General features: G+C 42.5%; 8 protein-coding genes across 18 annotated transcripts in view; 3 read left to right on the plus strand and 5 right to left on the minus strand.

The window, feature by feature from the left end:
- The first annotated feature begins 2164 nt into the window (after positions 1-2164).
- litafd (LITAF domain containing) lies at positions 2165-3679 on the plus strand. Its single transcript, XM_076081476.1, has 4 exons — positions 2165-2210; positions 2328-2411; positions 2608-2794; positions 3350-3679. The coding sequence occupies exons 1-4, from the start codon at positions 2165-2167 to the stop codon at positions 3468-3470; spliced, it is 438 nt and encodes a 145-aa protein (XP_075937591.1). The 3' UTR covers positions 3471-3679.
- An 8165-nt stretch (positions 3680-11844) lies between these two features.
- usp7 (ubiquitin specific peptidase 7 (herpes virus-associated)) lies at positions 11845-35314 on the minus strand. 3 transcript variants are annotated; one of them, XM_076086472.1, is made up of 31 exons: positions 34320-35314; positions 30106-30210; positions 29387-29585; positions 28410-28548; positions 28089-28177; positions 27885-27993; positions 27196-27326; positions 26873-26927; positions 26694-26774; positions 26261-26351; positions 25944-26026; positions 25679-25788; positions 24925-25102; positions 23668-23812; positions 23047-23177; positions 21846-21980; positions 21324-21425; positions 20915-21020; positions 20425-20517; positions 20241-20308; positions 19873-19973; positions 19088-19241; positions 18749-18816; positions 17896-17998; positions 16772-16849; positions 16580-16680; positions 16237-16336; positions 15212-15331; positions 15009-15080; positions 14697-14787; positions 11845-13855 (listed from the first exon to the last, which is right to left on the minus strand). In XM_076086472.1, exons 1-31 carry the CDS (start codon positions 34402-34404, stop codon positions 13749-13751), a joined length of 3330 nt encoding a protein of 1109 aa, XP_075942587.1. In that variant the 5' UTR covers positions 34405-35314; the 3' UTR covers positions 11845-13748. The 3 variants fall into 3 exon arrangements, with proteins under 3 accessions (XP_075942587.1, XP_075942586.1, XP_075942588.1); XM_076086471.1 differs by having other exon boundaries at positions 17896-18004; XM_076086473.1 differs by lacking the exon at positions 34320-35314 and adding an exon at positions 31210-31559 and having other exon boundaries at positions 17896-18004.
- Positions 35315-37680: 2366 nt separating this feature from the next.
- On the plus strand, positions 37681-45924 carry hapstr1a (HUWE1 associated protein modifying stress responses a). Its single transcript, XM_076086483.1, has 5 exons — positions 37681-38085; positions 39117-39197; positions 39863-39930; positions 40162-40372; positions 42636-45924. Exons 1-5 carry the CDS (start codon positions 37890-37892, stop codon positions 42950-42952), a joined length of 873 nt encoding a protein of 290 aa, XP_075942598.1. The 5' UTR covers positions 37681-37889; the 3' UTR covers positions 42953-45924.
- An 878-nt stretch (positions 45925-46802) lies between these two features.
- On the minus strand, positions 46803-49329 carry dctn5 (dynactin 5). The gene is made up of 6 exons (XM_076086485.1): positions 48829-49329; positions 48583-48651; positions 48369-48487; positions 48075-48186; positions 47744-47846; positions 46803-47644 (listed from the first exon to the last, which is right to left on the minus strand). The coding sequence occupies exons 1-6, from the start codon at positions 48874-48876 to the stop codon at positions 47547-47549; spliced, it is 549 nt and encodes a 182-aa protein (XP_075942600.1). The 5' UTR covers positions 48877-49329; the 3' UTR covers positions 46803-47546.
- Positions 49330-49412: 83 nt separating this feature from the next.
- On the plus strand, positions 49413-53011 carry ndufab1b (NADH:ubiquinone oxidoreductase subunit AB1b). Its single transcript, XM_076086484.1, has 5 exons — positions 49413-49607; positions 51305-51424; positions 51531-51618; positions 52508-52623; positions 52743-53011. The coding sequence occupies exons 1-4, from the start codon at positions 49437-49439 to the stop codon at positions 52597-52599; spliced, it is 471 nt and encodes a 156-aa protein (XP_075942599.1). The 5' UTR covers positions 49413-49436; the 3' UTR covers positions 52600-52623; positions 52743-53011.
- Positions 53012-54319: 1308 nt separating this feature from the next.
- Positions 54320-86647, minus strand: LOC142945116 (trinucleotide repeat-containing gene 6A protein-like). 8 transcript variants are annotated; one of them, XM_076086475.1, is made up of 28 exons: positions 86488-86628; positions 84965-85016; positions 79848-79946; positions 75820-75882; positions 74204-74515; positions 73394-73441; positions 70174-72255; positions 69857-70040; positions 69266-69750; positions 68911-69051; positions 68663-68824; positions 66346-66534; positions 65973-66142; positions 65697-65774; positions 65288-65455; positions 64349-64504; positions 63961-64077; positions 63645-63782; positions 63345-63422; positions 63064-63229; positions 62747-62878; positions 62462-62632; positions 62238-62378; positions 61700-61807; positions 61315-61545; positions 60978-61051; positions 60547-60686; positions 54320-60008 (listed from the first exon to the last, which is right to left on the minus strand). In XM_076086475.1, exons 6-28 carry the CDS (start codon positions 73437-73439, stop codon positions 59660-59662), a joined length of 5706 nt encoding a protein of 1901 aa, XP_075942590.1. In that variant the 5' UTR covers positions 73440-73441; positions 74204-74515; positions 75820-75882; positions 79848-79946; positions 84965-85016; positions 86488-86628; the 3' UTR covers positions 54320-59659. The 8 variants fall into 8 exon arrangements, with proteins under 8 accessions (XP_075942590.1, XP_075942591.1, XP_075942593.1 ...); XM_076086476.1 differs by lacking the exons at positions 75820-75882; positions 86488-86628 and adding an exon at positions 86629-86647; XM_076086478.1 differs by lacking the exon at positions 75820-75882 and having other exon boundaries at positions 65973-66139.
- A 19561-nt stretch (positions 86648-106208) lies between these two features.
- On the minus strand, positions 106209-121868 carry LOC142945120 (uncharacterized). Of its 2 annotated transcripts, none has more exons than XM_076086487.1 (19): positions 121334-121868; positions 119864-119966; positions 118566-118614; positions 115812-115856; positions 115592-115671; positions 115340-115436; positions 115047-115186; positions 114407-114579; positions 114123-114226; positions 113776-113946; positions 113264-113415; positions 112678-112792; positions 112480-112543; positions 112294-112333; positions 111898-112203; positions 111447-111587; positions 109001-111163; positions 108282-108387; positions 106209-107954 (listed from the first exon to the last, which is right to left on the minus strand). In XM_076086487.1, the coding sequence occupies exons 1-19, from the start codon at positions 121497-121499 to the stop codon at positions 106788-106790; spliced, it is 5382 nt and encodes a 1793-aa protein (XP_075942602.1). In that variant the 5' UTR covers positions 121500-121868; the 3' UTR covers positions 106209-106787. The 2 variants fall into 2 exon arrangements, with proteins under 2 accessions (XP_075942602.1, XP_075942601.1); XM_076086486.1 differs by having other exon boundaries at positions 108282-108390; positions 121334-121867.
- Positions 121869-140962: 19094 nt separating this feature from the next.
- The window catches only part of cacng3b (calcium channel, voltage-dependent, gamma subunit 3b), a 20281-nt gene continuing 17064 nt past the window's right edge, over positions 140963-144179 (minus strand). The window contains exons 3-4 of the mRNA XM_076081484.1: positions 143847-143987; positions 140963-141501 (exon numbers count right to left, since the gene is read on the minus strand). Coding sequence (XP_075937599.1) covers positions 140990-141501; positions 143847-143987 — 653 coding nt within the window. The 3' untranslated portion in view covers positions 140963-140989. The remainder of the gene's footprint in view (positions 141502-143846; positions 143988-144179) is intronic.

The following is a 144179-nucleotide window of genomic DNA, read 5'->3' on the forward strand; positions in this document are numbered from 1 at the left end:
AAGGTATAAGTTGTGGAGATTCATTCAAATTGACTTCTTTGAGGGATGTCCCTAATTTCCGTGTGTATTGAGTCATCACTTTTTAAAAGAAAGCTGTCAACACAGTGTCAGGTTGTTGTTGTTTTTCCCCCAGATGAGCTCAATCAACAGATTTCAGATAGATTTGTGCACAGCAGCAGTGACACACCCTCGGTCTGTGACATACAGAGAAGCATGCAGCCCGGTCGCATTCCTGCACCAACATATGGATGTATACCGACCGGTGTGTGTGTGTGCGTGCGTGTGCGTGTGCGTGTGTGTGTGCGCGTGTGTGTGTGTGTGTGTGTGTGGGTCAGTCGGCAACATCCAGGTCTGAAAAGTGAAGCTACGGTAGAAGTGCCTTAAAACTGCATTCTCTCTAATGTCCATCAGGGGGCGACTCCTCTGGTTGTATAGAAGTCTATGAGAAAATGACTCGACTTCTCTCTTGATTTATTCCCTCAGTAAACATTGTAAACATGAGTTTATGGTCTCAGTCTCTAGTTTCAAGTCTTCTTCAATACAGCATGATGTTCATTTTGTAAAGTATGGTCCATTTAGAGTCAAACAGACCATAAAGCAGGGTGTGCTTTAGGGCGGGGCTACTTTGTGATTGACAGGTTGCTGCCATGACGTTGTCCATGATGGTGTGTGCTGTGTGTTTCCGTGTTAAAATAAATGCTAAGTCACGCTAGCGTGTGTTTTTATGTTTGTTTTTATGGAGTGTAGAGAGACTACGAGAAAAGGAGGACAAAAGACGAAGAGAGAAATGTAGAGAGGAAGAGTCGTGTCTATCTTTTAGCAGGTTTTTCTTGTGTGTCATCATTATATTAATCTGGTCACATGACTTTTTGTTTTTCTGCGGCCCTAAAAACCAGCAGAGCAGCAGTTTGATTGTGACCAACACAGGAACAGCCCGTTTAAGTGTGAAGCTATTGATCTGTTGAATACGTATACATCGTTAAATAATGAATTAACCAAATTACTTTCTCTTCAAAATCACAAAATTAAGTAACTTTCAAGCTCTAGTTAGAATGATAACAATATTTAAAGCATCAAGTCTTAAAGTTGTAATACTTCAGATTTGAATCAAACGAAACCCTGTTTTTAAAGTATCTGTGTTTTGCAGTTTTTCAGCAATAGCCACTGACCTTATGTGGCTCTATATTGTGCTTTTTTATTGTAAGTGGCGGAGTCCGCCACTTACAATAATGAGTAATGATACACAAGGATTCACAGGAAACAATGCAGCATGAATATAAACCATATTAAATGGTGTCAGTCGGTTTTCCCTCCACTGTTTCTTTTGACACACAATGCTTATACGAATATACTATATATTACAGACAGTATTACAATATTACAATCAGATGATACATCATCATCTAAATATTACAAATAAACTGACCAAGAGGCAACAAAAAGCGACCACGCTTGTCAGCCATGACTCTCGGGCTGGGCGGTAATTCAATATGATGATTTATCGTCTTTCATTGGAATCATATCGGGATGAAATCATATTTTCATGTTAACGTGATACACAATTAAGTCCTCTTAATTGATAATAAGGATTACACTAACTCACATTTCTCAGAAAATTGAATTGAAGTCAGTTTATGGGAATATCAGAGTGTAGTTAAAGACAAACAATTGTCTTAATCTGATGATACCTGTATAGCTGGGACTCTTTTATACTTTTTCTCTACGATTTCACTTGAAACTTGTTATGTTCAGTAGTACTACAGTTCTTATTAGAATTAAAAAATACTTTTCATTTGTCAAGTATTCAGCTCACACAGGAGTAAACAACAATATGCTTTACCATGTGGTTATTTCATATAGAGAATTTCTTTATTGAATTACCAGAAAACATGTCATATCGTGACGTATATTGTTATCGAGATGAGCATGAACTCTGAGTCGACATAAATATGTCAGAGATATTATTGACAGATATTTTCTGACTTTGGGTCCATCCGGTGGCAGAAGGCAGCATCACATTTGTCCCATGACGAGATAATATTAATATAAGTAATATTACAGTACTGATAAAGATCTTAGTGAAGTACTTCTTCACTGCTGATGAAGAGGAGCACCGTTTGTAACAGTATTTTTATATCTATGCTCTTTCTCTCTTTGCAGCACAATGAGTGCAGATGGAAAGAAAGAACCTCCTCCCTACCTCACACCAGGTACTCTCTCTCTCTCTCTCTCTCTCTCTCTCTCGCTCTCGCTCTCTCTCTCTCTCTCCCAATCATCATCAGACTGGCCCATTAACTCTTGTGTCCGTCTCTGATTGTTCCTCTCAGGCCAGGGTCCGGCTGGTGTGGTGGTTTATCACACCCACACTCCCTTCAACCCCAACTCAGGCCAAAATGAGACCCCCACTAACAGTCCGCAAGGTAACCTCACACCTGACGATACACTTCCTGGAAACGCACGTCAAAAGTTTTTACCTGCAATGTACTCAAGCACACAGTGAATTAATGTTCCTGTTTCCTTTCCTCCTCGTTTTCTCCTCCTCTCTCTTACTCCCTCCTCTGTCTGACCCTCCTTCCTCTTGTCTCTCCTCTCCTCTTCCTCCCTCAGTGTTCACCAGCGGAGCAGGACTCGAGAATGGAGATAGCAAAAGGAAGTTTGTGAGCTACGACGGCGGGCTGGGGAATAACCCCGGCATGACGACCTGCACCTCCTGCCAGCAGCAGGTCATGACCAACGTCACCTACAAAGCAGGGACCTACGCCTGGCTGATGTGCTTACTCTTCATCTGCTGCGGGTGAGCGTGCGCTTCAGGCCGCTTATCGGCCACGTTAACACATGAACACACTGCAGACCGCCTTACACGACATCAGAGCTGTGAACAATATTTTAATTATAAGGGTCAGAATAGGGTGAAAAATATTTATCTTTAATTTTAAGGGGAGGGTATACATTTAAGGACAGCATTATTATAAATCTCTTGCAAGTAAACATTTCAATCATTCCTTGGGAGGTTTAATGCAAATATTCATATTCAAAGGACAACCACCCCGTCTCTGCACCAGGACTTTATTTTCCACAACAAAATGAAACAGATGTGGATCTTTACAGTCAATAATGAATGAACGTAATCTCTACCGAGAGCCCTTTTTTATTTTTTCAAAGCGAGCGTCCAAATAATGTGTACAGTCCTTAAAAAAACGGAACAACAAATGATCAACACTATACATGCATAAAACAAAGCAAATGTTTGCATACACTAACTGTGTGTGTGTGTGTGTGTGTGTGTGTGTGTGTGTGTGTGTGTGTGTGTGTGTGTGTGTGCATGTGTGTGTGTGTGTGTGTGTTGCAGATTATTCCTGTGCTGCTGCTGCCTGATTCCTTTCTTCATGAACAAATTCAAGGATGCGTACCACACATGCCCCCTCTGCAACAGAGTGCTGCACGTTGAAAAGAAACAATGCTGTAAATGATGAATGTGATGAAGGACATGGAACCATAGAAATAAGAAATAACACCTTTGTTACCTTTGTAATGCAGCTTATTTCTATGGAAGCAAAAATGAAACATCATATTCAGCAAAACAGACTGGGAGTCTTTGTGTTGTCAGAGCTTGAATATCATGTACTCACTTTTTGTTTTAAAGCTCTGGCAAGTTAAATTAACCCATTTGTGCCCAAACACTCGGCTATATTTAGTATGATATTGAAAATGCGTCATGATTGGTATAAAGTCTTAAAATCTGGTACGTAAATACTTTGGGAATGTATCAAACATACAACTTTGACTTTTTTTAGAAAAATCAATTGTCAAAGTCAGGATGTTTTTTAAGAATGAAGGAAACGTTAACATTGTTTGTTAAATGTTTTCCATATGATTTTTTTTTTATACAATGCATATTTGTGCACATCTTTGAAATTAAACGTGTCATGACTTCATAGATACCAAACAGTTGATTATGCTCCTTGTAGTTTCTGAGATAAACGCCGTTTTCTGTTCCCTTTGGGCACACGGGACGAATGTTTTCTCCTAAAATCTAGTGCAATATGTAGAAAGAAACATGTCGTCACATGTGTCCAAAGACTAGATTTAGTTCACTTTTTAGCAAAACGGTTTGACCGCTTTTGAAAGATTTTGTGCTTAAAAGAAGCCCAGAAAACACAAAATTACAGTTGTGGGCACAAATGGGTTAAGCACACCCCATGCACTTTTTAACTTAAGAGCCGTTTTCAACAAGACAAAAAAAAAAAAAAAACTTTCTCTATTATCCTTATCTGAAACTTCTGCATACATGATGTCGTTGAAATGAAGGCTTGTATATAAACTTTATCAAATACTTTATGTTTCAAGGGATTGTACATTTGAAATTTAGATTTTACAGTTAGAGTCCCATATGAGTTGAACACTGATCGAATGGTTCTCTCATCCTCATGTCCTGGAGCGAACTGACACAATAATTCAGGCCGGGACTTTGACTCCGTCCCCGTCCCACACAAACCACTGATTTCATAGGCTAATCATATCTGTTGCTGTAACAGGTGTAACAGATTTTTATCACGCTTTCTTTGTTAGATTACAACAAACGTTCATTCATCTGTGTCCGTACTTTCAGTTCGTTTACATTCAGTGAAATTAAACATCAAAGCTACAACTTCAAAAAGTGCCCAAATGATTGTGTGTGTGTACACCTTTACGCGGAGTATTGTGTGTATATATATAACCGAAAGCTAAACTTGTATTACTTGTGTCATCGATTGTATGTACAGTCCTATAATCTCATAAATAAAGCACATATTCATCTAAAAGCAAAGCTTTGTGCTCTCCTACCTGAAGTGCTGCTGCGACTTCCTTCAACCAGTGGCTATTTCTTTGTTCTTTTTTAAATTCATTTTCTTCATGTGCTGTAAAGTGATTACAAAACAAGTGCCGACAAGTACATGAACTCACAAACAGCAGACGACAAAAACAAAACAGGACAAAAGCAATCGGAGGATTAACACAGTTTCAGACGGATGAGTATGAGAGTAAAAATGGAGGTCCAGCGAAATGGATGCAGATGTTTACATGTGGGGTGTGTGTGTGTGTGTGTGTGTGTGGTATGTGTGTTCTCTAATGTGTTAAGGATGTTGGGTGAGTGAGGGGCATTGAATATATATACACATACATATATCTACACATAAATGTATTGTACATATTCACAAATATCCCCATATTTATACATACACATACACACCTATACATTAAAAAGGGAGCAAGAGAGGAGGAAAGAAAGAATACATAAATTATGGCAATTGTGAAGTACACAAACATAAGATGAATTAATAACCCAAATAAATAACTGAATAAAATATTTCTTTAAAAGGCTATTATGTATACGTGTGTGTGTAATAGTAATAATGACCTTTTAAATTAAAGTATTTCTTTATACTCTAGAGACAAAAGACAATACTATTGATATTGTAGCTGAGGCTACACTAAGACCCAACATCAACAGCACTGCACATAAACCTGAATTTCTGGTCAAATTTGGCACCAGAAAAATATTCTATATATGAGAAACAACAATATCTTACATGTAAATGATCATGTTGGTTTTGCCATATTCTTACTATGCAACTTGCTTTCTTAAAATTCATTCATTAGCATATCAGTTGTTCACATTAATATATTATTGTACTATAGTAGCAGGTTATAGTGTATAATGCTAATGGAGTTTGTCATGTGTTACGTTACTGGAAAAGACAAAAGTCTATTTTTTCACTAGTTGAAGCTTCATCACCGATAATCCTGAACGAGTTTGTTGGCCAACAAATAAAGTGACACAGGAACACTTGTACATTCTCACCGAGGGTGGAAAATGATTTCAATTTTGGAGAGAGAGACAGAACCATCATCAGAGAGTTTGTGAGTGAGGGCGGGGCTGGGGGGGAGGGGCTTGTAGAGGCACAGGTGAGACAGGTGAGACAGGTGGACGTCCCCCCTACAATCGGCATCATCTCTGCAAGACTGCAACACCTCGCCGAGGTAAGAAAGGATAATATGGGATGTACGGAAAAGAGGACTTTGTGTTACAAAATACATCCAACGTGCATGCAGGAAAGGATCGGTAGTTATTAGAAAGTCGAGATAGACGAAGAACAAACAGAATGTATTTGTTTGGTATGTGAGGTAGTGAGCAGTACATACATGGGTGTAGCTCAGAGGACATGCAGCTTGTGGCTTAGACAGGAAGTAAATGAGCCATTCAGATGAACTACGATCTGTTCATCTCCTGGTACATGTATGTATGTGTCTAGGCCTTCCTGCTGCAGACAGTAACACTGAGGGTCGGCTGTAGAACCTTAGATGTTACTGTAATGGACTAAGTAGTAGTAACTGTGGTAGTAAGTAGTAGTTGTACTAGAAGTTTTTACAGTAGTTCAGTAGTAGTTTTACAGTAGCAGCTCAGAAGCATCAGATTCAGTAGTACAATGAGAAGGATAAAATATGTTTTTCATAAACTACTTGATGTTTTCATGCCTTCAGATTCAGTAAACAACATTACAAGAGGGATCTAAATCAAATCCTTTGCATTTGATTGGACCGTAAATAAGTGGGCGGGCCTACAATGTGGCTCCACACACACCTCCCTCGTGGCTAAAAGTTGCTTGACGGATGGTTGTCATGAAAATATTTGTTGAAACTGGTTGCATAAACACGTCATATTTAGTTTTACAGGAAGAAAAGATGATCGGATTTTTGATATGAAAATACAGTTCTATAATCTATATTGTTAAATAGGTGCACAATATGACCAGAGATGTGATCTGAAAGGGTTAAAAATGCTTTTTTATTTGTCTATTTCATCTCTCGCACCAGCTGCTTGTATAAAAGTGGAACTCCCTCTCTCCCTCTCTCTCTCTCTCTGCAGCACAATGAGTGAAGATGGAAAACAAGAACCTTACTACATCATACCAGGTAAACCACCCACCCACACACACACACACACACACACACACACACACACACACACACACACACACACACACACACACACACACACACACACACACACACACACACACACACACACACACACACACACACACACACACACACACACACACAATCATCTTTCTCAGACTGGCTCATTAAATCTCCTTTCTTTCTTCTTGTCCAGATATCGGTCGGGGTGATTTGCCGGCTTACCATGTCTATTCCGTGCCAGGTAAACTCTCACCGGATGTTACACTTCTTGAATTAAAATCCATGGGCAGTGCCGGGTGCACTCCTACCGCTACCTCACCGTCCTCCAGCTCACAGCTCAGGGTCATTTTGTGCAAGGGAATAGGCAAAATGGTTACCCCCATCCCACGATTGAGGATTGTCCACAGAGTCCACTATGTAGGAGTCATAAGTCCCTGTATCCTGTACTCTGTACTCCTGTAGAAGCTTAACATTTAGATGTCTACCCCCTCTGAGTCTCATCTTTAACAGCACAATCAGCCTCCCACTGACCTCTCTAGTGACAGTAGACGCAACTTTTACTGCTGTCAAAGTTGCCTCAGGGTTTAGGGTCAGAGCTTAATGAACGTCTCAGGTGGAATGTGGCAGCGCTAGCCTGATTCCCTCTCCAACCAGAGTGATCAAACACAGCATATATACGTAGCTATTCTGCCCGGGAGTGAATTTTTACAGGTGCTCTAAAACTACCAAATCACACAGGTCATCAAAAACAATTACATCAAGGTAAGTTAACCAGCGTTTACGCCGAGTTGTCATATCTCAAGCAAATTTAACACACGTTTGTCCATTTTTCTGCTCCCAGGACCTGAAAAACATTGGCGATGAGCCTACGGCACACGCTCAAAAGCCTTTAGCGCGGTTGACGTTATCTTTGCATAGCTACAGTGTCGAGCTAGTGAGTTTAATTAAACAGCAGCAACAACTACAAATGATTGATATGAAAAGGGATGCACACCAGACCTCGGCACCCTGATCCCCACTGGACCAACATCCTTACCCAAAGACAAACGATGGCCCTCCAGATCTAATTTGTCCTTTACTTTCCAATTCGCATAATGTAGTGTGAAGTGTTGTAGAGTAAAAAGTGTAACAAAGGGATGAGCAAAGCAAAAGGGGTTTGCAGGCGCTGGCAGGGAAGAGAGAGAGAGAGAGAGAGAGAGAGAGAGAGAGAGAGAGAGAGAGAGAGAGAGAGAGAGAGAGAGAGAGAGAGAGACAGACACTGGAAGCTGGGGCCTTAATATTTCTTATTAAGGAATAATAATAATAATAATTTTCTTATTCCTTTCTCCTTCTTCTTGTCCAGTTCAAGCTCAGGCTAATGTGCCGGTTTACCCCATCTATGAAACGCCAGGTAAACTCTCACCGGATAGTAACACTTCTTGGAAACGCACAAAAAAAAACCTCACCTGCAATATATTCTAGTATAAATAAACATCGGTTTCCCTCTCGTCTTCTCACCTCTCTTTCGCTCTCCCTCCTCTATACGACCCTCCTTCTTCTTGTATTGTCCCTCCATCAGAGCACAACAGCAGAGGAGACGGAAAGAGTGTTGTGAACTGCGAGGAGAAGTTGGGGCGCACTCGCGGCCTGACGACCTGCACCTCCTGCCAGCAGCAGGTCATGACCGACATCACCTACAAAGCAGGGAGGTTTGCCAAGCAGATGTGCGTATTCTTCGCCATCCTCGGGTGAGCGTGTGCTTCAGGGCGCTTGTTGACCTTTTGGCATGGTGACTGTTTGAGGGCTGTTGGGCCCCTACAGAACGCCTTAACAGGGCCGGGTTCAGAGTCGAGGGAGATACGGGCATGTGGGCCAAAATATTGAGGGGGATGTGTTCCCTGCGGACTGGAAGACATTTGGCAAATCTTGAATCCACAAGGGAAAATATACCTTTTACTCTGAAGCACTTAAGATGGGCCTATATGTTCACAACTAGATATGTTTTTTCATTTGACATTTGAGATGAAGAAAACTACAAAACAAGAGGGAGGAAATGTGAAAATTGGCGCAATACGTTTGGGAGATCATGCGCCAGTAACACTAACAATAGATTTGGTTAAAGAACACCATTGAGCTACAAAATAGATTGCACAGTCTTTACAAACTGCGCACATGTTTTGCAGTTTGATCCTGGTTTGATTTAACCGGCCACAGTACAATACATGTGATGAATAGTACAGGCTTCGTAAGGTAAAATTAAAATCACTCAAAAAAATATAGCATACATAAAAAACTACGGAAGCTGAGAACGACCTTGCTGGCGTTTTTTTTTAATGCTCTTATCGCGAGAAAACGTCTCCTCGAGATTACGTGATAATCAACTCGTTAGCTCGAGAAAACAAAAGGTCATTTTCTCTTATTACAGTCAATGCTTAAGACCATAGACTGTATATAAGATGCCCCATGTTTATCATGTTTATAAAAAGTATATTAAAGAAAAGAATGTATGTAAAAAGTATCAATACACAGTCTATGGAGCTTACAGACAGAGTTAGCGAAGTTAACGGAATAGATAGTATGACTACCTCCAGTTTTTCAAAATAAGGTGTTCACCTTAATAAGTAAATGCTTAATAAGTGACGTTTCTTTGCACAAATTAAGATTTACATGTCATTTATCCCAGCAAGATTCATTGCAACAACAAAGGGGGTAATTAAGATGCATTTTGCTATATGCAAAGAACAAAAATGCTGCGACTGCGATTAAACACGCAATGAAAGGAAAGTGATGACAAGAAACAGGTGGAAACAATCAGGGGCATCACACAGGTGGGAAAAACACAAGTGCAGGAAGTGAAGTGTATTTGAAACATGAGCTGTGTTCCAAATCACAAACTATTTTTATTTTGTACTGTTAGTACAGCCGCCCTTACAAAGTATGTGCTGTTGCATGTGGCATGCATTCAATTGGGGGCATTCCACTTCCTCATAACATGGCGCCTTCTGTGATGGTGGGTAGGTATAGCCAGAAAAGCCTGCTGGCTTGCATACTGCAAAATGCGACCGCATGTAGTACCCTGGTATTTTTGGCATACTGCATTTGAAGTACTATGTAATGGGACATAAATCTTTTTTCTGGCATACTTAATAGTGTGGTAGTTTTGGTATTGGAATGCAGAGAAGAGACACAGGTGAGTATAATATAATAACCATAAACTACAAATGCAAAATGGTCAAAACAAAAAAACAAAGCAAGTACTTTCAAACACATGACACTGTGTGTGTGTGTGTGTGTGTGTGTGTGTGTGTGTGTGTTTTGCAGGCTGCTAGCGTGCGTGGTTCCCATGCTCCTGCTTCTAATTCCTTTATACGTGAAAGACTTCAAAGATGTGCAGCACACGTGCCCCCTCTGCTACGGAGAGCTGCACATTGACAAGAAACGATGCTGTCAGTGCTGAACACGAGGGCAGAAAGGGACCCGTGCAAATATGAAATAACATCCCGTTACCTCTGTCTTGACATTTACACCATTTTTAAAATGGCAAATTAAATGGCGAGTTAAATCAAGCACACCCTGTGCACTTTTCTTTTTCCAGGTATCCTCCTTTTTATCCATTTGACCAGCACCTAAAACTAGCCAGTACATTTAAACCTGAGCAAAAACTTGAATATTTGCTCCTCTGCAGTTATTGCACAGTCTGAATATTTTTTGGACATTTACTGCGCTGAACTAATATGTACATGTATTTTACTGAGAAATATCTTTTATATGTTTTTGTTTTATCTCGTTTGAAAAAGATCTGTCTACTTCCCTAAATAACAGTTTGTATGTTTTTATGTACGTATGTGTGACTTGGATGAAACTGGGGAAGCTTTGACTTCTGCTATTTACTATTATGAACCGTTTAACATTATTTCTCTGATAAAAGTAGATTATATTCTGTATCTGTTGTGATTGTGTATTTTCAATCACCTGACCCGCTGGTTCTTTCAGTCACATCACACAACCTCCCTCATTTTAATCTTTACTTTTCAAGACAACGTGGTCGAGAAGTTCTTAAAGATACAAAGAAAAAAAAAAGCGGTGATATTTTTAGCAAAGCAAGAAGCTAAATGGATGCTAATGTTGGTCCGTTTGTAGATGAGGTACTACAAACTGAAAAATCTCAATTACTGGATGAATTGTCGTGATTATGATACAACCTTTAGTGATCTGTTGATCTTTCATCATCAGGTCAAAGTTTGAATTTGTCCAGGACTTTGGTTTATGACCAAAAAACTGCTAACATGTTAGCATTTAGTTAAATCTTGGAGATTTTCTATTAATATAAACATCTGTTAGGTTACTATATTGCTGCTGGAAGTATGTTTGAGCTTATGTTATGGCAATATTTATGTATTTACAGTGTTAAGAACTGGGAATCTGTGGTGACATTCCCGAGGAAAACTGCATTTTTCTCCGTTGAATACACCCGAAAAAAAACAACTTGAAGCTTGTGTATGAAGGAGGCTCCAGACTGCTGAACTCTGAACTCTGAACTCAATAATCGTTTAAAATAAATTCTACATGAAGCGGGACTGAAATCTTAAGCTTCATGTCTTCCTTCATGTAGCATGCTGTCTGGCTCTGAAGTTTGTGAAAACATGTTCTGCATTTAATTTTAGAAGAAGACTCTCAGCCATCCAAAGAGGAGGAGGAGTTTTAGGTCAAAGGCAACTTTAAATCTTTTGAGATTTTGGGAAATACTGTTAAAACGCTTTCCAGCCACGAGTTGAGACTAGATGAGAAGATTCTCATCCAAGTCTCCACCCAAAAAGCAAACAAGTGTATTTCCCAAAGTGTCGAACTGCTCCTTTAAAGTGTTTCAGGTCAAACCTGGTGTGGACAAGCAGCAGAGCGGTGTTTTTTTGTTTTTATAGAAAATTTTATTCAACATACATTTTCCAGCAAAAAGGCAATATACAGGAATAGTTGTCGTACACTGCTGCTACACTGAGGATTTTAAACTGGAAAAGATCAAATTAAGGTGTGATTCTGCAGGTTATCTTTGAACTGCACTTAACAAGACAAAACCAATGCAGTTAGTTTTGAAAAGAAAAAATAAATCCAAATGTAACAGAAAAAAATCGTCAATGGTACATCAGGAACGCAAAAAGAAAAAGGAGAAAACCCTACACACAAGAAATATGAACACCTGGCTCCTTCTGTACCCAACAACAAAGGCGTGTTTCTCTTTAATTTTACACGTTCATATTTTTAAATATACAATTCTTAAATGTTGTCTTTACAGAGCCAGCTATGCACTATTAGGGGAGCATTCCATCGGTGCTTTAAAAGAAACAAAAGAAAAATGAATTCATCGAGATTAAAGTGTTTCTTACAATGCTGGTTTCGTCTCTACAGTCTTCAAACCAGCGGGCTCAAAGCGTCTGCAGCTCTCTAGCAAGCACAGCGCAGTTACTGCTCCCAACCACCTGGAGGCGACAGTTTCAATCAAGAGAGAAGATGACGCAGCTCGTGTGTGTGTGTGTGTGTGTGTGTGTGTGTGCGTGTGCGTTTAGAGGAGGAATGACGGAGTAAGACATTAAACCCCCCTGAAAAACAAAAGGAAGAGAAAGTCAAAGGGGGGCAATGTCTTTGCATGGGAGTGTGTGTGTGTTCCTTTAAAGTCACGGAGCAACTCAAAACCACAACCAGAATGTACATTTGTCCGTCCTGAGAAACCTCTGACATTGAGTGCCTACGTGCAAGATGAAATACAGACAAATATCCTCCTTATTTTTTTCCCCCCCATTTATTTTTTAAACAGATGCTGTGGATTGTTATTTTTATAATACAAGATCTGCAGAAAGAGACAAAAAAAAAAAAAATGAATTCAGTTTCCCTCCAACCAAACTAAGTGAGAAAGAGTTGCGCGGAAATACTTGCTTTGTTGCACTAAAAGGATCGGAGGAAAGAAAATCTAAAGAACCACATCAGGGTAACTAGTGAGCCTCGGGATAGACGCGGGAAATGACCATCGGGCCCTCTCCCCCAGTCCTGTCAGTTAGTCCTCAAACATCCTTCCATCTAACTCTCCACACAGCAGTACGACGCCTCTTCACACAACTCTATTTAAAAACAACCCCAAAACAAATGTGACGGGGAAAAAACAAGCTGGTGTGTGGTGGGAGAAGGAAACAAAAACTAAGTCTAGAAGTTCATATATATATATATATATAGATATATAGATATATAGATATATATATATATATATATATATATATATATATATATATATATATATATATATAGATAGTTATATTTATTCTGCATCCCACTTCCTCTCCACGATCCCCTCTCCTCTTATTTTATATTAAAATCCAATTTCACTGCCAGACAGGCAACCAAAAAAAAAAGAAAAAAAGAAAACAGGCAGTCAAAAGAGAAGTTAGAAAAAACAACAGAAAACAACCGAACAGCCTCAAAGATGGAGGGAGACGATTAAAAAAGAAAATAAACAGCAAAATCAACAGTGAGGAAGTGGTTGGTGCAGTTTATTTTGTGTTGAAGGATAATCCGTCAGCTGCAGCAAGATCCGAATCGCTGAAGACTTAGTGCCGGTGTAGAGCTGTAGAGGTGTCCAGGCAGGGTGTTAAAAGTGATGAACACACACATACGCACGCACACACAGTCTCACACACACACAAACACACACACACACGGTTGGTTACAGTCTGTGGTTATGGTGTGTTAAAGTAGGGAGGGAGGAAGGCGGAGGAGGAGGAGGAGGATGGAGGAGGACAAAGAGGAAGGGCGGGCTGCGTTTAGTTGTGGATCTTGATTGCTTTCTCCAGGTAGGTGTAGCGGCCTCTCTTTGGAGCTTTGTTGAAATGATCCAACCCGAGCCAGGGCCGCGGGTGGGACATGTTACCTGGAAGGAGACGCGTCAGAGAGGTCATTTCACGCCAAGTCTCTTATTGAACGTTATCTTTATGATACGGAGGAATACTTAAATTACCTTTAACCTAAAAACATGGATGCCAACATAGCGGGCTCCAGGGAAGCTAAACGCAGGGTTATAAAGAGCTAGGTGCAACTTCTGCAGTGGACAATCAAATACAAGCAAAGTGATAAACCCGAGCTTGTTAAATACACATTGAGACAAGATTAAAACACAGAAAGGTTTAAATGGCAGCATTAAATCTCTCCTGACTCAGCAATCACAAGGTAAGAAGTACAACCACGATGTTCAGATTAGAAGCATCGAGCAGGAATGTGCTCTGGCATGAATTTCATTGGTCAACACAGTCCGTTGCCGCATGATGACACACTAACAGTTAACATCTGATCTCCCAGGACCGTCCTCGTTGATACATTAGCACGCTTTTGTTTGGTTGTAGCCAGTCATGTCACGATATGAGATTTTGATATCACCATTGTAGTGACAGCTTAGTACATCAGCTCGTTACGTTTTTTTTTTTTACCTCGACAAAAAGGAGTTGGTTATGATTATCTCAAAGTGTTGGACCCCTTCGTAGTAACATTTTTGACCGCACGCTTTGCATCTTGTACGAGACCTCCTGGGTCATTTCGTAGATATCCAAAATGTTCCCACACTGGAGATTCAAGGCTCATTTTTTGGCAGATATAAGGAACGTCAGTTCCCTCTGACAGCTCTTCTTCTCAACGCTGCAGTCTCTCTAACACTTCACATATCCCCTGTACCCCTGGTTAAAGCCCGTCACTACGGTAACATCAGAAGCAGTAAATACCTGGCTGTGGTTCAAAGTCCTTCAGGTTGACCTCGTACTCGTCCTCGGTGATGTACTGATGCCGCCCCATCATCACAATCGCAAACTTGAACTGAGAACGAACACAGACAGACGCACGTTACTGGACAGCTAACCCCAGTACAACATATTCAGACCGACTGGTTACATGTAGTTCTGTGTATAACACATTAAAACGTCTTCTATGCATAAAACTAGAACAGTTTCTGAGACATTTAATGAAACATGCGCATCAATTATTCACCATAAAACATTTAAAATGAACTCAGACAGTTATCCCTGGTCGTGTTTTACCTTCTCAAATTCTTTCTCCTGAATGTCCAGCATGGCCTGAATCCTCCTCATCACCTCCCGAAATGACTCGCCCTGTGGGGGAGGGGAGGGGGGGACAGCAGTGGTCAAGGAAGGAAACAACCAGCCAATCACAGAGCATGCAGCTGGCTTTCTGAGTATTACATCATAATCTCACACACACACACACACACACACACACACACCTGTCTGATCTTGAGCAAGAAGGGGATCCCGAAGGTGCCGAAGACTTCCTTGTGGAAGTGAGCGACGGGGATCAGCATTTCACTGTCCTTGTCCAAGTCCACCTGGTCCAAAGGAAGCTCCTGAGGGAAGGACATAAGGAGAGAGAGAGAGAGAGAGAGAGAGAGAGAGAGAGAGAGAGAGAGAGAGATTTAGTTTGTGTCGGTTACTAACTTTAGAGCAGGCTACTCCCATTACCGGATATAAAATAGGAGTGGAAAGGTCTCCAGTGTGTAGTCAGCTACTTTAAAGAGCAGTTTCACAAATTCTGTTGTTGACTTCCAGTGTTTGAATTCTTCTCAGACAGGTGCACTCAGGGTGTGGTCAGTACAGACTAGTTGAAGTTACAGCGGTACGGAGCAGTTTAACACTTCTTTCACAACGCTGACACTCAAATTCTAAACTCAACATCCACATTCTTCTGTTCATTCCGTTAAAGCCAGTACTTCTGCACGGTTGCAGATAGAGATTATGTTTCACTGTTATCTGTATTATAACATTTGGAGAATTAGATTGCAGGGGTGGCTGGTGTGATCCAAACATTGACAGTAACTACATAGCATTGTAAAGTCCCAAAATGTACTAAAAAGATGTAAAGTGTAATCATTTCTCAGCATGCTTTTATCGAACAAATATTCAGCTTCAATCTAGATTTGTTGACATTTTTCACTGCAGTCCAAAAAACGTGTTGCTCTCCCTCTTGTTTACACAGGCGTGTTACTGGGGCTGTTTATACAACAATTACAAACAAATCTATTTGTCCTTCTTTTAGGTCGACATTCAGTACAGTCATCGTTTAAGTGCTCAGACTCTCAGATTATTTTGAAGAAGTAAAACCCTAAAAATGATGTCTGACAAAGCGTCAGCGTCGCGCTGAGGGGCCTTTGAAGAGGAGGAGTGACTAAAGGAGGAAAAATGAGTAAAAATAAACTTGAAAGAGAGGAGACGCTCCGAACAGACACGCAGGGAACGCCTCACACGCACATACCTCTATTCTGAAGGTGCGGCTGGCGGCCGGAGATAAACATTCTAGCAGCTCGTCCTCCTGGTGAACCCCGATGATTTTATAGCTTACTATCTCCAACAGCCTGCAGGGGGAGAAAGAGAGGGATTAATGCTCCACAGCAGCTTTTAGGGGAGGAACTGGTTCTCAGAGCATGAAGTCCCATTAAAACAGGGAAAACGTTAACTGGTCAACAAAAATATTCATTTGAAGCAGATATTAAAATCTCAGAGTTGTTAAAGACGACTTTATAAAAATGAGAGGAATCTGCAGGCTGAGGCCTTAGATTCATAGAGTGATGTATTCATCCCACACACACACAGGCTACCTGAGCTTGTCGGAGCCTTTTTCAGAGAGCTCCACGGCCTTTTTACATTCTTCCAACAGGTCCCGCACACAGCCGTGCTTGTCAGGGTAGAGGGTGATCTCCTGCAAACACACGGGCACAGTTCACGTCTGCAGAAGCCACAGATTGGAATGTGTGTAGTGACATAATGCTCAGAGTGCGTCTCTGCGTTACCTCCTCTCTGAACTGGCTGTTGAGCCATATGGATTTAAAACTCCTCCTGTTCTCAAAGTCTGTTATCTTCATCTTCAACTGTGGACGCATCGAGAGAGAGAGAGAGAGACAATCAGGGAGCCGTTATCAACACCCTGTGATCCAATGTGTTGCCGTAACACCGATCCCACAGGTTTCATCTACAATTCAATTTATTTTGTGCACACAATACTGCATCTTCCATTTGCAGAAGAATCTCCCTTCACACTTGTCTGTATCTGCTTCAGATAACATTATAAACTGCCACAGAGACGGTTATATTTAGAAGATAATACACTGAAGGAAGATGATGCACGGCTGACTCCTCTTTTCTGGAGGTTTTTGTTTTTCTACCGTCGCTGACAGCTGGCTACGGTAGTCTGAGCTTCGTTAGCTTAGCCTGGACCCTCTAATATGAACTAAGCCATCATAACCATCACATGGCCCGACAGGAGAAGACACCTCGCCGTTATAACATCTATAAGTGTCTACTGGTTCAGTGTTTGACATAAATCTGCTTTACTTTATAGTCGGAATGAAACTAAACTTTCAGGAAAGCAGAAAGAATGTTTGATTAGAAAGAAAACTGATTCAGTATCAATCAGACCTCATTCTGACAGAAGACACAAAATCATTTTTCAGAGAGAAATGCACAATTGGAAATATTTATGAACATTGAAAGTAGGGCTGCAATTATTTTCATTATTGATTAATCTGCCAGTTATTTCCAAGCTTAATTAATTAGTCGTTTGGTCTAAAAAATACATTACAAAACAGTGAAACAAAGGCCATCAAAATATCTTAGGGCACAAGTTAAAAGACAATAAATGTCTTACTTTCAGTCCAAAAGCCAAAAATATTACATTTACTATAATGTAAGACCAAGAAATGCAGCGAATTCTCACACTTGAGAAACTTCAACCATGTCTGAATGAAATAAAAGATGATCAGCAACATGAGAAACACTGAAAAACAACAAATGAAAGAAAGACTGAGCTTGAAACATAAAAGCTACTCTTTTGGCACAAAAGCATCCGTCGTGGGCCAAAACACACTTCCAAAAACTTGTGGGAAAGAAAACAGAAACCCCCCTGAAGCCTCCCTACCTGCTGATAGTAGAGCTTCTTGGGCTGCCGAGGCTTGAAGAATTGCAGCAGGTCCCGCAGCGTTCCCTCATAGTTGTGTCTGAGAGGATTCCCTGGACCGTCCCTGTACCTGGCCACCACACCACCAGGCAGGGGGGGAGGACGACCAAGGGGAGTGAAGAAGAAGAATGACAGGAGAAGAGAAACAAGAGGGCGGAAGAAAGAAGAAGAAGAAGAAGAGAGAAAAGAGGCAAGTGGACAAGGAGAGAAAAAGAGGCAAGTGGACAAGGAGAGAAAAAGAGGGAGAAGACGGAAACAGAAGGGGAAGACGAAAAAATTCAGCGAGATGCAGAATAGAGGAAGAATGGAGGGGGGGGGGGGGGGGAGAGGAGGGAGGCAGAGTGGGAGGAGTTAGAGGAAAACAACAAAGAAAGGTGGGGGGGGGGGGGGGGGGACAGGTTACGCAACATTTCTACTGACAACTGCAAGTAATCAGATCAAAGGCAAACATGACACAAGCTGTGAGAATAAAAACACGATATATAAATGTACACCACATGTTTCTATACGTCAAGCGGGACCGGGAACGTGTACGTAAAAGGGGAAATATGGAGAAGTATTGACATAAAGACGCTTTATGTACATGTGGACGATAAGTATACTGAAACCAGTCTTTACTTTTTTAGTTTACTTATTATTGATCGTTATGTTCCATGTCTATAAAAAGGGAAATATCACAGGAGAGGAATATTAAATATGAATTAATTAAATCAAACCACATTGTATCATTTCTTGGGTCTGTGTCAACATCACTGATCAACTGAAATGATCAAGACTTGTGTGTGTGTGTGTGTGGATGAGACAAGCCTCCTACCCCTGTGACTTGAAGAACTGCAGCAGCATTGGATCTGTGTTCAACCTCTGAGCTACTGTCTTGGCCACCTGACAAACAAACAAACAAACAAACATTACAAGTGGGGATCAGCACAGCCTGACAGAGTTCATCAGTGTCTGTGTTTTAGGGCACAATACTTTTGGACACTTCTTTATTATGGTTTAATATCAGTATGTACATTAAGAATAGAACAATTCATCTTGAAAGACCCAGTTCATTTAATGTAATTTACTTTCACACAAGCTGCTGTAAACATACAGAAATTACATCTTTAATTCCCCCCAAACTTCAAACATTCATCCAATGGATGACCCATACCTGAAAATAGTTCATGCGGTTAGAGAGCGTGACGACGAAGCCTGGGTCGTTGTGGATGGTCTTGTCACAGAAGATGACGTCCACCCGGTGGTAGAGATCCCGGAAATACTCCTTGGCTGTCGGCAGCTCGCTGCTGTCGTTCTCTGGGTCGTCCCTTTGTGATTGGAGGAAGGCAAGAGAATAGATGAATTAAAAAATAAATAAAGGTACAGAATGTGCAGTGTTGACGCAGAGGAGACAACGGGAGGGAAGAGTTGGTAGACACAGATGTGACAGGTTGGGAGAGAGAATTTGTCTGAAACAATAGAGGGATCGAGACTAACGGATCATTAAGCCTTCAAAGATTATTTCTAAGCAAGAACTTCCTCTAAATGCACACGTACTCTCCTCTCTGTTGTTTCTCTGTATTTCATCAGACACACCAAAGAGCCACGAGACATGCAAGTCCTCCGCCCATCTGATGTATTAATAGGACAGAATATAAGAAGCGGTACTGTGCTAAATCTAATTATACAAGTGCAGGTTAGAGTGACGTGTGGAATCTTCTTGTGACAAACTTAAGTTCGGTTTACTGTCGGTGTTAATCACCAAGTGCATTTCCTCATGCAACATTCATTTGTTGGCGCTTGACTGTCAATGAGCATTACTGCACCATGTTTGTCCTGATATAAAGCTCACAGCTAGAACTACAACTCAGCCATGCTGCTATTAAAACGCTAAATATATTGGGATGTAACTTAGCCCTCACGGCGCGTCCTAAATGTAATAAAAAGAATGGGCCTTACTTCTGGAAGACAATGATGTCACCGTCCATGAGCTCATCCAGGGCCTTGTCCAGAGAGACGTCGTAGTCCTGTATCCGCTCCGTTAGATTGGGCTTTACTTCCTATAACACAAGGCATCGTGGGAAATGTAGTCAGAATGAAGCCGTCTGGTAAGAGTATTTCGTCAAGAATGAATGTGTAACTACAGAGGAGCAAATGTTAGGAGAAAGAGACGTGCTGCATGTAACGGTGTGAAAGTGTGCGCAGGACAGGTTGTGAGACACGACTTGAGTGCCAGATAGAAGAGCACACGGCTGTGAAGAGTGAGAACAAGTGAGGAAAAGAGCAGAGGAATGTGCCAGCAAGTGAGCGCTACATAAATAGATCACCTCATAGAGGATAAGGCTAGTTTCCTGCTGAAACCCTGCTCTCTCACACATGACTGGTAGAAGGTCTCCTGGTAACAGGGCGAAAAAGAGCAACAGAAACACGACTTTAAATCTTGAGGCATTTTTATGTGAAGTTCGACTGCGTGGTAAGCTTCAAATAGACTGGGATGTGGCCACCACTTACTTATTTTGCAGGATATAGGTGTGTAGATATGTCCACAATAATTTAAGCTTCTGGTTTTGGGGTCATACATCTTCAAGAACAACATGACATCATCTAAAAACAAAAGAGACAAAGACATTGTTGCTACAGAAGGTGGACAGCATATCACAGACATCGCTTAAATGATAACAACTAGAAGTCAACTCAAGTTACACACAATAACCCAACACCACTCCTATTATTATTACATTCATCATGCATTTACCACAAGGTGAACAGTAACAGCCGGTGATCATAACCTGTGAAGCAGCATTTCTAGTAGGAGTACGTCTGTGCCAACAAACTCAATGCAAAGTCAGTCTGAAGCAATAAAACTTTGATGTAGAGGTCATGCTGAGCTGAGACGTTTGAACCTAAAGAACAAGTCCCTGAGCTCTACAAGTCAAAACAAAACGAGGTGCGAAAACGCTGCCAACACTGGGCTGGATGAGGGTCGACGTGGTGGACTTACGGTCTTTGTCGAACTTGGGTAATGTGGCCCCGCTGGCCGCCATCTCTGGATCCACCGTCTCCAGAAATATTGTCCAGGGGTTCTCATTGTCGCTCAGGTCGATCATCTGGAACACAAACATGCACCAACTTTTAAAAACAAAATACATATTACAGACGAGTGGACCACACTCGTTATATACACTGTGTGGGGGGGGGGCTCCAAGAATAACTCTGAGCACTGACAGGTCTTTAGGTTACTTTTGTAACTTAAATGAAAAGTGTCCCAGAACGATAAATGTACTGGATAGGCAGTGATGATGCAGTGGCAGCTTCTCACCTGACTGTATGTAAAACAGCAGACAAAAGCATTTCAAAAATGACCATCGAGTACCAAAATACAAACACGGGTTACGCCCACAAACACTCACCGACTTGCTGCAGTCGGCCTCGTAGTCGAGCATGGCGGGTCGCTTGGTTCCATTGCTCCGGGCCTGCATGGGCCACAGCCTCATCTGGTCCTGTGGGAAACCCTGCAGCGAAACAACAGCAGAGATTCATTTAATTCACACTTATTAAAAAAGATGAACGGAAAAGCCCAAAAGGCGTAAAGAAGCAATATGGTGGGAGAAAAATAAATCAAGCAGATGATGAGAGAACAGAAGATCTAAACAGTCATGTGAGGGCTCGAGATTACAACCATTTAGAGACCATTGAAGACAAAAACTTCTGTTTAAGTCAGCATGGTGTACTGATCAACTGTTGATCAGTGGGAGGGAGATTTCGGACAAGTGTGTGTACACGTTTTGTGTCTGTCTAGCTAGTTAACACAAACAGGAAAAACCACAAGCCTCTCTCTCCGACACGCGTTTAAAAAACAGTGACTGGATATACGGTGCATGCGGGATGAATACATTTAAAAAAAATACATTAGTCGGATCCATTTTTCTCACCATGGTCTGAGAGAGGGTCTGGACAAACTCCTGAAGCGTGGAGCTCTTCAGGACCTTGAAGACGGTGTACTTCACCTTCTCCTCGTCATACATGTCGTTGCCCTGATGACCACAGAACTGGTCCTCTGTTACGATCTGATGAGGAAGACAACAAGAAGAAAACAACCTTAGTGACTAAGTTCAGACTGGACCGGGGACATGAGAAGTGAGAACTCTTGGGAAACAAACTGCAGTGAGGTGTCAGATCACTGTAACTGCATGTAGTAGTATTTTTTGTTTTGTCGCTGAGATCTCAGTTTTAACAAATGAATAGGAGTTTCCTCGCATTGCCTCTGCAGAGAGAAGGAATAACGAGAAAACAACCTTTTGTCCCGACCTCATACGTGGCTCAATTATATAAAGGCAGCGCTGCTGACATCTGTGAACAGGATAAACTTTTCTTATCTTTTAACAAGCCGTTTCCTTAGTATCACTCGCTGACTGCCACAGCGCCCACGTTCTCTCAGTCAGAGAAAACAACCGTCGACTCGGCTTTACAGAAAGGTGGAGTTGGCCATTTTGTTGCTCCCTTTGATAACCTTATAGGTATGTTCCAATACAAAACTATGTCACAATAATGTTTTTTAAATTTAATTTCAAGGTAGAATTGTATTGATGGAGTGCTAATGCATAATAGGCCTGGTAATTCATACAGAAGATAGGTATGTTATAATCTGCTGATCAGGTAAATAGTTGTTTCCATCCAACTATGAAATCATATCTCAGCACTTTCACAAGTATTTTCATGTTAAAAGTCAATTAAACCAGCGCAGTTTCAACTGCTAATGTGAAATCTTTTCAGAAAGATATCTGGTTAGATGGATCCTACATAAAGATCTTGGTATGCAGCTATGCACTCTAGCAGACTTAACGTAATGGAGCAGCACATCACAGTATGTAAGAAGCCAATCTGCTGGTTTGGCACCACTAGTGCTACACTGCTGTACCTACTTGTCCAGCACTGCCACAAAAATGTGAGCAACGCTTTCAGGTTCCCACTGTACCTTCCAGTCTGTGAAACTTAAAGCCCACATGGCAGACATGTGCTCTCAACACTTATTATTATTATTATTATTATCTGCACTCAGCAGCTTGCACCAGCAAAGTGTGCAAAGCCTCGCAGCACCTCAGAGCACTAAAGACAGCAGTCCTGGTTTCCTACCTGGACCTGCATGTAGAGGTGAGCCTCCTGGCGCTCCTTCCTCTTCTGTGCCTCCACCCTTTTCTCCTCCTGCAGACGCTCCACCAGCTGCTGGGGGATGTCCACGTCAGTCATCGGCAGGAGCACCTCGCCTGGGACACAAGGAGAGATGTGAGGATCATCGAGTGCAGCACAGTAACATTGGTGCGTACTATAGAAGTGGAAACCGGAATTACATTTTGCCACACATGTATGTAGTAAGGTTGGGCGATACTCGACAACGACATCGCTTTAAGAAAAACAATATTCTAAAGTTTTATCCAAAAAGAGCTTAAGAGACAAATATATTTAGAATGGAGAAGCATATGTTGCATTATCCATAAGTGGCCACGGTGTACAGGCACTAAGTGCTATTTTATAGGAGGGCGTGCTGAGATCAATAGAGAAGAAGACAAAGACTGAATATATGTGAGGACCAGTATCGTGTTGAACGATCCTCTCATATCACCCAGGCCTAGTATGTAGTGCAGTACTTCAAGACAGATCAGCTGGTGCAGTGGAGGACATTAAGTCATGTTTTTATGGGAAAATCTCTGTTTAATATTAGCCAGAAAGGCAGAAGGAGAGGACCATGTCACTCACTGAGCTTGGACTCGCGGATGTAGACCAACATGTACGCGTTGGTGCAGTGGCGCACTGAGAGGTCGTCATCGTGTCCTCCGTAGTTGTGCTCTATGGCCTCCTCCTTGGTGCACCGCGACACAACGTCATCATCAAACTTACACCACTGGAGGGAAAGAAAGAGAAAACCAGAGCGCACTTAAGACAACTGTTTGTCAGGCTTTCAATCAACACCGAAAACAACATGAAAATTCATAAAACTAACAAACGCATATCTATTAACTTCCCATTGTTCTCTTAAAAAGGATGACTCGTACAGGAGTGCTCAACCAAGTGACCATCAATCACAAAATAAGCGACAGTACACGACATTAGTGCCGACTAACGTGTGTGTGAGACAGGAGCCCAGTAGGGGATGGGAGTGGTTAAAGGTGGAGTGTGTAAGAAGGTTTTAGATGTACTACTACTACTACTACTACAGACAATACAATGACTGAGCCGTAATGTTAAATGATGTCATTATGCATCGTCAGCGGCACAAAGCTGGATTGTTGTTAGTTATACTCCTGACTGGCAGAATGTATTTATTATGTCTCTAATTCAACACAGGTCTTGACATTAAGTGGTGCGATGGCTTTCTCTCAAGTAGCTTATCGGACCATTAAATGTCAATTAGTAGGTAGTTCAGCAAATGCTTCACCTGGTTTTCAAAGGGACGGTTTGGGTGTTTTGATGTGGGGCTGTATGAGGATACTTAGACATTGTATTATCTACAGATGGTGGTCGACGGCCCCCAGTAGGGTACAGAACATCATCTCCTGTAGTTAACACACCGACTATGTATGGAGTGATTTGTCACTAAAGAAGTGGCAGCTAATATTCTTCATCTTGGCTCTGGAGTCACAGTTTAAAAAGGCCAGAGAGAAATGAATGTTCTATGCATTTCATTTCATGTAAATAAGTAGAACATAAATAGCTGTAGTTCCACATTATTCTTTAAGGTCTACATCGTAACAAGAGAGAGAACATTCTTATGCTCATTTTGAATGTGGTAAAAGATAGTAACACTATAAAACATGTTTACTTTTAGTCTAATGTCATCATCATATCAAATTACTCATCGTGATGCTGAAGTAGATCTCATATCTAAAGAAGTTGAGTACCCATAGTTTAGTTAATACCACACAATGAGAACAGCTGGTAGTATTATTAGTGCAGAAAGCACAACACTGCCCACAGAATGTTTGGTGTAAGGTGTATAAAAACAAGTGTCCTCACGATTGGTTCCTTGACACTAACTTTGCCGTCTCCCTTTGGGTTAAGATAGACGACGTAGTGACCGCCGTGGTTGTCCCCGCTGTGCACAAGCACGGCATGCAGGATGTAGTTGGCCGGGTCCTTGGAGTCAGTCTTCTGAAGGAACTCATCTAGAGGTAACTGATCCGGGAACTCAAACCTGCAGAGGAAAGAGGAGGACGGAAGACTAAGCCATTAACATTCGGAACAACAAATTTATGCAAGAAAAGAAAGCGAGAGTTGAAGCCGCCATCATTTAACTCCCGACTGCATAGTCACACACTCTGGATGTGTGTGTATACTTATACAAAGCCCTCAGGGGGCCAGGTGCCCGTGGCAGTGTCACACGGATGACTCAGAGCTTCAGGGGGACATTAACTATTCTGGACGGCTGCGTGCGTGTTCACAAAGTGTCACATTATCCTGGTGGATTATTAAAACACCATTAGCTCCCGAAAAGCTTTACACAGAACGATACGGCCTGCAGGAAACACTCAGTGACTCACTTTCTCACTTGTTTTAGTGCAGCAGGTCAGGGCGTGCTGTTCAGAGAGCACCGGCTCGAGGGCCGTTTCTGGAAATAGACTGCTCCTTTAACCTATGTGATTATGGACCAGACCATCTCTAAACCTGTGTCTAACCACCGGCCACCGACGCAGTGTGTGACAAGCAGAGATCTGATTCAAGCAGGGCAGTGTACAAGTAAACATTATGAAGTCTGGTGTTTTTGTTCTACCTGTCGTTAATCTTGATGTTTTGGTCGGTCTGCGGGTCATACATGAACCTCATCAGCTGCAGATGGAGGATTGGAGGGAAGGTCAGGAACTTCACCCCCTTCTCTGCTTCCTGTAATACAACAAATGTGTCATCCGGTCAGTACATCCCATTCATTCTCCTCAGCGGTTGCAGCATAAATACCATATAAGATATAGCAAAATAAATGAAACTAAATGTAAGCAAATAAACTCGAACAAAAAGACACAAATAATTTAGATTCTTACCTGCAGGCCGTGCTCTCCTGCGTCATATTTATTGTCGCCATCCAACTGTTCAGTTGCAACATAATCTTTGAACGACTCGAAGACTGGAAATAAGCAGAAAGCAAAGATGAGATCAAGAAAAATGCCATATTGGTAAACTCAGAAACAGGTCTTGTATACTGCAGATGGGAGTTAACTGGAAATACATCATCTATTCATGACAAAATGTCAGAGAAAAGGAATGTTTAAACCAATTCATTATATAAAAAACTGAATCTGCTGCAGCACCACTGATTCATTGTTGGAGAAAATGAAGTGGTGCTGATGTTGGTACTCACTGTTCTTCTTTCCTTTTATGCTTAGCTGGATGTCATAGTAGTCCTCTATCCGCTCTGACCGGTAGTCCACATGCTTACACTGGATATATGACTAGAGAGAAACACACACACTTCAGATTGTACGATAGAATTAGCAAGTCAAAAATGTCATTTCTAAACAGGGTCACGTCTTGATTTAACCTCGGTCTATTCTTAAACTGACCTTGTTCCAGGCTGCATCCTGTACTAAGTTAGACTACTTCACATCAACTAGATGTACAGCAATGTTTACATAATGCATGCTGCGCTGGCTTTACCATGTACTCTGATAAATAAACAGCATCAGTCTCACTAAAAAGTTAACTCACGGTGGACTTTCACAACAACTACATAAAATGTGGCTGAAACCAGGAGGACAAGTCAGACAAGAAGAGCTGGAGACAAAGAAACATACCACCATCTTTCCTCTGAAGAGTTTGGGGATAGTTCCCTCAACACAGGTGCCTTTCATTTTGTTCTCCACATTGTCCAGGAGCTGAAACACAAACACACACACAAAAACACACACACAGTCAGTATCTATTCAGCATGCATACACACCCACATTCTGTAAGGGAATATGAGAGAACTCACCACTCTGCACAGCTCCTGTACATCATGTTGCATGAAGCTATCTAGTGTTTCCCATCTTCACATAAGGAAAAAGAAAACACAACAAGGTAGTTATATACAATACTCACAGATCAGGAAAGATGTGAGGCTTGTAACCATTTAAAATTCTACTAAAAATAATATCCAACGCAGTCTTTAAGTGTGAAAAAGCATCTGGATTTCAACATTTTCAATGTTTAGAGCGTTTCAATGCCAACAAGAAAACACAGATATATTACAGCATCGATCTGTGCCTCTGTAAAACAAAGGACAGGTGAGCCGCCTACAAAGAAAGTCTACACTACCCAAAGGACTTGGTGAGTTTCTTGGTGCCGACGGGTTTGTCGCTGTGCTGCAGCTCGTAGAAAACCCTCTGCAGAGCCAGGGGAACGCTCTTGGAGGAGTCGTCTCCCTCTGTGGGCATCATGTACACCGCCTGGGGAGGAAGTCGAGAGGATTCACACTTAGCTTCGGACAATAATACTCTGATGTGGAAGTTACTCATTTTCTATATTAAAATGTGTTATTTTCATGACAAGTACAATTCATTTCTAGAGCTCCTTCTGGAAAAAGCAATGCCACAGCAGTGACACTACGGTTTATTAAAGGGCTCCACAATGCAACCATTTGTTGCACAGTGCTCATAAATTCTAGAACTAGGAGACCAGTGCGCCCTGCAAATATGGCCCCTTTTTTTCAATTTTAATTATTATCGTATATATACACACATCATGTGAACCACCTGGAGGGAACAAGTGTGTGTCCCATCCAAACAACACTGGGGGTGCGGTTTGCGGTGGCATTAATTGCATCAACTGCATACTCAAAAAGTAACAATTCTGATTCATCAACAGTGAGCAGATTGATTTGTGTGTGAAACTGAAAGTGGACACACACACTGAACTAAAGCTGTAGTGCACATATTTACACATGTTCACTAAACTAACGTGTAAAATACACAGAAACCGACACAGATGCAGAGATCAAACCATACCCGTCGTAGCTGGTTGGTGAAGAACAGTGTCTGTAGCAGGCTGTTCATGTAGCAGGTAGCTCCCTGGTTCTTTAGTCCAACATAGCCTGTGTGTTTCTTTGAATCCCATCTGGTTACAGAGAAAAAGATGATGTTATATGTTAGAAAATGAAACCTGGGACCATTGTAAAAACCCCAACCCAGAGAGAATTAGGAGCTACGTACGCCACTCCATGTGGGGCATCTGCCTGGACATAGACTTCAAATGTGACTTTGTCATCATCGACAAAGCCCCTCTCTGGATCGGTCACATCCTGAAACACAACACCACCAAAACGGTTCATATCAATAGGAGATAGAAGAAAATGCATTTTCTTACTCTTATTTATGAATAAGAGGTCCAAATGGACAATGTGCAAATGCATTATGCTACAGCAAAGCCTCTTCTGTCAATCCATCAACAAATAAATGTATATTGTGTTCCTGCCAGTGTCTCTATCAGCATCTTCAACAAACAAGCCAATATTTTTCAGTTTCTGGACTTACACTCCAGGACATGAAGTTGGAGAAGCCCCAATCATTCTCTTTGTGGAAGAACAGGTGACTGATCCTGCGGCTGAAGGACTTCTCGTCGTCTTTGTAGTTGATGATCTTCAGCATGGCCTGAGCGTGGCACGACCATGACCTGAAATAACAGAATCCAGAAATCTAATTAGAAAACGACTATCATTTTTATTTCATGAATAAACAACTGTATACCATGAATGTCGATGCAGATCTGGAGCTAGTTACAGATTTAACACATTCTGTTATTGAGGAATTCTGCAGCCATGTTGTGGGAATGAGCCATCTGAGTGTTAACTAGTTAAGATTCTGTTGAGGTTCATGAAAAACTATAAAAAATTAATAAAGATTTAATATTCCAAAAACAAAAGATGGAAGTGAACTGTGAGCTTGATTTATTGCATCTATGATGTAACACAAAACAAACAACCTGTGGTAAACAAAGTCAACAATTGAACACCGTCACCAATTCTATGATCAGAAAAGGTTTATAAATGAAGAAATGTGGTGATCGGGCCTCAACAGCTAACTTCTCTTCCTTTAATGTTTCTTGGTGGCAGCTCTGAAGAACACCTTTTGACTAAAAGGCCTTTGAGGCAAAGTACTTGTACTTGACTAGAAGATCAGGTCATCAGGACCGCTGTTGGAAATGAATAAATCGGCTCAATTTAGAAATGTCTGCACTGACTGAACACCAGTTTTGTAAAAGGTGTCCTTGTAAAAAACGATTTATAACTATGGAAATAGTTCATTTAATGTTATCTAAAATAACACTATTCGTGAACAAGTACCAGAGCAAGCGAGTTGAGTGGAGCGTAAAGTGGCAATTTAGTTTTATGGGCTTTTTTTAGGGTGACATAGGGTGGCCCCAATGTGTATCAAGAACCATCAAATGTTTCAAGTGTGCCCGTGCGTCTCTGCAATGTCCCCCAAATCCCTTGTCCCACCGAGACACCTACGTGGAGTCGGACTCTGCGTTACACTGCAGGAAGAAGCCCACGCTCTTCTGGTGTGGCCGGTCGGGATAGAAGCGCGGCATCACCATTATCTTCCACGGAAGGTTCCGGATGAAGCAGGACGGGCTGAGCACGGACTCACTCAGGCGGCTAAAGCGCTCGACTACGAAGCGGAAAGTCGCCTCTGACCGCCAACTGGTGTCTGTGGAAAGATGGAGTTTGACAGGTGGAACGGTGAGATGCCGAACAGATTTCCTCCAGCTTTCAAGACCAGGTGCAACCAGCCAGTGGATACAACTTAATGCGAGACCAACAACCCCACAGCCAATTAGCTGACCAGTAATTCATTGGATCATGCTCAACCTGGATCATTAAGAGACATTTACTTTCACAGCACAAGCATTGAAACAAGCTAAAGTGTGGACACCTCATTCTAGCCACGCCCAGAGGAAGACCCAGAGTGAGTCATTTTACTGTTGTTTGTTTTTACTTTGATATGCACTAAACTCATTAAGGCATTTTAACTACAGCCTTAGTGTGAGCGTAACGGAAGTAAGCCCAGAGGCTTCCCTTTGTTCTAAAGTTGAGTAATATGACTCCAAGAGCACCTTGTAGTCATCTGGAGTTTACCTAGTTCACAACCAAGAGCACCTGGTATTTCTCATTTCATGCAGAAGTGCTTGGAGTTTGTAATGGTGTTTGTTAGTGCACATCATCCTCACCATCCTCCATGTCCTCCTCTGTGTTGTTGTGTCCATCTGCCATGGCCACGTTACCATTGATCACTGGGTTGGCCGGGATTCTTGGAGGGTCGTCTGTGTCTCCAGCTGTACAAAGAGAGGAACACTCGAATAAGACTGGATGGTTCTAGCATAGATAGCAGGCTAGAGACCTTTCTTCAGTTGGAGGAAAGCTTGCTGATGCTTTTGCCGAATGTGTGACTTCAGCAGGTCAGAAACAAAAACGGATTGACACACACACACACACACACACACACACACACACACACACACACACACACACACACACACACACACACACACACACACACACACACACACACACACACACACACACACACACACACACACACACACACACACACACACACACACACACACACTTTTATTTCCAGAAAACATGAATATACAAATCAGAACTCATACATCCTACAATACCTTTGCTAATGCAGTTTTGTCCCCGATTGGAAATTATGGGAACATTTGGGATGAGATTAGACAAGAAAGCTTATTTTACCAAGTTGCTGTGAATGTGTGCAGCTTTTAAAGAGCAGGACTTAAAATCTGATAATTACCATAATTTATCCATAAATACAGCATCGACCAAGATCAGACTTTTTTTATATTAACTACTGTCTCCATATTTATCTACTGCATCTCCACATTTCATAGAGATCCTTCATGGCCCCTTTCATACATTTCACTGCTGAGACAGCATGGTCTTTCCCAGTCTGTGTGTCAGAGCGAGAATGTGTGTGTGTGACAAAGACCATGGGACATTACAGTAGGCTGGGTAATTATGGACACAATGCAGGATTAGGCTGCCAGTCATCGCTCAAACAAAAACACACGCGCACAGAGGACAACAATGATCCTTCCGTATCATGAGTCGGCTCTATATAGTCTCATCTATGGAAACGGATTGATAACAGATGAGCTTGGAGTAGACTCCAAGGAGTGATTGAAATCTGCCTGCATCCTGTGATGACAATAATGCAACAGCAGCCAGACTTAACCAGAACAACAACATTGATATAACTCAGGCACATGTCTCCAAACATGTTGATGTGTCAATCTGCCACTTACACTGTATTTCACGTGTATCTGGGATCCTTGTCTTCCTCCGAGCTGACGGCTGCAATGGTGTCAGTTGTGTGTGTGTGTGTGTGTGTCTCCAGGTAACGTTACTGGCCGAGTCCTCCAGGAGACTGACCTCGTTTCCTCAAGTGGATTACACGGTGCTAATGGGGTCTGTCAGTCAAATCCATGACAACTTCTTGTCCCGCCCATTGTGCCGGTCTATCCAGAAACCTCTGAGAAGTACTTCCTAATTTATCAGACCCCGCAATCTCCACAAGCTGAAGCTGGATATGGTTCCAATAATTTAATATATGACAAAAAACACCATACTCAAAACTACACAGGTGGAAGGTGGAAATCCGAAGCATCTCAACACATTGATTCATTTATAAATATTTCCAAGAAGCATCTCAGTATTTTAATACTTGCTATGATTACACTACAACTTTCAATTTCAAGAGAGAAGTGCCAACAAAGTATTCTAATCTTCCCTAATTTTTCATTAACGGTAATCATCATCAAGACAGATTTTCTCCTGAGACAACTGTATTCTGGGCAAACAGAAAAACTCCAGGTGTGCATTCAACCTACAGCAACAAGGTTATAAGAGCACAGCCGATCCTGCTACACTTGCTTGGCACAAAGATGCTGAAATGCTGTTTGATGCATTAGACTAAGTAACTTGTGTTTCTCCTGTGGACCAATGCAGTAAAGGTATGAAAACATCCCCTCAACAATCTCATGAAGAATCAATAACACTGAATGACTGTGAAGCAATTATCTACTTGCATCTTAGTACTTAATTATGTCCTATTAGACAAACTGGATTTTATAGGAAAGATATAAGTTTAGAAATTGTATTATGTTTGTTTTCAAATAATTTCCTACATGTTACGAGAGCCGTGGCAAACATTAACACTGATTGTGTGGCACCATCAGCCTGGCCTCCTGGTAGGATTGCTGTGGTAAATGACGGAGATATGAAGAGCAGAAGATGGATTACACCGCAACTGTATGAAGCCTCATGCAGTAAAGGAAAGGTGTTATGTGTTTATTATGTCAACTTGTTTTCACTGCCCTTGTACGGCTGCAGTGCACTGGGAGAGAATCCAACATGGGTGAACCAGCAACTAAGGGTGAGGAAGTCTGGTGAATGCACCTGCTGCTAGGAAGACAAATATTAAAATCAACGATTGAAACATATAAATGACGCCTGGTGCTGGTGCCACTTGCTCATTTCTGAAATTATAGAACATAAGCTATAATTTGCATGCAGGAAAATAACAAGTAACAAAGTGTGTGCGAACAGATCATAAAATCACTGGGACCAAATGACGCAGTGATGCTGAAGGCTCCCTCAAGCCAATATCCTGTACAGAGTTGACATTTAATAAAAAACAAACTTTATAAAATGGTGTTTAGGTCGGGTGTTCTGCGTGTAAAACGCTTACTAAAACGGTAACATAGGTGGCCCTGGCTACAAGCTTTTGTAACAATAACAGAGATCATTAAAAATGGCGAGCTCCATGCCGTCTGGTCGTCGTCCATACAATGAAGCAGCAAATCCCCGCGCTGCCTCTGTGCGGGCCTGGCTTACCGCAGCGGCGACTACCGTCACTAGCCACACGTTTCACCTAAAACACTGTCAAACGTCAAAGTATAAACTAACTAAACATCAACATGATTTACATTTACGTCCGCCGGATTGTCATCTGCTCTGCTGACATAGCTAAACGTGTTATCCCCACAGTCAATTTAGCAAATCACGATCGACGCATCTGCGTTAGCGCTAGCTACCTAGCAAACACTAGCCATTTATTCATCTGCAGGCCGTTATAAGCCAACATTAGCTGGAATCATAAGAGCTAACTAGCTACCAGAAATGCTAAATAAAAAAATAAACACCCAACGTATGTACTTTAAAATGATACACAGCCATTAGAGACAAGTGGAAAAACTCGATCGCGTGAGGCAAATATTCAAGGCCTAACATTTGAGCAACATCTGAATCGAACGTTGCAAAAATACAAGCCACCATTTTGGAACGCCACACACCCCCTCCGTGAGTGTTAGCGGATCAGCTAACTAGCATGCTAGCCAGCGAATGAATGCAACGAGGTGGGCCTCGAAGCTAACGGACTAGCTTAAAAGTAGCTCGTCTCGCTAGCAATGTACATTTGCGTTTTACCACCGTATTGAACACATAAGTGCAAGTAATACAGATACCCGGCAAACGTATTTACAACACAGATTATGCAATTAACGCATGTTTGCGGGCAAACGGACATCATTTACCTTGTAATGTTATTCACCCGGTGTCGTTAACGTACTCTGCAGGCCCACATTTGATGTACGAGCCATCAGACACGATGCTAACACACTATCTTTTGGCTTAACGTTACATGCCCAACGTTAATTAACGGTCTATGTTTTCACGTCAATGACTCAATCAAAAGATAAAAATAAATAAAATAAAAAATAATAAACTTACGTTAGAATTAGTTCGATCACATTAACGGCTACACTTTGACGAGGACCGCAGGTGCCGATAACTGTCAAGAATCAACCCAGAGTGAAGTCAAAGCAGCAGGATTAATGTCCTTAGCGATGGTTCCACGTTAATTACAGACTAACAGTCGCACTGTTTACAAACGTGTAACGTCAGGTTATCATCAACCAGTGAGAGTTTCATGGACGCAATGTGGACTCACGATTGCGATGATTTGGTAAAACTGCATCTGAGAACCTTGAACAAAAACAGTATATTTATTAAAAACAGTGCTCGATACTAATGAATGATTAGTGTGGCTAATATCTGACAATGTGGATGAACAGCTCATTTGGGGTTATGTTACGGGGAATTTATTATTTGGAAGTATACGGAGAGAAATCCCAGCTCCAGTTCGCTTATAACGCAAAATGAGGTCAGATCCACACAAGTGTGCTGCAACGGACGCACAATCAGCAAAAAAAAAATCGGCTATCCTGGCTAGCGTCGGGCCTTCGTGTTTACTGTAGAGTTGAGCATACAACTTAATGCATTTCTCGCGCCGCTGTTAAATTATGAAAAATAGGCTGTTACGTGTAAGTTCACCCTTCTTTGGACCATTTCTTACCTTCCATCTCCATGTCCTCTGGCTCGCTGAGCTGCTGCTCTCCGGCTTTCTGCTGCTGCTGCGTGTGGTGATGGTGGTGGTTCATGTCGGCAGCTGTTGTTGTTGTTGTTGTTGTGGTGGTGATGCAGTGCTCCTTTCTCTTACTACCCTCGACCTTGTCCAGGGTGGGCTCGGCGGTGGACCTGGTTCTGGACTGCTGGTGAGGAGGTGTGGTGGTAGGATGCGGAGGAGGTGGGGTGCACAGGTCGAGCCTCGGCGGCCGGGCCTGCTCTGTCGCGACCTCGGCCTTGTCCGCTGTCAGCGCCGGGGAGCGAGGAGGGGAGGTCGGCGGGGGAGCGGGTAGAGAAACGCGGACGTATTTGCTCGCTATTCGCCCAATCTCGGCGCCTTTTGTGGGTGCGAGGAGTCGCTGGTTTTGACGGTGGGATGGATGGACCTGGGCCCACTGAAATTAGCTTTAATCAATCCGGCTTTTACCACCGGGAAATGTGGGGCAACAAGACAACGCACAACACGACTTTGCCCCTTTAAGGAACAAATACCCTGTTTATATAGCTAGCGTTTCGCTACCTGACACTAGGTAGCTAACTGGTGATATAGTTACAACAATGAAAACAACGGTTCCTTTGCTATATAGACACACATTCAACAACTTTGTCTGCGATATCCCCAGTCAGTGTGCTCCTCCGATTGTCCCTCGTCTGGGGAAGAGCGGAGGAAGAAGCTATCCATTCAAACCAGCTTCCACTACGGAATAGCACTAGTGTTGATTTGGAAGTTCGCGGAGACGAGAGTTGCAACGACCCGACCATAAAACCCAAATCACGCACAACGGCTCCAAACGCAATACACGACAAAACGCGGCACCTCTTTGCATTTGTAGCTCGCCCTCTTGTTTCTCGTGAGGAATGTGCCCGGTCATACAACGTTAGCTGGCTCTCAAACCCCGCTCCTCCCGTGGTTTGTGATGTGTGGAGTCTGAGGTAAATCTCAAAATGGCGGTCGCGCTCTTCTCTGAAATGTCACATCCGCATGGAGATCTAAACACTGGCCCATCCCCGGTTCACATCCATGTAAAAGGATCGGGATCGGGCGTGTGCATCGGGCACGGGGGGAATAAAACATAAATACCAACAACAATTAGCAGATTAATGGAAATTATAGGAATGACGGGGCCTGGCATGAGTGTGAGTGCACGTTGGAACACCTCTTATTTTTCGCCACTAAACTGCAAACATTCTTAACTTTTTTACTGAGCAATGTTGAACAGCTGCAGTTATGCCTGCTAATTACAATTTTGTATGCAAAACATGAGCAATTACGAGTTTTATCGGTTAAACAAACAATGGACCTGCAGCATATAAAACCAAATTAAAGTAAATGTAAAAATAAACACAAATTTGACTGTAGGGTCATTCTTCAAGTAAAACACAAATGCAGGATTTTTACTCCAAAGCAATATTTTTACATTGTGCTGCAGAATGTCTATTAGCTACTTTACTCTATAAGGGACCTGCACCTGATTGTGGTAGCACATTGCTGCTTTTTGGCATCTCTTAATTTGTTCTATTTACTTATTACTTTTACTTGTATTTACTTGCTTATTTATTTATTTACAAGTTGAGTTCATTTATATGATTTTATTAAGTGTTATACAGCCTGATCTTGTGATGTACTTTTAATTTCCAGGGGCCTGCTAACCCTAATTTGTGATATCACTGCAGAGCCTCTTTTGCTTCAAATACTGTATTAGGCAATTTGAGCAATATTGAGCATTTTATGTTGGAAACAAGTTTGTACTCTCCCACAACAAAAATATTTTTGGTAAATAAGGTCAAAGAAGTGTCACCTGAAATCATCCGGTTAGGACCTTTTACTTTAATTTAAGCTGTGCCTTGTGTGATTCCCAAACTTAAACTATATTGTCCATCTGTTCTGGAAATGTATACATACCGTAAACTGTGGTAAGATATTTGTAGAATTATCTACAAACTCTAGAAAGTGTATTGTCTAATTAATCTTATGAAAGTTGTTGCAAAGGTTTACATTCATAATTTTAACTTTGCTAAAGTAAAACCTCACTTTAATCTTTTTAAGAAAGAAAGACGACAATCAAGACAGTAATACAAAATATAAAAATAGGCAATTAAAACTGTGAGACTGCTCCCAATTTAATGTTTTTAAGTCTGCTATCTATTTATTAATGTTGACCTCTGGCATGTGTTATGTTATTTTATTTTCTGTTTATTTTTTTCTTCTTCACTTTTTTACATTGATTTTCTTTTATAGCCTATATATATTTACCTAATTATTTTCTTAATTTGAAAAAATGCTGTTAATTTGTATTGTTGTATTGTTAACCGATTAAAAACAAAATTAAATGATGCCAAATTTGGACTTAGAAAACTGTAATAATTTAGGCCAGGCACATCCACAATTCCTAAATTGTTTATCCTCCAAAATGCCCTCCAACCTTTCTCTAGTTGACCATTGTCACTATAATTCACAGAGGGACCCATGTGCCAATAAACAAACTAAATTGCAAAAATACAAGTTATCATGCAAATGAATATGGCCATACATAAATCAAAGATGAACAAAAAAATCTAATTAAAACGAAGGTTTGCAATAAACACTTTACTCACTGGTGAAACGTACCAACTCTAATATAATTGGGTAGTGCCACTGTGTAGGACAACCTACGTCCAATCAGGATTTTTCCCTTCACCAGAGCAGTGTTTACGCTCTAACACTGGTCTATATCTGCAGTGCTGAAACCAGACCCTGGCTGTAACAGACAAGCCTTCAGATTTGACTAAATGGCATCATTCAGTGGATAAAAACAGAACTACAGCAGGACTCGGCCTTGAGTACCGTAGCAGTTGGGAATTTTAAAAATGACTCACTCACTTATGTGTATTTCATCTCATTTTATATTTCGGTTAGTGTTCTATATTAAATAATTGTTTGCTTGTTTTTTTAATTTAGGATTTCAAAAACTCCGATCTAATGGATGGCTGGCTGTTGTCGAAAAATAGAAGTTTATATGATTAATAAAGTCTATTAGTCAGCTCACAGAAGATTATTATAATGACGATAAAACAAAACAAAATTATATTATATTATATTATATTATAGTTTTCAACGACAAAACTTGCAATCTCTCGCAAGCTTGAGTAATGAGGAATTTTCACTGTGGTTCTTTTGTGTCAATGCTGTGACGTACGTATATGACAGCCAATTAAATCCAGAGTAAAGCTCTGAAGTCCAGCCTTCAGTGATCATGTGGCCAATCATAGTTGACATCTGGTCTAGTAGGCGGGATGTAGCGCAGACCAAGCTAGGCTGCGTTATATATATTTCGACGTCGGCGTCTAGGAAAAATAGTTAGCTAAGCTTATCTTCACAGATGGTGGTAGAAATAGGGTCCAACGTTACACTGTAGTGCGAAATATTAAAAAAGAAAACATTATTCATGGATTTAATAACATCATTTTTTAATATAGTGTTCACATAGTCACATATCAACACCATTATAAGCGCATTTTACTTGAGTTTCGGGTGCATTAAATGGAGGAGAAGAAGGAAGACGGAGACTCGGAGATACAGGAACACGGACCCGAGCACTGGTTCTCAAAATGGGAGCGGCAGTGTTTGTCCGAAGCGGAGCAAAGGGAGCCGAGCGAGGAGGAGGCCGACAACGACCAGGATAAACTGTGGCACCTCTTCCAGAACTCCGCCACCGCCGTGGCACAATTATACAAAGGTTCAAGGCAGCTTGTTCGTCTAACTATAACGTTACTTACGTAGCCTGTAACGTAAAGTGTTTGGCTTACTGTAAACTAACGTTCGCGTCACTGTCGGTTCGCTCATGAGCTAGTTAGAATGCTAACTAGCTCGTGAGCGAACTCGCTGGCCAGTACCGGGTGTAACGTTTACAGCTGATTTAGCTAATGCTACATTTAGCTAGCTGTGTTAGCCAGTTTAAAAAAAAAAAAATAGTTAAGAACTCGAATCCTGTGTTATAATACACCTGGTTCGATTGTTAAACAGCCACACATCTAGTTTCACCGACATAATTAAAGTAGCTTAAAGTTAACACGAATATATTTGTCAATGAGATGGGTGTTGACACACAAGTTAGAGAAGCTAACGTAACGTTAGCCCGGCTAGTTACAAAATGGCGACGGTAACAACAATCGTAGCTACGCGACATTCCCAGATGACAGTCTCTTGTATACTCAGTGTTACCATATGTTACGCACTGTTGAGATATGCTATAAAGTTAACAACACTGAACTTGTAATTTTAAACACCCCGTTTGCTGCTGAGTGAGCAGTTTGTCTAGCAACGCGTAGCTAGCGTTATAATCACAAAATGGCGAGGATAGTATTTGTTCGCTATGGAAATAATGGTTTGTGTACAATAAGATACAACTGTCGTGCCTCAAGACTTGATACATTTGTGTCCACGCTGACGGAGCGCGACGTGTTAAGCTTATTCTTGGTCGACATGGCTTTACAACTTTACTGCTGAGAGGGCAGATAAGTTGGTGTCGGTGCTGGCCATCTAGCGCTGGCTGACAGTTATTTTTATGCCAAACCCTGTCCCTGCAATTGTAGATGCAGAAGACAAAATGGCGAATGGAAATGATCTTCACTTCAACCATATAAATCGCCATGCTGTTTGTTCCTCCCAAATTGATGATTGTTGTCCCTTTTGGTCACTTTAACTTTTTAATTCCAGCCACACTTATGGAATAGAAACCAAACATTGTTTCCCCTTCTCCTCCCACAGACAGAGTATGCCATCAGCAGGGTCTGTCATTGTGGGTGCCATTTCAGAACTCTGCAACAGCAGTGACCAACCTCTACAAAGGTATCTAACCACATCCTCCTTCTCTCTAATTGTGTGCCTTTGAGCGGGGTGTATTGATCTGCAAACTAATACACCTACTGTTGTTATGCTTCATTTCATCAGTACAGACTGTTGCTGTCTATCATTGTACTTGTGCTCATCCAACTAATCCATCAAATGTTAAACAGACCTAGTCCTCATTGTTATCAGCTCCATATTTAGCAGCCTGTCACAGGGCTTGTAGGGTTTTTTATGACAGTGAAAGACATGTTCACTGCAGGGTTAAAGAGAAACTATACTACACCAGGCCAAACAGAAACATTCTCAATAACAATGTCAGGAATTAACCAGTAAAACAGAGGTGGTTTGTTGTAGTAAGAATGAGATTGTACTAGACTTGACTCCTAATTTGTCAGTTTAACTCCCCAAAAACTGAAGTGCTAGTGAGTGGTGAGTAGTTGGCCCCCTTTGGAAGTAATGTGCTGCTGTTTCAAAGCAGCCGGTCTTTTTTATTAAACATACAGAACCAAAGATGTATACATTAGAACCCATTATACTAAGATTTCCTGAGGATTTCTGTTCTTCGACTAAAACATTTACCCTATTAAAAGTACCATGCATATTTACTTCCCTTTGGACTTCATGATAATAATGAATATTTTTTATGACGTCTTTCGCCTTCACAGAGAGTGCGGAGGCCCATCAGAGAAGCTTTGATCGGGGCATCCAGATAGGCCACCAGCGCCGTAATAAGGTGGGTCTTGTTCCTCTGTTACCCTTTTGTTAGGCACCTCCTCTCTCGTATCTGGACAAACTGTGATGTTACACCTCCCTGTCTTATTTGTCTGACATTTAGGAAACAAGTGCTTACAGCCTACATTAGGTTTACATAACAGGGATGTTGAAGGGGGGAAAAAACGCATTAGGGTTGGTTGGGGAAACGCCGTGTTTAACGGACGGATTATAACACTTTATTGGCTTGCAGGACATGTTGGCCTGGGTGAAAAAGCGCAGGAGAACCATCCGTCGGGAGGATCTTATCAGCTTTCTGTGCGGCAAAGCACCACCACACAGGAGTAGCAGGGCCAACCCCCGGCTGGCCATGATGGCTCCCAGCCGGGCGAATTCACCAGCTGAGACTGGCTCATCTGTGGAAACAGACCTCCAGCCCTTCAGGGAGGCCATAGCACTTCATGGTGAGTAAAGTGCATGCCCGGCTCTCACCGTACACACCACAATCAGATATGTCACAACCCAGGAGGAAGCTACGTTGTTGGATAGAAAATCAGTGAGAGAGTTTGTGTTTGAGGGAGCATGCTTGTCCTTCAGTCATGGTCCTCTGCTGCATGTGGCTCAGAGATAAGGGTGTGTTGTGCTTTTGGCCAGTGGTGAGAGAGGGCCTCACCTTCTTGGCCCCCCCCCCGTGTGTGTGTGTGTGTGTGTGTGTGTTAAGAGGGAACATTTCACTTAATCAAAAGCAGAGTAGTCTGTCAATGACCCTGCTTTTCAGCAGCTGTTCCTGTTTGTTATTCAGTTTCATGACAGTTCGTTGGTGCTTCTGGTGAGCTGTCGGTGCAATTGGATATTTTAAACTTTATCTGAATGTCCCCACATTTTAAAGGGTATCTGAGGTTAGGCTGGAGGATGTTCAGCATTTGGTGGTTTAGGTTACAGAAACACAAGTTCGGACTGTGTCAGGAGGTTTCAGCACGTCTCCTTCCTCAGTTATCAGATCCCATTTGCATTTCACCACTTCTGTTTGAGTGTGTTGGGACAGACAGTCATTTTGATTTACATGGACGGATTCACACTTCTGTCAACTGCATTCTTTTGTAGATTGGTTCACCACGTTGGGTTTTGAACTTCTACCGGTCACCTCTCGGCAACAGAAACCTCACTACAGCCTCGCATGTTTTTTTTGATTGCTGTGGGAGTCGATTTGTTCAGCCTAAGTTTTGGCACCGAGTCGATGTCATTCTGAAGAGACTTGAACTTGACTCCCGTTATCTTCTGAAATCCAAAATGGAGACAGAAACACTGAAATAACAAATAATGAAGTCATGTCAAAGAGCTGTTTACTTGCTGTCACTTTCTGTCTCTGAGAGAAAGAGGAAGTGGTATGATCTTTACATCTTTAAATTAGATCTAAGATTAAAGGTGCTATTAATAACATTCAGAAACTACATGTTTCACTCTCCATCCCCCTTTTTCACTGCATTCACTTCACACCAAGTGGTTGCCAGTTTGTTTCACAACCTGCATATTGTGTGGTCGAGTTTAGTGAAACTCATCAAGTGATGAATCTTTCGTGTTTAAGTAATGAAGTCATTTTGCGACATGTAGCTGTAGCCCGACATTAGCTACAGATTTAGGTTACTTTGTGCTGTTTCAAGATTCATGTAACGTAGTCTTAGGCTATGGCTGTCTAGTTTTAGGTAACATTTAGCTCGTCATGTAAGCAGTGCTATACGCAGGTATGATGCGTATAACCACTTCTAAATCCTCTCTGATGGGCATCTTCAGTATTCATTGTTTAATGGAAGTATGACATTAAGGATCTTAACCGTAGCTCTTCAGGGATTGAAGCTTTTATTTCTCTCATTTTAATAATCTAACTGGCAACAACACATTAGTTAAGGTTGTAATGACTGTGGTTGTGAATAGTTGATTTTGTTTAAATATGCTGAATTATAAATGTATGGGTTATAATGGTCTGGTACTGATTTTTCGGCTAGTGGTAATCATGTCATATCCGACCCCTTTTCACTTTATATCTCCCCATAAAAGTTCTCTCTCGAACATGTAACGCTATCAAGACAGAGAGACGGAGAGGAAAATAAATCATTCAACCGTTACTTTAACGTCTCCTCCAAATAATCCATCCTCGTAACGATCCATTCATGAAATGAAACTGCACACTTTAGGATCGTCCTTACCATTGGAATAGGCACATTACTGGTTTGTAAGAATGTAATTTAACAAAGCAATCCTGGCCAGACATGAGCCACATGACATATGACATAGAACATATTCCAACAACGTAATCCACCAAATCACACCTCGGTATATTCTCTTATTAATGAATAAATTCAGAGGATGATTCATCAGATTAAAAGTCTTTTTTCTGATCCAAACTATCGTTCTTATATCGGCCTTTAAAGCCCAGTGTTGACCTTTAATACAGATGTTGACTGTTGGATTGATGCACCAATGATGTGCTTGCTTGGTTCGTCACTGTTGGTCCACTCAAAAGACCCCGTTGATGTACGTGTAGCCTTCATTCTTGCCACATTGCAAAGTCGGTAAATAACGGAGACGGATGGTTGCAGCTGCTACCAGACTTGCTGTTGTTCATGTGATCAAGATTTTCATGCCTGCTTATATCTTAGTTCTCCATCTGATGCCCCTCTGTGTGTTTCTGCTCTCTCCTCCCGGTCCTGTCTCCTCCTCCCCCCACAGGTTTGAGTGGAGCCATGGCGAGTATCAGTGTGCGCTCTGGTGCTCCGGGGTCTCCCACACACGTGAGTGGGAGCAGCAGCAACGGAGGCGCTGCTGGCGTCGGCGGTTCCTCCGGCTCGGGGCCGGTGTGCCGCAGCCGGCGCAACGGCCTCCAAGACGTCGACCTGAACACTTTCATCTCGGAAGAGATGGCGCTGCATCTGGACTCTACAGGCTCCGCCTCCGCCGGAGGGGGAGGAACCAGGAAACGAAACTCCACCCAGTGTAGTGACGTCATCACAGACTCCCCTACGCACAAACGCAACAGGATGATCTGATCTGCTGCCTGCCTGTGTGTGTGTGTGTGTGTGGGTGGGGGGGGGGGGGGGGGGGGGGAAACGCCTTCAAAGCCAAGGCGAGGAGAGAGGGGGATGGATGGGCTTATGTGGGACAGACGCACAGACATTCGGATGCCTGGCTGTGCAAAAGAAGCCGGGTTGAAAATGAAAACAAGGACTGAAGATCTCCGTTCGCTGTATTCAAATGTTGAATGAATTCTATTCCTTGTCTCCTTTCCCCTCACTATTACTACAAATCACTGATCTGCAATCAGAACACCTAACGAGAGAGAGTGTGTGTGTGTGTGTGTGTGTGTGAGACTGGGAGGTCTGGACGACATCACACGCTCCTCAGACATCGGCGCCCTGGACAGGAGACAACGAAGGAAGTCACCACTGATTCTGGGGCTGCAGACGGTCCTCAGAAGGAATGAAAAACGCACTGTGCCGCTCGACAAGCCACTTAACCCTTGACACGCGTGTGCCCCTCCCTTAACCTCACCCATCCTCACCCACCACCTTAATAAGGAAGTGAGGGCCATGATCAAACCGAGTTGCAATGCCAAATGGCGGACCCAACTCTTCGTCAGAGACTCAAAACAACCCACCCGCTCTTTCTGTTTCTTCATCATCGCAGCTCTCAGTGGACGTTGCCTGTTGGTGGAGTCGCCCGGTAGGAGCACATCTGTGGCTTCATCATCTGCCGCTCGTAGCCACTTACATTCTCTGGCTATTGGTGGCATGTAACTTTACTCTGCTTCATCAGTGGCTTACTTTAGTTCAGCCAGTCGCCCCTTTTTTAGTTTTGTAGTTCTTCAACCGCCAGTGTTACAACTCTAGGTTTGTTGCCACTGTTTGCAGCAGTGATAGCCAACTTGATTTTGCTTCTTTCTTCACCTTTGTTTTGTTTTTTTGAGGATAATGGAAAAGGAAATGAATTTTCTTTGTGTATACAGCTTGTCAGACAGCCCGTCTGCCGCCTCCCTCTTCACCCCTCGTCTTATTACGAAAGCAGCTGCTGTTTCATGTGATCTTGTGATTATTCTGATGAGTTGCAATAAGGCTTTTTGCACTTAGCGTTCACCTCCTAAACTCATGCAAACAAATCAGCTCTTCCATCGTGTCCCAGTTGTAGCCTCGTCCAGCCCACACATTACTCACAGGTCGCTGCTTAGAGAAGGTAAACACTTGGTGTGACTAGAAGTGGAGAGCTCAACGCTCGCCAACAACTCTTCAGAAGTATTTGATCAGCGTTTCTGCGTGTGAGCTCGGCTCGTATTCAAAGAGTCGTTCCTCGTCTGGTGAATTATTTAATTTATCTGAAGATATTCGGTGCTGTAAACGAAGCATAAATCAGAGAAATGTTTACAAAAGTAGCGTTTCTCAACACCCCCACTACGCATGGCAGCCAGTGCACACGAGGCTCTGGGTTATCTGAGGGTGTGATTGGGTGTAAAGGGGTGTGTGCATTAAAGAAAACGTGGATGGGTTTGATTTTACTCGGTGCAGGATGATGCAACTCGGGGCTTGTTTCATTCTTGAAATGGTTGTTTGCTTTCCATCCTTCTGTAACAGAGAGGAGGAGGAGACACTGACATCACACGAGTCAGACATTTGGGTACATTTAGCCGTTTGTAAAGTCGTATAAACCGGTGCTGCTCAGATTTATCAAGTCTTTAACGACGGATCTATGCGTGTTTGTGGGCGTAATAAACTCAAATTGTTGGATTATGCTTTCATTTAGCATAGGAAGCTAACAAAGTGTAAATCATTAAATATTATTTAATCTTGAGTTGTCTAGTCATCAAACATGGATACCCTGCCATAATAGTGCTGCAGTAAGTTATCAGGCTGTAAACCTGTGACAGCGGCTGTAGCTGACTCGTGAGATGTCCATGGATTCCTTGTTTCTATTTTCTCTTTGTTGACTTCTTCACGTCCTCTCACCTTCATGACCTGGAAAGTGGGTTTTCTTTAGTTGTATGAAGCATGCCAGTTTTTAACTTCTGTTACATTTTGGTCACAGATTTCATTTTTGCGTTTCGAGGTTGGCTTTTTATATTCACACACGATTGCTGGCTTGTCGGTGAAAGAGGAGACCCGGGCTGAGATTCTGTTGCTTCTGTCAAAACGAAGAGTTTAAAAGTTTGTTCTTATATACAAGTGAAACCACTGAATTAGACCTTTTTATATTGGAAACGGGAGACTGGATTTGCTTACAGTGAGCCTCTGATGACTGTGAAGGAGTTCACCGGGAGGATTCATGTCTCCTTTAAGTTCTGGGTAGCTTCATCTAGCGAATAATGTAACATAGGAAGGATCCATGTTTCTTTGAATAGGAACTCCTCTCTCCCCCCCCCCCCCAAAAAAAAAAAGTGACATTTAGAGTCCACATGTAGACTCTGGGACTCTGCAGAGTGCTCATGGAGGAATATAATGGAGTGAATCCTGACAGCTTGGCACTTTAATCACTGTCGTGTGTCCAACACTCAACGTCCGGAGCACTCTTGACTGAAACCAAATGGCGCTTGTTGTTACAAATTAGTAGTTCTAAAACCTCCCAGTGTTTCTGTTGCATGACAACTCGTCAGTTAAAGGGAAGATGTGAAAAATAGAGTAAAATTCAGACTATCAAAGGATCCACTGAAGAGTTGTGAGCAGGATCGAGCCGTCTCTCTGATCCCACTGTGACCTGCTGCGTTGACCCCTGATGGTTGGTTATAATTTGGGGGGGGGGGGGCACTTAGTGTTCTCTCTTTTCTTCCCCGGAGCCAATCACCGGCCTTCATCCACATTGTTTCAACAGGCTGACTCATGCCACGTGTCTCTGGAGCCAACACTATTATCAACAGTTTCTTGATACTTATTTGTTTAAAAAAATAATAAATGGCTAATCTATATACTTAACATTTAATTGTTGGTATGATATATGTGGTTCACATTGTAAAATAAATAAAACCATTCAGTTGAAATTGGACAGACTGTTTCATTTAGAAAGGAAATTGGGAGATTTGATTTGCTTAATATTTAAATATTTAGGGTCCTCTATTAATAAACCGGGATTTATATGTTTCCTTGCAGCTCTTTAACTTTGGATAAGTCGCATTTCCTTAAATTATCAGTTGAGAATTAAACAACAAAGCAAACATTTTCAGGCAAAGGAAGGAAGCTTAGTTTGAGGTTGTGGTGACTTTAGAAGTGATCATCTTCGCCCTGCTTTGGCTGCTTTAGGCCACTGGGTGGCGCCAGAGGACCGCGTTAGAAAAACTTCTACTCGTCCTGAGTCTACGATGACATGAGGCTGCACACTTTGTTACCCTGTTTTTATGTAAACATTACTTATTTACAAGAAAACGGCACAGGGCAGCTTTAAAGTGATTGCTAACAGTTAGCTTAAAGTTGTAAACGAGTTATGTTTTTCCATACTAAAACACACTGTATCGTTGAGGTCTAACAGTTAATTTCTTACTTTGTGAAGTGAAATATTTGTGAAGCTAATTCTGTAAATAATGAAAAAACCCTGCTTCTTTTTCCATCCATGTTTACGTGCCTAGTCTTCTTCCTCTCTGCCTTGGTTGGCGTATTGTTACATGTCTTTGCACATTACCACCAGTTAACGATAAGCACAATAGCATAGACAGATATTAGGCGCTTGTGTGCACGTGCACGTTACAAACATTGCCCCTCGAGCTACTTTACATGAATAAATCTATCATAGTATGATGCAAGATAAATGCTCTGGAGCGGATATTATGGAGTAATAACTAGCACAGTAAGTGGAGGTAAAAAGTATAAGATGAAGCGTTTTACAGTTTTGTATTGTAGAACACAAGACAGAGCCGAGTCCACATAAGTTTGTTTAAGCATTCGTATTTATTTAATTGCTGCACCGTTTTAGATGTTTGCTTTGGATATTGTATGCACACAGAAAAATGACACAGGGGTCAGTTGATCATTGGAAACATAACAAAATAAAAATCCACTGTATTAAATACGTTTTATGACAAATCTCATAAGCCAGTGAAGGAGAAAGCAAAAAAGTTCATCAACATTAGGAATAAAATGACTGACAAACAATACATTTCACAAATCGCTGATTTAAGTGTGATGCTCTGTTTCCTAAATGAAATGTGGACATGAATGACGCACACGTACAGCCAACATCCTCAATCACAGCTGCTGTTGCTTTTGTTTTGGTCCACGGGTGTCATACAGTATATTACAAGCTGTGTTCATACACCTGCACACACTCCTTCCTTTCATAGCTCCTCCCCTTTCTCATCTTCACCTACAGCTGCTGTCAGAGAGCAAAGATTGTGATTACCTTTGATCCTCTGGATGGTAAACATGAGCGTGCTGTGTACAGTTTAGTAAAGACTTTTCAAAACTCATTGCAATTGCCTCCTGCAGCTATAAACTACTGTGAAATCATAGAAATGTTCTTAAAAGGACATGTTTGTCCTCCTTGGGGCAGAGAAAGTCAGGGCCTTTGTGAGGTGAAGGACAGAAGGTGAGCTTTCAGAGTCCATTTCTGGTGAGAGACCCCGACTGGCTGGAAAGGGTGTGGATCCTACCGACGGTTTGGAGGCAGGACTCAGATCTGGCTGAGAGGAAGGAACTTCTGGTAATAACTCTTGGTTACATCAATCATGAGGTCCTGCGTGCACTCTGGGAGCTCTCCCGAAAATAGACCTGAGAGAGAGAGAGAGAGAGAGACGAACTCGGGTAAAGGACATGATGGATGAACAGAAAGCGGAGGAGTCAGGTGCGTGTTTGGGTGCTGTAGCTGACCTGGGCATCCAGAGAAGACGGTAAAAGGCGGCACCACGGTCTCAGGAGGGAGCACGGTGTTGTCTAAGATCTTGCAGCAGTCCTTCAGCACACAGCGACGACCCTGAACACAACACCAGTAAACATCTGCTACTGAGTCCAATGCTTTAAGTGTTGTCTTCATTCTGCTTATTGCACCATGTGACTGTTTCCCCATAGGCCAGAGGAGACACTGCTTCTGTTTATGTCCTCTCGCTCTCACTGGGGCTTTGTCTCTGTCATGTTTCATATTTCTGCTCGGTTGTGTGTGTGTGTGTGTGTGTGTGTGTGTGTGTGCTTTCGTTCCACTCACTATGACACAGTTCTTGCCAATGTGGACGTAGGAACCTATCTGTGCCGCGTTGACCACACAGTCCTCCTCGATGAAGACATGGTCTCCGATGTGCAGCGGGAAGAACGCCACCCTGGAGGAGAGATGGAGGTGTTGAGCAGAAAGAGGTGAAGTGCAGGTGTTTGTTTAATCGGCATGAAGCAACCAGAAATTGAGAACACAAAATAAATCTATTACACAAAGACAGTGCCCTGTTGTACACCACTGAAAGAAAATCAGTCTGCTACATTTTGCCAGTAAAGAAGGATTCTTTACCCTTTGCTGAACTTTTTGAATGGTGGTCGAATGACGCTCCGGCTCTTCACCACACAGTGTCTGCCCACCCTGACGTTAGCCAGGTCTCCTCTGATGATGCAGTCATTCATGACAATAGTCTGGAGGAGAGAACACACACATACAATGTAAGCTATCCCACAGCCTAACAGAGTACATTGATAACAACATAATTCACTGTCAGGTGTTTCCTTACCTTGCCATTGAGTACGATGTTTTGACTCCCACACAGCACTGACTGTCTGCTCACTTTGTTGCCAGAAGCCTAAAAAAACAACGACAGCGAGGGTTAATAATTGTATAAAAGTGTGCATCAGTCGTTTAACTTTAAGCACAAACACAATGACTTCAGTCATCCAAAGCCCAACGCCCTGTTTAGCTACAGTTAGCAAAATAGCAAGCGACTAGCTAGCTAACAAGGGATTAAAATCAAACACATTACCGTTTCAATGTACTCTGCTTTGTTGTAAAGTATTTCAGACAACTCCATGGCTGGCAATAAATACAATATATACTAAAATATTGAAGACAGTTGTGATAATCCAGTACTTATAACCCTCTATCTGTTTTGCTCTCTGCTCTGCTGTCAGCTCTCTCAGCTTCTTCTTCGGTCGATTCTATGAATGTCATTTCAGACAGTATGAGCTGAGTCCCGAATCGTCGATGGAATTTAAGCCCAACAAATGGAAAAAGTCCACTGGTATATTTCTTATATTTTAGTTGTATCGTATAAGAGTTATACGCGTATATGAAGTGTTGAATTATTCTGCTAAACGAATTACCAACAACTAATCCGTAATGTGATTCGGTTATCGATTGGTCTCCTCTGGGCCGAATCCTCTTATTTCCTCTTCAATTTTCTATTTTACCTTTTATAAAAGTCAATCTTAATATTTTTTTGATAGTCTGTTTACTAAATAACATTGACGACAGAGCAAATAAAATAAAAAGACTCCGGCTTGAGTTGCGCGCATGCGTACTGCGGAGCCCTTGACCCGTTTCTTCTTCGCTTTGCACGCTGGGAGCTCTTCCAGTCACTTCTTCTCCGTCATGGCGGCTCGTGTCCTGCAGCAGTGCGTCCGCACGCTCGCCCGGCCCTCGCTGAGGCTTTCCACCGGCAGCCTGGCGGTCAGAGCCGCTGTCGCTCCGTCAGCATTCGTCCACCGACCTCTCTCTTTCTCCGCCGACAGCCGGAGGACGCGGTGGCTCGTTCCTACCCGGGTAAGAGTCTGAGGTAACATTGAACAGTCGTGGCCTAGCGTTCGCTGCTGTGACCTACCGACGCCTTTCAAACCTGTCAGGCTAACCTAGCCCGGTTAAAGTTCACGGTAACATGCGAGTAGTTTATTTAACCGTGAGCTAAAGTCTGTTGGGGTGATATCCTGCCCGACGTGCACACAACCCTGTAACGTTGTATTTTTTTGATTACACAATAGCCATGTTTTGCTTGTTGGCTAGCTAGCTAGCTAGCTAGCAGACTTAGTGAGTTCACTGAACAACGCTTGTGTTGTTGTCCCTGTCTCACCTTCAGTCTAGAGCCATGTGGAGGAAACTTAAACCTAATCAATTTATAACACTAAAAGATCATTCTGATGGAGCAATAGTTGCTGCTTTGCGACATGAAACGTGGTGCTTATAATTTAATTGTTTTGTTGTGTATGATTTTTAGCTAGTTCAATTACTGCTTTGTTAATTATTATTATTGTTTATTCCAGGATACTTTAATTAATAACATGTGCTACTACACTGGTCAGTAGTTGTCTTGTGTAGGCTGTGTGAGAGCATCATTAGCAGTAAACTAGCTAGCCAGCTTAGTTAAGATCGAGTTGGTTACTTATGTTAATCTCTCAGTATGTCATTAGTAATTTAACCCACGTTTCATCAGAGTCAAACAATGGTAAATTTATCTAGGAATTTCACTAAAAGTGAGTGAAATAGTACTTAAAACCGAATGCATAGCTGCTGATTTGACTGAGGTCAATAAAGTTACTACACAAAACAAGTATTTTCAAATGTAAACCAATGATCCATGTGAGTGTTCCTGTCACACATTACATTACAACTGCAGTCAGACCCTGAGAGCCATTGAGAGGCAATATAAATGCTCCTTTAGCCCCTTTTTAAATGGAGGCATAACAATAAAGAGAAGAATTAAAAATACAAATGCCCACCCACCTAAAGGGAGTGATACACTCCAGATTCACCCCAAAGACAGACACACACACACAGTAACTAATATTAAGCTTTAGAAAATAGAAGTTTTTAGTTTGTTTGAATGTGGTCAGAGTTGAGACTGATCTCAGGAAGTTTGCGTCATAGAGGGGCAACCAAAGTAACAAAAAGCACCCACAATACAACACGGATAATCTGAGGGATTAATACTAGACTACCGTTGAGAAGGTGAGAAATGTATTGGAGAGTAAAACCAGATAAATGCTTTAAAGACTAAGTAGACGTTTGAAGTTGGTTTTGTTTTGCATACGGGGCTAATAAAGTCATGTAAGCACTGGAGTAATGTATTCAGCTTTGCTTGTACACAAACGTAACCCAGGAAGCAGTGTTACTGCGGTGTAACCTGGTCCCATTCATGCAGGTGCATTGATCAATGAAGAGTGCTGAAGGAGTAAATCCTAAAACCCAGAGTTGAGTCAGCATTTCTCACTTCCACTTCCTTCGTCTCCAAGTCGATACGTTTTCTGAATGGGTTTCTGTTGGACGTCTGAGGTTAATACATGCTTAAGATGTTTTAATGTTTTGTTCAATATTTAATACGTCGGTAAATATCCCACTCGTTAAAAAAGAGATGGAAAGTCGGCATAAATGGCTTCAAGCTAATTCAAGCGTTGTTATATTTCTCTGTGTGTGTTTCCATGACCTTCGTCATGCCTGCTCCTGACTCCTCTCCTCTTCCTCCTCAGATCCCCTCAGTGGGCGTGTTGTGCCGACAGTATGGTGACCTGCCCCCCCTCACCCTAGAAACCATCAAAGAGCGCGTCATGTATGTCCTGAAGCTCTACGACAAGATCAACCCTGAGAAGGTGCGAGAGAGAGAGAGAGAGAGCGCCAACTGGCTGACAAACTGACTGTGAAATGTCAGTGGTTGTGAACGATGTTGTAATGTTGATGTTACTTCCTGCTCCACAGCTGGACACATGCTCCCACTTCATGAAAGACCTGGGTCTGGACAGTTTGGACCAGGTGGAGATCATCATGGCCATGGAGGATGAGTTTGGTGAGTCGGCATGTCGTGTAGCTGCAGGTCTGTCTGAGGTGAAGCTGTCTGTCTGCACACTTCCCCCTGCAGTGTGTGCAGTTTTCTAGTTACACTTAAAACTGAGAGACTGGCTGTGTGGCCTGTTGAATTATCATTTTTACACATTTAGTACAATTTTCCTTTATTTTTGGTCTCTTTTTTTATTCCTCCACAAGCAAAAATACGACATGTCTGTTCTGTGAAAACCACGTTTCTCCCAAAAAACACCACAGGACTGTGTTCAGCTTTGTGACGATGCATTTTTCAGATAAGTGGTTTATTTTGCTTAAGAAGAATTAGAACAGCTCTGCAATGACAAGTTAATTAATCAGTAAATCGACAAAAATAATCTGCAAAAATTCTGACGAAGAAGACGATGTTCAAGCCTTTTTTTTTTTTTTTTAAGAGAGTGCAAAAGATTCTGTAGTTGCATCTTCTCAAATGTGAGAACAAATTTAATATTTTAATTGCAAACTGAATATATTTTTAGATTTTGGACTGTTAGTTAGACTCATCTAATGATGTCAACAAAGGGTTGAAAATGTGATTTTTATCTTTCAACATTTTATTGACATTTGAGGAAAATCAATTCATAGAAAAAAGTCTGAACAGATTATTTAATTATGAAAACAATTAAGAGATGTCTGGTTTTCATTGAACAGAAAAAAGTACACTTTATCATATTTCCGGTGGCATTGAACTGGTCGGTTTGTCTGTTTCTACTGTTTAGAACATCACACAGACCACTTAGTGCAGTCACAGAACGTGTGCGCGTGTCGGCAGCCAGCTGGCTGATCTCTGTGTTGTGTTCAAGTGCATCTCTTAACAGAAAACGTGAGCCCTTTCCTGTTCCGTGTTCCTCCTGCAGGCTTTGAGATCCCTGACGCAGAGGCAGAGAAGTTGATGAGTCCTGAGGAGATTGTACAGTACATTGCAGACAAGAAGGATGTTTATGAATAATGTGTTGGTTCACTGCAGAGGCAAGTCTCTCTTATCAGCCCTGTTTTCTGCCTCTTCACCATCTCACACACACGCGTGCATGCTGCTGTTTGCTCATTTGTTCCTGTTGAGTTGCTCATCAGTATTGTGTTTCTTACAGAGAGGTTGACCCCAGCGTGACATCACAGGAAGTACATTTCCCACTTCCTCCCCGTCGGCTCTTCTGTCCACTGTGGCATCGTTGACGTCAAGCTGCCGTGTCTCGTGTTTGACTGTATTTAAATGAACATGTTATTTCGGAGCTCAGAGATAAACAAAATATCAAAAATGGCTATAACACAGGTTTCACTTTTCTTTTTTTCTTTCTAGCTCCACAATGTGTTTCCGATGTATAATTTCTCACAAATAGATCAATAAATACACATGCTGTATAGTTCTGAGTATCTGCTGTGATGTTTATTCACGTATTACAGGAGAAGCACAAACATGTCGTTGAGTTACGATTAATATCAAAATGCCAAGTTTAGAAATAGCTGCACTATAATTATTTAAACATGGAAGCTTATCCCTTCAGGTTTCATATTTACTTATTCCGACAAGCTATACTGAGTTATGATTTTTCAGCATGCTATGACTTTTTACGACATGCTATACTATGACTTTCAACAAACTACATATACTAGGACTTTTTTTGACATTTTACTTAAAGATGAGTTTACCTCATTAATACAATGCTTGGCTTTCCATATACCTTGTGATAATTCTGATTTTTATTCCACATACTATACTATGATTTTATTTTTTTTACAAGTCTGACTTTTTATGAAATACTATAAAATTAATTTTTTTACAACATACTAACTACACCGACTGTTTATATTATACTTTCACACTTTTAATAAAAAAATTATACTGCAACTATGACATGTTTTATGATACATGACCTTTTTGTGATGTTTAAAATATATTTTACAATGACTTATGACATTTGAAAGACAAAATAACTAGTAATGAAGATCGTCGTCTAATATTTCTTCGCAGTTTGTACACAGTATTGCTATAAGAAATAAACACTCAAAGGGTTCAATTATTTATTGACATGTTATTGGGGTGGCTGTGGAGAAAGCAGGTCATCTTTGAATTGGAAGTTTGTAGGTTCAATCCCCGGCTCCTCCAGTCCATGTATACGTGTCCTTGGGCAAGACACTTAACTCCCATTTGAACCCGAGTGCTGTCCCTTCGTTGTATGAATGTGTGTGAACGATTTGTCCAGATTGGCAGGTGAGACGTTGCCATCAGTTAAAAAAAATTCATAATATAGTATGTTCAAAAAGTCATTGTATGTAGAAATATGTATGTAGTATAGTGTCAGAAAAAGTGATAAAAGTCATAGCCTAGTATGCCGACCATACTGATAAGTTATTGTAAAACGTGTCGAAAAATGTCTAAAAAAGTCATGGTATAGTACTTCAAAAAAAAAGTTACAAATAAGTCATATTAAAAAAAAGTCAGATAAGAATAAATATTTCTTCCTTTTACTTAAAATATCTAACTTGAAGTATTTTTTTTGCTTTAAACATAAATCATTAGGTCACCCAAAACAAATGCAAGGAAATTGCACAGAAGCATTTAAATGTTTTTAAATAGTTATGAAAGGATTTCATTGGTTGGAGATTTCACGTCGTCTCAAATACCAGGAAGCAGACTCGGAGAAATAACGAGTCCAGGTGAAGCAGCCGAGTCATCGTTAGTCTTTTATTGAGGGTTGTACCCAAGTTTTACAGCTTTGTATGACGGCTGCAGGAGCCAGAGGGTTACAAACAGTAATCAGTATACGAGTACAGCCAACAGAAGACCTACTACTTACTACTCTACACCTTAGTACAGATTCTCTTAAGAGCACTAAAATCCAGAAACGTAGGAGAGAAAAATAATACAGAACAAACCAAGCAACAAAGGAAGGAGAATAAAACAGATTAAATGAAACCAAACAAAGACAGCATCAGAGGAGACATTCATTATTAGAGCACACTGGAGTTGGTTTTCTATACCTTGTAATATCAGGCGACTTCGTTTTTGTCAATTTTTATACCCATACAAATAAAGATTGTCCTTCAAAAAGTGCAGTTTCCCCCGAAAGTTTACGATAAAATCCTTTGATGACCCGAGGAAGACGTTTGAAAATAAAAAGGTACTTCCTGTTTTTGTTTGTAAGAGAGGAAGACGTCCCTCTCGTTGATTATAGACACTGTACGTTTATATTCTCATATATATCTATATATTATATATAGCTTCAACAGTCTCCCAAAGCAATGTGCATAATAGGTTTACAGGTGATCCAACTACACACTGGATTGATAGAATCTCTATAAAAAACATTGTAGTTGTGTAAAATTTGCAGTTTTCACCGGCCTCACTCCCCTCGGCCTGTCGAGGAGACAAGCTGTGAAAATAAAGAAATGGACTTTTGCAAATCTTAACCTGTCCTCTCCTGCTACAACTGGCCCGACGGTTGGTAGGTAATAAAGGTTTTTTTTTTTTTTTCAGTTATTATTAGTAGTAGTACGATTCAACGATGGCACGACATGTTTGAGGAATATTATTGGGAATCCCATCGAAACGCTGTTTTAAAAACATTTTTGGGACACTATTTTTTTTCTCGTTTTTTATTTTTAAAGAAAGCAAAAAAAAAACCCAAGGTGGACATGGAAGCCTGGGTTCAAACACTCCACTGCATAGTCTCTCTGAGCGACACCCCCCCCCCCCCCCACATATCTTTGTGCTGGTTAGACTAAAGCTTTTCAGGGTTTTGTTTGTTGTGTATTCATTTAAAATGTAAAATGACAAAAAGACAGCAGATTCTCACAGTTTGTGTTTTTTTTTTTCTTCTTTTGTGGTTTTTGTGTCAGATAAAGTAGATAAAGTAGCCTTATAGCGCTTTTGATCGACAGTAAGGAGCCGTTGGGTGTGTTATGATATAATATTATAGCATCTGCTCACAGGATAGTTAAGTCAAGAGAAAAAACAGCATCACATTATTTTACATTTAAAAGTAGTAGAGTATCACCAGCCAGCTTCCCTCCTCTCCTCCTTTCCTTCCTCCCCTCTTCTGGCCCTGTCGGCTAGCTGCTTGGCAGCTCTGGGGATTGTACGTTGCTCGTGGTGGTTTTCACTTACTGAAAAGGTTTTCCTCACATCATCTTTTTGCAAATGACATTTTTTCTTCAAGCATTTAACATTGTCCAGCTTTTTAAATACACACACTAACAACACCCCGCCCCCCATCCCATCCCTCTCGCCCTCCCTCCTCAATTTGGCATGATAATGTGTTCAAGCATTCACACACTGTTTCTGTACGAGACTGGGTTCTCTCACACACACACACACACACACACACACACACACACACACACACACACACACACACACACACACACACACACACACACACACACACACACACACACACACACACACACACACACACACACACACACACACACACACACACACACACACACACACACACACACACACACACACACACACACACACGAGCGAGCGAGCGAGCGAGATTAAGCTGGGAACCAAACAGTAACATCAACACAAATGAGAGCGTTTTACAGACGTGTCCCTTCTCTTACAGTGGAGCAACGCTGCCTCCCGAGCTGCCGATCGGGGGTCAGTTTTTTGTCCCACTAATTTGTGAATGTAAGGATACTGAGGGGCAAAAACTGCTCCCAGATCAGCGCTGGGAGAGAAGCATTGGCAAAAATCAGAATGAACGAAGTGTACAATAATTAAAGAGCGGAAGGGGAATACAGACTATCCAGAGCTCACTTGCAGCCGGACTTCATGTCAGTTTTTGCGTTCTCCTCTCCTGTAGTTAAGCTTAGGAGTTGGAGAGGGAGAGCTGATCCTGGATGAGTCAGCAGAGAGGCAAGCGTAACCCCGAGTCCCTGAAAAGCCAGAAGAAGAACCAGCCAATCACAAGTCACATCCCTGTGCCTGAGTCACGACAAGGCCAACGAGAAGCCCCGCCTCTTTTCAGTCTAGCTCGCTCGTGGTCAGACCAGTAGTCCAATACTGATTGGAATACATACAACAATGAGCGGCGGTCGCTGCATTTTATATATTTCCGAGTTTGAGGCTGATCAGCTGCCAGAGAAGGCAGATCGAGGCTCCGGCCGCCATTTTTATACTTTTCTTTTTTTAACCGTTTTTTTTAAGCTACATTCTGGCTCGGTTCAGGCGGCGTGGCGAGAAGGTCGCTGCTCTGAACCGGCCGGCCCAGTGAACAGAGAGGTAAACCTTCTCTCACTGGGGACAACAAAGCACCATCTTCTCTAGTCGCAGCGCGCGCACGCGCACACGCACACACACACACACACACACGACCCTGTCACTATACTCTCAGACGGACCTGAACATCCAAACTACACGAGCTAAGCAGTCAGTCAGTCTTTCCGACCGTCTATCCTCTAAATCCACCCAAGTGCAAAATCCAAGGCTCCTCAGTTCAACTCGTCAGATTAACTTAACTCAAAAATAAATGACAAGCATGGTTCAGATGTTCCACTCGATAACATTTGTTAAACAAGACAAATAAAGAGATATAGTTTCAGCAAAGAGATCTGGAATTAAGTAAACTAATATTTTGTTTATGATTGAATTATTTGGTACAGAGCAGTTCAATACTGGCACACACACCACTGTCAAGTCTGGCTAATACTCAAGGATTTCACTAGTATCGCTTTGAAGTTGTTAAATATTCACAACTAAACTTAAAAATACAACTTAAGCCAACGTACTTCTGAAATTAAAACTTATATTAGAGGGGAAACACACACACACACACACACACACACTTAACACAGAATAATTACGCGATGAAGAAAAGAAATTAAGGTCCATGGCTTCGCTAATGCTGACCTCTCGTTCGGGCACTCTGAAGCTTTTGTTTCTCCCCGATAATTGTGCATCATAGTAACTAAACAATCACTGGTATGGATTTACATTCACGCTGTACACACACACACACACACCATTCATCAGGTCAGGAACTTATAATGACTACGACCCCCCCCCCCCCCACTCAAAGGAAAACAACAGTACAACAATACAATCATATTCTATTTGTAAACAGGTAGAAGCCACTTGACTTGTTGCATCTTCGGACACAATTAGGATCAAGGCAATGAAATGTGGACGACTTTTGCACTGTTAAAATATTATCTTCAACCAAAACGAACAGCTTTTATGTTTAAGTTTTTCTTCTTTCCTTTTTTCAAAACACCTTTTGTGGCAATGAGAGCAATAAAAAAAAAAAAAAAAAGCAAGTAATATTTCGCATTTGTGTTGTACTTAATGAAACATTTAAAACATTGTGTGAGACACGGGGAGAAAGAAAAGAAAAGCGCCTCTCAGTCGGCCGTGTGAGAGGCTACAGTATGCATAGATACAGAGTCGCCTTTCTCTTGGTTTAAGTCTGACCGTCTCACACTCGCACAATAAACACTCCCCACGTGTGATCCGTACATCAGTGGAGTGGCGGAAGAGGAGGAGAGAGGGCGCGTTGGGTTTTCCGTCCTCCACCCCCCCCCCCCCCCTCAAAGACAGCATATTGAAAGCAGTGTGTTGAGCTTCTCCAGCTTAAAGCAGTTATTTGGCAGAGAAAATAAAACTTACAGACCTATACATAGTTTTCAGTGCTAGAAGTTGGATTTTCCTTTCCTACAAGGAGTAGTAGTTTTTTGTTTTTTTTAATTCACCTACACGGGGGGGAAAACTGGCTTGATTTCCTGAGAACCATTGCTGGTTATTTAGCAGACAAAGAGGAATAGTTCAAATAACCAACGCCATGGCCAAAAACACTGATCCGAATTCCCAGAGTTACAAAGCATCGTCTTCATCCTCAATAAGAGTTTACATTTTTTGTAGTTTTTCTATTTCTTTTATACTTTTTTATTAAAAAGGTTTTTCTGTTTTTTTTTGTTTTTTTTATTGAGTATTTTCTATTTTTATTCTATCTTCTCTTTAAAATGAAGAATGAACACACGTTCCGCCTCCTAAGTCTTGTAAACAAGAGGTTGCAGTGTGGCACCTCCAAACATTGAAAGCCTATTCTGAAAGTGCTGTTTCCCCCCTGCCCACTAGGGGGCTAGTGGGAGGGCTTGCTAGATAGACCCCGCCCCCTACCCTGGGGTGGGCGGGGCTTGCTAGTCCCAGCTGCGGCTACAGTCCTTTGCACTGCAGAGCTCAACGTTCTTTAGTTTTGAAACAAAATTGGTGCAATACTTTTTAATGTCACTTTTTCTATCACCAGATAATCCTCCAAAGTCAGCTTTTATTCTTCGTTAACTATCTGTTGATCTTGAACTCCACGACAACGCAGTAAGGTAGGCGTGCCAAGGCAGAGAGGAGCGCACACACACTCATCCACGCACGCAGTCTCACACACACACACAAAGCACTTCCACGCACATACGTGCATGTGCACGCGCATACACACATACGGTAAGGACCTCAATGAGTAAACAGCTACACTGGAAAAACTGGCTGCTCCCTCTATATTGCAGATTATATATACTGAGAAAAAAACCACATTCAGTGCAAAGTTAAAAAAGCTCATACTCCAACATTGTCAGCAAACAAATGCAAAAAAAACCCAAAAAGAAAACGTTAAAAATGAAAAGAATTGGAATTCAAATAAACATGACGAATGAAACAAAAAATATATATATAATAATGAGCTCGATTGAAGCTTTTTTCGGTCTGAAAGAGCACTACCTGGAAGCAAATATCCATCCGTTCACATTATAGAATTGGCCTGCATGATTCAAGTATTCCGACTGATATGTTTTTGGGCTAAAACAAAGTGGACATATGTGCAGAGAGAGAAACGTAACTTGTTTTCCACAGGGCGACCCCGTTTGTTGTACATCTTGTAAGTGAGAAAGAGTCCGACTAGTGCCATTGCGTTTTTTTTTTAAAACTTTGTTTTCTTTTTTCATTTTCTTCTGCTGATTATTGATAATTCTCTACTGACCCTTCCTCGAGCCTGTTTGATTGGCAGCCGGGTTCACATGGAGTCCCCGCCGCCCGTCAGGTGCTCCACCGGGAGGAAGGAGCTGATTGGAGAAGGGCTGCTGATCCTCCCCGCCTCGGTGCCACTGGGGTTCCCCCACAGGCTACTGGAATAGTTGGGCCCGCCCCAGAGGGAGGAGCTGTGGAGATCGCTGCTGTTCCACTGGTTGGGTTCAGGAGCGCGGCTGGGAAAGCTGTGGGACTGATCCATTCTGCTCTGAGAGGAGCCGACGGTCTGCCAGCTGGAGGAGGGAGTGGCCAATGACTGCCCTTGTGCAAAGAAACGGTTGATTTCCTCCTCGCTGGCAAACTCGGCCAGAATAGTAGTGTTCCCCAAAACACACCTGCAGAGAGACAACAGGTGAGATACACAGCGTGCGTTAGAACATCTAGTGGCTGAGACGTGTTCACATGCACTGTAGTAACCTGGTTAAAGTTAGTCTGTTTATATGCAGTAGGTCAATAATTCAATTCCTCCCAGAACCCCGACCTTATTCTGGGAGCATTACTTATCAAAATAAACTTTTAAAGTGTTGCAATATGCTGCTACCTGTTTATATTAATGTATTTGTGCATGTCAGAGGATCAGTGAGAGGTTTTATTGAATAGAAAACTGACATATTTAGACTTATAGAGGTAACTTTTGAGAAAGCATCAGTCAGATTTGGATGGAATTATTTAAAATAACGTGTAATGATTCCTCTGCTGTGCAGTCGCAGCGATATTTTCCCTTTATTAAGCGTTAACTTGCAAGAAATTTAAGAAATGAACTTGCCTGTAATAGCCAACTGTAGCACGGTTACCTTAGTGCATCTAAATGCATGATGATGTGTGTGTGTGTGTGTGTGTGTGTGTGTGTGTGTGTGTGTGTGTCATCCTTACATGTGCAGGCTCTTCTGGGCCTTTGCGGCCTCATCCTTGGAGCTGTAGCATACCACGGCGTTACCGTGCGGCAGGTTGAGGTGGAATGTGATCAGAGGGCCGTGCTGCATGCACAAGGTCCTCAGGGTAGAGCCGTCAATCTGTGAGGCAAACAGAACACACACACACACACACACACACACACACACACAGAGATGAAAACGATAAACATGAAACTCTCCCGTTTCAATCACGAGTCCAAAACATTAACAGAACCCCGTCAGAAAATACAGGTTCTTTTTTCAAAGGTTTAAAGAATACATTTAAATGATAAAATAAGAGTGGAACAACACCTCCAGATCAAATGACTCATCCCACTTTGCAACTCTATACAGAATGACAGAAACAAAATAAACACAAATTAACAGTTACATCTATGTACGTGCGAGTACCTGAGGTGTGAGATTTTTCAGAACAAGCCATTGGCTTCTCCCTGAGCTGCTGCTGCTGTCGCCCCAACTGGAACCTGCCAATACAAGAGGAAGGGTAGCGGTTAGATGTGTCCGTTACAAATACAACATGTCCAATACTTACAGTACTTCATAGAGAATGTATTGTATGTTTGGTAAGAGAGTTATTGACCAAAATGAGTTTCTCACACTGAATAGTTGACAGTGAGTTATTATTTGTGATGCATATTTCTCTTTTCTGCCACACAACCACTTATGTTAAAATAATAATGATAAAAACGTATCCTGGCTACAGGTAGTTTAGTACATGAGCTCTCACCAGGTGTGTATCTGGACTCAGTGGCGCCCCACCCTCCCAGCCTCAGGGCAGAGCCGTCCCAGCCGGAGGAGGCAGAGCTGGGCTTCTGACTGGTGAGGCCGGGTGGTGGTCTGGAGGGGGCCGCCACAGAGAGAGCCTTGGGAGGCAGGGGGACCTTCCACAGCTCGTGGGCCAGGGAGGAGTTGGACACAGAACCGCCGCCGGGAGACCACTTTGACTCACTGGTTCTGGCTGCAAGGAGAGACAACAACGTGAACCTTTCTGTCCATTTTCACGCAGCTGCTAGCCGTCTTTGTCATATTATCCAACAGCAAAACTACGAGTCTAAAACCAAACAACGCAGCTTCCTAAAGGCTGAATTACCAACACGTATACAGACGCATACCTGAAGTGCTTTGTGCTGTACTGGTGAGGGAACCGCTGTGGCTGGAGGCACGAATGGATGACCAGGCACTGTTAGAAGGCATCGTGGTGTTCAGTGATGAGGATGGCCCTGAGAAGACAGAGGAGGGTTAGTGCCTGTGGAAGCATTTGACCAAATCTGAATCTAGCATCATTTCACAGATGAAAAGCTGACAACCATAGGTGTGGCTTATTTGAGTTATACAATCTTAGTAAGCGCTAGTGATAAATCATGTCTCTATTAAGCGTTTAATGAGGCTCACAAAAAGACCACTTTATGGCTTCTTTCTATGAGAAACCATCTTTGAATGTGGCCTACGATTGATCAAATCTGCCGCTGACAGCTGTCTTTAAAACCAGTAAAACAGACAGTTGTTGGCTTAAAACTAAGCAGATACTTCCTAAAACTTTAACACGTAGTTCATCGCTAATGAAAGAAAAAAAAAAAAGACAGAAAAAAATGTAAAATGGACCTCTATCAAAAATTAACCCTAGTTTGCGTTTGTGTGTGTGAGACCGACCGTTGTTCCTGTCCCTGAGGTGGTCTGTGTCACGGACGGTGTTGATGGAGAGGGAGTTGATGACACTGCCGGGGGTCATATAAGGGTCGGTCTCAGGGTCAATGTTGGGGTAACCTTTCCAGGGCTCCCCGGGCCGGAACTCTGCAGACACACACACAGACGGGGATTAGCAGTTTTCAACGCAAACATTTTGTGTTGTTTTGTGCTCGTGAAAGCTTGCGTACCTGGAGGCCAGGTGACAGTGTTTCCATGGGGCAGGGGGGAGTTGGCACGGGGCGGCCATCCATCGCCAACCGAGCCCATTGATTGGCCGGGAGGACTCAGGGGAGACGGGCCAGGAGACAGGAAGTCATAGAAGGGAGAGTCCTCCAGACGCAGCCCAGACGACATAGCACCTGCGGGACCAACGCAGAGAAACATTAGGACGCAATCGACTAAAACTCGTCTGTTTGACTTTACATCATGGAGCCATCAGAGCATTACACAATCTAATCGTAGCTCTTCTGTACCAGGTTTGCTGTTCTGCTCCAGAGGGTCAGTAGCCCAAAGCTTCTTCAGTCTGGACTGGGGCGGCTCTTTGTAGCTCACAGCTCCACCACCACCACCTATGTCCATGGGTACATTCAGGTTAGAGTTCAAGCCTGACGGAGGAAGAGACAAAACAGCAGGGAGAGAAGAAAGTTAGTCATTTTGAATCTAAACATATGAAGTAATTCAACAGAAATAGTCAAAACTAAAAGGTAATTTACATATTATAATAGAATGACAAATATCTACACCTCTTTAAAATGTGGGGGAATGTACCGATTTTAAATAGCTAACTTACTTAAAGGGAAGTTGCTGAAGGATCCGAGAGAAGCAGCGTCCTTCTGCATCTCGGGGGTGTTGTGGGACATGTAGTTATCCAGGTACGGTTTGTGGGGCGGGGCCTGTTTCAGCAGGGAGGGGTGCGGCGGCTGCATCATCGATGGTGACGAACCAATAGGACGCGTCTAAGGGCCGGAGGTTAGAGAAACCAATCAACGAGGCAACATCACGGAGACACCTCTGCGTTATTAAATTGTGGGTGTGATGATGCAGGATTCAGATTGAGACATAAACACACACCTGTTCAGTCGGCCGTCCCACAGGCATGGGTCTCTGGCTCTGAGCTTTCTGCTGTTGCTGCTGCTGGAAGAGAAGTCGCTGCAGACAGACAAGAAAAGTTTAAAATAAGTTTGCTGATGATTTGGCATCTCTGAGAATAAGTTTGGCGAGACATTTGCTGCATAGCACTGTATACTTTAAATGCATTTGTAGACGGTTTGATGGAGTTACATTACGAAAGCCAGTCTGACTGGCTGCAGGGGAACATTATACAAGGCTCACATACAACATGTATGTGCATTGAATGTTTCATCACTCTACCTGTAACTGGTTGATCTGGTTGAGCTGTGACAGCTGGTTGAGCTGGGAGAGTTGGTTGAGCACAGCCACCTGCTGAGGGCCAAACAGAGGGTTCAGACCTCCGTTACCTCCCGGGTACTTCAACAGGGATGGAGGCAGCTGAACACAAACACAATTTGGGTTTTTAGTTTATTATAATGCCATTCACATTGTCCTGTGAATTAGATGTGAAACACAAATCAAACCATGGAGGGAAAAAACCCTCTTACAGGCATGAAAACATAAGCAGTCGATGCAAAAGCATCCGATTGAACATTGTTGGATGAGGGTTTTCTACCTGAGAGGGCAGGATGGGTGGAGGCACTTGGTTACGGAGGTTGGGTTGGGGGGGGACCTGGGACTGGGGGCCGCCTCGGCCCTGTGCTACGCCGCTGCCCATCATAGGGTTTACATTCTAAGCAGGGAAGACACAAACACACATAATCAAACTTTGTCATTCATAATGTCATGCATAAAGACAGAAACTGTCAATCAAATGTTTGTGGCCAACCAGCAGCCACAAAAATGGTCCGCACCGGTCCACAATAAGGATATTCAATTATGAAACACTTGTCTTTCTCTGTATGCTTCGCTGCATTGTTGTTGCATATTTTTTTTAAAGTATGCATATCTCTCTGAATCTCTGTATCATTTTGTATATTAGATCTAGATCCTTCCACACTCACCTGCCGAGCGCCCCCGGGACTAGAGTGAGCAGGAGACGGCCCAGAATCGAGACGGGGGACAGGCTGAGCAGAATTGGAAGGGGAAAAGCTCATGCTTTGATTGGAGGAGAGCTCATCAGAAGCTTGGTTATTGTAAGCAGAGGGGGAAACGGACAGCTGCAGAAGCAAGGCCAGGTGCACAGCAGACGGACGGCAAGCACAGAGGGACACAGGAAGCACATCAGCAGCCAGCGAAGTGCAGAGAGAGAAGGAGAGAAGAAGGAACAGAGTTAATTTTGCAGAAGAAGAAGAGACGGAGAAGGTGACGCGAGAGTGAGGACAGAGGAAACGACGGGTGGAAGAGTAAAAGAAATGGAACGAGGAGGAGAGAAGTAAGCGATGAGGAGGAAGGGAGTGGAGTTGAAAGAGAAGGTGGCACCAGAGGATTGGAGTCAGAAAGATAGAAACAAAGATGAGTCGAGCAGCTTAAAGTGAAGAAGGAAAGCAGCTTCATACAGAACTACGAAAGGGAATGAATCATTATTGCATTATTACATAATTACAATAATGCTTTTTATTACCATTAAGCATTCAAGTGTGCACATTTAATTTGGTTTTGTTGCTCATAAGTGAAAGAGCCTCACTAATAATTCATAATGATGAGATACAACATGCAAAAAGCAAGTATCAAATGAAACTTCCCTTTCGACAGTTCAGAAATCAAATGCAGTGTGTTAGAACCACCACTGTGGGGCACAATGGGTCTGAGAGAGCGCTACAGACTCCACGCCTCCCTCATGATCACCACGACGGCAGAGAGCGTGCGGGACCAAACCTCTCTCCAGTTGTGTCGTTTTTACACAGCAGAGCTTATATATTACCGGCCCATTTAGTGCCGACGCAGCACAACAACACACCTGCTGTATTCTCAAGAAGGTAAACTTTGATGTTTGTGCATACCTTTTCATAGTAAGGGCTGCGATCCATGGCAGACTCCTTGTGGAGCTGGTGTCGAGACCCAGGGTTCTTCCCCATTGCTCCATTGTAGTCGCCCATACTGCCCATGTCCATACGCTTGTCCTGCACCATCCCTGCTCCTGTCTTCATGGAGTCGTCGGGAGAGTCTCTCTGCAAGGGGGAAGTTAAGAAAACGATTAGAGAGAAAGAAAAGCATAAATTGCATTAATTCAGTATTAATACATATACAAAAATAGAGAAAACGGGGATGAATCGCATCGCTGCACATGAAGAAAGTTGTTTACAGCCGCAGCTTTAAAATAGACAGGTGCTTCCTGCCACACAACCGTTTAAAGACACTAAAATTAAAGTGAAAGAGGGCAACAGCAAAACTCTGAGGAATGGTACTTACAGAGAAGCTCATGCTGTTGAACTGGTTGATGAAGGGTTTCATCCAGGGTTCCTCCTGTTTGTTGACTGGTTTGTTCATCTAAAAACATAGCAGACCAAATAATTATCAACTGGAGACACTTCAAGCATTAGCAGGGTCACCTTTTTAACCAACTGCCTTTTAAGTGTTTCTGTCGGAGAAAAAAACAACTCCAAACTTAAACCTCTGACGTGGTTCAATGTTGGGTGTTTGGTGAGAGCGGGGATCAATGTTTACCCAAAGACGAGGCGAACAAACCTTGTTGGCGCATTTATGCTTGTAGTTCCAGGCGTTTTGGTCATGAGACCTGTTGTCCTGTTGGCTGTTGCTCCACATGCCGATCTCCACCTCCTCCTCCTGGTCCCAGCTATTGCCCATGGCCGCCTCCTCTCCACCCCATGTCTCCATGGGCTTGGGTCCTGGAGCTACTAAGAAGGTAAGTAGAGAAGAAGAAACTGAATACCAACAAGTGATTGTATACACTTCTAATGCACATTTCATTACTTACTACAGGGGAATTCTCTCTTGCCACTTTGTTCATGGTCAGCTAGGACTTCTTTTAGTTTTAACATGATCATACTCTTCAGATGCAGGTTTTTTGCTTAATATTCATGTTCATGTGTGCACCTACCAGGCTTATGCTGGCCGCTCCATCCAGGCCCAGGTCCAGGCTCTCGGTTATCCCTGCCGGGTTCTTCCCAGGTGGAGCTGGTGTCCATGGGCTTCCCCCAGGCAGACGTCCCATTGTCCACTTTAACGGGCGGAGCGGGGGGAGGTTCCCACGTTGAGGACTCCTTCTGGGGGAAAGACTCACCCCAAGCTGCAGGAAAAGAGGGAGGTACCCATTATAATGAGGACATACCTTCTGTGGTGTTGTCTTCAACCAATAGTGTTTTGAATTAATTCAATGTATCTTCATTTATATTATCATTATTATATTTAGACTCGAACAAATAGGAAGCTCAAATACACACAGAAAAGGAGAGCATTTCTTTATCAGCAGTCTCCGTTTCTCTACCCTATTCGTTGATGCTGCAGGTTCACGTTGTTTTTCTCTGTTAGAGAACAGAGCCAGGGGAGAGAGCCCTGCTCACGTCCCTGGGGAACCCCGCAGCGACTTGCTTATGCAAGTGTTGTTTACTTTAACTCCTGTGGGTTTGTAGATGTGTGCCAATCTGCACTTTCAAAATGCGAGACTCCATGTGTTCAAGTCAATGCGCAAGTACGAGTTCAAAAGGCTCCCATTACAGCCGACTGCCCAGAGCCGCTGCTTTCTCCCTACACAGGAGGCGCTTGGGGAGATGCCAGGGATTCCTCCGCCGTAAAAATAGGACAGATCATCGGGTGGCCTCAGGCTCCAGTGTCCCTCATGTGACTGGGCATGCTCACACACAAACAAGCACATAACACAAGAGACACGCACACAGAGCCAGACGGACAAACTGGCACATACATGCATACATGCAAGGCAGATGTAAATGTTTGCTGTACACTCGCACACAAACGGGTGCATTTAAAAACACGACAAACTGTAACCCTAGCCTGCATCTATTGATCCGTTTGTGTAGGTGCGTCAGTTGACACAATAAAAGGGGGAGGGGAAACACAACGTGTGTGTGTGTATGTGTGTGTGCATGCTTATGTGTGTTTGACAAGTTGTAGATTTTAAGACTGAAAAATATTTCAAGTCCAATTTTCAGTTTTGTTTTTACAATTCTTTCGTTACACATCTATTGTATTGACCTACTTTTACATTTTTTCTTCTTGCAATCGTTTTTTTTGCACTTTGGTGTCCACACAAATAAAACCACAATCATCTAAAATTAATCAAAATCTCATTACAGCAGCTGGCTGGTCTGCCCCACCCTACCCAGCCGTCCACTTTGCTGCTCCAGTTAGCTCGCTAGGCAGCAACCCTGAATAACAGCAACAACCCCCCCCCCCCCCCCCCCCCCCCTCTCTCAGCCCACTTCCACAGAATAGCTCGTTATGTTTTCCCATCTTACATTGGAACCATTCCTATTACTGAGTCAACAGACATCCTCCTCCACCACTCACGGTCTCTCTCAAACCCAACAAAAGCCAGTGTTTCTGCAGCAGAATTGGCAGGTGAGAGAGAAAGGGAGGAGGGGTTAAAGGCAAATGAGAGAAGAGGAAAAAAAGAAATCGATGCTCTTAGCATTCCAAAGGGATGACTCAACCGGCTTTACAAAAAGCCTTCAACATGGACAGCACCGTGGGGAGATGGGGGAGAACGGCTGTACGCGTTTGTTTTCTCTCCATGCTTCTGTACACATTGTGTATCCTTTTGAACACGTTTGTGAATGTGAATATGCAAACTTTTTGTGTTTGTACTGTGTAAATCCCTTTAAGACCTTATTTCAGCTATTTCTCAAAGAGCGTGGGCGGGACTTGAAGCTTTTTATCCATTCAAGGCTTACAGACTGCACCAGAAGCTCATTGTGCCACTTTAGATACTGGCTCATGTCCGAGCATTTTCAATATCAAACTATACAAAAATAATGAATTGAACTGCGTGCTAATCCACCCAAAGTCTACATGTTGTCAGAACTGTGCATTAGAAAATCTGCAGAACTCAGGAATCGACAGACACACTTTCATTCAAGAGTGTAACAATCAAAGTATCCCTGCAGGCTAAAACCTACTGCACATGTAAATAATGACAAGACCTGTGGTAACCTGGCTGCCACATCTATCGACGCTACACTATAAAGGAAGCATCGTAGAGTATTGTCATCTTGTGTTACATGTATGCAAGAGTTAGAGGTGTGTGGGAATGTTCAATATTACAGTTTGAAGCCGTTTAGTGTATACATCATTTATTTAGTCTATGTATACCATAGGTTTCTAATGTACTTTAGAATAAAGAGTGATGATTTGGCTTCCTTTGCCTCTGTCTGAATTATGTGTGCATACATGTTACGTACTAGAACTGCAGCTCTTGTCTTGGGCCACTGGCTGCATGGGCTGAGGAGGATGCATGGAGTTGCGTGCCGGGTGGTTCTGGTGCTGAGTGGACGGGCCCACAGCCTCCTTGTCTGATTGGCCAGGCCTGTTCCACATGGTGGAAGCCCCAATGCTGTTTTTAGCTGGGAAGAAAGTTTAATTACACGTTGAGAAGCCTGGACTTTCATATGCTTTCGTCACGGTTTTGCACACTCTTTGAAGTGTTTACCAGGTTTTCCAGGTTCTCCCCAAGCTGCTGTGCCATCATCGATCTCATTCCTTCGACGAACAGACTCTGGAGACGGCTCTTCCCACCCAGTTGACACTTCCTCCTTCGTACCTACTGCGGGTACGGGGCCTCCCAGCCAGCCTGATGGAAGAATGCAAGTGAGGTATAAATTGTATGTCCTCCTGCTTAACTTTCTTAACTCTTCTTATCAGATAGAATTCAGTTTTTGGTGCCATAAAGCATTCCTTATTTAACACCTAAACACAGCCATGCAACTAATAAAGACTTGCTCATAAACAAAAGGCAAAACATCTTAAGAAAAGATTCTGATGGGATGAATAATCTTAACAGGTACCTGAGGGCTTGTTAGGGGCTGGATTGCCTCTAGACATGTTGGATTCAGGACCTTTCCCCCACTCGTTAGAGGGCTTGGGATTCGGCTCAGCCCAGTTCTGGGCTCCGCGGTTGTTCTTCATTGGCTCTCCCCAGCCCTGGCTGTTACTCTGAGGATTGGGTTTGTGGACCGAGTCGCCCCAGTTGGAGCCTGGGTTCGGGTTCGGAGTGCTCTGGTCCGGGGTATTTGATCCTCCGCTCCCTACCCAGGTGTTGCCGCCGCCGCCGCCACCGCTGCTGCTGGTGTTGGTTCGGTTTGGCTCGCTCCAACATCCAGAGCCGGACCGGTCGCTGTCGCTGTCCCAGCTGGCACCTTTTTGAGGCTCCCAGTGGTTTTTGCCCCCTGCTCTGGCGCCATCTCCACCATTACCCCAGCGTTCACTGCCATTTCCACCTTTAGAATCCCAGCCCTGCTGAGGTTTGGGCGCATTAGTCCACGTATTGGACCTAAACAAAAACAACGAAGGTGATCAGTGAGGCATAACTACATCTAATAAAAATAGTTCTGCGATGGTATTTTCAGAATTTCTATAAACACCCAAACATCAATTACCTGTCATCTTTGTTTATGTTATTGCTCCAGGTGTTACTGTTGCTGCCCCTATAGCTGGATCCATCGTTCCAGCTGCTCTGTCCACCTCCTCCACTCGCTGGGGATTTGTTGTCCCACCCAGAGGACGGCCGCTCTCCCCAGCCAGAACCTCCTGGGCCTGAGCTGCCCGGCCCATTCCCCCAACCTGCGAATACATAAAAGGAAGATCAAGCTTTTGCCTACTTTTGTGTTCTAAAATGGAAATTTGTGCTCTAAATCTTAATATTTTTGTTCACTAGAATATATATTTTTTCAAGTATCAGACATTAAAGTTCTACCTCCAGAGGTCTGGGAGGGAGCTGCCGGTGTCGCTGTGCCCCATCCGGAGCCTCCGCTGCTATGCTTTCTTTCGTCTCCTCTGGGTGCTTGGAGTCGTTTGTTAGCAGAAGAATTGACATCCCAGGAGGTGTTCTGCCGTACGGGCGTCTGTCCCCATCCAGTGTTGGACAGGACCCTCGGGTCCACGTCGGTCTGGGGCACCGCTGGCACAGCTGGTACTGCTGGTACTGCTGTTGCAGGACTGATAACTTTTCTGCGATTTCCTCCTTTTGGCTGGCTGCCGTCTCTGTCTGAGCTGGATCGGCCTCCGGAACTCTCTCCGCTTCCTTCACTTCCTCCAGTGCGACCCCAGCCTCCGGTGACACTCCCCAGGCCATGGCTTCCGCTTCCGCTTCCACCTCCTCCGCTTCCACCTCCTCCTCCTCCTCCTCCACCTCCACCTCCACCTCCTATGCCCATGGCGTCATCCTCCAGGCTCTTCCAGCCATTGTTGGCAGAGCTTCCTTTACGACTTCCAGGATCTAAATGGTTGTTACCGGGAGGTACTGATCCCCAGTCTCCATTTGACGTCTTGTTAGATGTGGAAGAGGACGATGATGACGAGGAAGAGGACGACGTGCTGCTCCCCCAAGGGCGAGGGATCCCTGCTGGAGGGCCCATCGGAGTTTGGCTCCCATTTCCTGGTGTTTGGCCTGCAGAGCCTTGGATTTGATTTGAGCCGATACCCCAGGACATGTTGCTCTGAGGCTGGTTTGGATTACTGGCGGGCCCCTGGTCCCAGCGTGGGGCCCCAGTGTTATTGTGGTTATTATTACTCTTGTAAGCAGCAGTGGAGGATATTTTGGGGTTCCCAGCCTGCATTAAGGCAGGGTTTTGGGGGTTCACAGTGTCTGCATTTGGGGTGCCCTTGTCTCCAGGGTAGGTAGTTGCACCCCAAGGTGTACCGAAGGCCCCAGGACCGCCCAGCTCTCCTTGGGGGTGCTGGGGGGCTGATGAGGGGTTTCCATTGGCCAGCGGAACCCCATTCCCTCCTCCAACAGAGCCCCAGGAGCAATCCCCGCTGAGTTGGGGTGAGGCGGTAGAGTTTGGTGGACTAGAGGTCATTGTGGCGTTAGTAGTAGTAGTTGTAGTAGTATTCATCATAATAGTGTTATTTGGTCCATTGGATTCAGTGTTAAGGTTGGTAGGCTGGAGGCCACCATTTCCACTGTTGCTGCTTCCTAACACCTTGCTGCTTGCTGTACCATTATTCGCCTCAGTGTCTTCCATCATACTGCTGTTTGGAGCTGCCATGCCACCCCAGCCCAGCCCGGGGCCCTGTTGGGGAGCTATACCCAGTTTGGAACTCATCCCCTGAGCCTGTGGAGGCCGTTGGCCCTGGGACACTGGGCTTGGATTCTGCGGCCAGGCACCGTGGTTGGCATTTGGGTTTAAAGTGTTTGGATTTAACCCTCCATTGATGCAGGGGGTGCTTCCGCCTGTGGTAATCATGTTGGTGCCCCATACACTATTATTGACGGGCTTGTTGTTGTGGTTATTGCTGCCAATACTGCTGGATCCAGCCACAGAGTAGTGGGAGGACCCGGTGATGCTATTTCCATTATTTGCACCGCTGGTGGTTCCCATCCCTCCACCGATTACCTGACGACTGTTGCCGTTGCTGTCTCCATTTACTGAAACGCCGACCATCATGGCAGAAGTCACTATAGAAGAGGAGGGAGAAGAAGCCGTAGAAGACACAGAGGAAGAAGCATTTGCTGACATCATCATCACCGTTGTCACAGCGGCGAGGTTTTTCTCTGAGCCGATCGAGGAGTTAGAGTCTGCGTCCATGCATTCTGATGCCAACTCGGGGTCTGATCCTGACCCGCAGCCAGAAGAGGAAGACGACGAGGAGCAAGAGAATGAAGAAGAGGAGGGAGGCCAAACGGACGAGTTGGTTGAAGAAGGGTTGTTGGGTTTGTCGGCGCTGCCGTCCACTATGACTTTGCTCCAGTTGCTGTTGCCGTCACCGCTGCAGGGTGAGCCAGAGGACCAGGGGGAAGGCTCATACTGCGAGTCCAAGCCAGGATGCTCCAGACCTGGAGAGAGGCAGGTGATAGTGTTGGATTTGAGATTTAAAAGAATATATATATATATATATATATATATATATATATATATAGTAAATTTTAGAAAAGCCGCATTGATTTACCGAAGGTGCAGTTTTAACATTGTGAAGAAATTATACGACAGCAAAATGTACTTTAGTAAATAAAACAGATGTGGTTTAAATTCCCTTCATTCACTGTCGCTGTGAGATTTTTCTATTCCGTCCAACCTTCAGCTGCCCAACGGTTGTTGATCAGTGCCAGGCCGAAGCCTGGACACAGCTGCCACCATTTTGTCACCACAGCAGGACCCAAAAGCATGCCAAAGCTATGAACTAGGAGGGCAGGGAGGCAGAGGACGACCATCAGCAGGAGGAAGGATGGAGGGCAATTGAGTGTGAGAAGAGGGAGGAGGATGTTCAGACTAGGTTTAAACTTTGATATTTTTCTGAGATCATCCGCACTCAGAGCTGGCGTGTCTCTAACATTAGACACGGAGACCACACTCATTCAGTTTTAAGGGTGAGTGCTTCATCAGTTAGCAATGTTTGTCACTCAATCAGCATTACTGCAGTGGGAGCTCACATTCATTTGTAGTGGTCGTGAATTATTGTAGTGTCAATACTAACGCTCAATGAAAGCATTTTAATTTGAAGGCAGTGAAGTAATTAACACGGTCAGCTAATGTGTTCATTACAATACACAAGTGATTGTTGGTGCTTTGAGACATTGCAAAGACAAAGAAGATTTTCTGGAAACATATGAAAGGTGAAGATCTATAAAAACAATTATATTTGACAATCCAGACTTCTTCGTCATCTTCCTTCAATCACAACATCCGCTTATTTATTTTCCTGTTTTAATCGAGTCCTTCTCTTACTGTCTTTGTTTCACATAAACTTGTGTTTGTCTGCAAAGTCTCCTCACATCTCTAAACCCACTTTCTAACTCACTCTCACGTATCCGTCTCCTCCTCTGGTACGCCGTGAATAAAACGCATCTGTCAAGGTCAGGTGAGACTGGGCGAAGCTAATCCGTCGATCACAAAGCAGAGAGCCAAAGTAGGACATTGGGAGGAAGAATGAAACACGAGAAGAACGGGGGAAGGAAGAAGGCAATGTGTAGTCACCTGTTTGATTAGGGGAGTGGCTGACGGAATCCCGAATGGGAGCCATGCCTAGAAACAGAGAGAGAGGAAAGACTGTCAAACAGACTCAGAGGAAGTTAGCGATAGAGCCACAGTACAAACACAGTGGGGAGGTGTTAGAAAGAGCTGGGACAGATCGGACATTCAAAGCAAACAGAACGGAAAACAAACGAAAGTACGAAGGGCTTGCAAGTGATGAGCATTAGTGGACAGACCCTGCAAGTTAGTAGTTACAACTGCTTATCCAAATTATAATGTAGAGGAATTAAGCAGCACGTAATAAGTTGGAATTCTCAGTGATTTGTCGGAGCTATTGGTGCTTTGTTAGTTTGTATTTCCCTGTTAGCACAACCTGCTTTAAATCCGCATGTTCTAGTTATTTTGATTAATATCGCGGTTAAACAAATTCAGAGAAAACCAACACATTTCTACATATTTCAAAAACTAGAAAGTTGAATTTTTTCTAAGTCAATGCTGCACAAAAGCAGCATGTTAAAGACGCCATTTAGAGCAGCCAGCACGGAATCTAGAGCCGCTTTATGCAAATCTGTTACCATTCATGACTAGATAAGTTTGTTTCCAAATATTTCCAGGATAGAAGTACAAGCAGAAACTCATCAGAAGCTACGAGCAACAACACACCTACATTCTAACATTTAAATTTCTTGCTTATCCAAGAATATGATGAACAGACGGAGCGCTTGTGTCGGCTGGTGTCTCTGTATGTGTATGTGTGTGTGTGTGAGGATGCACCTCTGTTATGTTGCATTCTTTTCTTATTTCATAGTTTACCTGTGAGTGCGGTGAAAGGCTGCGGCTCCTGCAGGAGGCCGTCCCCGGGTTGAGCGGAGAAAAGGTGGCCTCTGGTTCCCAGGTCGGCGAAGGGAGGGGGAGGGGGGGTATAAGGTCAAAGCTCGGAGGGCGCTGCCTCAAGGGTCCGAGGTGAAGAGGCGGGGCTTGTCAGAGCGGGCGGCAGGCTGTTCGGGCCCTCTTGGCATCGCTGAAGACTGAATGTGTGTGTATGTGTACGTGAATACGTGGGGAGGGGGAAGGGGGGATGTGGTTTAGATTGAGGACTCTGCTTTGACTTGGTATGATCCGGCACTGCAGAGAGAGACGAGAGGAGAGAGAGATGATTAGGTCAACATAGCGTCCGCATGCATTATAAAAACAATCATTTCAAACCACTCGGTCATAACATCCATCACCAGTCCACGGCAATGGATTTAACCCACAGCGAGTGTGTGTCACGCATGATCAAACAATCACACATTCATTTATGACAGAGCAACAACGGGAGGATTTGAAAACTGTTGTTCACTTATTAATAGCCAGATCAATTGTGGTTACAGTTGCCAGTGACCGCCACTTAAACTATACCAATACAATGATGTGAGGGAAATATATTAGTTGCATTTTTGACAAAGGGAATGCAGCCTCATCCTCTCTGTTGTCCTGTTGATGACTAAGTATTCACATCTCTGGTACACTGGAGCAGAGGTCTGCAAGACGAGCCTCATTCAACTCTTCTCCTTCCATTGTGGTCATATGTACGCTTCTGTGTACACTGTATGAAATAGTTACTTTGACTATATAAAACATGTGCATTTTATTTACACGTGACTTTACACGCATCTTAGTAGCATGTTTTTTGCGTGCATCAGAGAGTGTGTGCAACAGAGAGCTTAAAGAGATTTGTTTCCGCGTCTGAACTGGAATGTGGGACAAGTATACGAGTCTGCCAGTATAGTCAGAAAGGTAATAGGAAGGACGAGTGACCACCAAGCACACCTTTTCTTCTTGAAGGATGAATGTGTATGGGTTGGACTAGATTAGGGTTATACAACAAGCTTAAAGCTGGCAAAACCTCTTATCTCAAACCAGAGAGTAAAAGAAGTAAAAGGGACAAAGACGGGAAAACTTAAAAACTTAAAAGGAGGAAGAAGGCAGAAGCACAGAACACAAAAAACACACACATCCTTCAGTAAAAGTGGACCAGTGCATTTGACAGCAAGTAGTGTGTGTGTGTGTGTTGACCTTTTCCTAGTGCAGGTTAGGAAAGTGTGTGAGCTCTCTCTGCCTGCTGCAGCAGTACACAGGTCTATTTATAAACCTCCAGTTCAAATAGCAACCACTCTGTCCACTGGCCAATATGATAAAAGAACAAACAAACAAACCCATGTGTGGACAATGAGCAAGTTTGCTAATGCAATGACGCATGCATGTGTTACAACTGTGGAGGGGCCCGTTTATTGAAATAAGAATAACCTTATTGCAAAAAAGACTAAATAATCCTACTACTGAAATTCATGTAGAGCAAAATGTTTCTTTCAGACACGTGAACCAACCACCGATGTTATAAACACTACACACTGAACAGAGGCCAAACTCCACCTTCATTTACTCACAGCTCTCTAAAACGTGGGCACACCGCCCGCATCTCAACATGTACGCTCTGCCAGAAGCCGTTTCTGGAACCAATCAAAAAACAGACAATTATTACAAAATACTCCCCCAAAGAAAGTTGCTCAAAAGTATTATACTTGCTATACTAAGCAAACAGAGCATAAAGAGGTAGAGCATTGCCCTTTCCCCTCCGGCAGCCGGAGCACTAAGAAGGGAGGAGGCTCATTCCTGCAAACTGAGTTGTTTACTTTCATGGATCTTGACTCAACCTTCCCACATGGAAAGACATTTGTCAACCCCGAAGCATCTGATTCAAAGAGGCTACCCTCCTCTCCCTATAAGGCAGTGCAAATCAAAATAATGTAGAAAGATGGCCAACACTTCACTTGAGGCGCTGCTCATCATGCACTTAGTCCCTACGGGTTAGTTATGAAGGATTTGGGGATTTTTCTGACCAGTCTTTCAACCTAATATGAAGTAACTGTTGTTTTTGTAAACGCCTAGCCTGTATTGGTTGCCTACATAATATTGTGTGTGTGTGTGTGTGTGTGTGTGTGTGTGTGTCTACAAGTGATCAATCAATAAGTCAACAGAACAATATTCACCAACTATTTAGAAAATCAGTGAATTGTTTTAAGTCACGTTTCAAGCTAAGATGCCTCAGGATGTGGTTATTTTCTCTGTTATATGATCGTAAACTCAAAGTACCTTTAACATGATGTTATTATAAAATAACTATCTGTTATTGTTTATTAGACGGCCTGTTTATTTGTTGAGCTAGTTACAAGCAAGCGAGCTCGTTTGTTTGCATTTTGTTGTGCAACCCTGTGTTGTAGAACGAGAGTAAATAAACCTCGACAACACGCAACGCCATTTTTATTGAATGTGAAATGTTTCACTTCTTAACCGCAGTGAGCACAAGCGTGTTCTTTGCCGCTGCTCAGCACAGAGTACAGTTTGTTCCTCGTTCTCCCGTATCAAAGCAGCTTTCATTAGGCCCCCGGAGTTGGCAGCAGCTCGACTGCTGCTGCTATCACCTTACAGACAGAGAGGGTGGGGGGGGGGTAGAGGGAATATAAGGACAACACACAAACAGAGTGCTGCGGAGGGAGAGAGAGAGAGAGAGAGAGAGAGAAAAAAACAAGATGTCAAGGTAAGGAGGAGGGAAGAAAGGGGACGGAGAGAGAAGTGGAATGTGAAAAAGGAGGGACAGAAGAAAAAGAGGCTGTCGCTGAGGTTGATGTGAGAGGAATGCAGCTGCAGCTTCCAACATGTATAAAAAGCAAAAAAGGTCAACTTCCTAAAGTCGACAGTACATGAAACCAACATGTGCTCAGTTTAACAGAGCAAGAAGCAAAGAATCTGAAGAGGCAAAATGGAAAAAGATCAATGGAACCGACTAAGAAAGTGTTGTGGCCCCGTTTATTTTACCTCGCCGGTTACATAATCTGACCTGGAGAGAAGGAGTAGAACAGAGGTGGATCTAAACAAAGCTACATCATGAAAGAGTGATGACAAAACGCACACATACAAACACAAAGACAGAACCGGTGAGAAATAGACGTACATTTGAAGATAAATGAGTACTTGAGAACTTTCTATACTGCTCAAACGAAGGTGGGTTGATACAAAAGGACAAACATTGTTGTTTTTTTTAGCTAAAAATGCACTTTTTACGTCCTGCTGTTGCTAAGAAGTCTATTTGAAGCACGGTGCCAACATATTCTGTCAAATCATTTGCATGCCAGTAAAAGACATCAGTACCTAAGCAACAGACCTCGGTGTGTAAAACGAAAGAGCTGGTAGCAGTCAGAGAGAGAGAGTGGGCGGTTTAAGAGGTATAAAACACAAGCGCGCACACACACACACACACACACACACAATTTCCCAGTCACATTACTTTGAGTGCGGCTCATGCATTAGTGCGCTCCTGCACACTGATAAGAGTTCTGTTGGAGGAAACATTCCTCGTACGTGGACACGTTTCCTCATTCTCAAATAACAACTCTGTAGCACCGTGTTTTAAAACCTGCTCCGACACTAGTCGAACATTTCTCATCCTCGTGGACACGTTTAATTTTGAGGGGTTTGCATCGCTGCCTTTTGGCTGTATACACCGTATACTATAAACATACAGTGGATTATTATGCATTATGTTTAAACTCAAATTAATCCTTGTTGGGGCAACCCATTACAAATCTGTTCTATGGGCCGAGATAAACAGAAACAAAGAGATCTGGTTAGGGACGATCCTGTTGGGAAAAAATTCCTAAACACTCCCAATTCCTCTGGGCTTGTCCGAGCACGATGACATCAGCGCTAGCGTCACACGTCTATCTAAAATATGCAAAAATAACTCATTAATCAACAGCTACACAGCAAGCGGTCTGCATCTTCTTCAGCTGACTGGACGACACGAGAAGGTGTTTAAAAAAAAGAAGCCGACATTTACATGAATGCATCTCTTACAAAACAGCATGCAGTGCATGAGATTGCATGTGCAGTGCGAGTGCGTGAGGGAGCAGATAAGCACACTCGTCAACTCTGGGAGGAGATTGGAGGGGCGGCCACCACGTATATCACACTCAAACCCAGGGGCAGTGCGTGCGAAAAGCACAACAAGCTTTTGGTATTTGCGAATGACTCATTGGCTGGTTTGTCCATTATTCAGTCTACTGTCCACCCACACCCAGCGTTGGTAGTGGTGGCCACCAGTCATGCGTTTGTGTACTCTAGTTGCTGGTGCTCGAGTACAGCAATGAGTGGACTTTAATGAGTTACTGGGAGTTGAGCGTGCCTTGTTTTATACCGTGCCAGAGAGTGAAAAACGTCCATCACAAGGTCCAAAACACAATAATATTTAATTTATTATCATATAGGTCAAAGACAGGCTGGAAAACCTCACATTTCAGAAGCTGGAGCCAGATAATTTGAGCATTTTTGCTCAAACACATTTCATATTCTCATTCAAAAGATAATCCAACTGGTGCATGCTAAAGAGCTGCTGACGACTCCAGCATTGAGACTCCAGCTCTGGTGACACACTGTTCAGTGTCAGTATACACACTGTTCCGTATACACACTCGAGTCTTTCAGAGGTACAATGATCACACTCTTTGTTATTGTACACGGGGATAGGAGCTTCTATGGCGATAAATGTCTGTGTCAGCTCACAGTTTGGTACAACAGAGACGACTTAAACTCTCAACTACTTCTGTTTGTACCGGGACAGACAAATATAACAATAAAAGTAAGGAGGGCGAGACTATAAACACAGCAGGACCACAGCGGAGAAAAGTGAAAACAAAACCAAAAAGACAAGCAACTGAAACACAAAAGACACACTCAAGGTCAGAGATAGACGCCATCAGACTTCCTGCCCACACTAGCCATGACAGTAGTTTCAGCTGCAACAGTAGCTCGTACAAACAGCACTCAATGGAAACTGCAACGGCAATTCAAATGGAAACAACGCGGTGACGTCACAGAGCAAAGTACACTGCGCTGCAGGAGACAGACAGACAGACCACGCAAGGACGGAAAAATTAATATTTTGAAACTCGTGAAGACTTCATAGCTGAAAGGGACAAGTAGTTCTGGGTGTTCAGCATGCTTTGCACTCATTTCTATCACGTATTGCCAGAATCGTGTCTTAACTGCAGCGCTGAAGCTTGTGAAACTATTTTTACTACCTAGAGTACAATTCTGCAGGTATTGCAGGATTAATCACATCCTTCGCTTACTGTGCAGAATTGCATTTGGCGTTCATAAAAGGAGGCTTATTGAACACTGTGAGAACTGGACTGTTCAGGCGACACATCGCTCATTTCTAGATAAATAGTTCCGTGTAAGGTGAACGGAAGCCGGGCGACCTAGAAGCAGCGGATGTCGATAAATCACAAAGACTCACAGAGGACAACAACACTTTCAAAGTCAAATCAATACCAACAGTTAGACCAAGCGCTGCAATTTATCTTTCATCCACAACTACACAACTACCCCACAGCTCCAGACGGAAGACATTACTCACCTTTTGACCAGTCCTGTATCTTCTTATCCTCCTTCCTCGTCACAATCTCCGTCTCTCTCTCTCTTCCATCCACTGTTCTTCCCTCTATGGGTTTGTTCCCTGTGAACAAACAGGAGGAAATACCATTACTGTCCTCGTCATCGCTGATGCCTTTTGGGTTTTATGTGACACGATTAAAGTGCGTCGATAACTTCAAAGATGTCAGAGTGGGCTCTGGGAATTTGTCAAGATTTTCTGACATTTTATAGATCAAACCATAACTGATTTAATTGAAAAACATTTAACAAACTAATCTATAATAAAAAAAAATGGTCTATGGTACTGTGCTTTGAGCATGTTGTGCTTTCTTCATAATTTACCACTTATACTGAAAAGTAATAGTCGTAGTATTACACCAGTGTATATTGCCTGATAACATGAAACCAGATGATAACATCTGACCTCAAAATACCAAAAAAGTGTGTACTTAAACCACAACTTTTGACTGATACTACTCTTCCTAGTTGTAGTCTAACTGTGTCCTCTCCCTCGGTGAGTGTCGAGTTTAGCCGCACTGGTCGCAGTGGGTTTGCCATTTAGCCTACAAGAGAAAGCTGCAGGCTACTGTCTAATCCCATAATGGGATTACAACACAGCACTTACTTCAGCTATAAACAGACAGACGTACAGAGATGCTCAAACAACTCAGACAGAAACCACGGCTGCACCATTAAACATGTAATCATTTCAATGGTGCATTTAATGGTTTAGTTTGATAATTGCACAGAAGCTCACAGGAATAGGGAAATGAGCAAAACTGCATTTAAAATGCAATGTTTGATATGTTGGCAACATTTATGGCATTAAAGAACTAAGATACTTAAAAACAGTAGCAATTCAGTAGCTGAGACTGGTTTTCTCTCTCTATATATATATATATATATACACACATATCTTACAAACAGCGTTAAGCTGCTGTGAGCAGCAATGATCGGAGCGGATGTTACAGCATCTTTATTACATGATGAACGTTTAAGAAGTATATGTGGAACTATGGTTGCAGTTTGCCTGATCTGTTATAATCAAACTGAATACACAGTTGCACCATTTTTTTTTTCTGCCACCTTCAGTCACCCTCCTCTTTACCCCCCCCCCCCCCCCCCCCCCCCACAACCAAGTGCTTCAGCAGATGGTTCAGGGTTCAACAAGCGTGGTGGGGGCCCTCCTGGAGAGCGAACACACACACACACACACACACACACACACACACACACACACACACACACACACACACACACACACACACACACACACACACACACACACACACACACACACACACATCTGTTTATGAATGGACCGACAATTGCCCATCCCCCGACAGCTACAGCTGACAGAGGGGGGGGGGGGGGGGGCACCATGAGTTACCGAAAGTAAAAGGGATGAAGAAGAACAAGGCCTTGGGAACAGGGGGAGGGAAGCGAGACTTACAATTGCATGTTTTATGGGTTTTTCTTCTCCTCTACTAGTCACAAGTGGGACTGAAACGGGACCAGTGACCCCCACATATCCTCCATTTAAACAGTAACAATTATCAACAGCAGAGTTATACAACTAACTATAAAGACTCTTCCTCCTGTCAGCACTTTCCATAGCCGCCTAAATAGAAGCACATAACAACATGCAGTAATAATACAAGCTAAACCTGCTAAAGTCCATCTTCCATCATCTAGGTCACCTGACAGGTGAGGAGTACAACCATGTGCTTTTTATTGTTGTTCTTTAATGAGTTTGTTAAAGAATAACCACGGTTAACTGATCCTAATATAATTGTCTTTCCTTGTTTGCCTGAACGACTACAGATACTTATGGAAAACATATTCTTCAATGAGTTTAGCGTGTCGAACACTTTTCAAGCAAAAAAACACCAAACACTTGCTGGTACCAGCCAATTAAATGTCTCTAAAATAAAATATAAAATTCCCTGCGTTATATACGACAGTAAATTTAATGTTGGACGAAATTAAATCTTATATCATCGACTAAACACACTTTAAAACTACTGTATAGTGTTGAAAAGGGCAGCCATTTTCACCTTTACAAACAAATCACCAACTGATGAAAAGGAATTGCTTTCCAACAATATCTCGTCTCTAAATATGGTCTTTGTTGAGTTTAAAGTGGATAAAACAACAGCGTGGACAGCTGATTCCACTATTAATTACATACTTTGTAGAGCTGAGAAGGATAAAGAGCAGCAGACATAAAAGATGAAGAAAATAGATTTAAAAAGGTCACTAGAGACGTTACGTACGTCTCTGTAGCACAATAGATTAGAGTCCAATTAGTACAGTAGATACACATTTCATTTGGCCATTAAAACACGTGTAAGATAGTTTTTAACACGTCGGGTCATGACTTAGTCCTGGTAAACAAAGTGAATCTCTGTCTGCTACATTCTCATCTTGTGGGATTCACAGTGGAGCTCGGATTTCTCTGCCACCCACTCGCCGCTTTTTTCCTGTGTGAACCCTTTTCTGCTGGCTGTCAAATAAAGCTGAAAGTCAATAATCAAACTATATTTGGGTTTCTGAGGAGGTAGAGATCAGAAATCTGAGGTTTTAGACTACTGCATACGGAGACCCTGTGGGAGTGTGTGGTTGTTGTTTTTCACTCCCAGAAGTGAGTCATGCAGTGAAGCCAGCGAGGCTTTTCAAATTTACAGGAGACGGAGTATTGATTGCATCTGCAGCCTTGTGGATGTAGCCACACCAGACATCCACCCAAACATAAACCGGCAAGACACGAGCATCCACAAAAACACTCGCAAGAGTTCGTCTGTCCCGGGAGAAGAAAAGCCAGAGGGTAGTCGCGTGGCTAATTTGCATGTACAACACCAGAGCATTTGCATCAACTTGCATTAGCATGTTCTCACAGAGGCTTAACACTGGAGGCTCGGTTCAGGGAAGCCATCACTCAATTAGTGAATGACAAAGAGTGTCTCCTCATCACACACAGCCCGACGGGGAAGGCTGAAAACCACAGTTCAATGTTGCTGATAGCAAAGGAGGGAGGGGCAAGTTGTGATTCAAAGCATTTTCTACCTCAAGAATGTATTATTGACGAGTTACAGTTTACTTTGTTGTTATTGTCTACAGTTAAATATATCTAACTATAAGTGGGCCGTTAACAACTGAGGACATACGCGGTTATAAGCAGCTATGCAATTGAAGTCAATGGTTTGTTTGTAAGCTTCACTAATTTGATTCAAATCTCGGAGCCAAAGACATTGTTGTCCATCTACGCTGCTCAACAACTTCCTTTAACTATAATTGCCTTTGTGTTGATTGTATCCCGTCTGAGCCCACAAGGGTCAAAAGCACCAAATGCTCCATTTCAGCTCCTCGCTTGTCTTTCCAGTCTCACGTCCATCTGCAGGTGTGGCTTTACTGCTCGGAGGGGCAACGGTCAACTACCCGATCCCCAACCAACACTGTAGGAATTCATAGCACTGCTGTATTAAATTCCAAACACGATGCTCTCAAGTTGACTATGACAGCACGGAGACATTTTTATGCAAGTGCACATCGCTACGGATTCCACATAAACCAGCTGTGAAAACACAAGATATTTTTAGACAAGGATGAAAACCTGTTTGGCAACCAAAAGTGAAAGTGAAGCCGGCCAGCCAGTATATTGCTGTACAAAAATCAACGGAAATATCACTAGTCACAACTAATGCCATTGTTTTTTATTATTGTGTTATGACTACGAATGCCACAGGCCCACGAGCAATAAACTGCACAACGACACGGCTTCAGAGGACAACACTTGATCAGCTTTTGCCCCGAAGGATGAAATCACCACTGGTGCCACAAATGCTATAAATTGATCCAACTTTATGATGCCGCGGTTTGCCTTTTATAGAAACATCCATCAAATGATATTTGTAAACTTTAGGACAGGACGACTTCTTTCAACACAAAAGAAAAAACACTTTCAAAAGCTATGAACTGAAACCAAAGCGACACTGTACTGTTGGCAGTTTCTATCTGGGCGTATTAAACAACAAATTGCTTACATTTCAGAAATTATTTCTTAAATTGGGAGAAACATAATTTAGGCTCATATAAAAGGATTAGATTAAGTTGATTGTGTATCGTGTTTATTTTCTTAAATTCCCACAAGACAAATCATTTGAACGTTAGTGTGAGAAAGCAATGAAACTGCAAATGAAACATGTAATGTGGAGAAAATTATTAGATTACCATAATAATTAGTGTTTCTATACACAGAAGGGTATTAATATAGTTTCCCCTTGCATTGCTTCAGCAGCAGCACACCCACATACACACAGATGGAAAATGTGTCCCAAGGCTGAGAAGATGTGAAACACCGTCAACTGGATTTACTAACTAATTCTAAACTAACCAGCATATTGAAATACCCCACAAAGCCATTCACTAAATATTATTTTCACATTAAATACATAAGACATAACAGAAACTGGACTAAATCTGCATTAAAAACAAGGCAGTTGACATGTTTTATGTCTCTCGTTTAAAAAAACATCCTCAAAAACTGACGAGAGTTGACGCTCGGACTCTCTTGTACAAACAATCAAAATCCATTTCAGGAAATCGAGCACGACAACAAGATTCATAAACAGATTGAGAATCTAGAAAACAGACTATAAGCGCTGCCCTTAGAGCCGGTTAATGAACCAGTCGTGGTCCACGGTGCTATTGTGCGTCTGCAACTGTATGGACACAATGAGCTGCACAAACACCTCTCCACACACAAAACACCAGCACTCTGGCTTCTCATTTAACAGTTTTTTTTAAAACAGCAAAGCTTACTCAGCACAATGCGGCCTAGACCAACCCAGACCCTCCAATTCAATTCAAACGGAACTGCATGTGCTTGCATAAGCAGCAGCAGCCCATCCCCGGCAACCCCCCCCCCCCCCCCACCACCACACACACACACACACAAACACCCCTTTAGTAGCCCACCCCACACACACACAGGTCATGCCATCATCTAAAGAGAAGTGGCCAGAACGTGACATAACTTGGAACACATGCTCTTAAAATGAGTGCAGGTGTATGTGAATATTTTTAAGGTGGCACACTCACCTGTTTCGATGCTTCAGCTTCTTTGGTGGCAACAGCTTTCAATTCCAAATCTCTGAAAGACAAGGAAGAGATATGACGGTTAATCTCAGAGTTATAAAAGACCAGATTAACCTAAACAAACCTCAATCAACAAATAAAAAGGTACCCTTCATGTGACTGTTACAGTTTTATTGATTTACGGTGATAAACAATAACACATAAAACACGTGAGCGCGTTACACAGACAGACGCTAAACCTGAAATGGTAAACTCCATTACAGTGTCTCAAATTAATTATTGACTGTGCACGGGTCAAAAGGCATGCACCTCACCCACTAAATCTATGCAAGGCCAAGCCTACACTGACAAACAATAGGACTCATCAGCAATTCCTTGAATGAAAAGTATTTCAACTAGCTAGTCGATGTGGAAATGCAGGTTGAACTACATAACAGGTAATTTGCACGGATCAAAGTCCCCCAAATTCAGGCTCCACAAGGTGAATAGAAACAGTGCGTGTGTCTGAAAATGACAGATAACGACACGGAGCGCGAGTGTGTAGGTCAGAGTTACAGCTCGGGTCCTGATCGGCCATTATCTCAGCTGTCGCCTGATTTACAGCTTAACCAACATGGCTTCTTGTCTCGGAGCCTGGTGTTTTTTCCAGCAGCAGCCAGAGACCCAACATGCCTTAACATGGCATCTGATTGCAATTAAAATTATTATGTGATCTGCCCTCGTTTTGCAGCAGCGTCGTCGGGTCTATGTAAACAGTGAATACGACTGTAAAAACCAGCAGAGTGGAGGTCTAGTGTTACGTTAACCAGCCTCTCTATCTGACCGCCGACAGAGGGTGTTAAAATACAACTATGCACCGAGATATACAACTATACAGCTTCACAATTTCACCATGAAAGTTCCTTCCGTCACATATTGTTTAAGGACATTTCAACAGATGTGCCCCCTTTGCATGTCACCAAACAGCCGGGAAATCAGTCGCACTAACCGCAGAGCGGACCTGCGTCGTCAAATTAGCATTAGCTGCTAATGCTACGAAGCAGCTAGTTAACTTATCCAATCTAGCGATGACGGCCTTTTAACAAATGCAGATATACATTATAACCACCCACAATGATAGTTTACTGATTACAAAATACATTGAAGCAATTATATTTAACGAAATACATACATTTATCTTTTTTACAGATATATACGCACAACCGGTGAGCAGAGGTTAACCGATGCTCGTACTAGTTAGCGTTAGCATAAAGGTTTAACTGCCAACAAATCCCTCGAATGACCAGACATCTGCAGACAAACACTATCCGTCGATGCGTTTAACATTTACGTTTGCAAACCACAATGCAACCGAGCCAACAGCTAGCCGAACAGGAAGCTAGCTAGCTTAGCTCAGTCATTGCTAACTAAACAACAGCTAAACTTATCTAACGCTACACCAGTCCCCGGGTCTCTCCCTCCCTGCGCACATTAGCTCACCACAAATAAATTATTCCTCTGGTCAAGAAAACGTAAACCAACCTCACCTCATTGAAGTATAAAGTGCAACCGAGTGGATTGAAAAGCCGGTTGTAAGGCTACAAGAATTTCAACGCGTTTTGCAGCATCTACGAGGGGAGGCATTCGTCCTGCATGATCGCCATTTTCTTAACTCGCTGCTGGCTAACCTTCTTCTCTCGCTTGAGCTCAGCTTTCCCCTCCTCTCTCTCGCTCTCTCTCTCTCTCTCTCGCGCTCTCTCTCTCTCTCTCTGCGTTCACTACAGCTCTGACTGTTTCTGCAAGGGGGGAGGAGAGAGGAGACAGTGGAGGAAACACGTTCACCACTTCCTCTGACTGAGAAAAAACACAGCCCTAAAGGTAGACAAATGTTTTAGAGAGAAGAGCAAAAAGTATGTTTAAGCAAAGCAGGTCCCCCATTATTTATATATGTATATGAGGGCTACAGATAAGCACATAATGTTCTACACCAGGGTCAAAAAAATGTACCCCTCACCACTTATATTATGGCTGGAAACCAAGAATACCCTTTTTAATGTAGACCAACCATAAAGTGTTTAATTCGATAATTGTAACTTAGACAACTAAATGTGTTTCATGCTGTACAATTTTTAAAAATAATAACAGTAAAACACGGGTTAAATTTACTGTCCAGTAAACCAACTTTTAAATACAAAAACATGTCAAAATTTTAAAAATACATGTCAGAAGAGTGGTATTAAGTTAAGTTGGTCTATATTGTCTGTATTCAGATTGAAGAATGCTTCGTACAAATGGCCAGCTGTCGGTCAGCATTATGTAATGTGTGTATTCTAGGTTGATGACTGTTTTGAATTTTATTTGCACTCTGTGATTTGTCCCGTGCAGCAGACAACTCTATTAATTGTTCAGTAAAAAGTCTCACTGAGTCCTTGTAGAAACATTAGCTGATGCTATAACCAATGGCCTAAAATACACGGTAAAGTTACATGTTTTAAATTCATATTTCATGGTTTCTACAGAGTTTTACCATTATTTATTTTAATATCCTTAATTAAAAGTTTCAGAATAAGAGGATTCTTGAGTGCAGTTATTTAATCTTTTTTTGTTTCTGCTCCTCTTAACAGATTTAATTATCATCCAAAAACATCCAAGCATTCCTTTACGAGTGTAAAGAAAGAATAGCCTGATATACAACAAATATAAACTATAAAAAGTGGAACTGTTGGTAAATTGGTATTTAAATTGATTCTAGCATCAATGGTTTTCTCACTGGGAGAAGGGACAAACAGGCTTTCTTTCAGAGGATCCAGAGTCAAACCCCCACATCAACGTACACTAATCCACCCTGCTGAAGTGCCCTTAAGCACAACATGAATCACTAGTGTCTCTCCGCAAGTGTTTCTGACCTCTGATCTCTGTGAAGTAAGAACGCCTTTGCCAATCATATGATGAATCTTAGAGAAGCGTTGTCAACACATGTGCAAAAAAATACCTGAAAATGTGTGTTTTATATGTGCTATGACTCAGCAATGTTTTTACAAAATCATAGTTTACTTTTTATGCTTTTTTAAGAATGTTTAAAATGTAATGACGATGACAGCGACTGTTATTACTGGTGAAATTAGCACTCATGCCTGAATCATTAGTAGTAGGACTATCACTGCTGCAAATACTATCGCCTCCAGCGCTTCAGGTTCTCCTGGACTCAACACAGACTTACAAACACAAGAAGAATTTCCGCGTCTCTCTACTGTTTTCACAACCTTGTTTTAGCCCTCCATGCATGGCTTTGGTTTTTTTTTATATAAAAAGCAATGCTAAAAAGATTTTTTTGAAAGAGACAGAGACAAGAGAGGAGAGAGATGCCTCAACAGCAGAGAAACAAACACAGTGTGGAATCTGCCAACTGCTACGTTTCACCAAACGAGACAAAGGCTGTTGCTGCTTACAGGAGAGACCGGCAATACATGTGTGCAAAGCAGTGACCATTGACCCACCAATGGCAAAAACAACCCCCATCCTTGTGCATAGATTACCTCCCTTATCTGTGTGTATTTGACTGTGAGAGGGAAAGAGAGAGAGAGGTAGAGTTCATCTACTGCCAAGTAATGATTTTATCTGACCAGGCATCAAAGGGAGATTAGATTTGACGGCATATAAACAAGTTGGCAACCTCTCAGCGCTGGGGGATCATGGCAAATGCTACTCATATCTGGGTTTCCTGGTAGATTCCTGATACCGATGATGTGTTTGTGACGGATATAATTGGCCTCCAAAATGGGAATATTTTGAATTTGTTTGTCTGATATTTGGGATTCTTCCCGCCTTCATGTACTTGTTTGAAGTTCCTACTTTGCAGCTGTCCAGTTCTAATTACAAAGTCCGGCACATTGATAAACAGCTTTATGAAAGAAGCTATAAAACAGCCCTTCTCTGAAACTTGAATCACAGTTGCTTTCAAAGCTCCCACTTGTAATTATTGTACATCATAGCTGACGTTGATGTGCATGTCCGTAGTTGCATTTCAATATTTCCAGTTGCATTTGAATTCACATGTAGTCACTCACATGTAGTTCTTTGATGTCGTGTACAGTTTGTCTGGATTATCCTGGCAGCTTTGACAAATGAATGGTAAGACTGGGAGGCTTTGAGCTAAACGCTGATGTCAGCACGCTAACATGCTTGTAATGACACGGTGATGTTAAGCAGGTATGATGTCTACCATGTTCACATATCAATAATATAGAATGTCTCTCACAAACAAATGCCACAATTCAACCACAGGGGGATTGTGAGGACAGCAGGGACGCTACAGGACACACTGACATGAAAGCAGATAGTTTGGAGCACTCTGACACATGCACGCAAACAGAACCCCAGAGTTCACGTGCCTGTCGGTTAGCAATAACGTGTTCGGATGTGTGTGTTGTTTGGTGCCGAGAGAAACTACATTTAGACAGAATGTCTCAAGGACTCTGAATCTTGCGAGTTCAAGAAGTCAAAAGTTAGGTCAACTACCAAAGATCTGGGTGTCGGTCTGTCTTGTTCAGGGAGAGTCCACTCACGCGTCACAACATACGGAGGCAAACTAGCATTAGATTAAACTGGTAGACTGTAACAAAACAGAAAAGTCCAGAGACAGCCAGCGTAAAAACACCTGAACAAAGCAAGACAGAGAAGAATAGAACAGTACAGATTAGAGCAGCTAGAGTCAGGTCACCAGCACTCGTAACACATATAGCCAATGTGATTATATTTCTACTTCTGTGGAGCACAAAAGCTCCACTTTTTTTTAATCTTAAAATGGCCCAGAAACCAATACCCGATAGTAACCGGGATGTGTGTGTGTTTTTGTCTGCTTGTCAGAATAAATTAATGAATCTACAATTTCGAAACCCAGCTAAGTGAACGCATGAATGGGTTTTACTGCTGGAGAAGAGCAGGGCAGGGACGTCACAGAGTTTGGTAATAGTCTGTGACAAGGCAGTCACCTTGACAGGCAGAGCAGGCCAAGGTAAAATCATTCACTCACACGCACACACACAACACACACACATAGTTCAGGAAACGAGCACATGTACACGTGTGTCCACATTTACTGACCTTAGCACTGGCTGTGATAAAGATATGCAATCGCGTACTTGTGCACACACCACCACCTCAAAAGCTGCACATTCAAACGTGTTCTTTTAGGTGGATGTGATGTTTTATATGTCGCCGCATTTTGCTTGTTTTGTGGGTTGGGTTCAACCACAGCCACACACACAGACTTGCAGGAACACACACATATGTCGGTCACAGTGATCGGTTGCAGCTGCAGGTGTTTGGGAGTGTGTCAAAAAAAGGGAAGACCATTGTATTGTGCTGTGAGAGAGAGAAAGAGGCATTGAAAATTGGACTGAAATGGGAATGTGCTCGAGGAAAAAGGAGAGCGAGCGGGCAGGAGAAGGGAACAGAAAGTTAGGGAGGAGAGAGAGAGAGGGATTATGGGAAAGGAGTTGAGAGTGCGAGAGAGAGACGGAGAGACAGACAGACAGACGGACAGAAGAGGGTCAGAAAAGAGATTTGCATGTCAAGTAGTAATAGGCTTGTCCTGAGCACAGACACGCACACTACTAAGCTGCAGTGTGTGTGTTTGTGTGCATGTGTACACAGTGCATGTTTTTCCTCCTGTGGGGCGCCACTGCACCAATCAGAAGGACATTACTTTAGTCTGACTACTGTGCATCTAAAACCTGTAAAACAAACATACAGTATATACAAATGTACTGTATATATTGTGTTTGTGTCGGTCACTTTGATGCTGCTCGGCTTCTTCTTCTCCTTCTCCTTCTTCTTCTCCTTCCTTAATGTCCCTCTGAGTCAGATTCTAATCATTCATCACTCTTTTTCAAACCGCCTCCCCCATTCAGTCCACACTTATCGCCACAACCCCTTCATTTTTCATGTTCTCCCTCTCAAACCTCATTATCTTCTCTCTGCCTCCACCCTCCTCCCCCACTTTCTATCATCACATACACACACAGATACACAATAGCAGTACACAATAGCAGCCAGCGGGCACACACACACACACACACACACACACACACACACACACACACACGCACAGACTCATGAGCTGTCTGTCTCTTATTCTTCTTCTCTATTTATTTTCTCTCTGCACTCTTTTACATCGATGGGTTTCCTTTGAGCTTGTCAGATGAAATTCATCCATTGTTCATTTTCTATCTTGGAACTTTAAAGTAATGAACTGGCTTTGTGAATTAAAAAAAGTGATTCCACCAGAAAAAGAACCCACAGCCAGTGAGCGCTTGTTGACTGAAATTACATTTTAGACGAGCCCAGGTTTTTAAAAAGCCTCTCTCGCTTTTGATTTCCTGTCATCTCTCTATTCTCATCTCTATAATAAAGACTTTGAAATGCCCCCCTCAATAGTAATCAATTATCATGCGGTATTACTGTTGTTGCCCGTCCAGTTGGCCACACAGAGAATCTACCAAAATGAGCTATTTTCTGTATTCAGCACAGAGCTCTCTCATCTGTTACCTGGTCTCTCTTTCTTCTCCTCCTCTCTTTGAAATGGATTTGTCGAGGCTAAAATTACACCTGCTCCTCAACCAATTACCTGAACATTGGTCCTCTCGTCAGCTCTCGGTGCATTCACGCACACACAAGCAGAATGTCAACCTAGTCCATCAACTTGCTTGTGAGTTCTTATGACTTTCATTCACCCTTGCAGACTTTGCACACAACACGTACAAACACACACACACACAACTACAGGTTATTCAATATAAACAGGTACTATTTGCCATCTTCCCATTCTGTCACTGTAATCCATCACAAGGCCTTGAATATGCAGATAGTCTTGATAAGTGTGCAGCGTGACAGTATACCATATTTGAATGTGCCCCTATATTTAAATTCACCCTCATTTGTATTCATATCACTGATCCAATGCCGGGCTTGCTCCTCTATTACCACAGGAACTCATGCAGATCGGTGGTCACAAGGTGCAGTGATTGGCTGGTCTGATTCTCATATACATCTCTGGCGGACGTGTTTATAGCTGCATGTGCAGAGGAAGGTGACACCGGGTTGAGAAACAAACACACAGACATTGATGCACACAGTTGCACCACCAATCACACAGACACATTAAATCACACACATGGAGTCACAAGCTAAAACTCTGCAGCCCACAATGTGCTAACATCAGGCCATGGAAGTGGCAAAGACAGTGTTGGCACCCTTTTATTGTTCCTTCAGTGAAGTGCATGCAGCCGTAAGGGGGGAAGGGAAGAAGAGGTAAAAGAAGAATGTCCTTGTGGCTCAGTCGTCTACATACAAAGGCTGGTCACACCATCAATGTAACGACATGCTCACTAACAGTTTCAGTTACCAACAGAGTCACTGTGTTCCTTTGTTTGGTCAAGAGTTGTTCAACTTTGACTTACAAATTGACTTTCTGATGGGCCACCTATACCAAGGAAATGGTTGGAAAAGACTCCTTCCTGCTATCATGGAGAACACTTACAGCTTGGGGAGGTAACATTAGAGAAACCAGCAAGAGAAAGCTTGATTAAAAAAGCAGCACTAGCTCCAAACGTTGTAAAACCTAACGAGAAAGTCACAAAGTTGGCAACACTGACATCCCGTCCCTTCCATAGATGCATATAATATATAATAATATATAAAAAGTGAACGTAGTGGACATTGGTTTGTGGAATATTGCTTTGAAGCCTTTAGTTCGGCGTTCTGGGCGTGGCTATCTTGGTTTTTGTAACCAGAAGTGACCCGAGAGGGTGGAGCTAAATACCTCCGAACACTAAATTAAATATTTTTAGTCGCCCAAAAAGGTAATAATTAACTTTCATGAACTGAAAACACACTGTAAAAGGGTTAAAGTTCTAGGACAACGCCGTGGTAGCGACCTGTCTATCATAATGCAGCCCCGCCTTGAAGCAAACCCTGCTTTATGGTCTGTTTGACTCTAAATGGACCATAGTTTACTAAATGAACATCATGCTGTATTGAAGAAGACTTGAAACTACAGATTGAGACCATAAACTCAAAACCAAAAATGAAGTCACTGTGAATAAGTCCATTTCTTATAAGCAGGCTATGGCTAAACATTAAGACTGCTATCATGGCTGTTGACTGTTAGTCATGTTTAAATATTTAACTTTAAGTAATAATGTTTGTGTCAATACATAACATAAAACAGCTGCTGGGATGTAGGCCAAACTAAATAGAGTTTGGAGCAACATCCAATGTGTTCATTGCTGGAGTTCTTACCACTTCAATTTTCTGAAGTTTTAATTGCTGCAGATGTTCTGTTTAAAATCTAGTTTATCATTTGTATTTATAAGAAAAAGGGCTTTTTGAGATTTAAAAAAGTATTTGATTCATAGAGGTTTGATCTTTCAAATGATAGCAGTAGATAGTGTGCCGGACAGTAAATATTTGGTAGAGTTTTTAAAGCCCAGTTTAGTGTCTCTGCTGGGCCTTGATGCAATGTGTGGCACGCAGGGGGGGGGGGGGGGGGGGGGGGAGAGCTCAAGGATTTCATCACATTAAACGCTCACTTAAATCTGACAAGTAGCCATCACAGAAGACTCATCAATGACCATCCTTTATTCTAACTCCACTATCCTGCTGTCTGTTGTTGTAGCAAACTAAGTGCAATGACATTGAAGGTCATTTTCAATCGAGTTAATCGAGAAAAAGAGACGATGGACTTATAGTTTTTCCTTTTTACATTCTTCTTTTTCATTCAAGGGAATGTAACTTATTTCCTCTTGTCGCTTTAAACGCTGCCCCAACCCCCATGCCAGTCCCAGCAGCCCAGAACGAAGTGTGTGTGTGTGTGCTCAGAATGTTCTAGTGCATGGGGGGAAGGGGTGTGTGTGTGTGTGTGTGTGTGTGTGTGTGTGTGTGTAGATTGTCCTGGCATACTGCCAGTCTCTCCATCTCTCATTACCACTTTGTGTGTACAAGTGTCTCTCTGTGTGTGTGGGTGTGTGTGTGTGTGTGTGTGTGTTCGAGTGCACGACGGGGGCCCGCCAGCGTGACGGGCGTCACCATGGCAACCCCAGTGCAGGTTCCAGATGCAATGAATCATATTTCTACAGGAAGGTGCATGCACACACACACACACACACACATACACACACACACACACACACACACACACACACACACACACACACACACACACACACACCTTAAATGGGCAGCAGGGTAGCCATGCAGATTAGTTTTATCAAGATGGACTAACTCTCATTTAAATATTCATTCTTTCTTTTATTCTCCTGATGATTGGCTGCCTGGATCCAGCAATCATTCTGGACACACAAACAGGTACACACACACACACACACACACGCACACGCACACACACACACACAAGCACACACATACATGGCCACACACACACAGTTAAGCAACCATTTGCAAAACCTTTTCAGAAGGAAACCGTTCTTTTTACTCGCTCTACTTTTATGTTGAAAGAAAAGTTTGTCAATTTTGGAAAAAATGTACTTATTTATTTTCTTGGCAAGACTTAGATGAGACTATTGATCCCACTCTCATATTTGTATGTTAGATATGAGGCTGGAGCTAGCAGCCAATTAGCTTAGCATAGCATAAAGACTTAAACTACGGACTAAATATACGAGACATAACGTGTTAATGATTTAACGGTAGGAGTGCTAGTTGGTGGATTTTGTTACCATCTAGCGATACGTTTGCAGATCGCAACCAACTGAAACTTCTTCCTCGTAGGAGAACTATGATGGCCAAGTGAAAACGCAAAGGTCCTTATCTAGAGCCAGTGTTTGGTTTGTCCGTTCTGGGCTACAAAAACATGGAGAAAATCACCCACTGTTTATGTAGATACAAACGGCTCATTCTAAGGTAACGAACACACAATTATTGTTATTTTCAGGTTACTATACAGTAAATAAAATATACTTATTAATATTATATTACATTTATGCAGATAGATCTCCCTAAATACTACAAACAGTTAATTTGAGGAGAAAATCCCGCTATAAGAACTTGACCTCCTACATTGCAAATGGTGGTGAAATGTAGAAGTTTGGCTTTGAATTCAGTTGAGTTCAACATTTTTAGATTCTGGTTAAAAATGTGGACATTCAGCAGCTACATCTTGTAACATGTCATATCCTGTCCCACTATTCTACTGTTTCAACTGAATGAACATTTGAAACCAGTTTGTTTTAATTCATATTCTTGCTGTTTTTACACACTTTAGGTGACATCCTAAAAATACCCTCATTACCCTAAAATGTTCCTCCCCGTCTCCATCTCCATCTCCACACTGACTCACAGCAGTCAAAGCCCCCCGACAGTGAAGAGGACCCCGTGTGTGTGTGTGACAAAAAGAGGTGTGTATAAAACAGGGGGAAGATAAAAGAATAGGAATTATTCTGTGTGTGTGTGTGTGTGTGTGTGTGTGTGTGTGTAGAGTTTCTGTCTGCATGACTTATTCATAACATTACAGAGTTACAGTCGGCCCACACACAAACATTTCCACAGCTAGGTTCCCTCGGACTAACCTGAGAAAACATGTTCTAAACCACACAAAGACATTACCCGAAGAGAACACTGTGGGGAAATCTATTATAAGTGCTCTACTGCACTAAAGCTTCATCCATTCTGTCGCGGGCCTCCAAAGACGACACGCGAGCTACGAGCTCGCACAAAACACACAGAGGGATGTACGAACACAATATTCTGTGAAGAAGCAAGAACCGGCAAAACGCCAAAAACCAAAGTCCTCAATGCAGAGGAGGAATTGTTTTTAACTGTAAACTCATATTTCCTTTGCATGTACTACTTTATTTCCTTTATACAAGCCTTTTAAAGAAAGTATTAAATGCAATATAAACAAAACAGAAGTTGAAAGGTTAAAAATTCTGCACATAATTTGAATCGAATGGCACAATATTGACTCATTTTTAAGACCTTCCTGCTTCTAAAGCATTTAAAAGTAAATTTAGCCTCAGACATGTGAAGAGTATGTTTATCAGTAGTTTATTTGTGGCAGTAATGTCTGAAACGCGGTCAGCTGGCGCCTAGTTAACAAAAATGTTGAAGAGCAAAGGCACCTTAGAAGCTTTGGCGCTCGATGCGCAAGCCGTGATGACGTCCTGTTCTGGTGTGTGCACCTCGCGAGGGCGAGTATAAACCAAGCTACCCGATAATCGTGACCGTAGGAGGCAAAAGCAGAAGGTTGTAAAATGCTTGCAGCCCATTTGGAGTAAAACTATTAACTAATAATGATTTAAATGTTGTTTAATGTGGAAAAGTTTCTGTTATGGGAGGTCACGCAACCCTACGATGACGTCTTACTCTAAACTTACTTCGGTCCTAAAAAGAAAAGGTTAATATTCATAAATACAAATCATATACGCTGAGCTTTAATGTAAGGTGTTTCTGCAAATACAATAAAGAGGCCTTGCAGATGTATGGACTATTCATGGCTTATGCACGGGTTTCACAGAGCAGCAGAAGACTCCACAACCTTGTATTGTGTACATAATGGTGATGCAGATAAAGAACAGATGCGAGATATCACAGAGAGGAGCCGCGCGTCAACTCGCTTCGATTAATTCCATTCAGTTTCTGCACATAAACTTCATATCCGTGTGATTATCTTTTGTAAATATTTTCCCATGGAGATGAAATGCTCGTCAGGAAGCTCCAGGAGACCATGTGAGCCACCCGGCTGACGACAGGGAGGTGTCGCTCAGTCAGACTCAGGTCTCCACCTGATTGGTCGGTAAAAACGAATGCGTGGGAGGTGTTGTGACACTGAAGCTGCAGGTCCATCAGAGAGACCCGTGTTTATTTATAATGCTTGCTCTATTTTCTCATTATTGTCAGAGTAAAACGCTCTCTGGAGCTGGCTCAGAGCTATAAAGTGCTGCAGGGACGAAGGCCGACCAGCAAAGTTAGCTACGACAACAAGCCCGTGGGATTTTTCCAATTCGATTTTGGATTATTGCAGAAAATAAGCTCTTTGGGAAACACTAGTTTATGATTCTTTCTGTTCAGCAAGATAGTCTTCACAAATAAACAACACTTCTATGATTTTTGAAGCGAGAATGCAATCAGCAGACGTGAAAATGCTGAAAACTAATTCACACATCCACCTGTTCGCAACCGCCTTTTTTACGACGTAAGAGCTTTAAATTTGTGAACAAAATGTTAAGACCTCTTAAGCTTGTGTGGAAAATGCTGACTCATTGACGGGTTTTAAGACTCATTCCTGCAGCGCTCTGAGGGCCAGAATATATTTCAACATTTCGACAGGGCCTTCGCCCCCCCCCCCCTCTCCCAGCACCTCAGACATTCTCCGTCACTCGTCACTTTCAAAACCTGTGATGCAAGTTATGCATGTTTTTTGTTGTTCCTTACTGTTATGTCATCTCTTTTTGTTTGTATTGCTTTTATTGTTTCTGTTGTTATCATGTAAAGTGCCTTTGAGTAACTTTTAAAGCGCTATACAAATAAAATGTTTTCTTATTTATTATTATTTCATGACATACGATTTTCTTCAAGTGCGGTGTTAGTAATCACACAATCTCAGATCAAAAGCCTCTGATGTGATTATCTGTGTAGTCAACAACAGATAACACCAAGTTACGGTTATTACAGTTTTAATAAACTGAGATTTGAAAGAATAATGTTCATGTAAAATGATGCATATAGATAGAGATATGCCTGAATCAGTTCACATGCAGACAGACAGACAGACAGACGGACGGACAGACCGTCTGTCCGTCCGTCCGTCTGTCTGTCTGTCTGCATGTGAACTAATAGATCAGATCAGACCGGGTCACTGCTCTGTTTTTGACTTTCCTGGATCATTAATGGCTTACTTTGAAAATGAATGTGGACCTTTCTCACTCTGTGTATAAGTGTGTGTGTGTGTGTGTGTGTGTGTGTGTGTGTGTGTGTGTGCGAGCGCTCTCCACCCCATCTCTTTGGATTCTGGCCCGCTGCCAAACAGCAATTGGTTCTCATTCTACCAAAAACAAAAGACCAGCAATGTCAGGGTGAGAGAGTGTGTGAGCGTGCGAGCAAGGGAGAAAAACAGAGAGAGAGAGAGAGAGAGAGAGAGAGAGAGAGAGAGAGTGAACAAAGTGAAAGAGAAAGAGGGAACAATAGGGGGAAGGGTCTGTACAAATTTCACATCTCAGTGAGCTCAGAGGACAGAGAGAGAAATGGAGAGTGTGAGAGAGAGAGAGCAATAAAGACATGGGGGAGGGAGGGCGAGATGAGGGTTATTCTTTCTTTCCTTTATTTTTTTGAGTTCGTTAAGCTACTAAATGACAAGAAGAGAGAGTCCTTCACTGACATTCAGCAGTGCTTCAAAACACACGCCGTGGTGCTAAAACAGAAAGTAAACATCTTTCCTGTCGGTTAGATTCAGACCTGCTCTGTCACCTGTATTTCATTTCCGTCGTGTTTGAAAGGGAACTGTTCTAAAGCCCTCCGACTGTACGTGTTACTTTCGTCTTTATAGGGGGGGTCCAGGTGAAGGTGGAGGTTTTCTCCAGTGCAGTTTGCTTCTACAGCGCTGCTTATCAAAAACAGGGTTTATGTGAGTCTCTCATGTATCATAATGAGATAAGTGTGAGTGATTTGTTATCTACAGATATTTTATCATCAGATACTATCAGCTACGTTGTCTTAGTGGCACCACAACCCTGACTGCTCATATTCTTCTTCACATAATCCTTTTGTCTTGTCCTTGTCCGAGTTTCTGCACACTGATCTTTAAATTTAATGTTTTATTTTGTGTGGAATTAGTGTTTATCGTAACTACAGAGACATGAGATGAGATGATCGTGAAATACACCGGACAGATTAATGCATTTTATTAATTTATGAGCTTTTATTGCATTACAAATTTGTTGTTGCTGTGACAATTTAGTTCTGGATATATTTAACGAGTGCCTTTGTTTTTTTTACAACACCCGTAAATTTTTATGATTCAGTCTACGACAGCAAGACGCACACACACACACACACACACACACACACACACACACACACACACACACACACACACACACACACACACACACACACACACACACACACACACAGTTCCTTATTTTCCTCTCCATCTCCATATCAATGGCTGCAGGACAATCAACTCGTCGGTTCACACCAGCAGTCTGACTGACACAGACACACAGACACACAGACACACACACACACCCAGACACACACAGACACACACACACACAGACACACACAGACACACACACACACACACACACACACACACACACACACACACACACAGACACACACAGACACACACACCCACACACACTCAGCCTCTTTCTCCCTCATTTTCCTTCTCCTACTTCCTCAGCCCGAGGAATTTTTATTTTGTGCATTTCCCTCCTAAATGGTGATAGAACATGAACAAAAACAACATATCACTAAAGACGTATTTATATTTTAGACATGCGGTTGACCCTGACATCGGCAGCAGTTTACCACAAACAGTAAACAACACAAGGAAGATATATCTGTATATGTGTATCGTTGAAGCGCTTTGCTCAAGTGGTTCTGCGTTAGGGAACGAGGGAACGAGGGAACGAGGTTACAAATGAGGTTTGTTAAGAAACTGTGCTTCGTTATGGAACCACTGCCCCTTTAGAAAAACTGTTGTTTTCTGTAAAACACTGCGAGTTAACATGCATACCAAATATGGATTTAAAACATAAATGAAAACAAATAAACAGCTTACGACTACACATACCCAAGGCTATTTAAAACTTTCAAACATATTGGAAAATAATGTTATTATTAACATTATTATTTTCAATAATAAAGAAATGGAGGAGGATATAAGACAACGTACAATACTAAATGTGTTTGGTCTTGAGCTTAGCTTGTGTGATATTATGATAATATTGCAAACCAACACTGCTGATTGATACTTCTGCTTATGACTGAATTAAATGACTTTAAGTGTCAGAGAGATTTCTCATTCTGCAGGGAAGTGTTCAGATGTATAGCAGACGTTACAACATGCAAACAAACTATTTGAACAATAGGGATATATATATAAATATACTGCGCGTCCTAGCGGTTACAACATCTTAAAAAGGTGAAAGTGGTTGTTAGAACACTTACAGCAGGTTATTGTGCACAAACAACATCAGCATAACTGTGAGAAAAAGAAAAGCATGTAAACACAGAAGATAGTCATCGACTTAGACAAAAAACAAACATCAGACACTCATCAAAGTCACCCTGGCTCAGTGGACTAATGATACGTGTGTGTGTGTGTGTGTCAGAACGTCGGTCCTGCTTTATTTTGATGACTGGACAGCAAGCTAATTTGCATATTTCCCATAAACGCCCCTCTTGTCCCTCCCCTCTAAGTGTAAATGAGCCGTCGCCTTGGACACGCTAATTAAACAGGATGATGCACACTCACCCAATCAGGAGTACAGAGGAATGTAGACATCACACACACACACACACACACACACACACACACACACACACACACACACACACACACACACACACGGTACACTTAACCAACCTGAATCAGACACATCATTTAGGATGATGTCTGTGGTCACTGTCTTGTCACACTCACACACACGCACACACACACACACACACACACACACCCACACATACACACACACATGCATAAATAAGGTGTCTAGACAGCACAGCTGTCAGTCTGCCCTCTGGTGTGTGTTGAACATACAAATCAACAGAGTGGCAAAGAGAGAGAGGAGGTACTAAACAGTCATACACAAACATCAGAGGCGTCACACACACACACACACAACAGGATCCCTTTTAATCCTGCCACTGTTGGTCTTCCTCTGATTTCACCTTTTCTCTTGAATTTTCTGTAACGAATGTCCCATTTTCTGTTTCTGTTATTATCATTATTCTACTTCCGTCTCCCATCACTAGAGATCTTTAAAATGTGTAGAAGTTGGACCACAACTGTGTTTTTATATGTATTACCCTCAGACTGTATATAGTAGACACCGTGACGTCACCAATTGGTTCATAGAGTTTTTTGCAACCACAAGTGAAAACTCAACTTCAAAGCCACATGGATGAATGGATGAGGAGTTCTGAGAAAGAAATGGAATCAACTGCAACTTCATGAAAACCTCCCTTTGCTGATGAAGTCCATGACGCAGGATTGAAAGCTCCAGAATAATAAACAGACTGAGGGGTGAGAGGATGCGCAACAATATAACAATTAGCTCAGATTGCTCTCATTTCAATTGACAGTGCCTTAGTGTGAGATAGCTAATCTATCAGTTTCCATTTCATTAGTTTGTCTCACATCATTGTGTAGAAATGCATTTGTGTTCGTATTTTACATTTGTTTGCTCAAGTGCATCAAAGGAAACACTGACATCTATAAGGCTTCACAGTCAGCTGCCTTTGCAATTCGAGAGGAGAAATTTAAATCAGTTCTTGAACTCAAAAGGGCAACACTAGCCCTTGGCAAAGACACACACACACACACACACACACACACACACACACACACACACACACCCCACACACACACACACAGTTTGTCATGACACATTAGAAATGCTAAATACCATGCAAGATTAAGAAATACAAAAGCAGCACTCATTTGCATACAGACACACACACACACACACACACACACACACACACACACACACACACACACACACACACACACACACACATTCCAACACTACCAGAGTAACATCTGCCACCAATGGACTGCTTCTTTCCTCCTTCATTAAACAGAGTGAGACGGAAGAGAAGCAGAAATACAAAGTATAGAAACGATAAAAAGGTACGTAGCAACAATTTCACCGTACAAAGGTGTGACAGCACGTAACCGTGTCCATTTTTATGTGTTTAGTTCAAACTGTCTGCACAATAGAAATCCACCCAAAGGACAAGGAAGCCATTGCACTGTGACTTTGGACTTCACCATTGTTGAGGCGACTGCAGCCTGTCTTACCACAAGTCTCCACTAGAGGCCGCTGGTTCTACTGGCTGACAGACGGAGAGCTTTGGGTTTCCCTCACTGGTTCTGACAGGACAGTCGTGTAACAGCTAAATGAAACCAACGTGCTGTCGTTTCCTGGACCTCAGTGGGTCGAGTGAAGCTCTGCTGTAAACTGTAAGGCATCAAAATGTTCACTTGATGTGTTATTGTGCTGAAGAACACACACAATATCTCCAAAATGGATGGATGGATGGATGTATAGATGTATAGATGGATGTATAGGTATATAGATGAATGGACGGACAGATATGTAGATTGATATATGGATAGATGGACAGATGGATATAAAGATAGATAGATAGATATATCTATCTAGATAGACAGATATTGTGTACGTATGGAGCATTTCTCTATTGCAGTAGGTTTTTAGAGTTCAGCAGCTCGATGGAGCAAACGAGAGCTTCGTGTGGTTAGTTTTGCACTCGGTGTTCTTCCTGACAACAGAGGTTTGTATTCAGAGAAGAGAGGATGTTGAGAGTCTGCAGCGATGTTTGTTGCTCGTACAGCCTCTGTGTGCTCTTTCTTCTCTTGCTCCTTCATGGCTGCTTCCAGCCTTCTTTAGCACCCCATCGCAGCCCCTTTCCAGCATCAGAGCCATATGCTGCATCTGTCGTTAACATACCATAGCAATGCTCTTTTTCCTCTTCATCATATTTACTAACAGCTGTAAATGCATCTCACTAATGCCTTTTGGTTGTTTCACAATAGTCTGTGTGGATGGAGCAGTATTAAGAGTTTACAAATAAAACATAGGATTATCCTATTAAATATAGTTCATTGTAATAGATTAAAATAGCCAACAGTAGTTTTATAAAATAATTCAAATTATAATTCAAAGTATAATGCTGCTTACAAAGCATCAGTAATTCTAATCCAATAATATGTATATTAAAAAGTATAAAAATCACAGGGTGGTATTTGTCTGAGCTATGAGTACTTCTCCTTTTCATACTTTAAGTACAATCTGCAGACAATACTGATGTACTTTTACTTAACTGACATTTCAAGGCAGGACTTTTACTCAAATAAAGGATTAAATGTTCCCCCTTGGCAATCAAAATGAACGTTTTCTTAATAGTTTTGCATGTTTATGTCTATTGACTGTATGTACTTTCCATAACTGCTGGCCACATTGATAAAACACAGAATATGTTTTTATACTGATTTAGTTTCTGTATAAAGATACTTTATAATGTGCGACGGTGCATTTGAGAGCATGGGATACTTTAAAACTTCTTCTTGGCGTTTCATTTAAAGATGCTGCAACATAGAAGCTGTCGAAGAGCATCGCGTCATACAACAAAACCAAATGTAGGAGAAACGCAAAAAGCAGGCATGTCAATATTTGTGAAAATTCAAACATGAATTTAGTCGGAGTGACCTTTAATGCATCAACTCTGATATCTTTGTGCACTGTGATCGATTACAGACGTTATATATTATTTATCTTACGCTCTGCTTTCCCTTTTGCTGATTGGACATTGCATGTTTTCCCTTTTCTGGACGTTTGCTATACTTGATATGTTTCTTTGTTATTCTCTCTCACGCACAACATTTTGAATGTTTAGAATGCCTTTTCACAATGCAAAATTATAAAGTAATTATCTCTTTCTCGATTCCCACATGGATGTAATGCCCCAAACAAGAGTTTGCAGCTGCCACCGGCCCCAAACAAGCCAATCTGCACACGCACGCATGCACGCACACACGCACACACACACACACACACACACACACACACACACACACACACACACACACACACACACACACACACACACACACACACACACACACACACACACACACACACACACACACAGCTTCATGAGGCAGCGTTGGCACAGCGCCCTGAGATGTCGGCACACATCACGGGCACAAAGGAGCGAAGGAAACCTAGACAAAAAAAATAAAAAAGAGACAAACCCCCCAAAAACAGAACAAGGCTACAATAAGCACACAGGAAGAAACACAGCACAGCGGACGGCAGCACGACAGAGAAATAAAGAAGGATGAAAGACAGCGTACCTCGTTTCTGATCCTCGCCACACAAGGAGAGCAGGAAGGTTGCTGCTCTTGATTGGGGTCCACCTGTCTGTCTGTCTGTCTGTCTGTCTGTCTGTCTGTCTGTCTTTGTGCATCTGTCTGTTTGTTTGTCTGTCTGTGTTTGTCGGTCTGTCTGTCTGTGTGCACACAGACAGACAAAGACACATGTGTCTTTGTGCATCTGTCTGTCTGTGTGTCTTTGTGCATCTGTCTGTGTCTGTCTGTCTGTGTGTGTCTTTGTGCATCTGTCTGTGCATACATCTCTGTTTTGTCGCTCACATTTTCTGCATCTTTTGTGTCTGCCATGTACAGATCTGTCTGCCTGCAGCGATGCCCGTCTACAAACACACACAAACATGGAAGCACAGACGGACAGACAACCATGTTAGGTTCAAAACGCACAAAAGCAGTCAGACTCATCAGTGCAAAGGAAACACAGACGCCGCAAGAAGCGGGGGGCGAGGTGTGATGAGGGGAGCCCATGAACTTTAGCGGCCATCCTGGATGAGGACACGCGGTGGGGCACGACAAGCCAATGAGACATGTTATACCGTTTGTTATGAAAGCACATAGGAGACGTCCGGGCAACCCTTCATCCACGGTTTGGACACAAGCCAAGTCGTGCATCCCACACCGAGCAGATTTCCTCTGTTCAATCCCAGCATGCCTTGGCACGGCAACGAGTGACCGCAGTCACAACAGCAAAAAACAGGGAAGAGACAGAGAGAGGGACAGAGGGGCTGGATCTCTGCCATGTCTCCCTTGTAGGGAGTTAATGAAGCAAGAAAAGCTTGGATACACTTCAAGCATCAACTTTCACACACACACAATCACAGTGGGCACAATAACCAAAGCCAGCACAGACAGCGGGCATATTGAACACGTCTTTCATATTTATTTTAACATGTTCCCACCTCTTGCACAAACAAAAAGCCCTGACAAGGCAAACAGCCACCAAGCTGTCGAAACCTGACGTCTTTGTTTGTGGTTAAATCGTGTTCGATTGATGTCTTGATTAATAATTTAGTGCTTTTCAGGATGAAGCACAGATGAAAAATAAGGAGATGTTGCATTCAGCATGGGCGTCCCTATACTTGGCACATATGTGACGAGTGGAGGGGAGGTGTTGTTGAATGGAGGGACGTCTGGGTGAGACGCCGACATGGTGTCTGAAATAAAAGGTGGACAAAGGGGAGGAAGAGGAACTGGAGGTCGGAGTGGAGAGAGACGACAACGAGCGGAGGAGCGAAGACAAAGAAGAGCACAGAGACGGTGGTTAAGAGCATGTTACTGTGCCAAATACACAACCGTACCAAAATATGAAATAATATCAATAAAAAGCTAACATCTAGGTAGGGCTGTGCCACATCCAATCAATTTCAGCAAACATCCCAGTATGATTTAATTCAAAACACGTATTACTACTTTGCAGTTAAATATTTAACCTTTATTCCAACATGAAAAAAGCAGTAAATAACACTTTGATAAACACGTCAGGACATCTTATTTTTGTCACCCTCACAGGGAATTCAGTATAATATAATAATATATATATATATCATATAATATTCTGTATAATATAATAATGTATATCATATAATATATATATCATATAATAATATATCATATAAAACACACATATAATTATTTATTTATAACTATATATCATGTCTCAGCAGGTGCTTCATGTCCCTCACTCCCTAGCTGTCCGTGCTGGATCTGTCCCGTTGTTTTAAAAAGCTAAATAAGTTATTAGCATGACGTCATCCAGCTAGCCTAACCTGTCTGGTGTGCAGCTAGTAGAGAAGGTTGTGCTACATTTATAAAGGCATCTGTAGTTTCTATTCCTTTGCAGATTATACAATCATATTATAAAATAATGATGAAAATGTGAGGGGGTTTTGCTTAATTAAAACTGAAAGTGATTAAAAATGTTAAATGTCCCGATAGTCTGATGGACCAATGATTTAAGTTTAGTGTTATATTGTAGCAGTCTGGCAGGTAAAAAGCAAACTGTGCAGCAAAATGTTGCCGAATAAAACGATGGTGTCAAAGAACTGCTGACTCCAGAAATCAGAAGATATGAGTTGCTAACGTGTAACAGCAGACAGAAAAAACAACATGTTATGGATGTTTCTTTTTTTATTTCATTCAAAACAGGAAACAAAATAAACTTTCCTCTTTGGTTAATTATTTATCCATTCAGCAGTTTTTAAATTAAACATTTACAAAATTCAAAATAAAAACAAAATACGACACAGAGGTTCAAATCATAAATATTCACAGTTTTTTTCCCCAATGAATCACAAACTCTTGTCAATAATCCTCCAATAGCACTCGTGTGCTTCTGTGTGAGGCAAATCAAACCACTGACTTCTCTTCTAAATGTAACATTCAGGTTCACTTTATAAACTGGTGGCAGTCATGAGCAAGTTCACAGCGCGAGCAAATACTTCAACAAGTCCAAAGTTTAACATTTGCTTTCATTATATTGGCTTTCCTATAGTTAGTATAAAGTGCTTTTCCTTCACAATTTGTTCACTTTCATTTTTGGATGATGCATATTTCATATGAGATATCTTAAGGTGATACAAAAAGCATCCTGGGAAAATAAAAATTAAGTTGAAAACAAGAACTCCAGGCACTTTGTGGACCGAGAAAGGGAAAACATCATTCAAGTAAACACAGTTTTTTCTATGATGGTCAAGATGAGGTCACTGAGCCGAGCTCTTCCTCCTCTCTCCAGCCGGCGTCCACCTCTCCACTGCTCTTCTCTTCCCTTCCGTCTCTGCTCTTTGTCGTCTTCTTCAGCTCCTCTTCCTCCAGCAGCTCCGAGGCGTCGTGTCTCTTCTCCTGTTGTTTCTTCTTCTTCTCTTTTCTCCCGTTCTCTTGGCTTTCTGATGAGCTGACGCTGCGGCTGCTGGTTCTCTCTCCTTCCTCCACCTCTCTTATCGTCTCCCACTTGGTCCGTCCCACTCCCTCGTCCTCCCATCGACTACCTCCTGCTCTCACGGCCACCATCTCCTCAACTCTCCTCCTTTTGCCTTCTTTCTTCACCTGCCTGAGCTTCCACTCCTCCTTTTCAACCCTGCTCTCATTTCTACTTCTGTTCTGCATGACTTCTGGAGCAGGGCTGCTCATTCTGGGCTCTGGTGGGGAGTGGTGGGTCCCTGCAGGTCTGTCCTGGTGTCTTTTGTTCTCTGGTGGATCTAGGTGATTGTGGTAGTAGTGGGGTTGGTCTTTGCCTTTAAATGTAGAGTCCAGTAACGTGTCTCTACATGATTTGTGGGTATTTTGATCAGGCACTTCGGTAGCTCTGCTCCTGCCAGCGGAGGATTTCCTGCTGATACGAGGTGAACTCTTGGTGTCGCCCGGGTCGCCTCCTCCTCGCTGCCTGTCTCTCCTCTCTGTGTCACGTGACTTCAAATGAGAGGAGTAGTGAGAGGAGGAAGGGGGATTCCTCTCTCTCTCCCTGTCTCTCCCTTTCTCCTCCTCCCTCACCCTCTCTTTTGATCTTTTGCTCTCTTTCTGCCTCTCCCTCGGTCTCTCGCTCTCCCTCCCTCTTCCTCTGTTCCTCCGTCTTTCCCCGTCTCTGTCTGAATACGCGGTGCTGTCGTTTCTGTCTTTGCCGCTAGAGGGAGCCACACTTCGGTGTGAACTGGACAGAACAGGGGTTTTCTCTCTCTCCCTTTCCACTGACCTCTCTCTCTTTTCTTCATTCTGTGCTTCCCTGTTGGTTGTTGTCTCTGATGTCACAAACACGGATGACGACGGTAGAAACGATACAAGAGCATCTGTTTGAGCTTTGGTCGCTGCTTCATCCCGCTCTTCTTTCTCAGACTCTTCCTTCTCCCACTTGGAGCGAGGGACCTGAGAGACGGAGACATCAGAGATCAGTTCCTCCACCACCAACTATTTAACAATTTAAAAACATCATTAAATCCAAAATGAACATAACTAACAACTCACTACAACCTTGTAAACTAAGCAAAGGGATTATGAAAATCACAGACTCAAATAATAAAAAGTATCCAGATTAGATCTCCATAACACTCAAAAACCCACAATGGGAAAAAGACGTCTCTCTCTCTCTCTCGACCCCGATTCTGGATACAAATCAGCAAAATATGCAACTTAAACATTATAAAACTATCCACAGAACATGTAAATGATTTTAAATGATCTGGGCCCACAGACCTGGACCTGCAGGAGCACGAGCTCCTCCTCTTGGTCTGCAGCTCTGCCCTCGGTGAATTCCTGCAGAGTTTTCACCAGCGTCGTCTTCTCCCGACGATCCTCGTAGCTGCTGTGTTCCACATACACACAGTACATTTAAATCAGTACTCATCTCTGCATTGGTAAGAAGGCTTGCATGCTAAGGTTCTACCAGTGGAACCGGTCGTGAAAGAATTGGTGAGGCGACACTTTCTGTGCTATTCTGACATATATTTTGAACTAAACTAATTATATGGTGACACAATTAAAGTTGACTGTAATGCTAAACGCATCATCGTGCGAGTAGACAAGAAACCGAATAAAAGAAGCAGAATGTAAAGCAGAAAATTCAAGATACAATTACAAGATTTTCATGAAATCTAACTATGCGTAGACACAATTTATAGTCTGCAGCAATATCCATTCAACGTATATCCATTCTGTATTTACATCTCTATGTATTAGTTTTAATTGTTGGACATTTCCGTCTACTGCTGGTTGACATTGAAAGTGTTCAACGGTGAAAACAACGAGTGTCTTTCACTGTGAGGCAGTCACAGGAGATGCAACGTATTAATGGCGGAGATATTTCTGATATTTCTGCAAGACAACAGTCTTTTTGACAGCGGATCAGATTGAAATACTTCACGGTGTGTAATGGGACAAGAAGGAGCTGAACTTTAAAGCAGAAACATTCTGACCTGCCGTCGTCCACCGAGGTGTTCGGTCCGTCTTGCTGGCTCTCGTTTCTGCTCCTCTGGGACGTGGACCTCACTGTGTCTTCCTCTTCCTCCCACATTCTCCACTTCAGTCCCTCCATCAGGTCCTCCTTTGACTCCCCCGCCGGGTTTTCTATGTTTTCCTTGCAGGTGCTTTCTCCCATCGCTGGTCCTTCCTCTCCTCCCCTCACGCTCCACTCATTTGTCAGCTCTTCTTCTCCGTTGTTGGCCTCTGTCCCGTCTCTTTCATCGCCCTGCTGTTTGCTCTCCTTCGTCTTCTCCTCCTCTTCTCTGAGGGCATTATGCCACAAGTCAAAGTCCTCCTTTTCTCTGTCCTCTTTCTTCTCTCCGATGTCTTTTTTCTCCATCATCTCTCCCTCATCATCTCTGAAGGTAGCTTTCTCCCATTTCTGTCTTGCCTCTCCTTCATCTGGTTTTATTTTTCCTTCAGACACACCTTCCATGTCTCTGCTGGATTCGTTCTTTTCATTTGCTTTAATGTCTGTCTCTTTGTTGAACTTCTCCTTCTCTTCAATTTCTTCCTTTGTTTTCTCCAAATAAGAAAATTCCAGTTTTTCAGTTTTCTCTTCCTTCCTTTTTCCATCCAGGTTGATGTTGATGCTTATCTTCTTCTGTGGTTTCACTCTTATCCCTCCCTCCCAGATGTCTCTCTCTGCCAGATGCCATGTTTTCCTCTCTTTTTTCTTCTCCGTTTTTGGCTTCTTTCTGTCAAATGGATTCGGGGATTCACTCTTGCGGGTTTTGGGGTCCTCTGCAGTGTCAGTTTTCAGGCATTTGCTGTTTTCAACCTTAAGAGAACTTCTCTTGATGTCCTCTCTTTTTCTTTTTCTATTCCTCTCTGATCTTGAGTGAGAAGCTGTGTAGCCTCCAGGGTATCTGTCTGTACCCACCATGTCTGGATCTTTACTGGGCTTTTCTCTGTGCCGTCTCCCCGCATCCTGCCTGGAGTCTGAATGTTTGCTTCTTCTCCGTCCTTTCTCCATTTCCAAATTCCTGTGTTCTCTGCTTTTTCTTTCATAGTCTTTATCCAAACGTTTATCTGGTTTGGCGGGCGGTTGGACTGATTCTACGGCATCCCTGGCAGTTGCTTCGTCCTGTGCTGGAGTGGCATCCTTGAAGGCTTTTGTTCCAGTGCTTTGCCTCCTCTTGTCCTTCCTGCAGTCATCCATTGAGTCTGCATCATCAGGGGATGATGACTCCTCTCCTCTTCCTTCCTCATGCTTCTTCTTTTGCTCATGTTTTACGTGGCTGAGGTTCTCCAAATTCTTCGTGATTACCTGCTTCTCGTCTTCACGACTTTCTTGCAGCTCCACTTCTTTACTGCTCTTTGTGAGTGTGACCGACAGGCGGTTGTACCTCTCAGTGCCCTTCTGCTGATGGACCCTTGGCTGAGCTCCATCTTTGGACGGCGTTGAGCGTCTGTCACTGGACGACTGAGAAGGAGGGGACCGGCTTTCGTTGGACGAATGAGATGGAGAAGAGCGACTGTCACTGGATGACTGAGACAGCGCGGAGCGGCTGTATCTTGAAGACTGAGATGGAGGGGAGCGGCTGTCACTGGATGACTGCGATGGAGGGGAGCGGCCCTCCACCCGAGCGCTGCGTCTACCTGTGAGTCGGCTGCGAGAGTCCGAGTGAGAACGGGAGAGATTTTCGCTTCCTTCTCCGTCCCCCCACTGAGGAGGAGGAGGAATATTGAGGAGGGGAAGAGGCAGCTGGTGGAAGTGGCCGACATAGCTGCTGAAATATTTATCACACCACTCTTTGTAATGCCTGCTCCACTGCAGGTAGCGCTCTCTGTCCTGCTCCAGGCTGCCACTCTGATTGGCGTGCTGAGCATACAGGTGTCCGGGTAAACTTCCCCCCGAGGCTGCCGCTTCCCTCTGGTGATGTTCTCCTCGCTTCCTGGAGCTGGAGCTGCTCGAAGCTGATTTCTTACCGTGGTGCCGACTGTGATGGCTGCTTTTGCGGTGATCTGACGGCGACTTGGGCCTGGAACGGTAACCCACTCGAGGGGAAGACGACGAGGACGGTGTGGGGGAACGTTTGTAACCGAAGCTGTAGGAGCGGGAGGAATGAGAGTGGCTGTGGAGGTCTCTGTGGCGCGAGTAAGGTGAGTGGGGCCTGGAAAATACAAGTTTTGTCCAATGTGAGAGAGAGCACTGAGACGTTGAACTGCAAAAACATCCTGCTCAGTACATATCTGAAGGGATCTGTATCAAGATTGCCATATTTTACTACCGGCCGATATGTTGTTATCAGATTCAGATCAATATCGGTATCAGTCTCAAATATCAATTATTGGTCATATGTGCACTGCTAGTGAGAACCAGAGCTAAAGGAATATTTTTAAGGAAAATAAATAAATAGAAATAACACGAAAAACTTGAGAAAAGGCACAAAATACCTTGATCTGCCGTGGGACCTGGACCTGGACCGAGATCTGGACCTGCTTGAAGAGCGAGAGTAGGAGCGAGAAGACTTGAACTTAGAAGACTTATCAGAACGAGAGGAGGAGCGTCTGTGGGAAGATCCTCTGTGAGGTGACCTGAGGGACAAAGACAGAGGAGGGAGCACGTGTTTCATATTACTATCGATATATTGTCCTCATACTACAACAGCTCTGCAGCTGTTACTAAATCTAATCAGATATTCAAATACTCAAAGTTATCAACTTAAAAACACAATGTCCAAGTTTCAATAAGGCTACTTTATAGTTTCCTTTGCTGCCTGGAATTAAAGTAAAGACAATTTTCAAAAGGATGAAACAATTGATAAGTCATATGATTTAAGACGTTTTCATCAATTTACATTTACATATGACATCCTCGTGGGTATGACTGCTTGGAGAGCCTTACCTTTCCTTCTTATTTCTCTGATGCTGGTACCACTCCTTGGGGATGAGGGCAGGGATGGCGGTAGAGGGGCACAGGGAAGGGATGGGGGCCCCTTGGAGGTTTGGGAGTGTCCAGAGGGGCGCAGGGGGTGGGTATCCGGGGGGGTAACTGCTGAGAGGCTGCTGAGCAGCGAGGAATGTGTGGAAATGAGGAGAGGGAAAGAGAGGAGGAGGAGGAGTAGCTGGATATGAAGTGATGGAGGGACGAAGCTGCTGGGTGTTGGATTCATTCCAGCCTCCAGTGGGACAAAGTGAGGAGGAGGAGGAGCTGGGGACAGAGGAAGGAAGAGGTAAAGACATCTGGAAACAGAGGGCAGAGTCAAACAGAGACGAGTATCTAAACACACACTTCACTGACCTTTCCCACGTTGACGGCCCCGAGGGCTTTGGGGCTGGACCTGTGGATTCAGGGAACAAATGGTTGTATTCGAGTTATTGATGTTACTGCAGTTCACAACATAATAATAAATCAATAACTTGTTCGCTCAGATAAAGTGACCAAACACATGATGACAGTACGGACAGGATGATGAATGCTTCTCACCTGAGGAGGGCGGCTCTAGATTCACACTGACTGTCTGGGGCTCTACTGGTGGAGTAAAGTTCACCTGAGCAGCAACAAACACAGATTTCATACAGAGAACCTTTGCTGCAACGTGTTAGTATGGCTGTGTGTGTGTGTGTGTGCGCGTGTGTGTGTGTGTGTGTGTGTGTGTGTGTGCGTGCGTGCGCCTGTGCTCACCAGGGGTATCAGCTGTGATGGAGCATCAGTGGGGTCTTCGGGGTCTTTGGGTGAAACCGGTACAGACGGGGCGGCAGCAGCCGCTGAGTCCTCGTCTGTCTTTTCTTCGTCCTCTCTGAATAAACACATCACAGAACCACACGAACGTAACGTCAGGCTGATTGTTCACCGGTTCTTTATCTCAAATCCACAGTGACACATTTTGATAGAAAAACATTCAACTTCTGTCGGCAAAGCAGGCGGTTCTAAATGTTTTAGACTAATGCTACAAAATGTTTATTTTATGCTAAAAAACATTAAAACTGTTGTAATGTAACCAGCGTAGTGTGGACGTACTCCGAGTCTTATTCATTTGTTCTGCTACATGCAGGGCGACTGATGGAGAAATCTCATTATCCATCAAATTGAAAGTGACTGACAAATTGCAGCGTATAAACGCAAAGGCCATTTGAATCACTTTGCCTTGTACTCCAGCAGGGGGTGTACCATTAAATATCACCCTGACCAGCTGCACATTCAGTAACGAGTCTTCTTCTACCACATAATCATGTTACTGGTGTGCGAGTACGTTTACATGTGTACGTACTTGTCGGGTTTCTCCAGGGGGCTTTCCGCAGGCTCGAGGGAAGCGCTCGGTGTGGAGGGAGAAGAGGCGGGGCCTGTTGCTGTGGGCGGAGCCCCACACACCTGAGACGGTGGCGGTGTGTCTGCAGCCTGTGAGCGGGGCAGGAGAGGGTCCTAAAGAAGGAAGACAACAAGACAATATATGTGGATCAGAATATAGTCGGGCAAGCAAGAGGGAGCAGCAGAGACATACTAATTAACTTTTACAAAGATATCTCCACATGAAGATATAAAAGGAACATACATGCACAATTCACGTTCGTTTAAATACGAAGAGTGACATTTAAAACCTGCAGTAGTCTGTGCTTTCTAACATTTGTTTCCACAGTGTTGAGAAGATAACTATTTGAGACCAGACAAACATGTGATTGTGAAAAGAAAACAGTAATTATTCTGTTTGCTCCTGAGTCACGCAGGTACAGTGCTTCTCATATTTCTGCCTCCAGAGACGAAACGCATCATTAAGAGGTTCACCTGCTGGCTGTGGGTTGGCAGGTAAGGCTTCTGAGGTTGGCTCTGCACACCGAGAGGGGGCGGGGTGGGGACAGGGCTCGGTGTCGGGGTTGGATTTTGGGATTGGGAGGTACCGCACCCTTTTTTCACAATTTTAGTGAAGCCTCGCTCTTTCTTAAAATTGTCCACGGCCTGGGTTGGGAGAAACAGACAGAAACCTGAATCACGTGTGAGGATTTCTACACTGAAGTAAGAAACAATCAAGCTCCTGGCCAGACACTTTTAGGATCAAATAAAGAGATAGTTCACAAACCAAACATCAACCCTCCAACTCTAACATCAATGTACAGTATTTTCTGCCAATTCACCTGTCGGAGAAATTTATTGGCTATCAGGGTGTCAGGGGAGACTTCTGATTGGCTACAAGTGGGGCAGACGTGTTCCTCTGAATCCAGTAAAGCAGTGCGAATACCTGAGAAACAGATAAACACGGTTGAAATGTAAATATCAGACGGCCACAGTACCTTTAACTGGTTAATACATTTTGATGGACACAGTACATCAGCACCAGAATAACTTTTTTTAAATACAGCAAGTGTGCATAAGTTTATCTTGATGTCTGTGTGTGTGTGTGTATGTAGCAGAGACTCACAGTCGTCACAGTAGCTGTTTCCACAGCAGGGTATGACCACAGCGTCACTCAGCAGGTCGAGACAGATCAGACAGAGGAGTTCCTCGGGGACAGGATCCTCCTCTTCTTCTGACTTCGGCTGCTCCTGTGGGACGAACGGAGGCCTCTCCTTCTTGCCGATGGCGTACGCCGCGCTACGGACAGACAACAGTGTGCACGCTGAAAGTTCATATTCACTTTTGATTTGTTTAGAGGATGCCTTTCACCAGAGTGACTTAAGAAAGTGTGAGATCGGAGTCTTAAAAACACTCTTGAACAGCATTTACATTGTTTGCACAACTTCCCTCGGTATCATCTTCAAAGGAATAGTTATATTTTGGGAAATTCACTTTCTTGCCAAGAGTTAGATGAAATGATACCGCGCTAATTTGTGTCTGTTAAATACACAGGCTACTGCCAGCAGGTTAGCTTAGCTCAGCTCAGCTTAAATACTGGAAACAAGACATGACACGTTAACTTTAGAGATGAGATGGAATCTGTCAGCTCTGGGAAGAGCCAGGCTACACGTTGACGCTTGTTTTCAGTCCTTGTGTTTTCCCTCAAAATGCCAAACCTTTTCTTTAAAACAAAAGACACACAAACATCGACTCTTTGGTCTCACATGTCTATGGAAGGAATCGCGTAGCGTCCACAGTTGGTCAGCATGGCTCCCTTTGTGTTGGGATCGTCCACCTCCACCATGAAGGAGCGAGGGATGCCTGTGCTCTTCTTTATTCTCATTGGGGCTTCGAAGCTTTTATCCTGCTCCACACACACACATCATCAAAACACACAAATAACGCATACTGGGTAGCATAAACGTTAAAACACACGAATCAACTCATTTTCTTTACAGAGAAATGCAAGACTTCAACAGAAACGGCCTCTAAGAGATACCACACGTTCTGCTCTTACCGCGCTGACGGGACAGTTCCTGATGTGGTGTCCAGTATTTCCACAGCGGTAACAGGTGTAGTTTGCAGGAAGCACCGTACCAAACTTCTTGTTGTAACTAGAGACAGAGAGACAGACGGACAATGAGATGAAGACAGATGAAGAAAGAAAATTACAGAAAAAGGAAAGTAAAGGAGGAATGTGGAGTAAAGTAGTTGAAGAGAAAAAGGAGACACGGAGGAGGAGATTTGAAATGATTAAAAGGTGACTCACTTCATGTCGTAGGTGGACTGATTTATCATAACTTTGATCTTATCCTCCTCTGACCCTTCCACATCAGCCAGGTTAGCCATCTGCATGTACACACACACATGCATGTGTGCAATAGACACACAGGTTTCAAACAGGAGGATCAGTATTTAATTAAAGCTGACTCACATGATCCCGCATAGATTTGTGCAATACATTTTTTTTAAATTTATAAATAGTATACCTTTGAGAAAAGAGGCACAGCTCTGGAAGAACTCTGGTCATCCATCTGTTAGAATTAAACACACAATCAGTTTCGCTGATTCACGACGAGAGCCTCCAGGTTTCAAGTCTTGACAGCTCTATGTTCACATCGAGTGGAACATTTAAAAAGGCTTAAAGTTTAGCTCCAACACTAAGTTTTGTTACCACTTGTCCTGCTAATCTTGATGCTTTACCCCGGTACCACTGGGGATTTTCTATGCAACATGATGGCACAGTTACTACTGTAAGTCATAACTTTACTTTAATAACCGTTATAGATATTAAAAAAAAAAATGTCCACCAGCATCCAGCAGTCATTTTCATAGAGTGGAGAATACATTTCTGTTCTCATCCCAGGATTACGGCCTCCTAACACGTCTCATCGCTCTGAACCTGCTATGACAACAATATAACGCTCCCTGGGAATTTTCACCTGTCAGAACAACATTTTGTAGAATAAAAAATATCTTCTTCTTCTCCTCCTAATGTCCACCTCAGTACCTCGTATCACCTACAATAATTTGTTCCTGTGCACCCGTTCTTAGTTTGTTCCTGTATGAGCTGGAACACATTGTACATAGTAAAACCAAAAAAAGAAAAATCAATGTGTGTGACAGATGAGGACACGGTTTTCTATGTTCAGACTAAAGTATCTCACTAAGTATTGGACTATGAATTGCCTTTAAACATTGTACAAACATTCATGGTCCCCAGAGGATAAATCCCATTAATGGTGCCCTTACTTTTCATCTAGCGCCGCCCTCAGCTCAAAAATCTGGATTTGTTTGATACTTAGATTTAGGAAAAAATATCTGAAAATATAATTACATTCCCATCAGCCTGAGGTGAATATTAACACGCTACACCAACAGAGTGGACATGGTGAAATCATGCCTGCTAAACAACATGTTAGCATTGTGTTTGTTAGCATGCTGACATCAGCATTTAGCTCAAAGCACCACGACTGTCGACTTTCTCTTTGAACAAGAAATAAACTTAACAAATAACAGCACATACAGTACAGTCAGAGTCAAGTATTGTGATTATTCATCTTTATAGGCAATCAATGAACGCATGTCTAACTAAATAAGATTTTAAAAACCTTATGAAAAGCCAAATATTCACACACCAACATACAGTATACTCAAACATAATGTACTTTAAACTTCACTTAAAATCCATTGTGCTGGAGTAGAGACTGACTGCACTACATTATATCGTTAATGGCAGTTTGATCTTCCTGCCTGGCTTTGTTAAAGTTCAGCCAAATCTAATAAAAGACGCCATCAAGTTGCAGTATGGGAAATAAAAGCTCAAGTGTTTTTGAAGCTTGATCCATAACGGGGACTAAAGTCAGCGTCTCTCTTCCTATGCTGCTTGGATTTGAACAATTCCTTTTAATCTGTTTTTAGTGAAACTGCAATACTCAATCGCTGGAGTACCAATTTAAGCTCGCCCAATGCCCAGTATGATCGTTATTTTTGTCTTTCCTGCAAAATGAAAATGTGAACACAAGATTTTGTTATCCAAAATCCAATTTCTGAGGTGGCATAGCGACTCTGTATGAACGTCATTCTCTCTCGTGAAGTCAAACATATAATCAATACATCAGACGGCTTCATACAAACGACTTTATTGGCAGAAAAACACAAAAGAAAAAAAGTTTGTGCAGTACGATAGACTTAAAGCACTAAGACGAGTGGAAGACACTTCTCCTACTGAGACACCAGAGAGAGAATCAGGTCAGTGCACACTAGTTCAAGTTAAAGCTTTGGAGATGTGTTCCAGCTAGTTTACAGGATCATAAACAGAACTGATGAAATGACAACGGTGCACTACTTCTGAAGAGAGAGCCGTTGGTTATTCACACTGAAACACTGTGAATCCAGCCTGAATCATAAAACCGCTGGACTGTTTTATGAGAGTGTATAGTTTATATTTTAAAAAGTCCAAATGCTTCCTCGACATTTATTTCTTTCCTGTATTTGAAGAGTTTGTTTGGTGTTAATGAGACATTTACCAGCATCTGTTCACTTCAGAGTACTCTGTAGAGCTAGATTATCCAGATACTAGATTATTCATTTTGATTATTTTGTGGTTGATGACACCGGAATGAGATCTAATATACTTAATAAAATAAAAACGGATTTTAATGTAACTTAAACGTACATCAGCACAAGCTGCACGGCTATTTAAGAAAGGCTACAAATATATCTCCAAGAGAGCAAGTGAGCGAGGGGCAAACAGCAGCTCAGGGAGAAGAGACGACAGGGCAATGACTGCCAGCAGCTCACACAACAACAGTTGGGTTTATCAGCAGTGAATAGCTGGCCTGCATGATAATGAGTGACCCGCCCGAGCAGCTCCCATCACACCACCCACAGACACCCAGTGAACGTCTGGTGACACAGCAGCGTGTTATTTAACAGCCGAGGGCCTTTGATAGAGAGAATATAAACAAATGTGTTGTCACTATAAAGTATGTTGCATATTAGAGCAGCAGCTCCCCGTAAATCACATCCTGAGAAGTGCACTACTTCCTCTTTGTAACAGGAACTTAGACCGCAATAGAGGAAATAGAGGCGTTCAACGATTCAGATTGAAGCTTCATTTGTTTAAACCAATCCCACCAGAGCACACATTGAACTACTGTTGAAGCACCGATACCGGGTCATGTGTGTGTCTAGTGGAGCTGCAGGAGGAGAGTGCAGTGGGATTTGGTTTGGTTACGTACTGCTTTGTAGGCTCCAAAGGCTTGGTGAGTCTGGACATCTGATCGCTCACTGAAACAGAAAAACACAACGATGTTTCATTCTTACCTTTCACAATAAAAGCAAGTATTTTGCCTTTTAGTGCCATTTATTCGTCCCTCCCCCGATGTGTAAAGGCGTCTGCGCTGCCTTTGTAAAGGTTGAAAGGGTTAATGAAGTTTGACGTCCTGGTTTGGACAATTGAGTCTCCATGTTGTTGTTGTTTCATAAATAGAAGCTCAACTCAACCAGTTACGCACACCGTGATTGGTTGATAACACAATAACACGGACCTATAAAAGTCATTTCTAATCACTCACTACTGTTTTGTGTTTACAGTGAATCTTCCCTTTAGTTCAGTTTAACATCTCATGTTAAGTTTAATGTAAAATGTGGCCATCAAAGCCTTTAGATGACTCAAACGTCCAGGCTAACTCTTTAGCCCTCTGAAGCTGAGTGACTGTCGGTCTGCGTGTGCAGGTGGAGAATTGATTTGCTGCATCTGATCTTGTGGGCAGCGTTCCAACACTCTTCAGCCCTCATTGCTCTCCACCCGTCTGCATGGTGCTGACGGGGCTGATCACATGACCACCAGTCTGTTCCAGTGAGGTCTTGTCCTGCCTCCCGTGCATAAAGCCCACCCCACTGCCGGTTGTCCTGTCTAAGCCCGACTAATATCTGGGTAATCCCCCTGAACGTCACCATGGAGCTCCACTTCCACTCTTTCCTCTTCTCCTGTGAGCAGATTCTAGCATGGAAGTGTTTTCATAAAAACCTTGTTTCGCTGTCGACCACCAAGTGAAAGATTCAGCTTCTGTATTGATTCACCATGAGCTTTATATTATCGTTTTCTTCATCATGATCCTCTACCTGCACACATTGCTGCCATCTATAAAAACTCAACAAGGACCGCTCCTATATGTGAACCTGCACTCTACTTATAATAGGCCTATATGATGTAGGCCTTTAACATCAAATACGTACATTTCAGACAATAATTAAGAATATTTTTCTCACTTATAAATGTTTCTTTTATTGAGGCTGATGACTGGGATTCATTGCCATCTTTTGATTTACCGAAACACAACTGTGGAATATTTACTCTCATTTTTAACATGATCCAATGCTGAGTTCCTGGTTGGGGTCCTCAAAGAGTGACAATGCAACACGTAGGCTTTCCGAGATGGTAGCTTAAGGTTTAGACTTTGCAGTAGCAGCGACATGAATACCAGTGCAGGGATTCAGCTACAGTTTGGGCCAAACCAAAAAGAAACACACTTACACGTGGCGGGTCTTGCTTGAGCTGGACTTCGCTCCGATGACGGGGATTCTCCTGACAATGACCGAGGAGCCTTTGGGGATCGAACATTCATCTTCTGTGTACTCTGAGAGGGAGAGGGAGAGAGAGGGAGAGAGAGAGAGTGTTTGAAGTCTTAAGGATCAGCTTAATATTAATCATGAGGAAATATCTCTCCTCTTCAGGGTCTTGAGTGCTGTCTTTCACTACTAGTCTGGGACTGCAACCAGAATGATTTTGACTTGATAAATCTACGGCTGATGATTATTTTCTCTGTCAATTAATCTGCTAATTATGTTCTTGATTCATGGATTGATCTTTCAGTCAACGATGGGTCATAAAATAGTGAAAGATATATATTGTAGTTATCAAGAGCTCAAGGTGACGTCTTCAGTCGGCTTGTTTTCTCTGACAAAATCCAAAAGACATTCAGTTTTCAATCATAGAGGCCGGAACAAGTGAATTATTGGCATTTTTGCTTTAAAAACAAACAGCTGATTTAGTTCTGTTGAAGGAATAATCAAGTAATCACTCAACAGTTTCAGAAGATAACAAAATTATACATTTAGTCAATTCTAATGTGTAAATCTGCTAAATTTAACAGAGAAGGTAGATCATTTCTGACATGATACAAAATGCTTTAAATGCGATTATTCACCTTTTTTTTTTTTTAAACACCAAAAAGACTTGTTAACTTTACAGCTCAGCAATCAAACCTGAGTTAGAGTAAATATTGACACCCTTTTGATCCTTCATTGAGACTGTGTGACACATCACTGTTAGACCGACGTCTAATGAAAGAGGCCTGAACAGTCTGACTCATATAACCCTTCTCGTTATGTACGACACTCTTTTTCCTCGTTTTTTTACTATGAGCTTTTATTAAACTTTCTGTAACTATATAGCAGGAGCACAACTATTTTTATTCTGCTTTCGGTAGAAACACATAACTCGGCAGATGTTGCATCTCACACTGATATAATCATTCATACTTATTAATATGTAATCTATTTTTCCCCTCTCTAGCCTTTTGATTTAGTGACTACATGTTACTATAATACATCACTTTGCTTGTGATTTCCATGTGTGTGTGTCAGGCTGAACTCTAATCTTATGGTCATGACTAGGCTGTGCTCCTATACCCTAACCTTTGCTATTTTTACCCCAGGTCTCTCTTGGGGACCATTAACATGGTGGCACTGACCGGGCTTACCCACCATCACCACCACCATCAGGCCGTTTAAAGTAAGGGTCATGGAGCGTGAACGCAGCAGGAATGTGGCCCATTCATTAGACCCTTTTTGTTCATGCTTGACTTTTCTGGACCCCCCGCTGTCAAAGAGGTGACGTAACCAGCTGTCAAACACGGACCACGTGGTTCCCCCCTCAAGTTTTTTCAGTTCAAACTGTCTTTTATCAGTCCCCCCCAAAAAATGTGTCCCATGTGTCCGTTACCTTCTTTGTTCTGTGCGTTGGTGATCTGCAGGTCGCAGTCCCCGGCTCGCAGCTTCTCCCGGCCCATGATCTGCCTCTTCAGGTCCCTCAGCGTGACGTGCTGGCCGTCAAACACCACGGTGTCGTAGCTGAGTTTGGAGGAGAATTTGTAGTGAACATGAGTCATGCTGAAATGGTACCGAAAAAAGAAGCCCTCGCGCTGTCAGGAAGCACGGCAAGCTGACAGTTTGCTTGCGGTGACGGAACACCTGTCTCGCTTAAGTTGCTATGGGAGTCTAACGTTAACTAGCTGGCGTTAGCAGCCGGTAGCTAACAAGCTACGTCGTGAATTAACAAACTGCCGCGGATAAAGTGGCGTTCACCGGATGGCATTTCCCGGTGTCTGGTGGAACAGAAGCGGCGACTCAAATCAAAGCGAACCCAGTCAGTTACGAGTCTAATTTCAACTTTTTTTAGTTTTTTATTCCTCCCAAACGCTGCTCGCAAACCACCGGAGTGTTCGCTGACAGAAACCAAACCAACAGCTGTTTCCACAAGCAACGGCTCGTCAGCACAGTGCACGCGCCGTCTGATGCTGCGTTCACGTGACCCCCCCGCACGCGCTAACTGTTCAAGAATCGAATTTTATTAATACCAATGTTGCAAAACGCATTTATCCCTCATAATATCCTGCATCGCTTTATAGTGATTGTAGATGTATTTTAAATAGTTATTTTTGTTTTCATGCGTATGTGCTTCAAGAAACTGTATATTATATTTTTGTTGTTTTCCTTTATATATTTATTATATCATATATATTTATTATATATGTATATTTATTATATATTATATATATATTTATTGTATATATTTTATATATAAAAAAAGTCTTCATGGAGAGAAGAAATAAATAGCTCATAGCATTGACAATGTTGACGGTGTGACAATGAAATGAAAAGAAGATGCACAACATTATCTTTTAGCCTGCAAAACATACCGAATAATAACATACAGCCTAGTAGAGCAAACAAAACCTAGTCGACATATTCACAACCATTTATATAATCATTTACTATCATGTCTAAAAGAACACATGTCTATCTTTATGCCTGTCCAATTTAGGATTTAGACATTTACAGATTTCCTCCCTACACCTGAAGCCAGCATCTTGCCTCCACGCGCAGTGCAGTGCCCCTGCACCTGTTTGGCCCTCAAGGGACCAAAGGCAGGCAGGCTCGAAAGCAAACCAGATTCACACCCGATACTGATTTAATAATTTGTTTTTCTTCTGCATGAGATTTGACATGATGCTTTCTAAACCGCATTGTAGTCATAGCGAGAGTCACACTCAAAAAGCAGCCCAGCTCACTGTGATTCAGGACCACAGAAGAAGAAACATAGGCCTACTTTTTTCTTTTTTTAAATCACAAAATGATAATTATTTTTAATGCAAATCATTTTCAACTAAACCAAATTGTTGACTGCAGTTGTGTCTCTTGTGTAGCCTAAACAATCCACTAGATGGAGACAAAGCACCATTTATGATGCTGCTGTTGTGTGCACGTGTGTGTGTGAGTGTGTGTGTGTGTGAGCTGTACTGCAGTGTGCTATCAGGCTGAAGGGTTCATATTGGGTCCCACAGCAATAATAAAACATGCTTAACTATCCTCGACTGAAATATAGCCCCATGTTATTTGACTGTAGATTAAATGAAAACCTCTCTTCTCCAATCAGGTTCCTTTACAGAGGATAACGATGCCATTGAGATTGTGCATCACAGTCTGTGTGTGTGTGTGTGTGTGTGTGTGTGTGTGTGTGTGTGTGTGTGATTACAGCAGCCTACAGCCTCAAACTAATCCATTATACAAAAGCTGGATTTAATTTGATTTGGACCACTTGTAATGCCAATTATTCATATCAGCAATTACATTCTTGATCATTTCAGTTGATCTCCTGGCATCAAAACATTTAAAATTCAATTACATTCTTCACTATCGATAAATTACTTCTTGAATTTTTGGCTGTCTTGCAGAGAGAATTTATATATTGAAGCTAAAGCACAAAACACTGGAAACAGAGGAAAACAGCCTGACTCTGTCTTAAGGTAACATAGTCCACCTACCAGCACATCAAAGCTCACACATTAACAAATCATATTTATGTTGTTTAAATCTGTAGACAAAAGTGTAAAAATGACGATTTGCTGTTTTACAGGCGGTAATCAGACTACTTCTTGGCTGTTGCCAGGCAGGAAGTTACTGTTCCCAACCAAGAGTCTCCGAAATCACTCCCTGTTTCCTACACAGGCTAGTATACTGCAGTGTATTAACTGTTATATAGCTTTAGAGGTATTTGGTGGATTTCGTTATCTTGAGACAGAGCTATTGGCTGTTTCCATTCATTATGCTAAGCTAAGCTAACCGGCTGCTGGCCTGCCTTTATATTTATATGAGAGCGGTATCTATGGTCTCATCTAGCGCCGGCAAAAACACAAATAATCGTTATTTCTCAACATGTCAAACTATTTCCTTTTATCTAGTCAAAACTGGACTGCATTTCTGATATGAATATATTTCAATAAATTAAAACTATGATGCTGATGCTATATAGCTTGCCCACAGAAGGTGGAGCAGCAGAAATAAAGACTATACAGCCTACACACAACTTGAGGGTATCGGGCATGTAGCTTAGGAAGCAGGAAGCTTCTCTGACATCACCACCATATGTTGGTGAAGCTAGAAGACAGCGGTTTACTGAGGATTGCAAGCAGATTGGTTGGATTCAGATGAATGGAAGGAAAGAGAAGGAGTGAGAGGAGTGTTTGAGGAAGAGTTTTGCACTCGGTGCTCTCTCTCCTCAGTCTCTCTCTCTCTCTCTCTCCTGCCTGCTCTGCTCAGAGGAGGGATTTGCCCTATCTTCCCTGGCTTAGCACACCATTGTGAAAGCAGTGGGAGGATGGAGGGAAGCAGGAGGAGAGAGAGAGAGAGAGAGAGAGAGAGAGAGAGAGAGAGACAGAGAGAGAGAGAGAGGATGAAAGGGAAACAGCTGCTGCCTTTAAACTGATGTTCTTCTTATCGTGATATGATACAAGACATGTTCAGTGACTCAGCCATCAAAGAGCTGCTTGGAAACAATTATATCTTCGGCTTTATATGTATGTGTGTGTGTGTGTGTGTGTGTGTGTGTGTGTGTGTGTGTGTGTGTAAGGTCTAGATGGCAAATGACGTGTTTGAAGAGGAGTATATTGTATATTGTATGTGGAGGCCTATTTTCTACCAGAGGAAGAAAGAAACAGATGACATCCTAGGAATGACAAAAAATAAATAAATAAAATACCCAATTGTAAAACGAGGAATGCACGACAGAAAAGGTTAAATTTATTCATTTGCGTATAATGTTTTTTCTTTTTGGGGTCTCGTGAAGGGTCACGACTGAAAAACTGTATCTTTAATGATGTTCAGTGCTACATTTTCAAACCAGCTGAAGGCTACATTAAATAATGCTAATAATAATAAAAAGAAATTGTGAAGTCTACAAAAAATATTATGAAATATGTAAATCACAAGTATCGAAAGCCCAAGAGGAAGTGTTCAAATCTCACATTCAGTCTGGCCAACTGTTTGAAACCTAAAGATTTCCTTCTCCAGTCATGAAAGACAGAAAAGTGTCCTCACAAGGGGCTTAAACCAGCGAATGTTTGGCGTTTTAACTGAATAAATTCAAATCTCTGAACAATTAGTTTGTTGTTCACAACAGATTTCCACTTCTCACCCATTCAAGCTAACTGCACTGGTTTTTGCCACACGTGTTCAAACGAGTGAGTACAATTGTTCTACAATTGTCACAATAACCCCACATGCACATGGCCTTCTGATCAGAACTGATGGGAAGCTGTCATGTTCTTCATCCTTTGAGCCATCACATGCAAAACGATGCATTGAACTATCAAAATATCAAGATTTATATTCCATAAATGGGACCAAACTGATCAATGGATGACGGACTCCTTTTCCCCTTCATTCTTCATCCCTCCTCCTCTCCCTCCCTGATGCCACACCCCCCTGATCGTCTCTCCACTGCCGTCTTCAGCCCCCAAACACTTTCTCCTCTTCCTGCTCGCTCTTTCTCTCCACCTGACGCTCTGTCCTTCTTGTCTTTCTGCTTGAGCAGCGTTCACAGCTCCAAGGCCTTTTTTTTTCACACTGCAGATGGCCATAGTGTTACTCCACTCAAAGGCAAACACACACGCACACACGCACACACACACACACACACACACACACACACACACACACACACACACACACACACACACATTGCTCTCTTCGTCAGTGACAATGGTTCAGAGAGCTCTTCTCTCAGTTTGCCCTTCTCAGAGAGCAGAAGTGTCTCTTGTCCTCAAAAACTCTATTGGCAGACAATTTGTCAACCCAGTCACTGATCTGATGTGTGGCGATCATCAACAACATCCAAAGCGGACAAATGCAGCGGCAGCAACCTGTCAATCATGAGGGAGTCCCTCCCGAAGCAAACTGTGTTTTTTAAAAATCTATTTGACTCTAAATGGACCATAATTTACTAAATGAACATCATGCTGTATTGAAGAAGACTTGAAACTAGAGATTGAGACCATAAACTCATGTTTACAATGTTTACTGAGGTAATAAATCAAGAGAGAAGTAGAGTCATTTTCTCATAGACTTCTATACAACCAGAGGAGTCGCCCCCTGGTGGACACTAGAGAGAATGCAGGTTTAAAGCTTCCGCATAGGCTTCACTTTTCAGACCCGAATGTTGCCGCTCGGTGGATAAATGTGAGTTTCAAATCAAACTTTGTGCCCCAAGATGCACAGTGACAGTACAATATGTGTGCAATATCATGTAATGTCATGTCAACTTTTAAACTTTGATGTTAAATTTCCAGAACATTTATGGAGATATCCATTTTTGTAAAATTTGATTGAAATTGACAGACAGACAGACATAGATAGATAGATAGATAGATGGACGGACGGACGGACGGACGGACGGACGGACGGACGGATGGACGGACGGATAGATAGATAGATAGATAGATAGATAGATAGATAGATAGATAGATAGATAGATAGATAGATAGATAGATCGAGATAATTAGGACATCAAAGCTGGCAGCCACTCTCCCTCAGAGCCTCATTCAGTGACAAACAGCTGTTCTAGCAACATCCAACTGGGACACACACACACACATGCACACACACACACGCACACACACACGCACACACACACACACACACACACACACTCACACACACACACACACACACACACACACACACACAAACTTGTATTTGTGGGTAACACTGGAGAGGGTCGTCATCAGGCTGTCTAAGAGACAGAACCCCTGCAAAGACTGTTGGTATTAGTCGTCGTATTAGTACTTTTACTGAAGTAAAATATGTGAGTACTTCTTCCATCTCTGCTCACACAGGAGAAACTTGATAAAGTGCAACAACAGAGTCAGTTTTAATCAGGAGTTCACTAAATCATCAGAACTAATAAATCACTATAAACTATTCAGTGAAGGAGAAACAAACTGACGCACACATGATGTATGGATCACCACAGCAACACACAGGAAGGTGCTGGATGTGGTCAGAGAGATATTGATCTGTTGATCGACAGTCAGATGGACCGTCTGTTCAGAGCTGAAAACATCCTGCAGCTTACCAACAACAAATTGTAACAACATGACTACAAAGAGACATAATGCAACTACAGAGAGACTCCAAACAACCACAAAAGCTTTAAAACAACAACGAGACGTAAAACAACCACGAAGAAACTCAAAACTACTACAAAGATACGAAAACCGACTACAAAAAGACTAAAACAACCACAAACATTTTAAAACAACTATAAAGAAACCCCAAACGACCGCAAAGAGAATCTAACTTTTTCTTATATTTCTATTTCTCTTGCTCTATAGATTTATAGTTCTATGGTTCTACACTACTTCCATGAGCCCACATGCTGTACAGGATGTGTCAGACTAAAGTGAGAACCAAGACACCAGTGTGAAAAACTGTCTGATCCACTGGTCACACTGGAAACATGGTGGAGAGAAGAACCTGATCATGTGACAGAGACTCTTCTCTGTAAAACTAAAGACAGATAAGCCATCAGTAAAGCTCCACCTCTTCCTGTACGCAGATATACAGCGAGCACAGCACACAGACACACTGACGGGCAGAGAGACGGTCTCCCTGGAGGTCATGGATCCCATGTCCATGATGTTGCAGTTGCTGTGGGGCTCAGGCAGGACTCTGATTTAGAGATGACGTGCTTTATTCAAATATTACTGTTGGATCTTTAAATCAGAGAACACACACACACACACACACACACACACACACACACACACACACACACACACACACACACACACACATGTGCTCAAACACACACTTACCCACATATGTGCTCAAACACACACTTACCCACATATGTGCTCAAACACACACACACACACACACACACACACACACACACACACACAAGAAACCAGTAAAACTGCTCAACAATTTCATTGCAATTCCACAGAACTGTTAAGACATGGAGTGAGGTCGTATTGTTAAGTCTTTCAAGGTTATTGCGATCAAATAAAAAAAAGTTTGAAAAAGTAAAAATTATTCCTGCGGAAAAATAATGAATTAAAGTCATTAAGGATTTTGCTTACTTCATAAGAATTGAACACATTTTTGTACTTCCTAAATTGACTTAATTTTGTAATTAAGGTATTAAAATAAAATTATAACAAAGAATTTTACTTAAATTATGAGCGTTTTGCTTGATTTTGTAATTCACGAAATAACCTTTTTAATTAAGATTTTGCATATTTTTATCACTAAAGATTATGCTTGTTAACAATAATATTGTAATTGTAGTGTTGCTTATTTCACAAGTGTATTTAATTTTCTAAATGTGGACTTTTAATTTATTTTATGATGGTTCATAAGCAAAATTTTGTCCATAAGGATTTTTCTCATTTCATAAGAACTATAAAAGTATTTTGATTACCTTTGGCCGAAAGGGATTTTGATACAAAATAACCTCCTAACTAATCAAACAATCTGAATAAAATACGAACGAATCAGTAAAACTAAACAGACATGCTTGTATTGCACAGATACATGTAGTACTAGTACTACTTTAACAAAGTACTTTGAGGGTTGTTGAACTTGGGTCCAGTCGGATCATTTTGGACGTGGAAAAGACAACAACATGTGACCCTTTAACAACCAAAACCAAACCTGATGCATGTCATTAGGAGGACTTTAAACTCACTGTGTTCAAATATCTGCAAATGATCAGTTTTCATGTGGCCCACACACAGAGAGATTCTCATCATTTTAAGTACTCTTTATTTATATTGTTCCCAACTTTCACAATCTATTTCTTTCTATTAAAACAAGATATTTGAAGACGTCACATTGCACATTTTTAAGGGTCCTCAGCTGCTTTTATGTCTTTCACAAAACCATCTCAACTCAAGGGCCGAGCTTGTTCTGGAGCTTTCAGCAGTACCTCACCATCTTCATCAGCAGATGGAGTTTTCTTAGTTGTTCAAACTTGAGCACTTTAAGGACTTTTGGACCACGTTGGTTTAAAAGTTGGAATTGGAACTTCTTCCATCTCGGGTTTTCTTTAAACGCACCAACGTTGGTTCACCTCCTTTCAGCAACCCGAGTCACACGGACGTTCAAGATGAGCCATTCCTGATCAGAATGGATCACAATGCATGCGACTGAAGCCCGACCCGCTCTGACGTCATGAACACGAGGTCAACGATGACCTCACGAGATCGAGGCGCCGCAGTTGCTCTCCACCAACTGCATGACTCAATGCATGATGGGAAACACCTGGCTGTCACCAGATCAAAGAGCTGATTGGCTCTTAGATTTGATAAACAACACGTTTTGTAGAAAATCTTATTTTTCTGTGTAATTGAAATATTCAACACTAGATTGTTGGCTCATTTTGTGTATTAAATGTTTAATCTCAAAACATATCTTGTGTCATTGATAATGATAATAATAATAATAAAGCTTATTTATCGAAAACATATCAAAACAAGCAGTAAAGTGTTTCACAGGCAGATAGACACAAAGGATAGAATACAAAACAGATACACGTATTTTTTCAGATAACTATATTTCCATGAAGACATGAATAAATTCTTTCGTTGAAGGCAGCTGAAAACTGTCCGACTTGACCTCACTTTTTTGTCAACGCGCCCTGCTGCTGCTGCCGCCTGCTCTCGACCACTTCTCAGGCGAGGCGTAGTTCATCTCAAACGAGCCTGTTTATAGAGCCTTGGTGACATCATCGCCGCGTCACAGGGACTTCCTGTGGCCTTCACCAATGAGGCACCAGTGTTTGATTTGACCCAAATCTCACACATATGTGTGATTTTAACGCCTGATGGAGGATAGTGTGATAACAACCAAACCAGGCTGTTCTTTTTCCAGAGGAGCTCACTGTAAGTGTCTCTGAAGCTTAACTTAGAGGTAATCTTGTATTGGACTGTATGAAACCTAAACGTCTTTGATGCTTTGTCACCAGTAAACTATTAACTCAATGACCTTCAGCATTCAGAACAAATCTTTTTCATAAATTCCTGTTTTATTTTTAGAGCACATAGGTAAGACGTGACTGTCTGGCACAGCACTAAAAAATAATCTGATGTGGGATTCCTGCTGGGAAATGCTCAGTGTCTTTTTATGGGCTATTAGCATAAGGGGCCATTTTCTCTTATTGGGCCAATGGAGCTGAAGAAAGCAATTACTACAGTACCATACTGCTCGATGGGAGGGGGGGTTCAAAAACAGAAAAATGTGGCGGAGGGAAAAAATGGCTAAGAGGATCAGCAGAGAGAGCCAGGGTGAAAAGGGGAAACGAGGAAAAATGAAACGTGGGCGATGGTCACAGTATCTCTGTGCAGCAGAAGAGATGAGCGGGAGGAAAGATTGAACGACAAAACGTCACATATAAAGGCAGTTAAGAGGAACAAAAGCAGAGTGGCAGCCAATCCCAGCGTGGCCGAGACTCTCCCGTAATCCCGTCATCCGCTCTAATCTCTATGACGACGACGCGGAGCTCCATCGGTGATGTCGCAGTCATGAATATTCAGCAGAGGAATCTGAGCTCTCCGCTGAATCCTTCCGTCTCACATCACACACTCTATATGGTGTTGCTGTGACAAGGAAATCAGAAACAAATTGGGCTCGACACGCGCACACACAAATGCAAAATGCGAGGAGAAGTAAAATTGGTCCAAGTATCGAAACATATACATTCTTGTCCTTTTGATGTGGAAGTGTGATTCATCTTTACAGAAAGTTAAGTTTAGGAAACAAAACCACTGTTAGGTTTAGGACAAGAACGTGGTCGACGTTAAAGGAACAGTGTGAAACATTTAAGGGGGATTAATTGGCAGAAATGGAATATATTATATAAATATAAGATACATTTATATCTACATAGGGGGCAGGTCCTCTTCCAGGGAGTCCGCCATCTTGCACCGCCATGTTGTTTCTACAGCAGCCCTGAATGGACAAACTGCCTCTAGTTTGTGTTTGTACATTACATCAAGGTAGGGATGGCTACCGAAACTCTGGGTTAAACGTGCCCCGGTGCTAAATTATTGAAGATCGGCGTATTGATAAGCTCCGACGTTGCAGGTGCTTTTAATTAGTACATATTTATGTTTTGGTGTAATTTAACAGCTCGTTGCAGAGTGCATCTCTGCTCCTCCAACTACACACACACACATAGACACACGCACGTACACACCAGCGATCAAAGAGGCCGCGGTGGAAAGTGAGAAGGCAAGAGAGAGAAATCTCACACACTGTTCCTTTAACTTCACTAAATAACGACTCACATGACTAAGTGACCAGCGACTAACGGCACTAACAACTCACGTGACAAAAATCTTTGAATTGGAATCATTTCAGAGGCCTGAGGAGGTACGACTGGGCAAAGATTTGAAAAAATAAGTCTGAATGTGTTTACAAATGTAGGTTTCTTTACCGATTCTCTACCTGGATGATCATCTTGCAACATCTTAGATTAATCTTGCGACCACTTCAGGTGGTCACCACTGCTTTAGACGCCCACTGAAGGTTGTGCGAGCCGGTGGTGAGTCGTACCAACAAAGTCTCACGGTAGTCTGTGAAAAGGTCACGATATGCAATCTATTGTTTTTCGTGTACAGGGACACAAATAGTTTTTTTTCTTGTCACTCAGAACAACTATTTTTTTGGGACGACATATTAAAAACCAAACTTAGGTGTAGGCAACAAAACCACATAGGTTTAGGAAAAACATCATGGCTGAGCTTAGAATAACTACATACAGTTAAGTTTAAGCAACTAAACCACAAAAACTGCCACGAACAGTTTGGATCGGTTCAGGCAACAAAACGACAACAATAAAACCACCACACCGGTCTTCTGGTTGTTGGGCCGTCCACCTCTCCTGCTGCCCACCAACAGTTGTCTTTTTGCATTTAATTTGTGTGTCCACCACAAATAACGCTCCTAATTGACTTTCATTGGCGTTATTTTCGTCCTAAGCGACACAAGAAAAAACAGATAATTCGTGTCCCCGTACACGAACCAAAAGATTGCATTTTCGTGACTATTTCAAGAACTGCCACGATACTGAGCTGGTTGCACCGGTCACCCATGATTCCTCAAAGTCAATGGATCGATTGGCTCCTGCAACGCTCTCTGGGAACAGATGGGGGTCGACCTGATGTGACTTTGGATTTGAACACTGTACATGAATGTTCTCACAGGGATGAAGGAATATTATAATTTTCAAAATCACACTCTGATCAGAAAAAGTGACAAACACAACAAACACATAAATACATGCGTGCTCACATCGTCCGCATGCTTCCCTCTCTTTATCATCTTCAAACACCTAAAATCTGGCACATCCTCCAGTCTCCTCATTAGCTTTTCTCTCTCGCCCCTCTTAACTCTCATCCTCCTCCCGCCCTCTCTCTCTCTCTCTCTCTCTCTCTCTCCGTCACTCAGACATCTGTGTGGAGATAAGCAGGGGAGTCATCTATCGGACAGCTCATTCAGAACGGTTGACACAGCACATCTGATACGCATCTAGTGCGTCTGTATGCGTGTGAGGGTTTGTGTTGTAGGTTTCAAACAAAAAGATCACACATGCATTGACACACATGACATTCAAATACAGAATGAACTCACCACAGGCACTTTGAAAAGGTGACTCTTTATTTTCTACTCATTATACTGTATATAATATTCCTTCTCTCTAGATATAGGTAATCATATTTATATCATGTAAGTAAAAGTGTGCTTTTGTTCACAGCATGTGTCCGTGTCAGACCGCTGTTAGTTGGAGGTTTACATTATAAAGTATACAGTGAAACTGGCTGGCAGCTATGTGTGTGTGTGTGTGTGTGTCTGTATATGAGTGTGTGTGTGTGTGTGTGTGTGTGTGTGTGTGTGTGAGCTGTGATAGTTATACAGTCGGTGCGCCTGTGTATAGAAAGACGAATGTGAGTGCCAGCATGTTTCTGCATGCATGTGTGTGTGTGTGTGTGTGTGTGTGTGTGTGTGTGTGTTTTTAGAGGACTACGTATCTCATGATAGGGCTCAGAGGTATGGAGCAGGATAAAAAGCTGCCCATTGACACAGATTTAAAACAGTTGATCACCTACAACCTTTGAACCATATCCCCCATCGCCACGCTTTTACGTGTTTTAAAATTAGGAGCCACATCTTTGGGGGATTTTATGTGTTGATGCTGCATCAGCTGTTTGTCTTTAGGTGTTCCTTTTTCACTCTCGTCACTGCAGCGAGGCAACACTAGCCGTGCTTCCATTGACATTTTGAAGTATCTCAACAGAAAAGCTGTATAGAAACGGCAAAGTTCGATAAAACTTCCTCACTTGAGAGATAACATTTATTTACGCTTGATTGAGGGAATATTTTTGCCTTTGTTGAAAAGAGATGATGCTTTAAATGGATTAAGAATACATTTGGACGTAGCAAACATTTATCTCACATGGGAGAAGTTTGCCTTTCTGCCAGAAAGAGTTCATTTCAACCCAAACATTGATCTTTTCCTAAACTTAACAAAGTATATTTGTTGCCTAAACAATAAGAGATTTCTGTAGAATGAACTCACGTGACTGATCAGGTCGACTTGTTTTCTTTCAGGGTTTGCTTCCTCTACTTCTTCTTCTACTGTGTTTACTGGTAGATTACAGCCATGACCAGCAAATAGCGCCAACTTCTGACTAAACTACGCTGAGTGTCTAATTTGCATGATTTTTGTTTTTTGCAACAAACAAAACAAAAGTTTGCTTAATCTTCTATTGGCGACTGAATGGAAACACAGTTACTGATGATTCCCAGTGTCGCTGAATAGTTTTACCCCAAAGCAAACTGCTACAATGCCTGCAACACACTCTCCCTGAAAAAAACAAAGAAACTTTTGCCTTTTTGCCACGTCATTGCTACACATAATAAACGCGATAACAACTCAATATTAAGCCTTGTTTTCACTGATATTCTGGATCTTTCACTCTGTTTTTTGTGTGGTGTTTCTCTGAACGGACTGCTCCATCTTTGTCACTGTACTGTAAATAGATTATTAAAAAGATAAAATGTCACTAACTCCCTCTCTTCTCCTGAGTTTGTGTTCTGGCATTTGTTTTCTAACAGTCGTCAGGTGAGTTTAAAGTGGACAAAGTCAGGTTACAGTCATTTAACGGTTTAGATTCTTTTGTATCTAATTTTTTAATAACAAGACAGAGAGTCTGCAGGCATGCTAGCGGCTCTGTGAGGCTGCACAGTGGTGCTTTGAGCTAAATGCTAATAGCAGTGCTGTTGGCGTGAAAAGCTAAAGCCTCTGAACACCTACACAGGTGTTTCCAGTTAATCTGGCAGCGCTGTGTGGAGACTAATTGAGTGACATCTTCCTGAGTCTCCTCTTAGCTTTGTTGCCTCGCAGCCCGACTCTACCCACTAAAACATGGCTCAGTAGAAGGTGATGGGCAATTTAGTTTCTTTGGGGCATTGCTCCCTCAGAGGAGAGTTTGACTCATACAAAAATCTGTAGTAATCCAATATCACATAGACATTGTAGGAATTGGTGTGAAAATCTATTGTGAGTCTGTTGGGAGTATCAATAAAAACTGTCTCAACAAGAATCACTTTATCTTTTTTTGTTTGTAAAAGACCGACTCGTGATTTCACTCTAAACTCCAATAACATACGTTCAAGAGGAAGAAAACTTTAACATGTACCGTTGCCATACTGCTCATGAGCAATTCATGCAAGAGGGAGCCTGAATGCACCTGATGCAGAGCGAAACTCTCGAGGCCTGCTTAAACATCCTGCCATTTTGGGCCTTTCATCCTTGGTCAGTCAACCATGCCGGCCTCGGATATGTTCTGCATGTAAACAACACTGTCTGAACGAGGGGGCTTGAGGCAAAACCGTAAAAAGCAGATTTTAATCGCTCTGTACTTCCTGTCAAAATAATATGTCTAAAATGCAAGACAGGTACGAAATCTCTCTAGCTAAAGGGCTAAAACCGGGCACACAAAAGAAAAAAAAAAAAGAGGAAGCGGGCAGTCTGGAAAAGGGGCTTAATAGGCACCAAGGCCAGAATAATTTATGAAATCATGGCTGCTATTTCGATCATAGATACTGTTTGAAAACTAACAATGTACCTGTCCAGAGTCTCTCCATGTATTGTCCCACATTAACAACATTTAGGTCTAATTGGCAGTACAAGTGGGACGACCTCTCACGTCATCTGAAAGAAGAAATACTTTCATGTAAGAGCTCCTATAGACAAATCCTCAGCAACACAACAGTTAAACACAACGAGCTAGACCGTTTTTTTTGTTTTTTTTTGGCGGACTTCTGGGAAGTTTGAGATCTCGAGGAACAGCAGGCTACACCAGGTTGTGCTGATTCAAGACCAGCTGTCATTAGGGACTCGATAGATTACTGTCTATCCCGCTAAGCCCCCTCTGCCGATCCTAAATCAGCCTCACAGACAGAGACGACAAGTCAGATCTCAACAGCAGGAGCGTCAAAATGAAAAACCCAACAGACCAGTCGGATCGTTGAAATAAAAAACACGACTTCCCTCTTAGACTTGTAACATAAACTCATCATCATTGAATTTTGTCATGATTACACGCCAGCAACCACTGACTCCGAAACAGTCCTTGTATCTTGTATATGGCTGCGTCTGCTGAGGAATGATCGGGGCAGTTAGCTCTAAAACTGATCCCAGTGCAACCGTTAAAGGTTGTGGGAATGCAGAGGAGGTCATACTGGAAGCCCCATGGCTGATCTGGGAGCTGTCTGAAGGCAGGACAGGCAGGCACTGGGTGCATGGGTGAGGAGAGGCTAACTGCACACACACACACACACACACACACACACACGAATACTAACACACACAAACATGCAGGCACATAACTCCACCCGTAAGCCCTCCTCACACAGTAACCTTGTACGTGTTTGTGTGTATGTGTATGTGTGTGTGTGTGTGTGTGTGTGTGTGTGTGTTGGTAGCAAGTGCAAAGTGTAGAGTGCTTATAGAATGTGTTTGTCTATTCCATTAAATTCACATTTCTCAAACAGTTCTTCTGGTCCTCCGTGTTTGATTGGCTGGCTCAGTGTACTTGTAGTTCCATTGAGGAGCGACACATCAGCGACAGAAACAGTTTGTTGTTGTTTTTTCTCTCCCAAAGAAACACTTACAATGATTTTTTTTTTTTTTCCAAACACAACAGTGATTTTTTTCTTTTAACAGGACACACTTTTCCCCACACCGCACTGGCCGAAGCTGAAGCTGTGAGTGTGTGCTGTGTGAGTGTGTGTTTCTGTGCACAAATGGTTGTCTGTGTATATGTCTGGGACCATTATGGAGTGTGTTCTTGTTGTTTCTATACTTATAAGGACCTATATCCCACACATAAAACCATCTAAAATAACAATTTTCTTTTGTATTTGAATTTATTTTAGGTTGGCCATTGTTTCAGTTTATTTAATATCGTAATTTACGGTTAATATCTCAATATGGTACATTTATATTGTTTTTGTTTTTTTATATTTTAAGAGAAACTTGAATATTTAATCACAATATGTGCTCCAAAGCTCCCACCTTGCTTTGTGTTTCTCTTTACTGTAGGGACCAGGACAGAGGACTTATTTTCGGAGCCACAGTGAAAGTGAAGAAGGTAAGATGTAACGACATTTCTAACCATCTAGACAGGTGTTACAGAATAAATAGGAATGCAGACAGCGAGGCAACCCCTTCATGATGTAATACAATTCATCACGGCTGTCCTGACAACATTACCTCTGTGAAATAAAAACATTTTGGTAACACTTTGGATCAAATCGATGTAATTGTTGAGGTTGTGGTTGAGTTTTGTTATAGTGCCTCACATTGTAAACTGTCTCTATTATTTTGTCCCTGTCAGTCTTATTAAAAAACAGCTACTTTTAAAGCTTCATAAAAGTATCTGTTTTTACAGACTGCTGTATTGGATTGCATTGTCTTCTGCATTCAGCTCCTGTACCAGGTAACAGAGCTTTAGCCTGTAGGGCGAATAAGTCCTCACAAGTATAGCAACTTTACTCTGAATGCATGTATGTGTGTGTATTGCACTTTCAGTGTTGAGTGTCCCGCTGATGAACTGTAAAGTGGACCTCTGGCACCAGTGAGGTGAGGTTCATGTCCACGAGAGATCGTCCGAGCGCTCCACTGTCTCTTCCTTCGCCTCCTGTCAAGAGGCGTCCGATGTGATCGAAACAACACAATCTCACAAACCACATCAAAGTAGAAAATGAAACTAGAATAATATAATATTACAAAGACTACGACCCCTGCTTCCCAACGCTGCTCCCTTTCGATCACCCCCCCCTCCCCCCCATTAATAGATATAATAACTATAATATGTGACAGAGTTAGTCATCCTCTGCACAGTGGCACCTTTAGAGTAGAATCATTTTTTTTTTTTTTTTACTAATAATACAATTATTTGTTGTTGATATCAGAGTATCAAAGCTGTATGGCGGTAGGAAGAGATAGACAGAGGTGAGGTCTCAAAAAGCGCCCCGTGCTCTATTGGAGTAAACATCGTTAAACACAGTACGGGCTTTCCGGGCCCCACACGCGCTTGTAAGGCGTCTTAAATGTAGCAGAATCCCTACGGAGCATAGAGACCAGGGCACCATTTGAGACTCGATTAGAGATGCAGCGAATGTAAGCACTGGAAGCGGATGGATATGGCATGCATGGTTTGAAAGGTCAATGCTGACATGGCTCATGGATGCGGTTCTGAACTCTGACCCCCAGCAGACCCTCAGGATCCGAGGGGCCTGATGTGCTGAGCTACATAGCTACTACTGCTGAGTCAGTATACTGCAGGAAATCCTATGCAAAAAAAAAGAAGAGTACTTGGAGCAGTGATCTGAAGCTAACCTGGAGGCCATGATATACTGGAAACATCTTGAGTAATATTTGGCACTAAGTATGATTAACAATATTTTGCTAATATATGTTTCATCCTTAAGCTAACTCAAATAATTCTTAATCAAAATTATCCTACCTCTGCTTAAGGCAATATTCTTAATCTCTAATTACTTCAGAAAGTTACCCATCTGACCTAAAGTTAGCCCAAAAAGAAGCAGCTAAAGGCTAACCTGTTGGCTAACTAACACGAGTAGGAGAGTACAGTTTCTCTACCTCCGCTTCTCTTTAGCATGAAGCGTGTAATATCCTTCGTTAGCTATACAGCTGGTTGTTCGTGTGCAAATGTACTTTGCCTTTCCTTCCACATAACACCCTTAAAACGACGCCGCTGCAGCGCTGAGCATAAAAAGCCCTTGTGTGCTCCTGTCCTTTAAAAATTAAAAGCCCTTGCTTGGAGAAAAGCGTTTTTTGAAATCTTTTTTTTCACAGCCCATGACAACTGCTGATGTTGTAGTTAGCTTGCAAAATTTATATTTACACGTGGAGGACAGCAAGAGCAAGTCCGCGGTGATGCACGTTTGTCCCTTTAAGCTCCCTTTATGGCGTAAAAAAGACAGCGGATAAAACAGCAGCGTCATAAATTAAACAGTGTGACTGAGATTTAAAACATCGTTTATTATCAGGGTAATAACTGTTGTGGTGTGACGTTTCAGCGTGGTGATGCTTCATGGTTAGTTTATACAAAACAGTGCAATGGCGGCTTAGGGAGGTAAAGAAGGAAACAAAAATGCATTTTCTTCTTCCTTTAAGTTTCACTCTCACCTTTTACTTTCAGCCCCAGAAAAAGTGTGAGAACAATGCGGTTCACATTTACACTAGTTACTCGTGCTCTCTCTCCCTGCAGCTCTTTCCCTTCCTCTCCGATTTATGGCTATTTTGTCTCCTCCCCTTGTGTCTGTGTGTGTGATCAGGTGTTTAATGCGACCTCAGATGACACTATCTGTAATATAGTGTCACAAAGTATGCCTTTTTGGGTCTTTGTATGCGTTCCAACCGCCTGCTAATTCTTTGTCAACATTTGCATTGGACAGAGGTAGCGACAGACCGCCAGCTGTTGGGAGATCCAGTGGAGAAGTGACTGTGTGCGATGTAACCAGCCAAGAAAAAGACAAGCACTTCAAGATCAGGATTCCAAAAGCAAAACTAAAGCCGGATAATGTGTAGGTTACTGCAACAAGTGTTCCAGTATGTTTCAATGGGGAGCTACGTATGCAACATCATATATTTTCATCTCTCCTCTTATCTAACGCTTCAATACAAAACGGCGCCAACAAAGTACGCAGAGAAGGTCAGAGAGTGGACCATCTTTGTGAATACGTCTGCGAGAGAAAGAGAGATGAACGTAAGCGTATTGATGTTTCTCCAGAATCTGTCACAGAAAAGAAATGTACAGGTGTTTGAAATATGATAAGACCATGACTGTCACAGCCACAGTGTGTGTGTGTGTCTTTGCATTTGTGCAGATGTATACAGTATGTGTGGAGATAAAGAGGAGGAGAGGCTGTGAGTGACAGCTGAATGGATGGGGCGCAGATCCTTTGAATAATACATGACACTTCTGCCAATTCCATCTATTTATCTTTAAATTCATTTCCAGCAGATCCTCCATTAGAGCAGAGAGAGGTGTACTTTAGGCTGAAGGGAGCATTTTCTCAGTGTGTATTTCTGCAGCTGAAATATTTGACAATGGTTCTGGCAAGAAAAAGACAACTTTTTATTAAACTCATCTGAAATATATTCACCAAGAGGTAGTGGGCAAATGAAAAGTCCATCTGTTTGTTTAATGTCTTTTTGGCTCTGCCTTGAAGCATATTCACAGCTCAGCGGTCACCTCTCCGCAGTACCCTGAACCAACAACCTCCACAAACCCTAGCTAGTCTACGAGCGACACCGACGGAAGACAGGACCTAAAAGAGAAGGAGAGGGTGAGAGGAGGTGTGCAGAGGGTGGCAGTGAGGTGAGTTATGGGGCTACACGGAAAAATGTGGAAGGTGAAAGGTGACAAGTGAAGGCGGACAGACAGACAAATATCGGATCACCTCTTTAAGGTGACAAAATAAATAAAGATGCGACTTATGTGGCTGAAAACGGGTAAAAGGAAGCACCAATGATCTATGTTACCATCTAAAAGAGATTCATTAGTTTAGTTGAGTCACACCTCCCCCCCTCCTCTAACAGCTGATCTGTAGTCAGTGTACCCGGTTCCCCAAAAACCACTAAGCAGGTTTTAACAACTGACCTGGGATCAGAGAGATGGGGGTAAATGTTACCAAGAATGAGCTCAACTCAGTTTCAGTTCAGTCTGTTAAGAAGACAGCTTTTCCATCAATCAATATGAAAGGAGTATATATACAATATGTATAAGAAAATAATAACTAGTGTCACAAATGTGCCGCCATCAATAGACAAACCGCAACTTCAATTTATATTTTGAGTCCAGCTGAACTGAAAATGAATCAATCCCGATCCTGAGGTGTTAACGTCCGCACTTTTTAAAATCGTCATCAGAGAGACAGCTCGGAGCTCTAAGGCTGCTCCCTGCCACTAATCCAACTGCTACCCAAAAAAAGGTCGGGAGGACAGAGGTCAAAAGGTAAAGATCACACAGAGTCTCTCACCTCCTTCCCCTTTCTCCTTTAGTTCACATTATTTTAAATTTTAAGGAGAAGTTGCCCCAAACAGCAAACCACTTACGATATGCTTTTGATCTTGGGTCAATCCCGTTTCCCCCTCGAAAAAAGCCAGAGAGTCAATTTATGATCATAACACTCATGGACATAAATTGAATGTGCCTTCATATGTAAGGAGTCACAGGTATAACTACAGTGATATGTTGTAAAGTGGAGTCGGGAACAACTTCTCCATGAAAACCGACCCTGCTACACACACTGAAACTCTCACAGGGCTCAGGATTCACAGTTCAAAGGCTAAAAGTTCACAGTTCACAGTCATAGTTTATCAAACCCCGTTCCCACCCCCGTAACCCTGTGCGTCCCCTGCTTAAGCTTGCACTCCCCCCTGTATTTCTCGTCATCCTTCTCTTTGATACTCTGATTGGGCGATATCTGCAGCCGGCACCTCTCAGACGGGCGTGGTCCTGCGGTTGGGGTCCTTGCTGTAGTCTTTAGTGAGCGTGCTGCTCTGGAGGAACTCCCTCTCCGAGTTGAGCAGCCCGCCCATGCCGCCTCCAGGCTTGGTGCCGGCGTTGCCTGCCTCACGTGGGTTCAGCGTGTACATGGGCATCTCGGAGGCGGCGGGCCCCGTGTAGCCGCCTTTCCCCAGCGGTGAGGCGTCGCGGCTCGGGGCCTCGGAGGAACGCACGCTGGAGCGACGCCGGAAGCGGTAGCGGTAGGAAGGGATGCGGCTGAAGGCGGACTTTTTGATGAGCTCGGTGCGGGACTTGGCCCGTTGCTTGCGGTGCTTCTCGATGAACATGTGCACGGCCAGCACGCCCACCATCTCTGCCATGATGAAGGAGAGGGCGCCAAAGTAGAAGGACCAGCCGTAGGAGTAGGACTTCTTGCTGTCGCTCTGACCCGGGTCACCCGAGTTGGCTGAGATGTAGACAATAATCCCTATGATGTTACTGAGACCTGGAAGGGAAGGACAGGAAGAGACAAACATTAAGAGATGGAAGTGGAAATGGTGCAAGTGTGACCTCCTCATCCAGGCAAACAGTATGGAGTCATAGGAGTATCATAATAAAGAATACATCTGAAAATAAATGGGAAAGTATAAAGAGAAATAAATAATAGATACATAGGTAAATACAGTTGAAGACAACTAAATATAAAGGAAAAGAAAAGCATTTACAATTTCCCTCCATTCATTTGTTGATTTATATCTGTTTGTATTTATTCATTTTTTAAATATATATATTTATTCATTTTTGGCATATAAACTACTCTACTATTGTTTCTGAATATTTTATATATTACAATTAATTTACTCTCATTCATTCACAGATTTATTCTGTATTATGTCACTCCTATGACTCCATACTCATCCAGACAAACAGCACACGTCAAAAACTGCAAGAGGCAGAGATCGGCCACTAAAAGAAAACAAAGAACAGATTTACAGTTAATGCAGAAGAATAAACAAACATGTCTGCCGTGCTAGAGCTAAATGTTAACATCTGCATGCTAACATGTTCACACCGACAACGCTAACATAACGATGTTTGGAAAGTATAATGTTCACGATAAGCAACATCTTGGTTTAGCATGTTTACAACTAACGCCCTTAATTCTGCAGGCTTTTAGCCACAAACCAAAGCGTTGGACAAATTAAAACCGTGGCGGTGCTTTAAGGAAAGCTAAGGAATCCAAAGTTATTACTAATTATCCAGAGGGGGACTTGAATGTAGTTGAGGTATTTCAGTCTGAACACAAAGTGGACGACCAACCGACACAGTTAAATATACAATAAAGTGGCAGATTAGTGAGAGTACAAGTGAATGAACATTTGAGAAAAGAGAAGATTGTCGGAGCCAAGACTTGAGAGAAATGAGTGGAGAAGAGGACGACGGGGAGACGGCCAAATGAAATAAAGCAAAGTAACGGGAGGAGAGCATCAGAGAGAGTCATTGCACACAGCTGGACTCTCTTATTCCATATCATTAGTCCAGAATACAGTGCTCATGCAGTGTGGTGGAACGCACAGAATGGGGACAATTAGCCAGCTGTAATTAACCAGAATCAGCCCCACACTATTGTGGTAAATAATTACCAATTTGGCTCCATGAATTTACTACAAAACCCAATGGGACCCTACACATCCCACTGAACAGCAAGTACTTTACAGCCCTTTGTGTGTGTCAGGGGCAAGAGCACAAGTGTGTGTGTGTGTGTGTGTGTGTGTGTGTGTTTATGGGAGACCAAGTGTCAGCATCTATGTGATAGATTATGTGTGTGAGCATGTATGCGTGTTGACACGCTCACACCCTCGCAGTGCATCACAGCGGCATCATGGTATTCTTGCTGATTGATTAATCAGCTGCTGTGCCCAAATTTGCACACTCACACAGCCACTTCTGTGTGCTTTAGATGCCTGACGGGCTCCTTCTGCAAATATTTGAGTGCTGCACCTCCTCTGTTTAGAGTGGCTCCACAGTGACGACACACACACACTAGCCCTGTGTTGCTATCTCAAAAGCAGCATCCTTGCATTAAAAATTTGAATTATATAAATACGACGTGTCTGAATCGGGTCGGGGTATTTTAAGTGCGGCTGGTTATGCAGCTAAGATGGCTGCTATATTGTGTTTAACTGTGCTGTCATGGAGATGAGCATCAGTATGCTTACATATCACAGTTTGCTGCACCAAAGTTTGCAGTCGCAATTTTAGGTGTATGGAAGGAGATTACAGAGGGTTCATTATTTATTCTTTTAAGTCTGGGATTTTATCAATAATTAAAATATAAAAAATAAAAAAAGGACAATTTTTCTATTTTTTTTACAACATTGAGGGACGTGTTTTGGGGGAGAGCGATCAGTTGAAACAGATCTGCTTCTTTTCAATCTAATTTAAACCCTAAGAACCTATTTTCTCTTGTGGGGAAATCGAGTCATTGCATAGCAAAAATAATAAGACGCACCGGGAGAAAACACACAATACAACAGAAAACTCAATACAAAACATTTCATCAGTGACATCAGCAAACAACAAAATCAATACAACGAACATATAAAACATGTGCAGCCAAGAGGGTTAAAATTCAGGCTAAAAAGCAACAATTCTTAATCAATAGCCAATTCGTTTTTTTTCTTCTGAGAAACAATATAATCAATATGTAAAAGAAGTGTCCGTCAGTGAAGAACAACACCTTCTTGCTCTAAATACAGAGCCTACTTTATCTACACTGGTGCACACAAAAGAAACAACGAGGACAGACATTGTAATTCTAACAAAAAGACACACGCAGTGCAGACCGACCTGCAGAGACGAAGAAGATCCCTGCACTGAGGATCACGTTGTGTCGGCTCCGGTAAAACTCACTGGCGGCCACACAGAGCCCCCCGAGGAACAGCAGACCCACGCTCATGATGGGGAAGATGCTGGAGGCACGCACAGCACCTGTTAAAGCACACACACGAAGAAGAAGAAGAGAGGGAACACGGTTATTACCGAAAAGTACAAAACGTTTTTACCGTGTAAAGATCTTGACTCGGGAGATTGATTTTTTTGATTTGGAAATTTGGCCAAATTCCACAAACTGCCTCCTTATTTCTGCTCTTTGCTGACGTGAAAAATGATCAGCAGCTTTGA

Source organism: Anarhichas minor, unplaced genomic scaffold (assembly GCF_050575085.1).
Source record: "Anarhichas minor isolate MPS153535 unplaced genomic scaffold, ASM5057508v1 ptg000007l, whole genome shotgun sequence".
NCBI classification, from domain to species: Eukaryota; Metazoa; Chordata; class Actinopteri; order Perciformes; family Anarhichadidae; genus Anarhichas; species Anarhichas minor.

Coding starts and splice junctions, on each gene's coding strand:
- ndufab1b (XM_076086484.1), top strand. CDS start 49,437: ATGGCGGCTCGTGTCCTGCAGCAGTGCGTCCGCACGCTCGCCCGGCCC. Junction 51,425..51,530: donor ACAAGATCAACCCTGAGAAG/GTGCGAGAGAGA, acceptor CCTGCTCCACAG/CTGGACACATGCTCCCACTT. Junction 51,619..52,507: donor GGCCATGGAGGATGAGTTTG/GTGAGTCGGCAT, acceptor TTCCTCCTGCAG/GCTTTGAGATCCCTGACGCA.
- usp7 (XM_076086471.1), bottom strand. CDS start 34,404: ATGAACCACCACCATCACCACACGCAGCAGCAGCAGAAAGCCGGAGAG. Junction 26,928..27,195: donor AAACTCACCAAGTCCTTTGG/GTAGTGTAGACT, acceptor CCTTATGTGAAG/ATGGGAAACACTAGATAGCT. Junction 26,027..26,260: donor CATAAAAGGAAAGAAGAACA/GTGAGTACCAAC, acceptor GCTTATTTCCAG/TCTTCGAGTCGTTCAAAGAT.
- hapstr1a (XM_076086483.1), top strand. CDS start 37,890: ATGGAGGAGAAGAAGGAAGACGGAGACTCGGAGATACAGGAACACGGA. Junction 38,086..39,116: donor CGTGGCACAATTATACAAAG/GTTCAAGGCAGC, acceptor CTCCTCCCACAG/ACAGAGTATGCCATCAGCAG. Junction 39,931..40,161: donor GCCACCAGCGCCGTAATAAG/GTGGGTCTTGTT, acceptor ATTGGCTTGCAG/GACATGTTGGCCTGGGTGAA.
- LOC142945120 (XM_076086486.1), bottom strand. CDS start 121,499: ATGACTCATGTTCACTACAAATTCTCCTCCAAACTCAGCTACGACACC. Junction 115,187..115,339: donor GGAACTGTCCCGTCAGCGCG/GTAAGAGCAGAA, acceptor TGTGTGGAGCAG/GATAAAAGCTTCGAAGCCCC. Junction 107,955..108,281: donor TCGTGCTCCTGCAGGTCCAG/GTCTGTGGGCCC, acceptor TCCGTCTCTCAG/GTCCCTCGCTCCAAGTGGGA.
- litafd (XM_076081476.1), top strand. CDS start 2,165: ATGAGTGCAGATGGAAAGAAAGAACCTCCTCCCTACCTCACACCAG. Junction 2,412..2,607: donor AAATGAGACCCCCACTAACA/GTCCGCAAGGTA, acceptor TTCCTCCCTCAG/TGTTCACCAGCGGAGCAGGA. Junction 2,795..3,349: donor TTACTCTTCATCTGCTGCGG/GTGAGCGTGCGC, acceptor TGTGTGTTGCAG/ATTATTCCTGTGCTGCTGCT.
- LOC142945116 (XM_076086476.1), bottom strand. CDS start 73,439: ATGGCTCCCATTCGGGATTCCGTCAGCCACTCCCCTAATCAAACAG. Junction 63,230..63,344: donor TGGGACGGCCGACTGAACAG/GTGTGTGTTTAT, acceptor TCCGGCCCTTAG/ACGCGTCCTATTGGTTCGTC. Junction 60,687..60,977: donor TGAAAAATCTCACACCTCAG/GTACTCGCACGT, acceptor TTTGCCTCACAG/ATTGACGGCTCTACCCTGAG.
- dctn5 (XM_076086485.1), bottom strand. CDS start 48,876: ATGGAGTTGTCTGAAATACTTTACAACAAAGCAGAGTACATTGAAACG. Junction 48,187..48,368: donor TTCAAAAAGTTCAGCAAAGG/GTAAAGAATCCT, acceptor TCTCTCCTCCAG/GGTGGCGTTCTTCCCGCTGC. Junction 47,645..47,743: donor CGTCTTCTCTGGATGCCCAG/GTCAGCTACAGC, acceptor TCTCTCTCTCAG/GTCTATTTTCGGGAGAGCTC.